This window comes from Oncorhynchus nerka, linkage group LG8 (genome assembly GCF_034236695.1).
Source record: "Oncorhynchus nerka isolate Pitt River linkage group LG8, Oner_Uvic_2.0, whole genome shotgun sequence".
NCBI classification, from domain to species: Eukaryota; Metazoa; Chordata; class Actinopteri; order Salmoniformes; family Salmonidae; genus Oncorhynchus; species Oncorhynchus nerka.
In genome coordinates, this window is record NC_088403.1 from 38,389,762 (window position 1) to 38,533,940 (window position 144,179).

Here is a 144,179-nt window from a genome sequence, read left to right on the forward strand (position 1 = left end):
GTCTTCGTATCCAAGATAATTGTGTAGCTTAGAGTGTGTAGTTTTAGAGTGATTATCTTAATTTACCGAGGTTAGCTAGCCAGCTATTTGTCGTCCTTAACGTAGGAGACACTGCAACCGAATTGAACTTCCTCACTCAACAACCCGGTCGCATTTCGCTTCACAGGTAGTATCACATTTTTCATTTCATTTCATTACAGTGCAACGGCTTGATTTGACATAGCTAGCTACATAGCCGTCTTTGTATCAAAGATAATTGTGTAGTCTTGAGCGATTTCCTAGGTTAGCTAGCCAGCTATTGTCGTTCTTTTAACGCAACGTAACGTAAATCAACACTGCTAGCTAGCCGGCTAGCCCCGAATAGCAGCACAGTAGCACAGTAGAAACTATTACACTCAACGGAACGACTTGATTAGTGTAGTGTCAACAACGCAGACACTGCCAGCTAGCCTACATAGTCAACAACGCAGCCTCTGCCAGCTAGCCTACTTCAGCAGTACTGTATCATTTTAATCATTTTAGTCAATAAGATTCTTGCTGCGTAAGCTTAACTTTCTGAACACTCGAGACGTGTAGTCCACTTGTCATTCCAATCTCCTTTGCATTAGCGTAGCCTCTTGTGTAGCCTGTCAACTATGTGTCTGTCTATCCCTGTTCTCTCCTCTCTGCACAGACCATACAAACGCTCCACACCGCGTGGCGCGGCCACCCTAATCTGGTGGTCCCAGCGCGCACGACCCACGTGGAGTTCCAGGTCTCCGGTAGCCTCTGGAACTGCCGATCTGCGGCCAACAAGGCAGAGTTCATCTCAGCCTATGCCTCCCTCCAGTCCCTCGACTTCTTGGCACTGACGGAAACATGGATCACCACAGACAACACTGCTACTCCTACTGCTCTCTCTTCGTCTGCCGACGTGTTCTCGCACACCCCGAGAGCTTCTGGTCAGCGGGGTGGTGGCACCGGGATCCTCATCTCTCCCAAGTGGTCATTCTCTCTTTCTCCCTTTACCCATCTGTCTATCGCCTCCTTTGAATTCCATGCTGTCACAGTTACCAGCCCTTTCAAGCTTTTAACATCCTTATCATTTATCGCCCTCCAGGTTCCCTCGGAGAGTTCATCAATGAGCTTGATGCCTTGATAAGCTCCTTTCCTGAGGACGGCTCACCTCTCACAGTTCTGGGCGACTTTAACCTCCCCACGTCTACCTTTGACTCATTCCTCTCTGCCTCCTTCTTTCCACTCCTCTCCTCTTTTGAACTCACCCTCGCACCTTCCCCCCCTACTCACAAGGCAGGAAATACGCTCGACCTCATCTTTACTAGATGCTGTTCTTCCACTAACCTCATTGCAACTCCCCTCCAAGTCTCCGACCACTACCTTGTATCCTTTTCCCTCTCGCTCTCATCCAACACTTCCCACACTGCCCCTACTCGGATGGTATCGCGCCGTCCCAACCTTTGCTCTCTCTCCCCCGCTACTCTCTCCTCTTCCATCCTATCATCTCTTCCCTCTGCTCAAACCTTCTCCAACCTATCTCCTGATTCTGCCTCCTCAACCCTCCTCTCCTCCCTTTCTGCATCCTTTGACTCTCTATGTCCCCTATCCTCCAGGCCGGCTCGGTCCTCCCCTCCCGCTCCGTGGCTCGACGACTCATTGCGAGCTCACAGAACAGGGCTCCGGGCAGCCGAGCGGAAATGGAGGAAAACTTCGCCTCCCTGCGGACCTGACATCCTTTCACTCCCTCCTCTCTACATTTTCCTCTTCTCTCTCTGCTGCTAAAGCCACTTTCTACCACTCTAAATTCCAAGCATCTGCCTCTAACCCTAGGAAGCTCTTTGCAACCTTCTCCTCCCTCCTGAATCCTCCTCCCCCTCCCCCTCCTCCCTCTCTGCAGATGACTTCGTCAACCATTTTGAAAAGAAGGTCGACGACATCCGATCCTCGTTTGCTAAGTCAAACGACACCGCTGGTTCTGCTCACACTGCCCTACCCTGTGCTCTGACCTCTTTCTCCCTCTCTCTCAGATGAAATCTCGCGTCTTGTGACGGCCGGCCGCCCAACAACCTGCCCGCTTGACCCTATCCCCTCCTCTCTTCTCCAGACCATTTCCGGAGACCTTCTCCCTTACCTCACCTCGCTCATCAACTCATCCCTGACCGCTGGCTACGTCCCTTCCGTCTTCAAGAGAGCGAGAGTTGCACCCCTTCTGAAAAAACCTACACTCGATCCCTCCGATGTCAACAACTACAGACCAGTATCCCTTCTTTCTTTTCTCTCCAAAACTCTTGAACGTGCCGTCCTTGGCCAGCTCTCCCGCTATCTCTCTCAGAATGACCTTCTTGATCCAAATCAGTCAGGTTTCAAGACTAGTCATTCAACTGAGACTGCTCTTCTCTGTATCACGGAGGCGCTCCGCACTGCTAAAGCTAACTCTCTCTCCTCTGCTCTCATCCTTCTAGACCTATCGGCTGCCTTCGATACTGTGAACCATCAGATCCTCCTCTCCACCCTCTCCGAGTTGGGCATCTCCGGCGCGGCCCACGCTTGGATTGCGTCCTACCTGACAGGTCGCTCCTACCAGGTGGCGTGGCGAGAATCCGTCTCCACACCACGTGCTCTCACCACTGGTGTCCCCCAGGGCTCTGTTCTAGGCCCTCTCCTATTCTCGCTATACACCAAGTCACTTGGCTCTGTCATAACCTCACATGGTCTCTCCTATCATTGCTATGCAGACGACACACAATTAATCTTCTCCTTTCCCCCTTCTGATGAACAGGTGGCGAATCGCATCTCTGCATGTCTGGCAGACATATCAGTGTGGATGACGGATCACCACCTCAAGCTGAACCTCGGCAAGACGGAGCTGCTCTTCCTCCCGGGGAAGGACTGCCCGTTCCATGATCTCGCCATCACGGTTGACAACTCCATTGTGTCCTCCTCCCAGAGCGCTTAGAACCTTGGCGTGATCCTGTTGACACTACACTAATCAAGTCGTTCCGTTGAGTGTCGTTCTCAACTAACATCAAGGCGGTGGCCCGTTCCTGTAGGTTCATGCTCTACAACATCCGCAGAGTACGACCCTGCCTCACACAGGAAGCGGCGCGGGTCCTAATCCAGGCACTTGTCATCTCCCGTCTGGATTACTGCAACTCGCTGTTGGCTGGGCTCCCTGCCTGTGCCATTAAACCCCTACAACTCATCCAGAACGCCGCAGCCCGTCTGGTGTTCAACCTTCCCAAGTTCTCTCACGTCACCCCGCTCCTCCGCTCTCTCCACTGGCTTCCAGTTGAAGCTCGCATCCGCTACAAGACCATGGTGCTTGCCTACGGAGCTGTGAGGGGAATGGCACCTCAGTACCTCCAGGCTCTGATCAGGCCCTACACCCAAACAAGGGCACTGCGTTCATCCACCTCTGGCCTGCTCGCCTCCCTACCACTGAGGAAGTACAGTTCCCGCTCAGCCCAGTCAAAACTGTTCGCTGCTCTGGCCCCCCAATGGTGGAACAAACTCCCTCACGACGCCAGGACAGCGGAGTCAATCACCACCTTCCGGAGACACCTGAGAAACCCCACCTCTTTAAGGAATACCTAGGATAGGATGAAGTAATCCCTCTCACCCCCCTTAAAAGATTTAGATGCACTACTGTTCCACTGGATGTCATAAGGTGAATGCACCAATTTGTAAGTCGCTCTGGATAAGAGCGTCTGCTAAATGACTTAAATGTAAATGTATATGCATACGTATATACTCTACTCTATATCATCGACTGCATCCTTATGTAATACATATATCACTAGCCACTTTAACTATGCCACTTTGTTTACATACTCATCTCATATGTATATACTGTACTCGATACCATCTACTGTATCTTGCCTATGCTGCTCTGTACCATCACTCATTCATATATCCTTATGTACATATTCTTTATCCCCTTACACTGTGTATAAGACAGTAGTTTAGGAATGGTTAGTTAGATTACTTGTTGGTTATTACTGCATTGTCGGAACTAGAAGCACAAGCATTTCGCTACACTCGCATTAACATCTGCTAACCATGTGTATGTGACAAATACAATTTGATTTGATTTGATTGGATTTGATTGGATCAACTTGTTGTTGATTCTTCACAAAAAAATACAGTTTTATATCTTTATGTTTGAAGCCTGAAATGTGGCAAAAGGTCGCAAAGTTCAAGGGGGCCGAATACTTTCGCAAGGCACTGTATATATACACTGCTCAAAAAAATAAAGGGAACACTAAAAGAACATCCTAGATCTGAATGAATGAAATATTCTTATTACATACTTTTTTCTTTACATAGTTGAATGTGTTGACAACAAAATCACACAAAAATTATCAATGGAAATCAAATTTATCAACCCATGGAGGTCTGGATTTGGAGTCCCACTCAAAATTAAAGTGGAAAACCACACTACAGGCTGATCCAACTTTGATGTAATGTCCTTAAAACAAGTCAAAATGAGGCTCAATAGTGTGTGTGGCCTCCACGTGCCTGTATGACCTCCCTACAACGCCTGGGCATGCTCCTGATGAAGTGGCGGAAGGTCTCCTGAGGGATCTCCTCCCAGACCTGGACTAAAGCATCCGCCAACTCTTGGACAGTCTGTGGTGCAACGTGGCGTTGGTGGATGGAGCGAGACATGATCCTCAACTTTGGTGATGTAATTTACAAAATAGCCTCCAATACCCTACTCAACAAATTGGATGCAGTCTATCACAGTGCAATCCGTTTTGTCACCAAAGCCCCATATACTACCCACCATTGCGACCTGTATGCTCTTGTTGGCTGGCCCTCGCTTCATACTCGTCGCCAAACCCACTGGCTCCATGTCATCTACAAGACCCTGCTAGGTAAAGTCCCCCCTTATCTCAGCTCGCTGGTCACCATAGCATCTCCCACCTGTAGCACACGCTCCAGCAGGTATATCTCTCTAGTCACCCCCAAAACCAATTCTTTCTTTGGCCGCCTCTCCTTCCAGTTCTCTGCTGCCAATGACTGGAACGAACTACAAAAATCTCTGAAACTGGAAACCCTTATCTCCCTCACTAGCTTTAAGCACCAACTGTCAGAGTAGCTCACAGATTACTGCACCTGTACATAGCCCACCTATAATTTAGCCCAAACAACTACCTCTTTCCCATTATTTTTATTTCTACTTTGCACATTCTTCCATTGCAAATCTACCATTCCAGTGTTTTACTTGCTATATTGTATTTACTTTGCCACCATGGCCTTTTTTTTTGCCTTTACCTCCCTTATCTCACCTCATTTGCTCACATCGTATATAGTCAATAATACAGTATAAACACGTCTATGTTTGTTTTACTCCATGTGCAACTCTGTGTCGTTGTATGTGTCGAACTGCTTTGCTTTATCTTGGCCAGGTCGCAATTGTAAATGAGAACTTGTTCTCAACTTGCCTACCTGGTTAAATAAAGGTGAAATAAATAAATAAATAAAAAATGACGTCCCAGATGTGCTCAATTGGATTCAGGTCTGGGGAACGGGCGGGCCAGTTCATAGCATCAATGACTTCCTCTTGCAGGAACTGCTGACACACTCCAGCCACACGAGGTCTAGCATTGTCTTGCATTAGGAGGAACCCAGGGCCAACCGCACCAGCATATGGTCTCACAAGGGGTCTGAGGATCTCATCTCGGTACCTAATGGCAGTCAGGCTACCTCTGGCGAGCACGGAGGGCTGTGCGGCCCCCCCCAAAGAAATGCCACCCCACACCATGACTGACCCACCGCCAAACCGGCCATGCTGGAGGATGTTGCAGGCAGCAGAACGTTCTCCATGGCGTCTCCAGACTCTGTCACATGTGCTCAGTGTGAACCTGCTTTCATCTGTGAAGAGCACAGGGCACCAGTGGCGAATTTGACAATCTTGGTGTTCTCTGGCAAATGCCAAACGTCCTGCACGGTGTTGGGCTGTAAGCACAACCCCCACCTGTGGATGTCGCACCCTCATACCACCCTCATGGAGTCTGTTTCTGACCGTTTGAGCAGACACATGCACATTTGTGGCCTGCTGGAGGTCATTTTGCAGGGCTCTGGCAGTGCTCCTCCTGCTCCTCCTTGCACAAAGGCGGAGGTAGCGGTCCTGCTGCTGGGTTGTTGCCCTCCTACAGCCTCCTCCACATCTCCTGATGTACTGGCCTGTCTCCTGGTAGCGCCTCCATGCTCTGGACACTACGCTGATAGACACAGCAAACCTTCTTGCCACAGCTCGCATTGATGTGCCATCCTGGATGAGCTGCACTACCTGAGCCACTTGTGTGGGTTGTAGAGTCCGTCTCATGCTACCACTAGAGTGAAAGCACCGCCAGCATTCAAAAGTGACCAAAACATCAGCCAGGAAGCATAGGATTTGAGAAGTGGTCTGTGGTCACCACCTACAGAACCACTCCTTTATTTGGGGTGTCTTGCTAATTGCCTATCATTTCCACCTGTTGTCTATTCCATTTGCACAACAGCATGTGACATTTATTGTCAATCAGTGTTGCTTCCTAAGTGGACAGTTTGATTTCACAGAAGTGTGATTGACTTGGAGTTTACATTGGGTTGTTTAAGGGTTCCCTTTATTTTTTTGAGCAGTGTATATATTCGATACTACATCAACCGAGTGTGTAGGTTTTTCAATAACAGCGGGAGGAACAATTGCGGCTTTACTCAGTTGCGCAAAAACTCACTCTGAGATCCCCCACCTATCCACTTACACAATGTGATCCTTCACGCTCATTTTTCAAAATAAAAGCCTGAAACTATGTCTAAAGACTGTTGACTCCTTAGGGAAGCCATAGAAAAAGGAAAATGGTGGATATCCCTTTAAATGGAGGATAGGCTTGCATAGGAACAGAGAGGTTTAAAATTAAGAGGCACTTCCTGATTGTATTTTCCTCAGGCTTTCGCCTGCAATATCAGTTCTGTTATACTCAGACAATATTTTTACAGTTTTGGAAACTTTAGAGTGTTTTCTATCCTAATCTGACAATTATATGCATATTCTAGTTTCTGGGGCTGAGAAACAGGCAGTTTCAAATGGGTACGTTTTTTTTGCCAAAAAAGAAAATACTGCCCCCTACACCATTTTATTACGTTTGCGATCGCAACAAATAATCTGCTCAGACCCCAACCAAGGAGCATCAACTGTCGTGCTATAAATTCTCAGACAACACAAAGATTCCTTGATGCCCTTCCAGACTCCCACTGTCTACCCAAGGACGTCAGAGGACTAAAATCAGTTAACCACCTAACTGAGGAACTCAATTTAACCTTGCGCAATACCCTAGATGCAGTTGCACCCCTAAAAACTAAAAACATGTGTCATAAGAAACTAGCTCCCTGGTATACAGAAAATACCCGAACTCTGAAGCAAGCTTCCAGAAAATTGGAACGGAAATGGCGCCACACCAAACTGGAAGTCTTCCGACAAGCTTGGAAAGACAGTACCGTGCAGTATCGAAGAGCCCTCATTGCAGCTCGATCATCCTATTTTTCCAACTTAATTTAGGAAAATAAGAACAATCCAAATTTTCTTTTTGATACTGTCGCAAAGCTAACTAAAAAGCAGCATTCCCCAAGTGAGGATGGCTTTCACTTCAGCAGTAATAAATTCATGAACTTCTTTGAGGAAAAGATCATGATCATTAGAAAGCAAATTATGGACTCCTCTTTAAATCTGCGCATTACTCTAAAACTCAGTTGTCCTGAGTCTGCACAACTCTGCCAGGACCTTGGATCAGGCTGCATACTGGACCCTATTCCAACTAAACTACTGAAAGAGCCGCTTCCTGTGCTTGGCCCTCCCATGTTGAACATAATAAATGGTTCTCTATCCACCGGATGTGTACCAAACTCACTAAAAGTGGGAGTAATAAAACCTCTCTTGAAAAAGCCAAACCTTGACCCAGAAAATATAAAAAGCTATCGGCCTATATCGAATATTTTATTCTTCTCAAATCTTTTTGAAAAAGCTGTTGCGCAGCAACTTACTGCCTTCCTGAAGACAAACAATGATATGAAATATGAAATGCTTCAGTCTGGTTTTAGACCCCATCATAGCACTAAGACTGCACTTGTGAAGGTGGTAAATGACCTTTAAATGGGGTCAGACTGAAGCTCTGCATCTGTCCTCATGCTCCTAGACCTTAGTGCTGCTTTTGATACCATTGATCACCACATTCTTTTGGAGAGATTGGAAACCCAAATTGGTCTACACGGACAGGTTCTGGCCTGGTTTAGATCTTATCTGTCGGAAAGATATCAGTTTGTCTCTTTGAATGGTTTGTCCTCTGATAAATCAACTATACACTTGTGTTCCTCAAGGTTCTGTTTTGGGACCACTATTGTTTTCACTATATATTTTACCTCTTTGGGGATGTCATTCGAAAACATGATGTTAACTTTCACTGCTATGCGGATGACACACAGCTGAACATTTCAATGAAACATGGTGAAGCCCCAAAATTGCCCTCGCTAGAAGCCTGTGTTTCAGACATAAGGAAGTGGATGGCTGCAAATGTTCTACTTTTAAACTCTGACAACAGAGATGCTGGTTTTAGGTCCCATGAAACAAAGAGATCTTCTGTTGAATCTGACAATTAATCTTCATGGTTGTACAGTCATCTCAAATAAAACTGTGAAGTAACTCTGCGTTACTCTGGACCCTAATCTCTCTTTTGACGAACATATCAAGACTGTTTCAAGGACAGCGTTTTTCCAACTACATAACATTGCACAAATCAGAAACTTTCTGTCCAAAAATGATGCAGAAGGTGATGCAGATGTTACTTCTAGGTTAGACTAATGCAATGCTTTACTTTCCGGCTACCCGGATGAAGCACGAAATAAACTTCAGTTAGTGCTAAATACGGCTGCTAGAATCCTGACAAGAACCAAAAAATATGATCATATTCCTCCAGTGCTAGCCTCCCTACACTGGCGTCCTGTTAAGGCAAGGGCTGATTTCAAGGTTTTACTGCTAATCTACAAAGCATTACATGGGCTTGCTCCTACCTATCTCTCAGATTTTTGTCCTGCCGTACATACCTACACGTACGCTACGGTCACAAGACGCAGGCCTCCTAATTGTCCTGAGAATTTCTAAGCAAACCACTGGAGCCAGGGCTTTCTCCTATAGAGCTCCATTTTTATGGAATGGTCTGCCTACCCATGTCAGAGACGCAAACTCGGTCTCAACCTTTAAGTCTTTAAGACTCATCTCTTCAGTGGGTCATATGATTGAGTGTAGTCTGGCCCAGGAGTGTGAAGGTGAACGGAAAGGCTCTGGAGCAACGAACCGCCCTTGCTGTCTCTGCCTGGCCGGTTCCCCTCTTTCCACTGGGATTCTCTGCCTCTAACCCTATTACAGGGGCTGAGTCACTGGCTTACTGGTGCTCTTTCATGCCGTCCCTAGGAGGGTTGCATCACTTGAGTCACTGACGTGATCTTCCTTTCTGGGTTGGCGCCCCCCCCCCTTTTGCTGCGATTACAGCTGTAAGTCACTTGGGGTATGTCTCTATCAGTTTTGCACATCGAGAGACTGACATTTTTTCCCATTCCTCCTTGCAAAACAGCTCGAGCTCCATTGCCCTGGGTGTTGGTCCAAACAGAGGATCAGCTTTGGGAAAGTCATATTCCTGATCGTAATGTTGGTATGTTGACATTGCTCTTATATCCAATAGTTCCTCCCGGCTGTATGTAATAAGACTTAAGATTTCCTGGGGTAACAATGTAAGAAATAATACATAAAAACCAAAATACTGCACAGTTTCCTAATGCGAAGCGAGGGGACCATCTCTGTTGGCACAATCAGTGGGGCACATCTGCAGCAGGCTACTGTGTCATGAGCATGATCTACACGTTATTAAACTCTCACAATCTGGATTCTTTGAACTCTTAACCAATGGGAAGAGGATTTAGGTGAACAACTTTCAGACTTAACTTGGCAGCGTATGCTTCAGAGAATACCTTTTTCATCTATGTGTCTAAGACACGCTGTAATTCAATTTAAAATAGTTCATCAGCTGCACTAGTCAAAGGCAAAATTATCCAAGATCAGCCCAGAAACATATCCCACTTGTGACCGATGTAAGCAGGCTTCTGCTACTTTATTACACGTTTTGGACATGCCCGAAATTGACACATTTCTGGATATCCATTTTTTTTATACGTTTTCTAAGATACTGGAGAGACCTATAGAACCTTCTGCGTTTATTGCATTATTCGGAGGGGCACCACAGAAGGCAGATGGTCTAAACCGTTCTATGGGCAACATGCTGGCATTTACTACTCTTCTAGCTAGTAGTGTTATACTATTTCAAATCAAAGTGTATTTGTCACGTGCGCCGAATAAAACAGGTGTAGACCTTACAGTGAAGTGCTTACTTACAGGCTCTAACCAATAGTGCAAAAAAGGTATTAGGTGAACAATAGGTAGGTAAAGAAATAAAACAACAGTAAAAAGACAGGCTATATAAGTAGCGAGGCTACATACAGACACCGGTTAGTCAGGCTGATTGTGGTAGTATGTACATGTAGATATGGTTAAAATGACTGTGCATATATGATGAACAGAGAGTAACAGTAGCGTAAAAGAGTGTGTTCCCGGGTGGTGGGTTGGACACAATGCAGATAGCCCTGGTTAGCCAATGGTTAGTATGTATAGTTAAAGTGACTATGCATATATGATAAACAGACTAGCAGCAGCGTAAAAAGAGGGGTTGGGGGGGGCACACAATGCAAATAGTCCAGGTAGCCATTTGATTACCTGTTCAGGAGTCTTATGGCTTGGGGGTTGAGAAGCCTTTTCGTCCTCGACTTGGCACTCCGGTACCGCTTGGCATGCGGTAGTAGAGAGAACAGTCTGACTGGGATGGCTGGAGTCTTTGACAATTTTTAGGGCCTTCCTCTGACACCGCCTGGTGTAGAGGTCCTGGATGGAAGGCAGCTTAGCCCCAGTGATGTACTGGGTCGTACGCACTACCCTCTGTAGTGCCTTGCGGTCAGCGGCCGAGCAATTGCCGAGCAATTGCCGCACCAGTCAGTGATGCAACCAGGATGCTCTCGATGTTGCAGCTGTAGGACCTTTTGAGGATCTCAGGACCCATGCAAAATCTTTATAGTTTCCTGAATAGGAATAGGCTTTGGGGCCCTCTTGCCCTCTTCACGACTGTCTTGGTGTGTTTGGACCATTCTAGTTTGTTATTGATGTGGACACTAAGGAATTTGAAGCTCTCAACCTGCTCCACTACAACCCTGTCGATGAGAATGGGGGCATGCTCGGTCCTCCTTTTCATGTAGTCCACAATATTCTCCTTAGTCTTGGTTACGTTGAGGGATAGGTTGTTATTCTGTGTGGAGTGCAATAGAGATTGCATCATCTGTGGATCTGTTTGGGCAGTATGCAAATTGGAGTGGGTCTAGGGTTTCTCGGATAATGGTGTTGATGTGGGCCATTACCAATCTTTCAAAGAACTTTAAGTGGAAGGATCGATTTCCTCCTACTTTTAACCATTGGGATAATAGGAAGTTATGCAACATCTCAAGCTAGAGAAAATACGCTACTCCGTTTGGGGATCTGGCAACCTTTACCTATCCTTTGTATAAGACAGGAACACAGGTAATTTCACAACTCCATTTACCAACCAACATTAGAATGTATCATTATTTTTCCTCAAAATGTTTGTTTTATAATATCTTTGATTATATATCAAGCCTGCTTTAAGTATGGTTTTGGGGTGGGGCTCTGTTAGAGCATTGGGGGGTTGGGGTGGGTTTGATTTGTCGAGATCGGTGTGGATGAACCTGACTGGCCTGCACAGAGCCCTGACCTCAACCCCAGCGAACACCTTTGGGATGAATTGGATCTCCAACTGCGAGCCAGGCCTAATCGCCCCAACATCAGTGCCCGACCTCACTGATGTGCTTGTGGCTGAATGGAAGCAAGTCCCTGGAGCAATGTTCTAACATCTAGTGGAAAGCTTTCCCAGAAGAGTGGAGGCTGTTATAGCAGCAAAGGGGGGACCAACTCCATATTAATGTCCATGATTCTGGAATGAGATGAACGACAAGCAGGTGTCCACATACTTTTTTACATGTGTGTCAAGAGGAAATGTTCAGGTAAGCAAAGGAACCTAAATTCACCTCTCTGAATGTTCCTTCTGTGGTTTGTAGATCATCCAGAATGGGATGCAGACCATGGAGGCAAGAGCCAGGAGCCAGCCTATCACATAGCCCCACCAGGGGTACACATACTCATTGTTGTACTTCAGAGGGGTGTACTTGATGAGGGAGAACGCAAAGGTGGCCTAGAGAAAACAACAAGTATTTGAGTTAGAAGTGGGCCTTGACTGGGGCCAACTGTAACTGGTGTTTGGGATCTGTCTAGGGCCCAGGAAAAAAAAATCCTTTACTGTATAAAATATTTTAAATGGGTTTGTAGGTCACTCACCATGCATGTGGCTGGGGTAACATACAGCCAGCAGTATTTAATGTAAGGTCCTGGATGGTAGCCAATCATAGAAGCGGTCGACACCTGGAACAACATACAACAGAGATACAGGCTAACCATGCTGGGTGTGATCAGAAAGAGCTATGGACATGAATGTCAACAATTGAGAGTATGAAGCAGTCTCTGAACAGTACTATCAAAAGGTGAGGAATATACAGTGCATTCAGAAACTATTCAGACTAGAGGTCGACTGATTAATTTGCAGACAGATTCATTAAGGCAGATTTCAAGTTTTCATAACAAATCGGTAACCTGCCTTTTTGGATGCCAATTATGGCCGTTTGCATTGCAATCCACAAGGAGACTGCATGGCAGGCTGACCACCTGTTAAGCGAGTGCAGCGTCAAAATGACCTTGTGGCTGCAGGGAGCCAAGCTAAGTTGCTAGCTAGCATTAAGCTTAACTTATAAAAAAACAATCAATCAATCTTCACATAATCACTAGTTGCTAGCTTGTTCTGGGTTGTATATAATCAATGCGGTGCCTGTCAATTTATCATCAAATCACAGCCTACTTCAACTTGATGATTTGAAAAAAGCACAATCGTTGCAATAATGTACCTAACCATAAACATCAATGCCTTTAAAATCAATACACAAGTATATTTTCTTAAACCTGCATATGTAGTTAAAATAAATTAATGTTAGCAGGCAATATTAACTAGGGAAAGTGTGTCACTTCTCCTGCATTTAGTGCAAACAGAGTCTGGGTATATGCAACAGTTTGGGCCGCCTGGCTTGTTGCGAACTGAGTGAAGACCGTAATAAATTTGCCAGAATTTTACATAATTATGACATAACATTGAATGTTGTGCAATGTAACAGCAATATTTAGACTTAGGGTTGCCACCCGTTCGATAAAATACAGAACGGTATTTCACTGAAAGAATAAACGTTTTGTTTTCTAAATGATAGTTTCCGGATTTGACCATATTAATGACCAAAGGCTCGTATTTCTGTGTGTTTATTATATTATCATTAAGTATATGATTTGATATTTGATAGAGCAGTCTGACTGAGTGGTGGTAGGCAGCAGCAGGCTCGTAAGCATTTATTCAAACAGCAGCTCTTAGGAATGCTGGGATGCACAGCGCTGTTTGACTTCAAGCCTATCAACTCCCAAGATGAGGCTGGCAATATTGAATCAAGATAATTCCTTCGACCTCATGGCTTGGTTTTTTCTCTGACTTGCACTGTCAACTGTGGGACCTCATATAGACAGGTGTGTATCATGTCCAATCAATTGAATTTACCACAGGTGGACTCCAATCAAGTTGTAGAAACATATCAAGGATGATCAATGGAAACAGGATCCACCTGAGCTCAATTGCGAGTCTCATAGCAAAGGGTCAGAATACTTTGAATTTATTTTTGTTTAACCTTTATTTAACTAGAAAAGTCAGTTAAGAACAAATACTTATTTACAAAGACGGGCTTGGTTAACTGCCTTGTTCAGGGGCAAAAAGACAGATTTTTACCTTGTCAGCTCGGGGATTCGATCTAGCAACCTTTCGGTTACTGGTCCAATGCCCTAACCACAAGAAATACCTACCGCCCCAATGTACTTATGTAAATAAGGTCTCTGTTTTAATTTTTATATAAATCAGCAAACATTTCTAAAAAACCTGTTTTGGCTCCCATTTGCCCCCTACCAAAGAGAGTTTTTAAAAATAAATATATTCATTTTAGAGCTTTAGTGTTGTTCCACAGTTGTTTTCTAGCCTCTCTGCCTCTTAGAAAGAGACCCCTCTGAGAAATGTGTGACTGAGACAGAACTCTGCGGGGGAGTGTAGGAGATAAGAGACTAGCCAGACATTCCACAATAAATCAACTTTGGGGAGTGGACATTTATTGCCTAGGCCTTAGAAAACACTGGAACTATTGTATCTCTCTTGCAAGCTTATATAGCTGTGTATGAATGGGCTTGGTCTGATAAGTAATGATATATTCAGTGACATCACAAGGGCTGGACTTCGGGTTCAATAAAAAAACTTGGGATTTTTTTATATTTTGCGGAATTTCCTCAGAAACATGCATGTTCCTGTTGTTTATGTTTTTATTTAATTTTACCTTTATTTAACTAGGCAAGTCAGTTAAGAACAAATTCTTATTTTCAATGAGGGCCTAGGAACAGTGGGTTAACTGCCTGTTCAGGGGCAGAACGACAGATTTGTACCTTGTCAGCTCGGGATATGAACTTGCAACCTTTCGGTTACTAGTCCAATGCTCTAACCACTAGGCTACCCTGCCGCACCGCTCTAAACACTAGGCTACCCTGCCGCAGACTTCTGTCTGCAATTGCATTTTTGAATGATTTAAATGAGCCAATGATTGACAAGGAACAAGGAAATGAACCCCAACACACTCTACACACAAACTGGAGAGAAATCTCAGTTCTAGGCATGTTTGGTAACAAATAGTGAGCATCACTGATATCATGTTAGGCTAGGTATGTTTGGTTACATAGAGCGTGGTGCTCTTGGATCACCTCTCAGTTCTCATTGTATAGAAGTGGTCCACTCTATCCTTCTATCCTGAACCGCGACAATTTCCTTGACAGTACGTTCAAAACATTGTAAATAACTTAAGATGCCTTACTTGACTGTCCAACCCTAGTAGGATGATCATGATAAAGAAGATGGCCCATAGTGAAATGTCAGAACAATAGTACAGAGGGTGATTTATTTCAGCTTTTATTTCTTTCATCATATTCCCAGTGGGTCAGGAGTTTACAGACACTCAATTAGTATTTGGTAGCATTGCCTATACATTGTTTAACTGGGGTCAAACGTTTCGGGTAGCCTTCCACAAGCTTCCCACAATATGTTGGGTGAATTTTGGCCCATTCCTCCTGACAAGAGCTGGTGCAACTGAGTCAGGTTTGTAGGCCTCCTTGCTCGCACATTCATTTTCAGTTCTGCCCACAATTTTTCTATAGGATTGAGGTCAGGGCTTTGAGATGGCCACTCCAATACCTTGATTTTGTTGTCCTTAAGCCATTTTGCCACAACTTTGGGAGTAAGCTTGGGGTTATTGTCCATTTGGAAGACCCATTTGCAACCAAGCTTTAACTTACTGACTGATGTCTTGAGATGTTGCTTCAATATATCCACATAATTTTCCTACCTCATGATGCCATCTGTTTTGTGAAGTACACCAGTCTCTCCTGCAGCAAAGCACCCCCACAACATGATGCTGCCACCCCCGTGCTTCACGGTTGGGATGGTGTTCTTCAGCTTGTGTCGTGGAGGATCATTTCAAAATATAACACTTACAAGAAATTGTGAATTCAATATAGGCTTTTAATACAAACATATCAGAAGCCTAGATGGTCCGCGGAACACACACCTTCCCAGAGCACTGGCTCTGTATTTATACACACACAGTATATGAGTCCATTCCATATGTTAATGGAGTTACTTCCCTCAGGTCATCGGCCACCATTATCTTTCAGTCCAGGCTTCCAGCTTGTTCATGCCTAATAACGCCTGTATCCGCTCTTGATTAGATTACAATGGTGGCAGGACCCTCTCGTGTCCTAAAATTAATATATGTCTATCTTACCCTAAGCACTTATTGCCTTTACCCTAAGCACTTATGTTTGTTCCTCTCTATCTAATCTGTATAATGGTGTCCTGCTCTTTCCATAATAGATAATGTATTTAAGTGTCACCTCCTCCTCTTTGCCCTAAGCCCTTATGCACAGTAAAGCACGTATGGCTTCGGCCATTATACTGTCTGTTTAATCTTTGGTTTCCTGTCCGCTTTCTGTTTGTGGTCTAATGTACACCTATCTTTGCTCAATAGTGTCATATCTGTCTCTATATGTAACAAGAACTAAAACACTTGCAAGCCTCCCCCTTTTTTCTCCAAACATATTGATGGTCATTATGGCCAAACAGTTCTATTTTTGTTTCAACAGACCAGAGGACAATTCTTCAGAAAGTACAATCTTTGTCCCCATGTGCAGTTGCAAACCGTAGTCTGGCTGTTTTGGAGCAGTGGCTTCTTCCTTGCTGAGCGGCCTTTCAGGTTATGTCGATATAGGTATTTGACAGCAGCCCTTTTCTACTATACACAAACTAATTCAGAGCAGAACATTGAAGTTCCGTTAAAGTAACCATTTTCTAAAATATTAAAAATGGAACAGTACGTATGTACACATTCAGTAATGGATTCAATGTATTTTAAAGATTTGCCTGTTTTTGCATGTAGATTGGCTGTCTACTTTAAGTTTGTCACTTAAATGTATTGTGATACTTCTGCCTCAAAGTAACCTTTACATTTTTTTTTTTAAATTCATGTGCTGTCACTGAACTTGCCGGAACTTCTCACTGCTAAATGAACTATTATTTTAGAAGCAGCGACAATTAAAATGTCTGTGACCTACTCTGGTCCCATCCTTTAGAATTCACCTCCTCCTTTCTTGTAGCAGAGGTAAGGAAAGTGCCACATGTTACCCAAGCCGATGATGGATCTCATCACAGATGGGATGAACTCTAGTTTGTTGCTGCATTGGCCCCTCTCTTGCATCTTCTCCTCTGACTGGAGCTGAGGGACAGGGACCAGGTCCTTCAACATGCTGCTGTTCTTCCCATTTGAGAGGGCTGCTTTAACTATTTCAAGCAATAAAAAACAGTTTGGCTATTTTCAAGACAAGTAGCTACATGTAGTGATCCAAATACGTTATGCATATACACGTATTTATTTAAAATATAAAGTAACATGTCAGTAGCCTGGGTACCCGTCCGTTTGAGTTATTATTCCACTCCATGTCATGCCACGTTTGCCAAGGAGTGGAAAGTTAGCAAAACAGGTTCTAGATTTATAAGTAAGTACATGCCAGGTACATTGATAGGGCACCATATTATCTTTTGCCTAATGACTCCTCAAAAAAAAAAGGTTGTGGCTCTCTCAAACTTCCATCTGAAGAACTTAATGTACTCAAAAACAGGCAGAGCTTTACACAATCAGGTTCAGGCCTACCTTAATGGTTTAATGACCACCAGAAGTTGACAGACAGGCCTGAATTCATAGATCCCACATTCAAAACCCACGGCTCCTAAAACAGTCAGGCCTCCTGATGACTCACCCCAAACTCAAATCTATCTATCTATCTGAGGTAGTTGGGAGTTTAGACATCTGATGCCAGACATTGCTATTGACATTAAATTACATAACAAATCTCAAACAGGAAATTGTATAAAATGGTATTGAAAATAAAACCAAAAATTCTGCTCCTTACTCATTTCACTAGGAATTGTTTATTAAAGGTGAGAAAACAAAAACAGCCACATTCAATCACTTTATTGCTTAAAACCTATTTACACATTATAAATACGTATCACTACATACAACCATTGTTCCTAATCCTACATGGAGCTGTTATTTATTGTTTGGAGAAAGGCAGAGAGGAGAGGATACTGAATGTGCATCCCAAATTTTCACATTTACATTTTTGTCATTTATCAGACGCTCTTGTCCAGATCGACATACAGGAGCAATTAGGGTTAAGTACCTTAATATCGATACATTTTTCACCTAGTCAGCCCGCGGGTTTCGAACCAGAGACTTTTTGGTTACTGGCCCAACACTTAAAAAGTTAGGCTACCTGCCGACTCAGTACAGTTATCAAGAATATGTGGTGTAACACCCAATCCCAAATGGCACCTTATTCCCTTTATAGTGCACTACATTTTACCAGATCCCATGTAGTGCACTACATATAGAATAGGGTGCCATTTGGGACACCTATTTACACCTCCACAGATTCATAATGACTGTACTGAAGTTTCTGACTGTAGTAGAACTGAGGCAGATTGGCACCAAATAATTTTCAGACAAAACGGCCCATGGTCATTCCAAGTCGTGCAGTAAAAACCGCTTTGTGCACACAGTGTTCTCTGGATTATAAGGCCTTCTTTAACAGTTCTGAATTCGAGAGAAACAAATCCTCATCAACAATTGGTTCCCATGAGAGGAGAGAGAAGAGGAGAGGGGGAACGGCAAAATAGTTAATCTGGAGTTTATCTGTGATGCAGAAAATACATATCTCTCCTCCTCAAAGGAGCGGATTGTCTCATTTCTTTGTAGTATTATTCTCATGGGAGTATCATCATCTAGTCTTGAGGATACCCCTTAATTTGAAGCTCCTCTACCATTAAGTCAAGAGGGAAATATGTCAGTCAGAACCAGACTCAAATGGTCTGATGCGAGCTTACCGGGTGAATGGGTTTGTGTGTCGTGGCTGTGCATGTGCGTCTCTGTCCTGGGTCTGCACTAGCTGCTCTCCCGAGTATCCGGCTGCTGCTGTTGCTGGGGGAGGGAGGTAGAGGGGGGCATAATGATCTGGCTCAGCCCGCTGTAGACTGGTGCTTCCAGCTCCTCACAAACACGCTCCAACTTCACCACTGCTGTCACCCCTCCTCCTCCTATGCTCATGCTTCTTCCCAAACTTCCAACTACGCCCCGACTCAAGATAGACGACTTGCGGGTGCAGTCGATGCAGATGTAGTCCTCGTTCTCGGCCATCTCGCAGGTCACACCCACACACACCTGGTGGAACCACTCGTCACAGCCGCCGTCACACTGAACCCAGTCCACCTGACAGAGGGAAGAGAGACGTAAACATACAGGCAATCACACCTTCTGCTTAAATAAGGATATAATATCAGCTAGTGCTCAGAAAAGGTCACTGCCCTTCAGATTCACAAGAGTCATATTTGTAGATGGTTTGTGTTTTTAAAAGGAATATACCATTACGTACTTGATGTATAATAAGCATGATATTTATGTTGCATTTTATTATGGTGCATTTAAGCCTAATCCAATCCAGCCCCCCTTCAAGTTCTGTTTAGATGGAGGATATCCCCATGCCTCTGTTGTGCTCGGGGGGGAAGCACATGGCTGGGAAGAACTGGGAGGGTGGTTAGGCTACTCATTGACTTAGTGTCTAATTTACAGTCACGTCCAACAGCACATACAGTGGGGAGAACAAGTATTTGATACACTGGCGATTTTGCAGGTTTTCCTACTTACAAAGCATGTAGAGGTCTGTAATTTGTATCATAGGTACACTTCAACTGTGAGAGACGGAATCTAAAACAAAAATCCAGAAAATCACATTGTATGATTTTTAAGTAAATAATTTGCACTTTATTGCATGACATAAGTATTTGATACATCAGAAAAGCAGAACTTAATATTTGGTACAGAAACATTTGTTTGCAATTACAGAGATCATACGTTTCCTGTAGTTCTTGACCAGGTTTGCACACACTGCAGCTGGGATTTTGGCCCACTCCTCCATACAGACCTTCTCCAGATCCTTCAGGTTTCGGGGCTGTCGCTGGGCAATACGGACTTTCAGCTCCCTCCAAAGATTTTCTATTGGGTTCAGGTCTGGAGACTGGCTAGGCCACTCCAGGACCTTGAGATGCTTCTTATGGAGCCACTCCTTAGTTGCCCTGGCTGTGTGTTTCGGGTCGTTGTCATGCTGGAAGACCCAGCCATGACCCATCTTCAATGCTCTTACTGAGGGAAGGAGGTTGTTGCACCCCTCAATACGGTACAGTAGTCCTGTTCCCTTTGCAGAAAAGCATCCTCAAAGAATGATGTTTCCAGCTCCATGCTTCACGGTTGGGATGGTGATCTTGGGATTGTACTCACCTTGAACTTCTTCCATTTTCTAATAATTGCGCCAACAGTTGTTGCCTTCTCACCAAGCTGCTTGCCTATTGTCCTGTAGCCCATCCCAGCCTTATGCAGGTCTACAATTTTATCCCTGATGTCCATACACAGCTCTCTGGTCTTGGCCATTGTGGAAAGGTTGGAGTCTGTTTGATTGAGTGTGTGGACAGGTGTCTTTTATACAGGTAACGAGTTCAAACAGGTGCAGTTAATACAGGTAGTGAGTGGAGAACAGGAGGGCTTCTTAAAGAAAAACTAACAGGTCTGTTAGAGCCGTAATTCTTACTGGTTGGTAGATGATCAAATACATGTCATGCAATAAAATGCAAATTAATTACTTAAAAATCATACAATGTGATTTTCTGGATATTTGTTTTATATTCCGTCTCTCACAGTTCAAATGTACCTATGATAAAAATTACAGACCTCTACATGCTTTGTAAGTAGGAAAACCTGCAAAATCAGCAGTGTATCAAATACTTGTTCTCCCCACTGTAGCTTGTCATGTTAATACGTTGTGTAACTCTGTGTTCCAGTGCTGTTATCAGCTGTTGATATTCAATTGTTCCATGATCCAAAGATGTTTGCTTCACAGTGTTCAATATTAACTCAACATACTTAGCTCTGCATAATGGTCAGCAAACAAAAATACAAAGTGAGACAATCAGTTTTTGCTCTGAAGAGCTAATATCCTTAAACCTCCTAAAATGAAAGTATCCAAACCTCCAGAAATTGACATTTTGCCTACGCATCTCTAGTTGTACTTAGGTCAAAACCTGACTTATGTTTTTGATAGGGCCCGCCCTCTCAGGCCACACACTGAACCGATCTCAGGCTTTCACTGAGCTCTGTTGCACCGTTAAGAAACCCTCACACCTATCAATCATCTATGGAAATCATCTGTCAGAATGATTCTGAGTAGCTACATCCTCTCTCAAATGAGCCCCTCTCCCCTAATCCAAAAATGTTTTTTTTTATTCAAGGTCTGATGACAACTACAGAAGATGCACTGCCCTCTGCTGGCAAATTAATGGTCTCAATCAGTCAGTCTGGAATACCAGGGCAGAAGTCAATCCCTTGGCTGAGGTTGTACCCATAGACACAATATTCCTTACACCCCTCCAATAATTTTGAAATGTGCATCAAGTAGTGTATACTGGAGAGAGGGTTGATTTTGGACTAAATACACACACACTAACTGTGTACATGCTTCTCGTGTCGCTCTCACCTTGTCCTTGCAGGGTCTCGCACAGTTCTTGGACGCACAGACAGCGTTCTCATCATTGGAGTCCTCAGCTCCAGACCAGTCATATTTCGACGGTATATCCAGGATCTTCTTCTCTTTCCTCTTCTCCAGCCCCTCCCTGACAGCCTCAGACTTGACCACAGCTTTATCCTTCCTCTTCCTCTCCTTATCCTCTTTAGCCAGGCGCTTGGACAGCTGTTTCAGTTCACGGTTCTTATCCGGGTTCAGCTTCAGCTTCTTCTTCTTGGGTTTCCCCAGCGGGTCTAAGAGGCTCAGTTTCGGATCCTTTGAGGACTTGGGGGACCGCATCATGTCTCCGACCCCGGAGACAGCTGCCATGAGAAGCTGGTGCTCCGCCTTCTCCAGCTTCCTCTTCCTCTTCTTCTCAGAGTCCTTCATCTTGATCTTCATCGGCTTCTCAAACTGAGAATCCTCATGCTGGGAAGGGAAGACAGTAAAGAGGGATGGACACAATTGCTCAATTAATAATCCCTACTGAAAGTGCTTTTATGTCCATTAAGTAGACTTAATAAGGATGCAGGAAACCAGCCTTCGCATTACCCATGTTCAGTTCAGATCATACATGTGTTTTCAGCCAGTGACTGTGTATTCTTTACTGGAGCTGCCCTCTTGGCCATGTCCAAATAAAATAACATGCAATGAACAAAAATATAAAATGCTACATGCAAACATTTCAGTTAATTCATAAGGAAATCAGTCAATTGAAATAAATAAATTAGGCCTTAAATCTACGGATTTCACATGAATGGGAATACACATATGCATAGAGTTGTGATTCAGAAAACCAGTCAGTATCTGGTGTGACCACCATTTGCCTCATGCTTGCAGTGTGACATCTCCTTCACATAGTGTTGATTAGGCTGTGGAATGTTGTCCCACTCATCTTCAATGGCTGTGCAAAGTCGCTGGATATTGGCGGGAACTGGAACACGCAATCTGTGTACATGCTTCTCGTGTCGCTCTCACCTTGTCCTTGCAGGGTTTGGAATCCAGAGCATTCCAAACATGCTCAATGGGAGACATGTTTTTTATTTATTTATTTATTTTATTTTACCTTTATTTAACCAGGTAGGCAAGTTGAGAACACGTTCTCATTTACAATTGCGACCTGGCCAAGATAAAGCAAAGCAGTTCGACAGATACAACGACACAGAGTTACACATGGAGTAAAACAAACATACAGTCAATAATACAGTATAAACAAGTCTATATACAATGTGAGCAAATGAGGTGAGAAGGGAGGTAAAGGCAAAAAAGGCCATGGTGGCAAAGTAAATACAATATAGCAAGTAAAACACTGGAATGGTAGTTTTGCAATGGAAGAATGTGCAAAGTAGAAATAAAAATAATGGGGTGCAAAGGAGCAAAATAAATAAATCAATTAAATACAGTTTGGAAAGAGGTAGTTGTTTGGGCTAAATTATAGGTGGGCTATGTACAGGTGCAGTAATCTGTGAGCTGCTCTGACAGTTGGTGCTTAAAGCTAGTGAGGGAGATAAGTGTTTCCGGTTTCAGAGATACATGACAGGTGAGTATGCAGGCCATGGAAGATCTGGGACGTTTTCAGCTCCTAGGATGTGGACAGATCCTTGCAACATGGGGCCGTGCATTATCATGCTGAAACATGAGGTGATGGTGGTGGATTAATTGTACAACAATGGGCCTAAGGATCTCGTCAGTCTCTCTGTGCATTCAAATTGCCATTGATAAAATGCAATTGCGTTCATTGTCCGTAGCTTATGCCTGCCCATACAATAACCCCATCGCCACTATGGGGCACTCTGTTCACAATATTGACATCAGCTAACCGCTCACCCACACGAAACCATATTGTCATCAAACAGTTGAAACCGGGATTCATCAGCGAAAAGCACACTTCTCCAGCATGCCAGTGGCATTCGAAGGTGAGCATTTGACCATTGAAGTTGGTTACGACGCCAAACTGCAGTCAAGTCAAGACCCTTGTGAGGATGACAAGCATGCAGATGAGCTTCCCTGAGACGGCTTCTGACATTTTGTGCAGAAATTCTTTGGTTGTGCGGTTGTGGTAAAGAAATGAACATTAAATTCTCTGGCACAACTCTGGTGGACAGTCCTGCAGACATCATGCCATTTGCGTGCTCCCTCAAAACTTGAGACATCTGTGGCATTGTGTTGTGTGACAAAACTGCACATTATACTGGCCTTTTATTGTCCCCAGCACTAGGTGCACCTGTGTAATGATCATGCTTTTTAAATCAGCTTCTTGGTATGCCACACCTGTCACTTTACATGTTGCATTTATATTTTTGTTCAGTATAAAAATAAGTGTATAAACCAATGCCTCTCTCCTACCTCCATGACCTGTAGGAACCTCTCCTCAGAGGGAGGGTGTGTGGCCTCCAGGATCCTCCAGATGTGCTGGGTCTCGTCCAGGGACACCTCTAGCAGGTCCCCCACCATCATCAGCTCCTCCAACTGGGCCTTGGCCGGGGGGGACAGCTCCAGCACAGGGGGCTCCAGGGAGCGAGGCACCAGGGGCGTCTTCCTGGGCTGCTTCCTGGGGGTACTCTGGTCTGGAGGTTAGAGGGGGAGAATGATTCAATCAACCAATGAAAACACACATTTACTCAATATCTACATGTATAGTTTAATGTAAGTAACTTGAAATTCTCATTTCTAAATAAGGTCCCAAAGACAATACACACAAGGAAACAATACTCCAGAACATAAAATTAATGACACATTTATAAATTACTATTTTTAAGTATAACAGGGAGAGAGAGTTTGCATAGCCATAGATTATAATGCCATGTCTTACTCTGAGGGCAGGACTTGGATGCAGAGGAGTAGGCGTGTTCAGCGCAGAAAGAGGGTGTGGTGGGCCACATGTGACTGACTACTTCCTCTGACTTGACAGGGATCTCCTCATCACAAAACAGGTACGGCTTCACTTCACCTGGGTCCTGACACACACACACACACACACACACACACACACGCGAGGCAGAGAGCTCGAGTGACAGCGAGAAAGTGGGGCAGGTGAGGACAATGCTAGAAAAGCAGGATTTGCTAAGTGCTGTGTCTTTGCATGAGATGTATTGAATAGCAATGTTTTACTGGCTTTGTTACTACTTCTGTTGAAACATTGCCTATAGAATAATAGCAGCTATACAGTAGTATTTGGTTTTATTTTAATTGATTCAACAGGTGTTTTCGATATTTAAAACTTGAATACTTGAGAAAACTCTCCATTGGCCATGTTAAGTTCATGTTTGAAGTATCCCTATATTTCTGTTATTACGGGCTATCACTCTGTTATTAGTGCACCTGCGCAGGAGTCACGGGGTTGATGAACCTGGCCTGAGTGAAATGGCGACCATGTAGTGTGCTAATATGGTTTAGTAAACGCTGTTAAACTGGAACCTTGTCGTGGTGTAATTTCGAGATAACAAGCCACACCACAGTACCTTCATGTCGTAGCCATATGTTTCCCTGATGTCCTCGTCAGAGTCCGTCTCCTCGTCATCGTAGTCGACAGACTGGCGTGGTGACGCTGCCCTGCTGAACCCTGCCTGCTGGAACGTCTGGATGTGACCCTATGGAGAACAGACGTCACAGTCATTCTGTTACTTCTCATCAGTAGTAATAACACTACCTTGGAACCAATCTCTGTTTTTCGCTCTCGAATGCACTGAACAAATAAGGAAGAGAAGGAGATGAGAGGAGGAGACGAGAGCCATATAGAGAGATAACGGCCAACTTTTACACTGGACGCCATGTTAGCGCCTACAAACTCTATACATGGATTGCTCTTAGTAGCATATGATAGCAGTAATCTCTTACCTGCAGGTCAGGGTTTGCGGCAGCCTTCTGCAGCTCGGCGTTGATGATCTTCTCGGTCTTCTCCCGGGCAGCCTGTTCTACCATCCTCTGACTGAGCACCGACAGCTTGGCCAGGGCCGAGGACAGCTCGTTTGTAGCCAGGGCCTGCCTGGCGCGGTCCTGCAAGTAGAGAGGAGTTTGATTAATCGATTCCATTAATGAGTTATAAGTTAAAATAAACAAGACTTTTGTTTGACTCAGAATATGTGGCTTTTCACCCTTGCACATACACTTCTTACTATGTTTTGCAAAATTTGATTTATCGAACCTAGCAACCATCAAATAATTGATTCTGAAAACTTGTGAACACATCCCTACCTGTAGTGGTGCAAAGTACTTAAGTAAAAATACTTTAAAGTACATTTGAGTTGTTTGGGTTATCTGTACTTTACTGTTTATATTTTGGACAACTTTTACTTCACTTACATTCCTAAAGAAAATAATGTACTTTTTACTCCATATATTTTCCTGACACCCTTGTTTCATGTTGAATGATTAGTAGGACAGGAAAATTGTACAATTCACACACTTTTCAAGAGAACATCCCTTGTCATCCCTACTGCCTCTGATCTGGCAGTCTCACAAATGCTTTTTTGTAAATGAGTTGGAGTGTGCTATCGGTAAATTTAATTTTGATTTTTTAATTTTACCTTTATTTAACCAGGCAAGTCAGTTGAGAACAAATTCTTATTTTCAATGACGGCCTAGGAACAGTGGGTTAACTACCTGTTCAGGGGCAGAACGACAGATTAGTACCATGTCAGCTCGGGGGTTTGAACTTGCAACCTTCCGGTTCCTAGTCCAACTCTCTAACCACTAGGCTACGCTGCCGCCCCTAAATAACAACAAAAAAACAAGAAAATGATGCCGCCTGGTTTGCTTAATATAAGGAAAGTGAAATAATGTATACTTTTGATACCTAAGTACACTACCCGTCAAAGGTTTTAGAACACCTACTCATTCAAGGGTTATTTTATTTTTGCTATTTTCTACATTGTACAATAATAGTGAAGAAATCCAAACTATGAAATAGCACATATGGAATCATGTAGTACCTAAAAAAGTATTAAATAAATCAAAACATATTTTACATTTGAGATTCTTCAAATAGCCACACTTTGCCTTGATGACAGCTTTGCACACTTGGCATTCTCTAGACCAGCTTCAACTGGAATTATTTTCCAACAGTCTTGAAGGAGTTCCCACATATGCTGAGCACTTGCTGGCTGCTTTTCCTTCACTCTGTGGTCCAACTCATCCCAAACCATCTCAATTGGGTTGAAGTCGGGTGATTGTGGAGGCCAGGTCATCTGATGAGGCACTCCATCACGCTCCTTCTTGGTCAAATAGCCTTTAAACAGCCTGGAAGTGTGTTGGGTCATTGAAAAATAAAAGGGCAGTCCCACTAAGTGCAAACCAGATGGGATGGCATATCGCTGCAAAATGCTGTGGTAGCCATGCTGGTTAAGTGTGCCTTGAATTCTAAATAAATCACTGACAGTGTCACCAGGAAAGCACCCCCACACCATAACACCTCCTAAATGCTTCACATGGGAAATACACATTCAGAGATCATCCTTTCACCCAGATCGCGTCTCACACGGCAGTGTGTGAGACACGGCAGTTGGATCCAAAAATCTCCAATTTGGACTCCAGACCAATTCGACCACGAAGGCCTGATTCACAGTCTCCTCGGAACAGTTGATGTGTCTGTTACTTGAACTCTGAAGAATTTATTTGGGCTGCAATTTCTGAGGCTGGTAACTTTAATGAACTTGTCCTCTGCAGCATAGGTCTTCCATTCCTGTGGCATTCCTCATGAGAGCCAGTTTCATCATAGTGCTTGGTGGTTTTTGAAACTGCACTTGAAGAAACTTTCAAAGTTCTTGAAATTTTCCACATGGACTGACCTTCTTTTCTTCAAGTAATGGACTGTCATTTCTCTTTGCTTATTTGAGCTGTTCTTGCCATAGGGACTTTTTATTTTACCAAATAGGGTCATCTTATACCTTGTCACAACACAACTGACTGGCTCAAACGCATTAAGGAAAGAAATTCCTTTTAAGAAGTCACACCTGTTAATTGAAATGCATTCCAGGTGACTACCTCATGAAGCTGGTTGAGAGAATGCCAAGAGTGTGCAAAGCTGTCATCAAGGCAAAGGGAGGCTACTTTGAAGAATCTCAAATATTAAATATATTTTGATTTGTTTAACCTCTCTTGGGAAGGGGGAGGTATTTTCACCTCCGGATGAAAAGCGTGCCCAAATTAAACTGCCTGCTACTCAGGCCCATAAGCTAGGATATGCATATAATTAGTAGCTTTGGATAGAAAACACTAAAGTTACCAAAACTGTTAAAATAATGTCTGTGAGTGTAACAGAACTGATATGGCAGGCGAAAACCTGAGGAAAATCCAACCAGGAAGTACTATTATTTTGAAAGGCTGTTTTTCCATTGAAAGCTTTTGAATGTTTCTGCTAACTTTTATTGTACTTCAAAATAAAAAAAAGTGTTTGGACTTGTGCCCGCGCCTTGTGCATTTGAATTACTGGACTAAACGCGTGAACAAAAAGGAGGTTTTTGGTCATAAAGAGGGACATTATCGAACAAAACAAACATTTATTGTCTAACATGGAGACCTGGGAGTGCCACCAGATGAAGATCATAGGTAAGTGATTAACTTTAACGCTATTTCTGACTTTTGTGACACCTCTCCTTGGTTGGAAAATGGCTGTATGGTTTTCTATGGCTAGGCGCTGACCTAACATAATCGCAAAGTGTGCTTTCGCCTTAAAGGCTTTTTGAAATCTGACACAGCGGTTGCATTAAGGAGAAGTATATCTTGAATTGTATGTTTAACACTTGTATCTTTTATCAATGTTTATGATGAGTATTTCTGTAATTTGTTGTGGTTCTCTGCACTTTCACCAGATGTTTGTTTGAGACAATGCATTTCTGAACATAACGCACCCATTTCAAATGAGGTCTTTGGACATAAAGATGAACAACATCGAACAAAACACACATTTATTGCGTAACATGAAGTCCTGTGAGTGCCATCTGATGAAGATCAAAGGTTTGTGATGAATTTAATCGCTATTTCTGACTTTTGTGAGCCCTCTCCTTGGCTGGAAAATGGCTGTATGGTTTTCTGTGACTAGGTGCTGACCTAACATAATCGTTTGGTGTGCTTTCGCCGTAAAGCCTATTTGAAATCGGACACTGTGGCTGGATTTACAAGAAGTTTATCTTTAAAACAGTGTATAATTCTTGTATGTTTGAGCAATTTGAATTATGGCATTTCTGTTGTTTTGAATTTGGCGCCCTGCAACTTCACTGGCTGTTGTCGAGGTGGGACGCTAGCTTGTACCAGACAGGTTGACACTTCTTTGGTTACTACATTTATTTATTAATTTTACCTTTATTTAACTTGGCAAGGGAGTTAACCTCTCTGCGCACGGAACCTGCTAGCTGGCTGAAATTCCACAACATACGGTGATCGCTACATAAATAGTCATATTAAACATTAATGAAAATACAAGTGCCTCACATGTATCGAAAGCCTAGAATCTTGCTAATCCAACTGCGTTGTCAGATTTAAAAAACTATTTACTGCGAAAGAATGCGATGCGATTATCTGAGCATAGAGCCCCGTAATTATTATTATTTTTTAACCAGCACAGGGGTAACAATCACAAACTGCATTAAAATAAATCATTTACCTTTGGCGATCTTCGTCTGTTTGCAATTCCAATGCTCATCGTTACACAATGAATGATCTTTTGTTTGATAAAATAGGCTATAAAAACTTAACACAAAACATTTTGTGAACCGCTTGTGTAGTGATATCCGTCTCATTCCATTTTCGACGACACATTCCAGGTAAATCACCCACACAGAACGTGACTTTTCCAGTCATGTTTGGTTTCACTGCAATCAACTGGTTTGTTTGTAACACAATCAAACCTGATGGGCCATTTCGCCGGACGTATTGACTGAAAGAAACCGATTTGAAGACAACAAGTAATAACATCATTGTGCACCAATGATTTGCCCGCTGTTTCATTGATTGACTGTCTTTTAATCCAATGACCACTGATCGTCTTGAAATCTAGCTGAGTAGATAGCCAATGAGCTGGGCTAAACGGCAATACGCCATGTTTATGTGTTGCAAGACCAACCCATGTAGTAAGCTCCAGCTTAAAGAGAGTCATGCGCTATTGAATTTTCATACCGGAAGAAGCTACGCATATTACGCACTGCATTGTTTGGTGAATGCACAGATTCAGCTGTTTATCTATCAATCATTATGGTGACTGAGTCAGGGAAAGCTAAATCTAAGTCGAGATATACAGATGTACACACAACTTTAGAATAAATTGATTGTGAAGGTGAGACAAGAGATTGTTGTAGGACGCTTCATTTAGCGATTGTGGAGGAATATTTTTTGAACGGGAGAGGACATCGTTTTGGACTGGTAAGTTCTTATCATGCTAATGCCCTTGTTTGAAATTAATAATATAAAATATTATTTGTGATTTTTTATTTATTTTAGAAGCAGAATATAAACATTTAATGTCATGAAATGTGAGATGCGCGTGTCTGCCGCCCCACCCCAACCCACATGATATAGCCTATTTGAGGCTGTTGAGGAGAGGGCAGGACCACAACAATGGCCAAAGTGAAATGGAGACAGTAGATCTAGCTGGTCTGTCATAATATAATAGAGACAGTAGATCTAGCTGAAATGTCATAATATAAAAGAGACAGTAGATCTAGCAGGTCATAATAATATAATAATATATTCAACCTTCAACTCTCTATATATATCAGCTTATTATACCGGTTGATACAGGGCTCATATGTGAAACTATTCTAACTGAACATTTTCTTTCACAGTGACACTAACTCAGAATGGGAGTCTTATCCGGTGTCCTGTGTGAATTTAATTATGCTCTCTCTAATTCTCTCTTTCTCTTTCTCAGAGGACCTGAGCCGTAGGACCATGTGTCAGTACTACCTGGCATGATGACTCCTTGCTGTCCCCAGTCCACCTGGCCTTGCCGCTGTTCCAGTTTCAACTGTTCTGCCTGCGGCTATGGAACCCTAAACTGTTCCATTTTTACTCTTGAGGTGCTGTCCTGTTGCACCCTCTACAACCACTGTGATCTCCACCCGGCACAGCCAGAAGAGGACTGGCCACCCCTCATAGCCTGGTTCCTCTCTAGGTTTCTTCCTAGGTTTTTGCCTTTCTAGGGAGTTTTTCCTAGCCACCGTGCTTCTACACCTGCATTGCTTGCTGTTTGGGGTTTTAGGCTGGGGCTATATAAATAGATTTGATAGAGGACTGAGGGTCATCCAAATATTGAAAGTGTGTAAATAGTTACCTATGTTATTTTGTAAATGTGTTAATTTTTCCATATTTTTTAATAAATATTTCCCCCCCATTTTCTTTTTTTTGGGGGGAGGGGGGTGTTAGAATACCATTTTGGCATTTTGTATATAGTTATTTGTTTCAAAATGTATACCTTCACTAATTTGGCCACTTGGGTACATTTGGGCTATTTGTGTGGGACACCTGGGTGACTTCATGATAAATGTCATGTAAGCACACTCATTTTGGAAGTTATCATTCTGAAACTTTGCACAAGTACGGTTGCCCTCTTATATTTTTCACTGAAATTGTCCCCATCATCCTATCTGAATGTTTGTTTTATCTTGTTCATTTTAAAGATGATCGAAAAAGAAAAAACATGTTTTTTCCCATTGTTTTATCTAAACCAGATCTATTGTGTGTTATTCTCCTACATTCAATTCACAATTACACAAACTTCAGAGTGTTTTCTTTCAAATGGTACCAAGATTATGCATATCCTTGGTTCTGTGCCTGAGCTACAGGCTGTTAGATTTGGGTATGTCTTCAGGCGGAAATTGCACAAAGTAGGGGGGGAGTTGCAAGAGGTTTTAAGAACAATTTCTTATTTTCAATGACGGCCTCGGAACAGTGGGTTAACAGCCTATTCAGGGGCAGAACGACACCTTGTACCTTGTCAGCTAACCTTCCAGTTACTAGTCCAACACTAACCACTAGGCTACCCTGCCACTACATGATTACATATGTGTTATTTCATAGTTTTGATGTATTCACTATTATTCTACAATGCAGAAACTAGTAAATATAAAGAAAATGCTTGAATGAGCAGGTGTTCTAAAACTTTTGACAAGTAGTGTATATTTGAGCAATTAAAATATACTTTTGATACTTAAGTATATGTCAAATTAAATACTTTCAGACTTTTAATCAAGTAGTATTTTACTGGTTGACTCACTTGTACTTGAGTCATTTTCTATTAAGGCATCTTTACTTTTACTCAAGTATAACAACTGAGTACTTTTTCCACAACTGCCTACCTGCCAGCCCATGGCCCTCTCCGTCAGGCACTGTAGGGCCTCCCCTTCAGGCAGACGCACCGGCAGCTTCTGGAGGGACACCAGGAGAGACAGGATGGTCTCCAGACGCGGGCGACGTGACCGCTGGCATAACGGGCACAGGAATTTGGCCTCCTTGCTGTTGCCTTGGCACCCGGCCGAGCCCATGAGCTTCTTCTGCGAGCCCGCTTTCGGTAATGGCACGCAGGCTCCGTGGAACCAGTCTTTGCACAGTTCACACTGCAACATAAACCCGCTGGCAGTTTTACGACACAGACAGAACTTGACCTCCTCGATGCGGTCAGACATGGCCATCTTAGCCAGGTTGGCAGCTCGGAGGGAGTGGATGGCCTCAACTTCTTTCTGCTCCTTGGATTTGAATGCCGCTACAACGATGGCCGGGTCACAGGCATCTTCATAACTCTCGTCAAGGTCGCTGAGACCCTCCAGGTCCAGACCCCTCTCCTTCTCAAGGAGCTCCTTGACTCGTCTGCGTTTTCTCTTGCTGTTGCCGTAGATACCAATATCCACACGCGGACTAAGGACCTAAGGAGAGACAACACACAGAGAATAGAGATTAGCACACATGCTATCTAACTACTAGTCCTATGATAATATTGGTCCTATTCTACCTACAGTATAGACAGATGGAATTCACAACAATCTGCATATGGTGGTCCGCCAACTTCTACACCATTCTACATAGCTTAACCTGTTGCTTCTACCCTCTACTTTTTTGAACATTCTGTTAAAAATCGCGCAACATTTCAGCGCCCTGCTACTCATGCCAGGAATATAGTATATGCATTTGCTTAGTCTGTGTGGATAGAAAACACTCAGACGTTTATAAAACTGGTTAAATCACTGCTGTGGCTTTACCAGAACGGCATTTACATCGAAAAGCACAGGAAAAACTGATCACTGAAAATGGGAAAATATATCCATGCGCTACTTGAACCCATTGATAAAGGTGAACCACAATTAATTGACTGAGGTTGCAGTACCTACAGCTTCCACACGGTGTCTAGAGTCTTGTCATTTCCCTTCGAGTTTTTTCTTGGTCAAACACATGCAAGGCACCGTATTTCTTCAGGTCTAGGACCGGATATTTTCGTTGAGTTTCTAGCCGGACATTTTTCGAGACGGACAGCTAATGATCTTTACATCGCCTCCTGATGAATTTTATCGCTTATTAACGTTTACTAATACCTAAAGTTGCATTACAAACGTATTTGAAGTGTTTTGTGAAAGTTTATCGTCGACTTTTTGAATTTTAAAAAATGACGTTACGTTTTGAAAACGCTGTTTTTTTCGTTTATCACACAGTCTACATATAACGATATCTTGGCTTTATATGGACCGATTTAATCGAAATAAAGACCCAATAGTGTTTATGGGACATCTAGGAGTGCCAACAAAGAAGATGGTGAAAGTTAATGACTGTTTTCTATTTTATTGTGCGGTTTGTGTAACGCCGAAATGCTAATTATTTTGTTTACGTCCCCTGCGTGGCTTTTGTGTTGTAGTGTATTGGTGCATGCTATCAGATAATAGCTTCTCATGCTTTCGCCGAAAAGCATTTTAAAAATCTGACTTGTTGCCTGGATTCACAACGAGTGTAGCTTTAATTCGATACCCTGCATGTGTATTTTAATGAACGTTTGAGTTTTAACTAATACTATTAGCATTTAGCGTAGCGCATTTGCATTTCCAGAGCTCTAGTTGGGACGCAAGCGTCTCAGGTAGAAGCAAGAGGTTAAGCAAATATATCATATTGCACTCTGGGGTCAGCATAGTCTGAAAGGGTTGCTTGGTTAGAAAAATCTTTCAAACCACCATCACAGCGACATATACTCATCCATGATTTCCCAATGCCTAGGTACAACCCAACCCAGGGTATTATTTCTTACCTGTAGCAGGGTGTAGGTTGAGTTCTTCTTGAGGAAGGTGCGTGCAGTCCTCTCCCTCCAGGCGCGGGCTGAGGCCACCTGGGATTCGACCTGAGGCAGGGGGTCCAGCCGGACGGGGATGGAGCGACCCCTCGCCAGCAGGCTCTCCAGCTGCTCCAGGTAGGCATAGTTACTGCCACACTGAAGGCAGTGAGACATATGGGGGAAACATACAAGGAAATTAATCATTATCATCAAAAAAAAAAAAAAGTAATGCATCGCACAGTATGACCCTTCCCATTCACATGTATCATTCATGTTCTAACAACAAGATAAATGACAAACCTATCTAGTAACAATAACCATGTTCCCAACCAACTATTTAAATGCAAGTCAATTTCCGGTTGGATAAAAAATTCAAAACTCACGACAGGCCTGATGGAAACAGTATCATTGCCTGTAAACTTTCCAAATGTCGACAGAACATAAATACACTAGACGGGATAATTGTTTTGTCGGTAAAATAGATAAATGGGACAAATTCAGTGGAAATGCTGTCACAGTAAATAATATGGTTCTGTGGTCCTCCCACTATGACTTGGAAAAGTATGCACACTGCAAAGTTAATTTATTTAATCTGTAGAATAATAATGAACTTCAGAGGGTGGTGAAAGTCCACAGTGATGAGCTTGATGCTTCTTTCCAATAAATATTGAGGGTCTTCATTTTATGCTGGTGGCATGATCTGAGCTTGGCTGTCAAATAAAAATGATCTCGCTCTTATCCATAACCTCATCATAAAGCCTACCCTCTGCTCTGTATCTGCGAGCTGTTGACAAGAGAGCACGTGCCAAAAAACAGATGGGGCACATTTGCTGTTTCTCTCAGACTTTGTGGCAAAACCATTGACAGCATTAAAAATTGGGATGGAAACACATCGCAGATCAGATTTTTTATTAGGTACAGTTGAAGTCGGAAGTTTACATACAGTTAGGTTGGATTCATTAAAACTCGTTTTTCAACCACTCCACAAATTTCTTGTTAAAACCTCGTGACTAGGGGGCAGTATTTTCATTTTTGGAAAAATAACGTTCCCAAAGTAAACGGGATATTTTGTCAGGACAAGATGCTAGAATATGCATATAATTGACAGTTTAGGATAGAAAACACTAACGTTTCCAAAACTGTCAAAATATTGTCTGTGAGTATAACAGAACTGATATTGCAGGCGAAAGCCTGAGAAAAATCCAATCCGGAAGTGCCTCATGTTTTGAAAGCTCTGCGTTCCAATGCGTCCCTATTGAGCAGTGAATGGGCTATCAACCAGATAACTTTTTCAATGTATTCCCCAAGGTGTCTACAGCATTGTGACATAGTTTTACGCCTATATGTTGAAGAATACCTGTAATCAGCTACATTGTGTAAGTGGTCACCTGATGGCTCTCAGAGTGATTCTCGCGTAAAATACAGGAGGTAGCCATTTTTCCACCCGGTCTTACTGAAAAAAGCTGTCCCGGTTGATATATTATGAATATATATTTAAAAAACACCCCAAAAAATTCTAGTAATATTTATGTACGTTGCGTTATGCTAATTAGTGTCAGTCGATGATTACGCTCCCGGATCCGGGATGGGGTGTCACTAGAGGTTAACAAACTATAGTTTTGGCAAGTCGGTTAGGACATCTACTTTGTGCATGACAAGTAATTCTTCCAACAATTGTTTACAGACAGATTATTTCACTGTATCACAATTCCAGTGGGTCAGAAGTTAACATTCACTAAGTTGACTGTGCCTTTAAACAGCTTGGAAAATTTCAGAAAATTATGTCATGGCTTTTGAAGCTTCTGATAGGCTAATTGACATCATTTGAGTCAATTGGAGGTGTACCTGTGGATGTATTTCAAGGCCTACCTTCAAACTCAGTGCCTCTTTGCTTGACACCATGGGAAAATCTAAATAAATCAGCCAAGACCTCAGAAATATAATTGAATCCTACAGACGAAGAGCCATATATGTGACATAAAAAAAAAGAATGAAAAATCATTATTGGACACCCTTTTTCTATAGTGAACCGGTTTCACAAGCTTTCCACGCGCTAATTAACAATAATTTTAAATTTAAAAATAGGCTCTCGTGGAATAACCGTTTATGTGCACCACTCAGAATGGACGGACAAGCGCACAACCTTTCTGTTGCTGATGAAAATCGCAGAAATGTGGGAAAGAAACTAAAATAATGGAAAGACAGGCAAAGGAAGATCTTACGGGATGCGGGAAAACCCTATACAAATCGTAAGGGTCAAGAAAAAAACGGGGAAAAGCTGTCCAAAAGAGGTATGTGGAAGAACCGTATATCAAACAATCAAGCTAGCTAGCTATAGAGTACAGTAACTAACATGTATGTTCTGGGTTGTCTAATTTGTAACTATAGAGAAAACATATTAGCTAAAGTCTTTGGCTACTAACTCATACATTATCGTTACAAATGTTATTGCTAGATTATAGAAGAAACATAGCTAGCTACTTTTTCTCCATCCACCGGATGATTCGACATGGCTACAGTAGCTAGCTAGTTACACTGTATCCTGCAGGGAAGAGCGTGTTCCACGACGTGCAGAAAGGATTGTGGAAAGTTGACTGATGAGCGCAAGCTGCATCTGTTCAACAGTTTCTACACGGTCGCATACGAGAAACAACAAGCGTTGATTCTCTCTGGCTTAGAACAGGTTAGAAATAAGACAAAACGCCTATTATTATAATAGCTATATTGAACACTTGCATAGTTAAACTTTGACAGTAATGATACGTACATTAACATTAACTCTAAAAGTGCAGTGTTACACAATGGTGCAATACAAACTCATTCTGTGTATAGATTGGGAGTGTGTGAAAGATGGAGATCCTGATCAAGCAATATCCTGAATGTGCTACAGTATATTAAATTCTGAATTCATCATTGTCAATTTTTATTGCAGCATGAGGTGAAGCGGAGACGTAAACCTGAGGAGAACAAATGACGGAAACAAACCTTCAAATACCATGTACAGCAAGCAGGCCAGAGATTGAATGTGTGCAAGGTCACTTTCATGTCTATGTTCCAGCTAACCAACAGCAGTCTTCAGGCAAGTGAAAATATGAATTAATGTCTATATGAATATCAATTACAAACCTATTGTATTCTCTGTACTAGTTTTTAATAACCTGCTAATTGAAATGTAATTGTTTTGGTCAGGTTATTCAGGAAAAGTTAGCTGAGGCAGGTGAGGTTGCAGGGTCTCCAGATCAGGCTACTGAGGCTAGGTCTCCTTTAGAAGATGGAAGAGGGAAGCAATAGCAATAGGTAATGCGCAATGGATTCCAGCCTGGATTATTTCACTATATCAGTACTCTAAACAAACTTCTAAACATTAACATAGTATCGAATGGATGAATAGCGAATTCTGAAACAAAAATATACAAATGTTTATTACTTTTAAACAAAATGATGGTAACTAAGCTGTCCAACTACCACCTGAGCATTGAGGAGTGAGTGCCAATTACCTTCCCGGACAGCACTGGCCTAATTCTCGCCTCACTACAGGACCCCCCGGCCACAAACGGCAATGGCGTGACCGGGATTTGTACCCCGGTTATAGCGACACAGTTGCACTCTAAGACAGGTCCCTAGACCATTGAGAGAATACAAGTTTAACAACATCTTGTTGTCTCCTTACAGGCCACATCGGATACATGCTACAGTGAAAGAGGGCATCAAGGAGCACATTCCATCTTTCCCAAGAACCCAGAACCACTACTCTCGGATGAAGGGGGATGTACACAGAGAATACCTCAGCCCTGATCTGAATTTGTTGCTGATGATATTTGAAGCAAAACCATTCAAGGTGATGGGGATGCAATGTGAAGACTTCAGGCACCTCCCTGATTCTGTCCTCAAGCGACCAGCTGGACTACAGATCACCTCAGTGAGGTGGTTAAAAGTCACAGGTATTGCACAGAGAATAGTTTACTAACATCCCATCAACATGCAACATGTTGTTCTAACAATAAAATATCCTAATGCTTGACTGTTTATTGATGTCAGGAACTTAAAATGTTTCTGTTCTAATTTCAGTTGAGGATCCTTGGAATCTGTACGCCAGACAGAGCCACAGTCTATTTGAGGGATTGAAATCGTGGCTGATCTCCAAACCAAAACAAGGAGCTACACCTCAACCTCCCTATTTTGCAAGCCACTACGCTAGAGCATTGGAGTCCTCTGCCCATCAAAAAAAACAAGTACCAAGTTCTGATGACCATGCTGAACTACTTGCCAGCTGCATCACGCTCTTTTTATAAATCACTGCAGAGTGAATAATTTGTTGTTAAACCAAGCTACATAATTAACCATAATTAATCCCCTGAACCTGTATAGTGTGTTGAATCTGAATACATTTCAGAAGACATGTCACCCCTATTGTAGGAAATTAAATGTATAGGTGTTTTCTATGTGAATCAATTTGTGTATGATTTGAACCAGCACAATATATTGAATTAATTTAATTTTAAGATGTTCTTCCTAGTGTAGAAAATGTTATGTACAATGTGTTCTGTTGATAATTATTTTGTGTGTGATCATTTGAACCTTTTTTAATCTGAATTAATTAAAAACAAATAAGTCATCACATACAGTATGTGAGTATTCATTTGATCTTGATTGCCTTTTTTTATTCATTACAATATACAGTACTGTCACCACATTTAGCATAAACTCTAAGCAGTTAATACTTATTTACTGCTGTCACCTCAGTACAGAAGGACATTTCTTGCCTTTAGCATGGGTTTAACGCAATTCAAAACTTAATTGCTGATCATAGTGTTAAACGCAAAGAGAATGGTTTTCTGAACGTTTTGTAATATTGACCTTAGGGACCTGCATATTGGTACATCACATTGATCCATATTTGATATTTACAAGTTGTGCTTGTTTTGATTGAATTAATTTAATTGTATTCTATTTTTGTAGTTATTCTATGGTATGTTCACATTGAGGGCTTCATTTTAAATGAGACTAAGATTTCATGACACAACTTTTAAGAAAAGTCATTAGTGCTAAAGTTGATAGAGCACCTTTAAATGAACCTCTATACAAATGAATTAACTACATATTGCATTTAAGTTATTTACATGAAGGGCATTTGTACTTGAAAGTACTTAAAACATCATATCAGGTGTTAAAAAAGGACATCTTACAAGAGTCATGCAAAATGTCACATATACTGTTCTTCCACAAACTGAAATCATCACTGGAGATATACTGTTCTTCCACATTCTACAAATTAAAACAGCAATAAAAAAAATATTTTTTGAAATAACAAAAACATCAATTGTTATTGGAAGATATGGGTATGGTGAATTATTTGTCAACCATAAAACACCTAATGTGGTTCACACAATTAATAATATAAAAATAACTGATTATCTTAAAATGGAAAAAATGTCACATATATGGTTCTTCATCTGTAGGATTCAATTGTAGACCTCCACAAGTCTGGTTCATCCTTGGTAGCAAATTCCAAACACCTGAAGGTACCACGTTCATCTGTACAAACACTAGTACACAGTACACAGTATAAACCCCATGGTACCATGCAGAGTTCATACCTCTCAGGAAGGAGACGCATTCTGTCTCCTAGAGATGAACGTACTATGGTGCGAAAAGCGCAAATCAATCCCAGAACAGCAGCAAAGGATCTTGTGAAGATGCTGGAGGAAACAGGCACAAAGGTATCTATATCCACAGTAAAATGAGTCCTACATCGACATAACCTGAAAGGTCACTCAGCAAGGAAAAAGCCACTGCTCCAAAAACGCCATAAAAAAAGCCAGACTACGGTTTGCCACTGCACATGGGGACGAAGACCGTACTTTTTGGAGAATTGTCCTCTGGTCTGATGAAACAAAAATAGAACTGTTTGGCCATAATGACCATCGCTATGTTTGGAGGAAAAAGGGGGAGGCTTGCAAGCCGAAGAACACCATCCCAACCGTGAATCACGGGGTGTCAGCATCATGTTGTGGGGGTGCTTTGCTGCAGGAGGGACTGGTGCACTTCACAAAATAGATGGCATCATGAGGTAGGAAAATGATGTGGATTTCGTGAAGCTACATCTCAAGACATCAGTTAAAGCTTGATCGCAAATGGGTCTTCCAAATGGACAATGACCCCAAGCTTACTTCCAAAGTTGTGGCAAAATGGCTCTTAAGTCGACCCTCTACTTTTTCGAACATTCTGTTAAAAATCGCGCAACATTTCAGCGCCCTGCTACTCAGGCCAGGAATATAGTATATGCATATGATTAGTATGTGTGGATAGAAAACACCCAGACGTTTATAAAACTGGTTAAATCACGGCTGTGACTATAACAGAACGTGCGTTTCATCGAAAAGTGCAGGAAAATCTGATCACTGAAAATTGAAAAATATATCCATCCGCCACTTCAACCCATTGTTATAGGCGATCGACATTAAATGGGGCTGAGGTTGCAGTACCTACAGCTTCCACACGATGTCTAGAGTCTTGTCATTTGCTTCGGCTTTGATTCTTGGTCAAACCGACACAAGGGAACCGATTCCCTCCGGTCTCCGACCGGATGTTTTGGTCGAGATTTCTCCGGACATGTTTTTCCAGACGGACACCTATAGAATTTACATCGCCTCCTGATGAATTTTATCGCTTATTAACGTGTTCTAATACCTAAAGTTGCATTACAAAAGTATTTCGAAGTGTTTTGTGAAAGTTTATCGTCAACTTTTTTAATTGTAAAAAACGACGTTACGTTATGAAACGCTATTTTTTTTCATTTATCACAGTCTTCATAGATCGATATATAGGCTATATATGGACCGATTTAATCGGAAAAAAAGACCCAATAGTGATTATGGGACATTGTAAGTCGCTCTGGATAAGAGCGTCTGCTAAATGACTTAAATGTAAATGTAAATCTAGGAGTGCCAACAAAGAAGATGGTCAAAGGTAATGAATGTTTTATATTTTATTGTGCGGTTTGTGTAGCGCCGAATATGCTAATTATTTTGTTTACGTCCCCTGCGGGTCTTTTGGGGTGTTACATGCTATCAGATAATAGCTTCTCATGCTTTCGCCGAAAAGCATTTTAAAAATCTGACTTGTTGCCTGGATTCACAACGAGTGTAGCTTTAATTCAATACCCTGCATGTGTATTTTAATGAACGTTTGAGTTTTAACTAATACTATTAGCATTTAGCGTAGCGCATTTGCATTTCCAGAGCTCTAGATGGGACGCCTGCGTGCCAGGTAGGAGGAAGAGGTTAAGGACAACAAAGTCAAGGTATTGGAGTGGCCATCACAAAGCCCTGACCTCAATACTATTGAAAATGTGTGGGCAGAACTGAAAAAGCGTGTATGAGCAAGGAGGCCTACAAACCTGACTCAGTTACACCGGCTCGGTCAGGAGAAATGGGCCAAAATTCACCCAACTTATTGTGGGAAACTTCTGACCCACTGGGAATGTGATGAAAGAAATGAAAGCTGAAATAAATCACTCTCTCTACTCTTATTCTGACATTTCACATTCTTAAAATAAAGTGGTGATCCTAACTGACCTAAGACAGGGAATTTTTACTAGGATTAAATGTTAGGAATTGTGAAAAACTGAGTTTAAATGTATTTGGCTAAGGTGTGTGTAAACTTCCGACTTCAACTGTGAAAAAGTTGTGCTTTTTATTTGCACTACGTCATTAAGCACAGCTTTTGACTCCCAAGAAGCCAGTTTGCTGGAAAGAGACCTTTGCTGGTAAAATGTGCATATATTTTGGTGTTCCAATATTAGAATATTAGTCGTCGTCCCCCAAATCCGTGATATCCAATTGATAGTTACAGTCTTGTCTCATCGCTGCAACTCCTGTACGGACTTCGTACAGCTGGCGACCGAAGTCAGTCGCTAGAGTGCGATGGGACAAGGAAATCCCGGCTGGGCAAACCCTCCCCTAAACCCGACGATACTGGGCCAATTGTGTGCCGCCTCACGGTTCTCCCTGTCACGGGCAGCCGGCTTCGGTTGCTCGCACACCCCCATCGCTTCAGAGTATATTACTCGCTAATGTCCAGTCCCTAGTTAACAAGGATCAAACCCAGGGCTGTAGTAAGGCCTCAAGAACTGCAACTGCAGTGCCACTGGGGATGCCCCCGCTTTAAAATCTTTCGATAAATTGATGGAAACATAGCTAATGTAAGCTTCTAACAAATGATCATTCCATTGCGTATAAACAGAGCCGAGCGCATCAAAGACAAATATTGAGAGATGCCCGTCTATCCTGTAGCTACATCTATATACATCACAAATTGAATCTATAATTAGTAATTACCGTGCGACGCGACACTACCTGAATGGCATCCACCTTGGCACTCCACTCCTTGGCCTTGTGCAGAGCATCTCGGAGGGCCAGGACGTTGGGCAGGTAGGCTGGTATGTTCCTGGCCTCTATCATGATGGTCTCCAGGGTTAGCATGCTGTGCCGAGGCCTGGGGGAGGAAAGCGACAAGAAATAATGGATTTAGAGAAATTCATCATCTCACAGTTACAGGCATCCTTTGATGCAATATGCTAAACAGGAATTGGATTTGCTCAACATTTTTGCGAAGGTGTACCCTATTGAACACGACCCAAGCATATGACAGCAAAGCTAAAGGCATATGCTGTAAACGAGAGAGGGCATGTATTATATGTATTGATATGTATTATTTCTTACATTGTTAGCCCAGAAAGTGTTGTGTGTTATTATATACAGCCGGGAAGAACTATTGGATACCAGAGAGACGTCAACTTACCGGCACTACGACTAGGAATACGACTTTCCCAAATCAGTGCCTTTGTCTGCATCTCCCAGGGCATTTGAACTGATTCAAGAGGCCGACCCAAAACAACACAGACAGAGGAGAGGGTGCCGGAGCGGTCTTCTTGTGAGGCTTCGGTTGCTCGCACACCCCCATCGCTTCAGAGTATATTACTCGCACACCACCCACCGCTTCAGAGTATATTACTCGCTCATGTCCAGTCCCTAGTTAACAAGGTCAACGAAATTAGGGCAAGAGTTCCTTTCCAAAGAGATATCCGGGATTTTAACACTGTTTCACAGAGACATGGCCAGCTGGAGACATGCCGTCGGAGTCCGTACAGCCAACGGGATTTTCAGTGCATCGCGCATATCGATTGCAGTACACAAGTGAGTAACATACTCGATCACCGCTACACTAACTTCCGTAATACATAAAGGCCCTCCCCCGCCATCCTTTTGGCAAATCTGACCATGAGTCCATTGGGAAGCACCCGTGCTTAGGTCTATTCAACGCTGGTCTGACCAATCAGATTCCACGCTTCAAGATTGCTTTAATCACATGGACTGGGATATGTTCTGGGTAGCCTCAGATAACAACATTGACGTATACGCTGTCTCGGTGAGCGAGTTTATAAGGAAGTGTATAAGAGATGTTATACCCACTGTGACTATTAAAACCTTCCCGAACCAGAAACCGTGGATTGATGGAACTGGAAAATGGCTGAATACAAACAGTATAGTTAGTCCCTGCGTAAGGCAATAATAAAACAAGCAAAGAGTCCGTATAGAGACGAAGTGGAGTTGCAATTCAATGCCTAAAACACGAGATGTATGTGGCAGGGTTCACAATCACGGATACAAAAAAAACAAGCCCCGTCGTGGGCATCGACATCTTGCTCCCAGACAAATTAAAACGACTTCGTTGCACGCTTTGAAGACAATACAGTGCCACCGACACAGCCCGCTACCAAAGACTGTGGGCACTCCTACATTAATAAAAAAATGTGTTAACTCTCGCAAGGCAGCCGGCCCAGACCGCATCCCTAGCCGCATCCTCAGAGCATGCGCAGACCAGTCTGTTGTCCCCACATGCTTCAAGATGGGAACAGGAACAATGGCCAAGAAAGCTAAGTGAACTAAATGACTATCGCCCCGTAGCACTCACTTCTTTCATCATGATCACTTCCACCCTACCTTTCACACCACTACAATTTGCTTAAAGCCCCAATAAGTCCACAGACGATGCAATCGCCATCACACTGAACACTGCCCTATCCCATCTGGACAAGAGGAATACCTATGTAAGAATGCTGTTCATTGACTATAGCTCAGCACTCAACACCACAGTACCCTCCAAACTCATCATTAAGCTCGAGAGCCTGGGTCTCGACCCCGCCCTGTGCAACTGGATCCTGGACTTCCTGATAGTCCGCCCCCAGGTGGTGAAGGTAGGAAACAACATATCCACTCCGCTGATCCTCAATACTGGGGCACCACAAGGGTGTGTTCCCAGCCCTCTCCTGTACTCCCTGTTCACCCACGACTGCGTAGCGAAGCACGCCTCCAACTGAATCATCAGGTTTGCAGACGACACTACAGTGGTAGACCTGATTACCAACAACGACGAGACAGCCTACAGGGAGGTGGTGAGGGCACTTGGAGGGCGGTGTGAGGAAAATAACCTCGCACTCAATGTCAGCAAAACAAAAAGAGATGATCGTGGACTTCAGGAAATCGCGGAGGGAGCATCCCCCATATCCACATCGACAGTAGTGGAGAAGGAGGAAAGTTAAGTTCCTCGGCGTACACATCACGGAGAAACTGAAATGGTCCACGCACACAGTCAGTGTGGTGAAGAAGGTGCAACAGCGCCTCTTCAACCTCAAGAGGCTGACATTTTTTGGGCTTGTCACCCAAAACCGTGACAAACTTTTACAGATGCACAATCGAGAGCTTCCTATCGGGCTGTATCACAGCCTGGTACGGCAACTGCACCATCAACAATAGCAGGGCTCTCCAGAGGGTAGTGCGAGTCTGCACAACACATCTCCTGGGACAAACTACCTGCCCATCCCGGACACCTACAACACATGTCAATGGAAGGTAAAAAAGATTATCAAGGACAATAACCACTCGAGCCACTACCTGTTCACCCCACTTCCATCCAGACGGCAAGGTCAGTACAGGTGCTTCAAAGCTGGGACAGAGCAATAGAAGCTGTTTTTCAATCTCAAGGCCATCAAATTGTTAAACAGCCAGACCTAGCACAGAGGCGGCTGCCAACCTACAGACTTAATATCATTGGCCACTTTAATAATGCCATTTTAAGAATGTAGATATTACATCTCACATTACTCATCTCATATGTACACTACTGTCCAAAAGTTTGGGGTGACTTAGAAATGTCCTTGTTTTTGAAAGAAAAGCACATTTTTTGCCCATTAAAATATCAAATTGATCAGAAATACAGTGTAGACATTGTTAATGTTGTAAATGACTATTGCAGCTGGAAACAGATTTGATGGAATATCTACATTGGAGTACAGAGGCCCATTATCAGAAACCATCACTCCTGTGTTCCAATGGCACGTTGTGTTAGCTAATTCAAGTTTATCATTTTAAAAGACTAATTGATCATTAGAAAACCTTTTTGCAATTATGTTAGCACAGCTGAAAACTGTTGTCCTGATTAAAGAAGAAATAAAACTGGCCTTCTTTAGACTAGTTGAGTATCTGGAGCATCAGCGTTTGGGGCTTTGATTACAGGCTCAAAATGCCCAGAAACATAGAACTTTCTTCTGAAACTCAGTCTATTCTTGTTCTGAGAAACGAAGGCTAGTCCATGCGAGAAATTGCCAAGAAACTGAAGATCTAGTACAACGCAGTGTACTTCTCCCTTCACAGAACAGCACAAACTGGCTCTAACCAGAATAGAAAGAGTGGGAGGCCCGGTGCACAACTGAGCAAGAGGACAAGTACATTAGTGTCTCTCGTTTGAGAAACAGACGGCTCACAAGTCCTCAACTGGCAGCTTGATAAAATAGTTCCCGCAAAACACCAGTCTCAATGTCAACAGTAAAGACGTGACTCCGGGATGCTGGCCTTCTAGGCAGAGTTGCAAAGAAAAAGCCATATCTCAGACTGGCCAAAAAAAAGAAAAGATGGGCAAAATAACACAAGACACTGGACAGAAGAAGATAGGAAAAAAGTGTCATGCTCTGACAAATCTAAGTTGAGGTGTTGGGATCACAAAGTAGAACATTTGTGAGACGCAGAAAACAATGAAGATGCTAGAGGAGTGCAAGACGCCATCTGTCAAGCATGGTGGAGGCAATGTGACGTCTGGGGGTGGTAAAGTGGGAGATTTGTACAGGGTAAAAGGGATCTTGAAGAAGGCCATCACTACATTTTGCAACGCCATGCCATACCCTGTGGATGGCGCTTAATTGGAGCCAATTTCCTCCTACAACAGGACAACCGTTCCAAACTACACAATAACTATTTAGGGAAGAAGCAGTCAGCTGCTATTCTGTCTATTATGGAGTGGCCAGAACAGTCACTGGATCTCAACCCTGTTGAGGGAGCAGCTTGATCGTAAGAAGTTCCCATCAAGCTAATCGAATTTGTGGGTGGTGCTTCAGGAAGCATGGGGTGAAATCTCTTCAGATTACTTCAACAAATTTGACAACTAGAATGCCAAAGGTCTGCAAGGCTGAAATTGCTGCAAACGGAGGATTCTTTGATGAAAGCAAAGTTTGAAGGACACTATTATATCAATTAAAAATCATTATTTATAACCTTGCCAACGTCTTGACTATATTTCCTATTCATTTTGCAACTCATTTCATATATGTTTTCATGGAAAACAAGGGCATTTCTAAGTGAACCCAAACTTTTGAATGGTAGTGTAAATCAGAGATCGAATGGCCGATAAATTAAGGCCGATTAATTAGGGCCGATTTCAAGTTTTAATAACAATCGGAAATCGGTATTTTTGAGCGCCGATTAAAAAAATATATATATAATATATATATATATATATATATACACACGCCTTTATTTAAACTAGGCAAGTCAGTTAAGAACACATTCTTATTTCAAATGACGGCCTAGGAACGGTGGGTTAATTGCCTCTTTCAGGGGCAGAATAACAGATTTTCACCTTGTCAGCTCGGGGGATTTATTTAATCTTTATTTAACCAGGAAGGACTCATTGAGATTAAAATCTCTTTTTCAAGAGCGCCCTGGCCAAGATAGGCAGCACCAAGTCATTACAAAAAAATTACAGACAGGCAACATGAAAAACAACAAGTAATCGTGTAAAACCCATTGAATTCACAAGAGTATATCACAGCAAATTAAAAACATTGACAGGTCAGAGAATCAGCCTCAAAATCCTTCATCAGTGATTTAAAAACACCAATCGAGACAAGTTCTTCCAGTTTAAAAGTATTTTGTAAGGTGTTCCAAGACGATGGCGCAGAGTACATAAAAGCCCTTTTACCAAATTCAGTTCGGACATTTGGAATAGTTAGCAGGATAAAGTCCAGCGTACGAAGAGAGTACCCACCACATTTCTGAACAATAAAAATGCACAAATAAAAAAGGTAGTAAACCCCAATGGCTTTGTAAATAAAAGTATACCAGTGACTTAGCCTACGAGTGACTAGAGAAAGCCAGCCAACCCTGGTATTCAAAGTGCAGTGGTGCGTAAGAGTTTTGCAGTTTAAAATAAATCGCAAAGTGCCATGGTAAAGAGTGTCAATTGATCTCAAACACTGAGCGGAAGCATTAATATATAAAATATCCCCATAGTCTAGTAAAGCCATAAATGTAGCTGATACTAGCCTCCTTATGGCTTCAAAAGAAAAACAGGCCTTATTCCAAAAATAAAATCCCAATTTCAGCTTCATTTTTTTTGTAAGTTGTTGAATATGCAATTTAAAAGAGGCCGTCATCAATTAAAATTCCAAGATATTTATATGAGGTTACAACCTCAATCTCCTTGCCCTGACAGGTAGTAATAGGTGAAAGGTTCATAGGTCTATTTCTTGCATTAGAAAACACCATTCGTTTAGTTCCCAGTATTGAGGATAAGCTTCAATTGACACAAGGTATGTTAAACAGTATAAAAAGCAGTTTGCATGTTCTGGAAAGCTTTTGTAAGAGACGAGGCACAACAGTAAATAACAGTATCATCAGCATAAAAATGAAGTTGTGCATTTGACATTTTTGTCTAAATCATTTATATAAATAGTGAATAAGAGAGGACCAAGTACAGAGCCTTGGGGCACACCATTCAAGACAGACAATTTCACAGACATAAGCCCACCAAATTGAGTGCACTGAGTTCTATCAGACAGATAGTTAGCAAACCATGCAACTGCATGCTCCGAAAGACCTACACTCGACAATCTCTGCCTTAGTATAGCATGATCAACTGTATCAAAAGCCTTAGAGAGATCAATAAAAAGTGACACAGTGCTGTTTTTTGTCAATGGCTTCAGCGATATCATTTAAAAACTTCATGGCTGCTGTAATTGTGCTATGCTTCTTCCTGAAGCCCCATTGGTACATTAATAAAATAGAGTTAGTAAATAACAACTCTTTTAGCTGTTCACTTACAAGGGGTTCAAGTATTTTCACCAGGGGTGACAACTTTGAGATTGGCCTATAATTATTTAAAATAGTTGGATCTCCCCTTTTTACTTTTTTTTCACTTTTGGATGAATTGGTGCCCAAATTGAAAGGCCTCCTACTCTGTCCCAGATGATAATATATGCATATTATTATTATTAGTATTGGATAGAAAACACTCTGAAGTTTCTAAAACTGTTTGAATTATGTCTGCGAGTATAACAGAACTCATATGGCAGGCAAACTTCCAAACAGGAAGTGAGAATTCTGAAAAGGGTCGATGTGAAAGTCATCGCCTATTCAATTCCCTGTAATTTATGGATCTGTTTGCACTTCATACGCCTTCCACTAGATGTCAACAGTCAGTAAAACATGGAATGAAGCCTCTAGTGTGATGTGGGGCCGGTTCCTGGTCACGCGCACTAGTCATGGAATGGCAATGTGTGCCATTACTTATACAGACATGAAGAAATGCTCCGGTTGGAGCGTTATTGGATACATATGATAACAACATCCTGAAGATTGATTCTCTACTAAGTTTGACCAGTTTATTCGACTTGTAATATAACTTTTTGAAGTTTTCGTCCGACGTTTGCCTTCACTTGCACCAGTGTTTGGACACATGTACTACACATGCTAGCTAAAGTTGCTAATTTGACACAAGTAATGGCCATTATCGAACTTTTTATTTTTTTATTGTGGAAATAGGATTCCTGGCATTGCATTCCTCCACTCGTTACCTATATTAATGGCACCTGTTTGAACTTGTTATCAGTATAAAAGACAACCTGTCCACAACCTTAAACAGTCACACTCCAAACTCCACTATGGCCAAGACCAAAGAGCTGTCAAGACCAAAGGACACCAGAAACAAAATTGTTGACCTGCACCAGGCTGGGAAGACTGAATCTGCAGTAGGTAAGCAGCTTGGTTTGAAGAAGTCAACTGTGGGAGCAATTATTAGAAAATGGAAGACATACAAGACCACTGATAATCTCCCTCGATCTGGGGCTCCACGCAAGATCTCACCCCGTGTACCTCTATGTACAACCTGCACTGAGAATGGCAAAAAGTTTGACCAGCTCTCACTGGTTCATCCACACAGGGTTATACAGAGACAGAGGACACTGAATCAAACAGTCTACCAGATGATACAAAGTGCTCATTGAAACAATTCAGCATTTCAGTTGTCATGTATAACAACAAAACACATGACGGTAATTCATTAACATTACTGTTACCAGAAATAGACTTAGACCTTCCAAAACTTTTTAGGGTCATTCAGGTTATCAGTGGTAACAGACATAACATATTCAGACTTGGCCTTCCTGAGAAGAAAAGAACACTTGTTTCGTAACTGCCTAAAAATAAGCCAATCAGCATCAGAACATGATTTCCTTGCTTTAGCCCAGGCTAGATTACGGTCGTGAATAATACAAGACCCCTCAGAAGAAAACCATGGATTATCCCGCCCTTTAACCTTGAACCTGCAGAATGGGGCATGTTTGTTTACTATTTGGGGAAAACCATCATGAAAGAATTTCCAGGCAGTTTCCACATCAGGGATAAACTCAATCTTGCTCCAGTCAAAAAACAAATCATGAAAGAAAGCCAGTTCCTTAAAACACTTCAAATTTCTCTTCCAAATAAAATGTGGGTTTGTCTTTAGAACCTTAGTATTTCTAACAGCAACAGCACAATGGTCACTTAAATCATTACAAAAAACACCAACCGCAGAATATTTATGTGGAACATTTGTCAATATCAAATCAATCAGGGTAGATTTATATGGCATTTAAGATTTGGGCGAGTGGGTGAGTTAATCAACTGGGTAAGATTCATAGATTCACCGGCTTTAACCAACACCAGTTGAGATCACCAATCAAGATCATTTCACTGTAAAGAACATAAGGTGCGTCAAAGAAGAAAATGCATCACCGAGAGCAGAGTGGGGTCTATAACAGCCAATCACAGTTATTGAGGCCCTTTGAAACCTCAATATTCAAAGCAAGAAATTACAACCGTTTACAAATAGTTTCAGACTTTGGTACACTTACATGGAATCTAGATTTTACATATATAGCCACACCCCCCCACCTTTCTTAACCCAATCAGTGTGATAAACATTGTAACCACTTATCCAAATATCTTTATCAAAAACAGACTTGCTGAGCCAGGTTTCAGAAAACACAATTACACCAGTATCAGTTGATTTAGCCCAAATCCTAACCCCATCAAGTTTTGACAACACTTAAATTAAAAATACCAAAACCAGATCTTGATTTAAAATCAGAGGGGGTTTTGAGACATTGCATATCGGGGCCAGGGTTAGGTTCCAATTGCAGTTAACTAGTCCAACACAATAACGACCTGCCTCTCTTTCATTGCACTCCACAAGGAGACTGCCTGTTATGCGAATGCAGTAAGCCAAGGTAAGTTGCTAGCTAGCATTAAACTTATTTAATAAAAAACAATCAATCATAATCACTAGTTAACTACACATGGTTGATGATATTACTAGATATTATCTAGCGTGTCCTGCGTTGCATATAATCTGACTGAGCATACAAGCATACAAGTATCTAAGTATCTGACTGAGCGGTGGTAGGCAGAAGCAGGCACGTAAACATTCATTCAAACAGCACTTTAGTGCGTTTTTCCAGCAGCTCTTTGTTGTGCGTCAAGCCTTCAAGCCTATCAACTCCCGAGATGAGGCTGGTGTAACCGAAGTGAAATAGCTAGCTAATTAGCGCACGCTAATAGCGTTTCAAACGTCACTCGCTCTGAGACTTCTAGTAGTTGTTCCCCTTGCTCTGCATGGGTAACGCTGCTTCGATGGTAGCTGTTGTCGTTGTGTTGCTGGTTCGAGCCCAGAGAGGAGCGAGGAGAGGGACGGAAGCTATACTGTTACACTGGCAATATTAAAGTGCCTTTTAGAACATCTAATAGTCAAAGGTTAATGAAATACAAATGGTATAGAGTCCTATAATTCCTATAATAACTACAACCTAAAACTTCTTAACTGGGAATATTGAAGACTCATGTTAAAAGGAACCACCAGCTTTCATATGTTCTCATGTTCTGAGCAAGGAACTTAAACGTTAGCTTTCTTACATAGCACATATTGCACTTTTACATTCTTCTCCAACACTTTGTTTTTGCATTATTTAAACCAAATTGAACATGTTTCATTATCTACTTGAGGCTAAATTGATTTTATTGATGTATTATATTAAGTTAAAATAAGTGTTAATTCAGTATTGTTGTAATTGTCATTATTACAAAAAATAAAAAAAATAATTACATATACATAAAAAAAACAAAAAAAATAAAAAAGAAAATTGGCCGATTAATCAGTATTGGCTTTTTTGGTCCTCCAATAAATTGGTATCGGTCGAACCTCTAGTGTATATACTGTATCCTTCACTATCATATCTTAGCCACTCTGTCACTGCTTATCCATATATTTTATACTTGTACACATATATATATATACATATATATATATATACATATATATATACACACATATATACATATATATATATACATATATATATACACATATACATATATATACACATATATATACATACATACATACATACATATACATACATACATATACACATATATATATATACACATACATATACACATATATATATATACACATACATATATACATATACATACACATATACATATATATATACATATACTCTCATCCCATTCCTTTACTAGATTGATTTGATTTGATTGTGTGTATTAGGTTTTGTTGTGGAATTGTTAGATACTGCTGCACTGTCGGCTTTAGAAGCATAAGCATTTCCCTACAATCGCAATAACATCTGCTAACCATGTGTATGTGCCCAATAAAATTTGATTTGAGGTGACTTTAGAAAAGCATTGTCATATTCTCATTTACCTGGCCTTTAGGCAGATGAGAGAACTGTTCCATAGGTGTGTAATGTGTATCTTCATCATTACCTGGCCTGTAGGCATGCGCAGGCCTTGTCCTCCCATCTCTCTGACACAGTGAGTATCTCCTGCAACTCAGCCATGGCCTTCTCCACAGCATGGTGTGGTGCCAGCCCCACCCCAGAGTCTATCAGCCGCTTCATCAGCTCCAGGGTCACACGGTGGGGCTCTGCCAGCGTCACAAGCACCTAATGATAACAAAATGTTTCAATTAAATATTTTTCCTCTCCCATAAAACATACATTTTAGACTGCTGAAGAAAGCACAAAGTGAGGTAAAACACTACGCTAATGTACAATAATATCATCAGTCATCACCTCATCCAGCCAGCGGGCCTGCTGCAGCTCCTGTTTGAGCCTGGGCAGCTCAGGTAATTCCACATCCAGACCTCCACCCAGGTCTAGCAGGGCCTGCAGCTTGGAGGAGTCAGGCAGCTCGTCAGCCAGGGCTACCTGGGCTCTCTCATGGAAGTCCTCCACGTTCTCTAGTAACTCCTGTGGAGGGAGGGAGACAGGGATGAAGGGCTGAGGGATATGGTGTTAAATACTAACAATCAAGGACTACTAATCAACTAATAGTGGTTTGGGGACAGGTCAACTTCAGTGATATAAGAAAAAAAAAATCTTAAAAAGAAAATTTCTTAAGAAGGGCCAGTGACTGTATTAGGTGTGGGACTTACTTTGACCTGTCGAGCCTGTCCAATGACACAGGGCAGTTTGAACAGCTGCTCTACAAAGACTTTCAGCTCCTCCACTGTCAGCTTGTTACGAGTCCTGCTGCACTCTGGATGCTGCCTGGTACTGGAATACAGAGACATATACTTTGAGTTGATTTATTACTCACAGGTAGAGGTATGCATGCTAAATGATGCTTTAGGTTATGTCCCGATTTGCTACCCTTTTCCCAAAGTGTGCACTAGCACACTCTCCCTCACAGATCCTATGGTGTAAAAACAATAAAGGAGAATGCTGGCACCAAACCAATGCTTTTAATTCTATGGTGTGGAGTGTGCAAGTGCACAATTCAGGAGATGGGTAGAGAATAGGGATATACACTTTAGTGTGACATAACAGCAGTGTGTGTATCTGTACTCTACTGACCTGTGTCTCTGCTTGCGGCTGAGCAGTACCTGGGCCACGGAAGAGCAGGTTTCGGCCTCCTTCACCATCTCTCTGAGCCGACGGAACAGACTGTTCTCTGGATACTTCCTGTCCTCTGCATCCTCCAGAAGAACCTTCAACTCTATCAGGTCTGACAAAGGGAGATTGACAGAGACACAGACAGGGAAGAAAGACATGAGGCATGGGGTATCATAGTACAATTGTTATAATATTTTGCAGAGTATTTCCACCTTTACAGTACAGATTGTCCTCCTACCTTTCTTGTTCTTGTGGTCAGCAGCCAAGGCATCAGTGACACGCTTGGCCCAGGTGTCATAGGACTGGGCTCTGGACTTCACCCCATATAACATGGAGGGAAACTCCTCCAGATGATACCGGTAGCTGGAATACAAAGAGACAGAAGAGCGTTAGAATCTATTTAATATTGATTGCTATACGTGGTCAAATTGACCCATATTAAAACCTCTTAGGGATAGGCGGGACGCAAATGTCTCAACTGGCCAATTGCCAGAGGAAATGCAGAGCGAGAGATTCAAATAAAATGCAATAAAATTCAAACCTTCGTTAAATCACACATGTAAGATACTCAATTAAAGCTACACTCGTTGTGAATCCAGCCAACATGTCAGATTATAAAAATGCTTTTCGGCAAAAGCATAAGAAGCTATTATCTGATAGCCTGCACCATCTGCACCAGCAGTGAACAAAGGAGCTAGCATATTTCAACCCTGCAGGCCCTACACAAAACGCTGAAATAAAATATAAAACATGCATTACTTTTGACGAGTTTCTTTTGTTGGCACTCCAATATGTCCCATAAACATCACAATTGCTCCTTTTGTTCGATTAATTCCGTCCATATATTTCCAAAATGTCCATTTATAAAGCACGTTTGATACAGAAAAAAACAGCTTACAAAAACGCAACGTCACTACAAAATATTTCAAAAGATGCCTATAAACTTTGCCAAAATATTTCAAACTACTTTTGTAATACAACGTTAGGTATTTTTAAACGTTAATAATCAATCAAATTGTAGACAGGGCAATCTGTACTCAATACAGGAAAGAAAACAAACCAGCGCTGCTTTTCACGTCTTGCGCAACTCACAAAAGTATCCCCAGGTCCAAGTTGGCCTACTTCTTCATTGCACAAAGGAATAACCTCAACCAATTTCCAAAGACTGGTGACTTCCAGTGGAAGCGGTAGGAACTGAAAATAGGTTCCTATGAAATATCCCATGGCAAAGACATTTCAGGGAACAGAGAGGGGGAAAAAAACACACAAAAAATCTGAACAGTTAGTCCTCTGGGTTTTGCCTCCTACATAAATTCGGTTATACTCACAGACATGATTCAAACAGTTAGAAACTTCAGAGTGTTTTCTATCCAAATCTACGAATGATATGCATATCTTATATTCTTGTCATGAGTAGCAGGAAGTTGAAATTGGGCACGCTATTTATCCAAAAGTGAAAATTCTGCCCCCTAGCTTCAAGAGGGTACTATTGAATCATTAAAAAGCAACTTTCAATGAAGATTTGATTTATTTTGAGTCAGTGAAACTACATCCAAGTCATCACTGATGCATTGACAGGTAAAACAACTATCATTAATCAGTGGGCTCTTATGGGGGCTTCTGAGCAGTACTGAGTTCCTAACACCTCTACTTCATTCATCCATCCATTTATCCATTCCTTCTCAGCAGAGACACTTGTAACTCCCTAATTTATTCACTCACCCACCCCTCTCTCCTCAGTAGAGCTGCCCTCCCACCCCAACAACCACCCCCCTCCTTAGTAGAGCTGGGACGATAAGAACATTTTTATCGACACTGACCATAACAATGATGATGACGCCGGAGGGGAGGGCTGCCGTCATATCGGCTCTAAACCAACCATGATATTTTGTTTGTTTTTTCGCGTTGTTCGTAACTTGTTTTGTACATAATGTTGCTGTTACTGTCTCTAATGACCAAAACGCTTCTGGACATCAGAACTGGAATTACTCAACTCAAATTGAACGAGGAGTTCTTCTTCAATGAGTCGGATGCGAGGGATATACTACAGACACCCGACCAGGCCCAGATCCCCGTGATTCGCTGGAAAAGGAAACTGAGTTTTTGCGGAAAGAGATCAGGGTGCCTTGTGTGGATCAGGTGATGAGTGGCTAATCTGCCTTTTCCTTCCATTCCGCTAGCTAACGTTCAATCGCTGGAAAATAAATGGGACGGACTGAAAGCATGTATATCATACCACCGGGACACTAAAAACTGTAATATGTTAGGTTTCACAGAATTGTGGCTGAACGACGACAATAAGAAAATACAGATGGTGGGTTATACACTATTAGCAGAAAAGAACAGCTGCCTCTGGTAAGACACTGGGTGGGGGCCTAAGAATATTTGTAAACAATAGCTGGTGCACGATATTTAAGAAAGTCTCAAGGATTTACTCACCTGAGAGAGTATCTCATGATAAGCTGTAGACCACACTATCTACCTAGAGAGTTTATCTGTATTGTTCATAGCAGTCTACATACCACAGACCGATGCTGGCACTAAAACCTCACTCAATGAGCTGTATACCGTCATAAGCAAACAGGAAAACGCGAGGCGGCGCACCTAGTGGGTGGTGATTAAAATGCAGGGAAATCAGTTTCACTTCATTTCTATCAGCATGTTAAATGTGCAACCAGAGGGAAAAAAATTCTAGACCCCCTTTACTCCACACACAGAGACGCGTCCAAAGCTCTCTCCTCCTGATTCCTGCTTACAAGCAAAAATTTAAGCAGGAAGCACCAGTGACTCTGTCTATAAAAAAGTGGTCAGATGAAACAGATGCTAAACTACAGGACTGTTTTGCTAGCACAGACTGCAATATGTTCCAGGATTCTTCCAATGGCATTGATGAGTACAGCACATCAGTCACTGGCTTTATCAATAAGTGCACAGTGACTGTATGTACACACAGTGGGGCAAAAAAAGTATTTAGTCAGCCACCAATTGTGCAAGTTCTCCCACTTAAAAAGATGAGGCCTGTAATTTTTTATCATAGGTACACTTCAAGGTAACTATGACAGACAAAATGAGGAAAAAAAATCCAGAAAATCACAATGTAGGATTTTTAATGAATTTATTTGCAAATTATGGTGGAAAATAAGTATTTGGTCAATAAAAAAGGTCTCTCAATACTTTGTTATATACCCTTTGTCTTCACAAGGTTTTCACACACTGTTGCTGGTATTTTGGCCCATTCCTCCATGCAGATCTCCTCTAGAGCAGTGATGTTTTGGGGCTGTTGCTGGGCAGCTCTTTGGTCTTGGCCCTAGTGGAGTTTGGAGTGTGACTGTTTGAGGTTGTGGACAGGTGTCTTTTATACTGATAACAAGTTCAAACAGGTGCCATTAATACAGGTAACGAGTGGAGGACAGAGGAGCCTCTTAAAGAAGTTACAGGTCTGTGAGAGCCACAAATCTTGCTTGTTTGTAGGTGACCAAATTCTTATTTTCCACCATAATTTGCAAATAAATTCATAAAAAATCCTACATTGTGATTTTCTGGATTTTTTGTCTCATATTGTCTGTCCTAGTTGAAGTGTACATATGATGAAAATTACAGGCCTCTCATCTTTTTAAGTGGGAGAACTTGCACAATTGGTGGCTGACTAAATACTTTTTTGCCCCACTGTACCCCAAACAGAAGCCATGGATTACAGGCAACATTCGCACTGAGCTAAAGGGTAGAGCTGCCGCTTCAAGGAGCGGGACTCTAACCCAGACGTTTATAAGAAGTTCCACTATGCCCTCCGACGAACCATCAAACAGGCAAAGCAACAATACAGGACTAAGATCGAATTGTACTACACCGGCGCCGACGCTCGACGGATGTGGCAGGGCTTGAAAAGTATTAGACTACAAAGGGAAGCACAGCCGAGAGCTGCCCAGTGACATGAGCCTAACAGATTAGCTAAATAACTTCTATGCTCGCTTCGAGGCAAGTAACACTGAAACATGCATGAGAGCATCAGCTGTCCCGGACGACTGTGTGATCACGCTCTCCTGCAGCAGATGTGAGTAAGAACTTTAAAACAGGTCAACATTCACAAGTCCGCTGGGCCAGACGGACTACCAGGACGTGTACTCCGAGCATGCACTGACCATCTGGCAAGTGTCTTCACTGACATTTTCAACCTGTCACTGACTGAGTCTGTAATACCAACATGTTTCAAGCAGACCACCATAGTCCCTGTGCCCAAGAACACTAAGGTAACCTGCCTAAATGACTACCGATCCATAGCACTCACATCTGTAGCCATGAAATGCTTTGAAATGCTGGTCATGGCTCACATCAACACCATTATCCCAGAAACCCTAGACCAACTCCAATTTGCATTACTGCACCAACCGATCCACAGATGACGCAATTTCTAATGCAATCCACACTGCCCTTCCCCACTTGGACAAAAGGAACACCTATGCGAGAATGCTATTCGTTGACAACAGCTCAGCGTTCAACACCATAGTACCCTCAAAGCTTATCACTAAGCTAAGGACCCTGGGACTAAACACATCCCTCTGCAACTGGATCCTGGACTTCCTGACGGGCCGCCCCCATGTGGTAAGGGTAGTTAACAACACATCCGCCACGCTGACCCTCAACACGGGTGCCCCTCAGCGGTGCGTGCTCAGCCACCTCCTGTACTCACGGTTCTCTCTCATTAAGTTTGCTGATGACAAAAGTGGTAGGCCTGATCACCGACAACGACGAGACAGCCTGTAGGGAGAAGGTCAGAGACCTGAACGGGTGGTGCAAGGATAACAACCTCTCCCTCAATGTGATCAAGACAAAGGAGATGATTGTGGACTATAGGAAATAGAGGACCGAGCATGCCCCCATTCTCAACTGGGCTGAAGTGGAGCAGGTTGAAAGCTTCAAGTTCCTTGGCTTCCACATCACCAACAAACTAACATGGTCCATGCACACCATGACAGTCGTGAAGATGGCACGACAAAACCTATTCCCCCTCAGGAGACTGAAAAGAGTTAGCATGGGTCTTCAGATTCTCAGAAGGTTTTACAGCTGCACCATTGAGAGCATCACTACCTGGTATGGCAACTGCTCGGCCTCCGTATGCACTACAGAGGGTAGTGCATACGGCCCAGTACATCACCTGGGCCAAGCTTCCTGCCATCCAGGACCTCTGTACACGGCAGTGTCAGAGGAAGGCCCCAAAAATTGTTACCCCAGCCACCCGTGTCATAGACTATTCTGTCTGCTACCGCACGGCAAGCTGTACCAGAGCGCCAAATCTAGGTCCAAGAGGCTTCTAAACAGCTTCTACCCCATAAGACTCCTGAACAGCTAATCAAATGGCTACCCAGACTAATTATTTGTTATTCTTAACTCTTACTTTCTTTGTTGTTGGTATTTTCTTAAAACTGCATTGTTGGTTAAGGGCTTGTATTCACTCATGTGACATATACAATTTTGATCAAATTTGATTAGACAACTCACTTAGCGATCATTACGATAAGTAGCCTATTTTAGATAAATGTGAAGTTTGAAATGAAATGTTTGTTAACATGGGTGATTGATAGCTACAACCATTAAGCTAGTAGTAGTTTAAAGGAAAATAAATTAAAAACTGGTGCACATTGTTATGAAGTTATTGCTCCAGATGGACTTTTGTCCATATCACACAGCTGTAGTAACTAACCGTAGACACTTGATTCCCAGGGGACAGTCACATAGCTCCTTGGCGTGGTGCAGACAGACGAGATGCTCTGGGCTGCAGGGACACGTCAGAGCTGACAGGAAACAGGTGGTCTTACACTTCTGACACTGCCGTTCGTCATCAGGGACCAGCTCAAACACCTCCTGCTCCGAGGACAGCACACCCTGCAGACAGAGGGAAAATCACAACCAGAAAACAATCCACTTCAACTAGACTGAAAGGACGAATGTGAAATTACAGAATTGATTCACTTTTGGGGTGATAGGAAATCATTTGAAACATATCTTTGGGATTGTGCGATGTCAACATATTGTTAGATAGTGTATCATCATAATGTATTCCCAAGTAAACCCCGCTTGCATTACTTCACCCTCTCTGTCCTGGCCCTCCTGTCAAGTTCTCCTAAAGTGACAAAAAGTTGTTTATATAGAAATCACCCTGGGCCCTGTCCCTCACCATCTCCTGCAAGGCCTGTCTGAGCCGTGTCTCTTCCTCCATCATCTCTCCCATCTCTCTGAAGACTGCAGCAGCCAGCTCCACATCCAGGCTCTCGGGGTCGGCAGCCATCTTGCACAGCAGCTCCTCGTGGGAGAAGACACAGTAGCGGTGGAGCCGCCGGTAGTGGGCCACACACTGACGACCCATCGGGAGCTTGAAGGGGATGGACACACAGAGACAGTCAAAAGTCTAATCGATTCCTTGGATCTTTTCTCCTCAAAACATTGAGAAGCAAAGAAAGCAATGGAACGGGAATATCTAAGATGATTGATTCACCAAGACAACAATGCAGACAGTAAGAAGGGTATAAAATATTTTACGAAATGATTTTAAGCTCCCAACTAGGATTGGGCGGTATACCGGGGCATTTGGAAATAGCCACGGGATGGTTTTCCAATACCGCCAATAGCGTTGAAACTACTTATTTTATGTTTTTTTAATTAATTTGTATATCTGTTGCTACTCAAGTAAATACCTGCAGTCAACTTGTGCAATATGTTTGGAGATAAAGATTGCGATCTTCCATTTCACCAGTAACATAAGCTTCATAATGAAAAATTAACGGTAGTCCCCAGTCCCGTTGTTTTTGTTTACAAGCACAGAACTACCGAGACCACAGCCTTGTGAGTCACTCACAGTTGTGCAGCATGCGCCAGGTGATCTAGTTGTGAATTCCATACTGTAACTAAATGTTTGCCAGCAAGATATCTTATAAGTAAGTAACTATCTAAAATGTGGTAAATGCTCTGAAGTTCTGCATTTGGTTTGCTAATTTAGTAGTTAGTTAGCTAAGTGGTTAGCTTCTTCCAAAATCAAGCATTCAGATAATCCCCTTCTGGATCCAAAGCCTTGCTGTCTAATATTTGTTTTGTGCGTGCAGCATTTGAGTTACTTGTATAGTTTAGGTCAGTGACTATAAAATATTCGCAATGCGCTTGTTAGCATTTAGTTAGCATTCACTATGGGATTTGACATGTTCTTGTTAACATTGTTAACCTTTAGATTACTGATTATCAATTGGGTTTGAAAACAGTGCCGGTATTACCGAATATTCCAGTTATGGCACAAAATCGGTATGAAGGTATGATAATCTTGATATACTGCCCAAACCTACTCCAAATTTCAAAATTACAATGAAACATTCTGGTTATATGTGTTTACACACAAACACTTGCTAAAACTTTAAACTCACCCAGTCTGCAGTACAGAAGTTGACAGCTTCAGCAAAATTGTATCCCTGGTTGAAGCCACTGTGGTAGGCTCTGGGAAAGGTCACCACAAACTCCCCCGCACACTGGTTGGTGCGGAAAACCTAAGTGGCACAAACACACACCAGTAAAAGACACGATGCAGAATTGGTCTTGTAAAAACAGCTGTGGAAAAAGTACCCAATTGTCATACTTGAGTAAAAGTAAAGATGCCTTACTAGAAAATGACTCAAGTAAAAGTCACCCAGTAAAATACTACTTGAGTAAAAGTCTAAAAGTAAAAATGATTTAAAATTGCTTATATTACGCAAACCATATGGCAGTTTTCTTTTTTTCAATTTATGGATAGCCAGGGACACACTCAAACACTCTGACATCATTTACAAATGAAGCATGTGTTTAGTGAGACCGTCAGATCAGAGGCAATAGGGTAGACCAGGGATGTTTTCTTGATAAATTTGTGAATTGGACAATTTTCCTGTCCTGCTAAGCATTCAAAATGTAACGAGAACTTTTGGGTGTCAGGTAAAATGTCTGGCGAATGTAGTGAAGTAAAAGTTGTCCAAAACATAAAACAGTAATGTTCAGTATAGATACCCCAAAAAACTACTCAAGCAGTACTTTAAAGTATTTTTACTTAAGTACTTCACACCACTGCGTAAAAGAGGCCAGGGGCCGTATGTATCAAGCGTCTCAGAGGCGGGGGTTCTGATCGAGGGACAGATCTCGACCCTTGAGATCTATAAACGTATTTATTGTGATCCAACAGGCAAAACTGTTCCTAGATCAGCACTCCTCCTATGAAACAGTTGATACATACAGCTACTGATGGAAACACACACTACATACGGGCACTCCGTGCTCCATGAGGACGTTGGGATTCATGATGGTGACAAGCTGGTGCAACAGGTCAGGCTGAGAGTCAAACAGCTCTGGGGCCAGCTTCTTCATCACTGACTCCAGCTGCTCTGCCGCGTGGGCCGGGACACCATACCAAGTCTTAGGCTCCCCCCTGGAGAGACAGGCAGAGAGAGAGAGAAGATGGTTAACCAATCAGACAAATGAAGATAGGGAGAACAATTGTATCTACGACCCATTGCAATGTAATGGGAATTTTAATGTTGGTGCTTTGCTTATAACTAATTTCCGTGTTCTATTACAATCTTCGGCAAAATCATTCGCAAGGACATTCCTGCAAAAATATTATTTGAAGATTAAATAGAGGGCTGTTATAAGCCAATGTTTGTGTTCATTCAAGTGACTGTACAAATCCTCACTTATCAGTAGCTGCAATTTGGCAGTACGCCCAGATGTTGTTTTGAGAACGAACAAAAGTTCTGTTTCAAGGTTTCAGAGAGGAGAGGAGAAGCCTCGTGAGGTGTTGGTCTGTCATGTTATGAAACAGTATTGGTCAGTCACATGAATGAAACAAAACGGTAATGATTAATTAATTACGCTAAATCATGCAAATATAACTTGTCTGTGTATAGCCATATATAAGACAACTGCTGGGAATGGCCCAGGGAGAGCTCCTGATTGACATGTGTACTATGGTGTATTGAGTTGGAACCTCTCCAGCGCGCTGACAATAAACAAAGATTCATTTAAGATTTTTCCACAACAGCAACATTGTATACGGTTTACATTGTTTTGTGAATTTGTCTGTCTCTTCCCACTGAGGACTTAAAAAAAATGTTATTTGTGTCCTTTGAACAAAAAAATATAGTATTACTAAATACTTGGGTAAGCGGCTGATTTAAGACAAGAAATTTATGTTTGTTACTTTACCAGTGCAGGAAGTTGATGGAGTAGCTCCAGTGGTCCTCGATGTGCCAGCAGAAGGAGGAGAAGCACATGCCCACATAGAGCCAGGGCACCTTCATGCCAGAGATATCCACGTTTATGTGGGTAAGGACCGACTGCTCCAGGACTGGCATGTTATTCAGGTTCCAGCCTGAATTGGCATACTCCTACAGAAGAACAAGGTGATCAAAGTTACTTATTGATCGTAAAACACAAAAGAAAGCCATTAAGGGCGTGGATTTCATACTGGGGCTCTTTCTCAATTAATCTTTCCACGATTCCTTGTGTCCTGTCCTCTCTCTATTCCATAAAGGGCATTAGAGGAGAAGGTCCGAATGTAGGAACAGATCTTCACCTCCAATGCGTTTTGAAAAGGTGGCGAAAGACTAACGAGAAAGAGTCGAGGTCATTTGTCCCAGTTGGTGCAGTTACCTCTTCGTCTCTCAGAAGCCGTCTCTTGCCATCCCTAACGGGGAAGCCGCTGCCCACCTCCTTAGAGCTGATGTCAGCTCCGTACTCCACAATGACATCCTCCTCGATGGAGCTCACCAGACGCCAGAACTCCTTCTCCACTAGCTCTGTAGGCACCATCTGGGGGTGCAGAGAAAGGAGAACACACACATGCATTGTTTAGATGCGATTGTGCATTAGTGGGAGAGAAAGGTTAGGTGATCAACTTCAAACAGCATGAAGGACGAAAAAAAATAAAATATAAATCACCCCAAAAAAGTGTGTTGAATACGTCGGACTTGATTTTGAGATGGACCTAGCCAGAACATACAGTGGGGCAAAAAAAGTATTTAGTCAGCCACCAATTGTGCAAGTTCTCCCACTTAAAAAGATGAGGCCTGTAATTTTCATCATAGGTACACTTCAACTATGACAGACAAAATGAGAAGAAAAATCCAGAAAATCACATTGTAGGATTTTTTATGAATTTATTTGCAAATTATGGTGGAAAATAAGTATTGGGTCAATAACAAAAGTTTCTCAATACTTTGTTATATACCCTTTGTTGGCAATGACAGAGGTCAAACGTTTTCCACAATTGGTGGCTGACTAAATCATTTTTTTGCCCCACTGTATGTATTCCAAAATAAAAAGTTCTCTTTTAGATTTTTGCCTATTACTCAAGGTGACCGTTTGATTTTGAAACGTACGTGCACAGGCATGTTGAAGTAGTCTGACTTGAAGTGGTCAGCCATCTCTCCAAAGCTCTGGAGGGTGTACTCCCTCACGGCTTGCTCAAAGCCAAACGCCTCCCGCGGCTTACTGCACTCCTGTAGGGTGAAAATCAAAAGATATTTTATATTTGAGATTCTTCAAAGCAGACACCACTTGCCTTGACAATTTTACACTGTTGGAATTCTCTCAACCAGCTTCACCTGGAATGCTTTTCCAGTCTTGAAGGAGTTCCCACATATGCTCTTATTGGCTGAATTCCCTTCACTCTGCAGTCCAACTCAATTGGGTTGAGGTTGGATGATTGCGGAGGCCAGGTCATCTGATGCAGCACTCCATCACAGCACTCCGCCCTTACACAGCCTGGAGGTGTTTGGTCATCGGCCTGTTGAAAACAAATTATAGTCCCACTAAGCGCAAAGCAGATGGGATGGAATATTGCTGCAGAATGATGTGGTAGCCATGCTGGTTAAATGGGGAACCACACATGCGGAGATCATCTGCTCGCCTACTCTACGTCTGAAAGACACGGCGGTTGGAACCACAATTCTCAAATTTCCACCGGTCGATTGTCCATTGCTCGTATTTCTTGTCCCAAGCAAGTCTCTTCTTCTTATTGGTGTCCTTTAGTAGTAGTTTCTTTGTAGCAAATCGACCCTGAAGGCCTGATTCACACATCTCCCACAGAAATGTTGAGATGTCTGTTACTTGAACTCTGAAGCATTTATTCGGGCTGAATTTTCTGAGGCTGGTACCTCTAATGAACTTGTCCTCTGCAGCAGAGGTAAGTCTGGGTCTTCCTTTCCTGTGGCGGTCCTCGTGAGAGCCAATTTCATCATAGTGCTTGGTTTTTGCGACTGCACTTGAAGTTCTTGACATTTTCCGTATTGACTGACCTCCATGTCTTAAAGTAATGATGGACTGTCGTTTCTCTTTGCTTATTAGAGATGTTCTTGCCATAATATGGACTTGGTCTTTTACCAAATAGGGCTATCTTCTGTATACCCCCCTACCTTGTCACAATTTCTGATTGGCTCAAATGCATTGAGGAAAGAAATCCCACAAATGAACCAGGCACACCTGTTAATTGAAATGCATTCCAGGTGACTACCTCAAGAAGCTGGGTGAGAGAATGCCAAGAGTGTACAAAGCTGTCATCAAGGCAAAGGGTGGCTATTTGAAGAAGCTCAAATATATGCTGATTTGTTTAACACTTTTTTTTGGTTACTACATGATCCCATATGTGTTTTTTCATAGTTCTGATGTCTTCAGTATTATTCTACAATGTAGAAATTGTAAAAATAAAGAAAAACCCTTGAATGAGTAGGTGTGTCAAAACTTGACCGGTTCTGTATATCATCACAGCTTAACAAACACTACAACCTATTCATACGGAGCCAAAATTATAACACGTGGTAGGCAGGTGTGAACTGTATGTATTTATGCACTATATGTGGTGATGTTGTGCTATTTGAGATACATTTTCCGAAAGCGATACAATAAATAAATTATTATAATTCACAACTTCTGCAAAAATCTTCCATTGATATAGAATACATGCATGACGAGCATGAAAATTCAAGTTAACTGTCGTGGGTTTCTTAAGTGAGAAATCAGCTTCGGCTTGGGTAGTGGCACCAGAGTTCTATACCTCAGCAACACATTTGGGGCATCGCCAGTCCCCCTTAGGGACATCCTGTAGGGGCGGAATCAGACAGAAGGTGTGGTAGCTGTCATCACAGCCGTCACACAGCAGGAGGCGGTCCTCCTCGTCACCCCGCCCACACATCAGGCACATGTACAGGTCAATCTGGGGTATCTATAACAGGAAATACAGAATAATAATAAATCAAATGATTACGTTCAAAAAGTGGTCCATGAAACAAAAGATATATTTTGAGCTGTTGTCCACTAGTGATTCATTTGTTTCTAAGCACTCTAGTGAGTTAGAACAGGACAACACAGACAGTGAAGAAAAGTTTAAATCAACTCATACTTACAAAAAAAAATCTAGATTTAATTATAGAATATTAGACCGACACAAATGAGGAAGTTAACTGGTGATACTCACAAAGTTGACCTCCAGGGTTTCTTTGTGTGGTCGCATCTTAATGGCGAAGGCCTGGGCCTTCAGGTGACGCTGCTTCTTATTGAACCCATCGTCTTCTCATGTAACATAAGAGAACAGAATTGCTCCAATACTGAGCTGAGGGAATTGACATTCCACAACTTGCATTTTCCCCAAAAATTCACAAAGAACATTGCACACTAATTATGCTCCAAAACATTTAAATGTGTATAGCAGCCAACATTTCGGCACAAAGTGCCTTCTTCAGGGTTAAATGGCAAATGCTTGAACCAGGTTATGTAGACAAACAGTGCAATTAGTTCAGCTAATGAACACAGTGAGGAGAGTACCATTGTAATTAAGATCATGAGGGACAAAAAATTGGAACTGTTAAAAAAAACTAAGATTATACAGCGTGTCAAGATGTAAATAATTGCCCCATGTATTCAACATCTTATGCCAACACGATCAGATATCATTTAAAATCTTGGTCGACCGAGAGTGGTCTTTTCTTTCAAACTTTTAAAACTGTGTACTTTTACGTGTATAGACACACCCTGTGTTTGTTGAAATAATTAAGATACAAACAACTCTAAAGGGAACCCGATGTCCACGCTGTGTTAAAATCACTCTCTCCCTCTCCCAGCAGGCACTACAGCACAGCAAGTGTTCATAGTGCTGTCCACGCTGAAGCTGCAACATAAGTACAGTCAATTTTATTTTTTCTTACTTGTCTCTGAGAAGTTCTGTTACCGAAATTGTTTAGGAAAACCATTCCTTCCCTATTCCATCAACCCTTTCTCTCTTTACATGAAATATGTGTGCAATGCATCCACATGACCAATAGGGCCTGACCTACAGACTACCATAATCACATCAATAAACTGGTTATAACAAATGCCCAGCATTATAACAGCAAAATGGATGCGGAGGACATGAAAAATAAACTTGGGAACAGGGGAATGCCAAACAGGTGCCGTTAGATTACAATATAATTGTTCTGCCCGTTTGGAACAATGTAAACATTAAATAAATGAAGTAATACCAGAGTCTGCTTTAAAACCTTTATTACAGCATAGCAAATATTAAAAACAGACGAATTTGTGAAATTGCTTTACCCAACATTTTGCGTTGTGTGAGGCTTGGTGCTCACATAAATCAGAGAAGGATATTAAACAAACATTCAAACAGGCAACAAAAGCAGGATCTGTCTTACTTCTGTTGGTAGATATATATATTTGGATTATTTATAAATGAAGGCACGTTTAACAGTTAGGCTATTGAGTATAGGCCCAATTAAGTTGGGGTTTCCTCTCGCCTCAATTTTCTAAGTCAATTAAGGCACGGGTTGTTTCCTCATCGCCTCACTCCGCCGCTGTCTCTGCCGCATAGTTCTCAACACCAATATGCTGGTTAACTTGCTATTATGCACATAGCAACATACAGGGAATGGCTCCATTTCAACGCTGCACTGAAGATTGTTTCAGAACTGTTCGGTGATCACTATCCATTATGGGAAAAAATATTACTTTATGATAAATGTCTCTGTTAGTGTTGCACCATTATTCTTACATAATATAACCATTTACAATTTCAGTACCACGTCTTAGAGTGATGGACCGTGAGATCCCCAAGGTCTCCGCAATGGATTAGTCCACTGAGACATATGAATCAGACAGGTGTTTGGTGCACCATAAAAAATATATATAAATTTGCGACTCCTCGACAAAATAAATCTCAGTTAAACATGTCTATTGGCCAAACAATTGACTAAAAATACACTAGAGACAGTGCCTTCGGAAAGTATTCAGACGCCTTGACTTTATCACATTACAGCCTTTTCTAAAATGTATTAAATAAAAATAAAATAAAAACACACAATACCCCATAATAAAAAAGAGAAACAGGTTTTGGAATGACTATTTTTTTTTTTTTAAATATATAAAAAAAACATTTATATAAGTATTCAGACCCTTTGCTATGAGACTTGAAATTGAGCTCAGGTGCATCCTGTTTCCACTGATCATGCTTGAGATGTTTCTACAACTTGACTGGAGTTCAGTAAATTAAATTGGACATGATTTGGAAAGGCACACACCTGTCTATATAAAAAGGTCCCACAGTTGACAGTGCATGTCAGAGAAAAAAACAAGCCATGAGGTCGAAAGAATTGCCCGTAGAGCTCTGAGACATGATTGTGTCAAGGCACAGATCTGGGGAAGGGTACCAAAACATTTCTGCAGCATTGAAGGTCCCCAAGAACACAGTGGCCTCCATCATTCTTAAATGGAAGAAGTTTGGAACCACCAAGACTCCTCCTAGAGCTGGCCACACTGATCAATCAGGGGAGAAGAGCCTTGGTCAAGAACCCAATGGTCAATGACAGAGCTCCAGAGTTCTTCTGTGGAGATGGGAGAACCTTCCAGAAGGACAACCATCTCTGCAGCACTCCACCAATCAGGCCTTTATGGTAGAGTGGCCAGACAGAAGCCACCTGACAGCCCGCTTGGAGTTTGCCAAAAGGCACCTAAAGACTCAGATCACGAGAAACGAGATTCTCTTGTCTAATGAAAACTAGATTGAAGTCCTTGGCCTGAATGCCAAGCATCATGTCTGGAGGAAACATGGATCCATCCCTACAGTGAAGCATGGTGGCAGCATCATGCTGTGGGGATGTTTTCAGTGGCAGGGGCTGGGTGACTAGTCAGGATCAAGGCAAAGTACAGAGTTTCTTTAAAACCTGCTCCAAAGAGCTCAAGACCTCAGACTGGGGTGAAGGATCACCTTCCAACAGGACAACGACCCTAAGCACACAGCCAAGACAATGCAGGAGTGGCTTTAGGACAACTAGGTCTGGGGTTCAGCTAGCGGAGTGCAGGGCGCCAAATTCAAAACAACAAAAATCTCATAATGAAAATTCCTCACGCATACAAGTATTTTACACCATTTTAAAGATAGAATTCTCGTTAATCCAGCCACAGTGTCTGATTTAAAAATAATTTACAGTGAAAGCACCACAAACTATTATGTTTGGCCACCACCAAGCCACAGAAAAACACAGTCATTATTCCAGCCAAAGAGAGGAGTCACAAAAAGCAGAAATAGATAAAAAATGAATCACTAACCTTTGATGATCTTCATCAGATGACACTCATAGGACTTCATGTTACACAATACATGTATGTCTTGTTTGATAAAGTTCATATTCATAAAAATCTCAGTTTACATTGGCGCGTTAAGTTCAGTAGTTCTAAAACATGCAGTGATTGTGCAGAGAGCCACATCAATTTACAGAAATACTCATAATAAACATTGATAAAAATATGACTATTATACATGGAACTTTAGATAAACTTCTCCTTAATGCAACCACTGTGTCAGATTTCAAAAAAACTTTACGGAGAAACCAAACCATGCAATTATCTGAGTACAGCCTTTAGACAACAAAGCAGCCAAAAATATACCCGCCATATTGGGTAGTCAAGATTAGTCAGAAATAGCATTTTAAATAGTCACTTGCCTTTGATGATCTTCAGAATGCACTCCCAGGAATCCCAGTTCCACCATAAATGTTTGATATGTTCGATAATGTCCATCAGTTACATCCAAATATCTTCTTTTGTTAGGGCGTTTGGTAAACAAATTCAAAAGCATGTTCAGGTCGCGCCGAACGTCGGACGAAAAGAAAAAAAAGTTTTGTTACAGCCCATAGAAACATGCCAACCTAAGTATGGAATCAATCTTTAGGATGTTTTTAACATAAAACATCATTAATGTTCCAACCGGACAATTCCGTTGTCTGTACAAATGAAGTGGAACGTAGCTACCTTTCACGTGATCGCGCTAGACCGAGGCCACTCACTCAAAGAGCCCTCATGAGCCCCTCCTTTAGAGTAGAATCCTCAAAACAGGTTCTAAATACTGTTGACATCTAGTGGAAGCCTTGGGAAGTGAAACATAACTAATATCACCCTGTATCTTCAATGGGGGCTGAGTTGAAAAACTACAAACCTCAGATTTCCCACTTCCTGGTTGGATTTTTCTCATGTTTTCGCCTGCCATATGAGTTCTGTTATACTCACAGACATCATTCAAACAGTTTTAGAAACTTCAGAGTGTTTTCTATCCAAATGTACTAATTATATGCATATTCCAGGTTTTTCAGCTGAGTAGCAGGCAGCTTAATTTGGGCACGTTTTTCATCCAAGCTACCCATTACTGCCCCCTACCCAAAAGAAGTTAAATGGCCAAGGGAGAGCCCAGACTTGAACCCGATCAAACATCTCTGGAGAGACGTGAAAATAGCTGTGCAGCAACTCTCCCCATCCAACCTGACAGAGCTTAAGAGGATCTGCAGAGAAGAATGGGAGAAACTCCCCAAATCCAGATGTGCAATGCTTGTAACATCATCACATCAGCAAGCAACAATTTCTAAACCTGGTTTGGCTTTGTCATTATGGGATATTGTGTGTAGATTGATTAAATTGTTTTTCCCCCCTCATCAATGTTAGAATAAGGCTGTAACGTAACAAAAATGTGGAAAAAGTCGAGGGGTCCGTACACTTTCCGAAGGCATGCAAGGATGTACGCACGAACGCATGCATGCACGCACGAACGCATGCATGCATGCATGCATGTATGTATGTATGTATGTATGTATGAACGTACATAAACTCAGCAAAAAAATAAACGTCACTTTTTCAGGGCCCTGTCTATCAAACATAATTCATAAAAATCCAAATAACTTCATAGATCTTCAATGTGAAGGGTTTAACAATCACTAGTTAACTACACATGGTTGATGATATGACTAGTTTATCTAGCTTGTCCTGCGTTGCATATAATCGATGCGGTGCCTGTTAATTTATCATTGAATCATAGCCTACTTCGTGAAACGGGTGATTTAACAAGCACATTCGCGTAAAAAGCACTGTCGTTGCACCAATGTGTACCAAACCACAAACGCCTTTCTTAAGATCAATACAAAAGTAAATATTTTTAAACCTGCATATTTAGTTAATATTGCCTGTTAACATGCATTTCTTTTAACTAGGGAAATTGTGTCACTTCTCTTGTGTTCATTGCACGCAGAGTCTGGCTATATGCAACAGTTTGGGCCGCCTGGCTTGTTGTGAACTAATTTGCCAGAATTGTACTTAATTATGACATAACATTGAAGGTTGTGCAATGTAACAGGAATATTTAGACTTATGGATGCCACCCGTTAGATAAAATACGGAACGTTTCCGTATTACACTGAAAGAATAAACGTTATCTTTTCGAAATGATAGTTTCCGGATTTGACCATATTAATGACCTAAGGCTCGTATTTCTGTGTGTTATTATGTTATAATTAACTTCTCTAGGGTAGGGGGCAGCATTAGGAATTTTGGATGAAAAGCATACCCAAATTAAACGGCCTGCTACTCGGGCTCAGAAGATATATATACATATATCACTGATCGATTTGGATAGAACACACTCTAAAGTTTCCAAATCTGTTAAAATAATGTCTGGAAGTATAACATAACTGATTTGGCAGGCGAAAACCTGAGAAAATCCATTCAGGAATTATTTTGTTTTTTGTTCTCTACTCAATGCCATTACAGTATCCATTGACTTAGGACTCAAAGTGCAGTCCCTATGCCTTCCACTAGATGTTAACAATCTTTAGAAATTGTTTCAGGCTTGTATTCTTATGAGGGAGTAAGACCAGTCTGAATGAGTGGACCCTGACATGTCACAGAGCTTTTTCATGCGCAATCCCGAGAGTGCGCATTTCTTGTTTACTTTTTATATTGACGACGTTATTGTCCGGTTGAAATATTATAGATCTGAGCTAAAAAACAAACCGGAGGGTTGAATATAAACATCGTTTGACATGTTTATGAATTTTACGAATACAATTTAGATTTTTTGGGATGGCTGTTTTGACTGCGTTTGAGCCTGTGGATTACTGAAGAAAACACGCAAGCAAAACTGAGGTTTTTGGATATAAAGAGACTATCGCACAAAAGGAACATTTATTGAGTAAATTAATGTCTTCTGAGCGCAACTATATGGAGATCAACAAAAGGTAAGGATTAATTTTATCTCCATTTCTGAGTTTTGTAACGCTTCTGCTTGGCTGGTTACTGTTTGTCAGCTGGGCTATGTTCTCAAATAATCTTAAAGTATGCTGTCGCCGTAAAGCATGTTTTAAATCTGACACCGTGGTTGGATTTACAGGAAGTTCATCTTTAACCCTATGTAAAATCTGTTTTGTTTTCTGAATTTTTATGAGTATTTCTGTATTTGAATTTGGCGCTCTGCAATCTCACTGGATGTTGGCCAGATTACCCTAGAGAGGATAAGTATGATTTGATATTTGATAGAACAGTCTGATTGAGCGGTGGTAGGCAGCAGCAGGCTCGTAAGCATTCATTCAAACAGCATTGAGCTGTATATGACTTCAAGCCTATCAACTCCTGAGCTAGTTAGCGGGGTGTGCGCTAATAGCGTTTCAAACGGTGATGTCACTTGATCTGAGACCTTGAAGTAGTTGTTCGCCTTGCTCTGCAAGGGCCGTGGCTTTTGTGGAGCAATGTGTAACGATGCTTCGAGGGTAGCTGTTGTCCGTGAGTTCCCGTTTCGAGCCCAGGTAGAGGCAAGGAGAGGGACGGAAGCTATACTGTTACACTGGCAATACTAAAGTGCCTATAAGAACATCTAATAGTCAAAGGTATATGAAATACAAATGGTATAGAGGGAAATATTCCTATAATAACTACAACCTAAAACTTCTTACCTGGGAATATTGAAGACTCATGTTAAAGGGAACCACCAGCTTTTGTATGTTCTCATGTTCTGAGCGAGGAACTTAAACATTAGCTTTCTTACATGGCACATATTGCACTTTTACGTTCTACTCCAACACTTTGTTTTTTCATTATTTAAACCAAATTGAACATGTTTGATTATTTATTTGAGGCTAAATTGATTTTATTGATGTATTATATTAACTAAAAGTGTTTTCAGTATTATTGTAATTGTCATTAATACAAATAATAATAATAATTATATATATATTTTTTTTTAAATGAATCGGCCGATTTAATCAGTATCGGCTTTTTTGGTCCTCCAATAATCGGTATTGGCGTTGAAAAGTCATAAATCGGTCGACCTCTAGCATGTACAGTTGAATTCAGAAGTTTACATACACCTGCCATCCTGTATGTGTGTTGTTCAGATTTACCGATCGTGTGCAGGTGTTGCACATGGTCTGCCACTGCGAGGACGATCAGCTGTCCGTCCTGTCTCCCTGTAGCGCTGTCTTAAGAAGGGCTATATAAATACATTTGATCTTAGGTGTCTCACAGTACGTGCATTGCAATCTATAGCCCTGGCCACATCTACAGTCCTCATGCCCCCTTGCAGCATGCCTAAGGCACGTTCATGCAGATGAGCAAGGACCCTGGGCATCTTTATTTTATTTCTTCCCCAGAGTCAGTAGAAAGGTCTCTCTAGTGTCCTAAGTCTCCATAACTGTGACCTTAATTGCATACCGTCTGTCAGCTGTTAAGTGTCTTAACGACCGTTCCAAAGGTGCATGTTCGTTAATTGTTTATGGTTCATTGAACAAGCATGAGAAACAGTGTTTAACCTTTTTGGGATAAGGGGCAGCATTTTCACTTTTGGATGAATAGCGTACCCAGAGTGAACTGCCTCCTACTCTGTCCCAGATGCTAATATATGCATATTATTAGTAGTATTGGATAGAAAACACTAAATTTCTAAAACTAATTGAATGTCTGAGTATAACAGAACTGAAAATATCCAACCAGGAAGTGGGACATCTGAGGTTTGTAGTTTTTCAAAGCTTGTCCTACCGCATACACAGTGTCTATGGAGTCAAGTTGCACTTCCTACGGCTTCCACCAGATGTCAACCGTCTTTAGAAACTGGTTTGAGGATTCTACTATAAAGGAGGGGCACATGAGACCTGTTTGAGTCAGTGGTCTGGCAGAGTGTCTCAGGCTCGTGACGCGTGCTCCCGACAGCTCTCGTTCCAGTGCATTTCTTCAGACATAGGAATTCTCTGGTTGGAACATTAGATGTTTTATGTTAAAAACATCGTAAAGATTGATTCCATACATCGTTTGACTTGTTTATACGACCTGTAACGGAACTTTTCGAGTTTTTGTCTGAACGAAGTGCTCGCGCCTCATGAAGATGGATTACTGGGCTGAACACGCTAACAACAAGTGGCTATTTGGACAAATGATGGACTTTATGGAACAAATCAGTCATTTATTGTCGAACTGGGATTCCTGGGAGTGCCTTCTGATGAAGATCATCAAAGGTAAGTGAACATTTATAGTGTTATTTCTAACTTCTGTTGACTCCAAAATGGCGGATAATTCTCTGGCTGGATTGGGCTCTGAGCGCCGTTCTCAGATTATGCTTTTTCCGTAAAGTTTTTTTCAAATCTGACACAGCGGTTGCATTAAGGAGAAGTCTCTAATTCTAACATTTATCAATGTTTATTATGAGTATTTCTGCCAAATCACCGGATTCTTTGGAATCAAAACATTACTGCACGTAAGGCACCAATGTAAACTGAGATTTTGGGATATAAATATGCACATTATCGAACAAAACATACATGTATTGTGTAACATGATGTCCTATGAGTGTCATCTGATGCAGATCATCAAAGGTTAGTGATGAATTTAATCTATATTTCTGCTTTTGGCTGTGTGTTATTTTGACTTGGCTATGACCTTATGTTGTGCTTTCGCTGTAAAGCGAAACGATCGGACACGATGGGTAGATTAACAAGAAGTTTCTTTCATTTGCTGTATTGGACTGTGTGAAAGTTACATATTTCTAAAAAATATATTTTGAATTTCGTCTTTTCAGCGGAATGTTGTCGAGGGGTTCCGCTAGCGGAACGCCAGCACTAGAAAGGTTAACACCCCCGGCCGTCCTACAATCTAAGATAGATGCCCTCAATCTCACACAAATTATCACTGGACCTACCAGGTACAACCCTAAATCCGTAACCACGGGCACCCTCTTAGATACCATCCTGACCAACCTGCCCTCTAAATACACCTCTGCTGTCTTCAACCAGGACCAAAGCCATCACTGCCTCCTTGCCTGCGTCTGTAATGGGTCTGCGGTTAAATGACCACCCCTCATCACTGTCAAACGCTCCCTAAAACACTTCAGCGAGCAGGCCTTTCTAATCGACCTGCCCCGGGTAACCTGGAAGGATATCGACCTTATTCCGTCAGTAGAGGATGCCTCTCTCACTCTTTAAAAGTGCTTTCCTCACCATCTTAAATAAGCATGCCCCGTTAAATTTAGAACGAGGAACAGATAAAGCCCCTGGTTCCCTCAAGACCTGACTGCCCTTGACCTGCACAAAAACATCCTGTGGCGTACTGCATTAGCATCAAATAGCCCCCACGATATGAAACTTTTCAGGATCATTAGGAACCAATATACACAGGCAGGAAAGCAAAGGCTAGCTTTTTTAAACAGAAATTTACATTCTGTAGCACAAACTCCAAAAAGTCCTGGGACACTGTAGTCCAAGGAGAATAAGAGCACCTCCTCCCAGCTGCCCACTGCACTGAGGCTAGGAAACACTGTCACCACTGATAAATCCACAATAATTGAGAATTTCTAGAAGCATTTTTCTACAGCTGGCCATGCTTTCCACCTGGCTACCCCCTAACCCGGTCAACAGCTCTGCACCCCACACAGCAACTTTCCCAAGCCTCCCCCATTTCTCCCACACCTAAATCCAGATAGCTGATGTTCTGAACAAGCTGCAAAATCTGGATACCTACAAATCAGCTGGGCTAGACAGTCTGGACTCACTCCATCTAAAATTATCCGCAGCAATAGTTGCAACCCCTATTACTAGCCTGTTCAACCTCTCGTATCGTCTGAGTTGCCCAAAGATTGTAAAGCTGCCGTGGTCATCCCCCTCTTCAAAAGGGGGAGACACTCTAGACCCAAACTGTTACAGACCTATATCTATCCTACCCTGCCTTTCTAAGGTCTTTGAAAGCCAAGTTAACAAACAGCTCACCGACCATTTCGAATCCCACCGTACCTTCTCCGCTATGCAATCTGGTTTCTGAGCTGGTCATGGGTGCACCTCACCTTTTTCAAAAAGTAAGTGAATATTTCATCGTTATTTGTGAATTTATGAAAAAAATATTGGGGCGCAGTCCTCAAACAATCGCATGGCATGTTTTCGCTGTAAAGGCTACTGTAAATCGGACAGTGCAGTTAGATTAACAAGAATTTATATGTACATTTATATGTACATAAATGTTTCAAATCCATGTTATTTAATTGAATTGCGCGCCCTGCAGTTTCACCGGAAGTTGTCCCGCTAACGGGGCTCGTTGTTCTCATAACTATGGGTAAATAAGCAAACATTTCTAAAAACCTATCTTCGCTTTGTCATTATTGGGAATTGTTTGTAGATTGATGAGGCTGGAACATAACAAAAAATGTGGAAAAAGTGAAGGGTCTGAATACATTCTAAATGCATTGTATAGGGCATTTATCTTTCCGACATAATTTATATCTGGTCTAAGTTGTTTAAAAACACAAAGCGTTTTAACATGCGAAAATGTATATAAAAATATTTATATAAAAAATATAGCTTGGACTTATGCGTCCCGATAAACTGCTTAGGCGGCCTGCCCTAAGGCTTCTATCGTCGAAAAATCCCTGAACACACTTGTCGTTGCAGCATCTGCTCTGGATAAGTGAAGTCAAATACTAGCTAAATTCCTTACCAGCCGGTACAATCTCTAAACCAACCATCTTGGGACCACTGCCAAAGATCTGCATGGTCTTGGGCTCTTTGTTTTCCCGCTAGGAGAGGAGACAAAAACATAATACAACATCAGGGAACGTTCCTGGGAGGAGTCCAAAATGTTACCCTTTCCCTATATAGTGCACTACTTTTGACCAGAGCATTATGCAGGCCCCAAAGTAGTGTACTACATAGGGAATAGGGTCTATTTCAGATGCAGAGTAATGGAAAGATGTCCAGGAAACAGTTAGATCCTGTTGGAATGACAAACATCAACCACTGACCCCATGGATAGTTAGTTCTACTGACTGCAGCTGGGGAATCTTGGAAATGATGAAGGTGCAGAAGCTGGGTCACTGTTCAAATAAAAATGTAGCCAACAACAGTAATGTGATATTGGGCCTGGATAATCATTGAATCCATGGTGATACCTCTGTAGGCTTTATGTTTGTTGCTGTGTATTGCATGTCATTTGGATGTCTTTATGCCAAAATACACAAAACAATTGCTATACAGTAAGTTCTCTGGACTAGCAGGCTTCTGGTAGATAAAAAAAAATGTAAAAGCGGGTAAATTTGCCAGCGCCAATTGTCCGGGAGAATAAAAAAAATGCTTGTCTGTCTATAGGTTAATTGGCATACTGTTGTGGAATTAAAATTGGCACGTGTACAGTATATTCGTTATGCATCTTATCCATCACATGCGTACAGATTACGGAATGGCCGATTAATTAGGGCCGATTTCAAGTTTTCATAACAATCGGTAATCGGCATTTTTGGACACTGATCATGGCCGATTACATAGCACTCCAAGAGGAGACTGCGTGGCAGGCTGATTACCTGTTATGCGATTGCAGCAAGGAGCCAAGGTAAGGTGCTAGCAACCATTAAAAGTATCTTATAAAAAACAATCATAGTTAACTACACATGGTTGATGATATGACTAGTTTATCTAGCTTGTCCTGCGTTGCATATAATCGATGCGGTGCATGTTAATTTATCATCGAATCATGGCCTACTTCGCCAAACGAGTGATTTAACAAGCGCATTCGCGAAAAAAGCACTGTCGTTGCACCAATGTGTACCTAATCATCAACAACTTTCTTAAAATCAATACACAAGTATATATTTTTAAACCTGCATATTTAGTTAATATTGCCTGATAAAATGCATTTATTTTAACTAGGGGAGTTGTGTCATTTCTCTTGCGTTCTGTGCAACAGAGTCAGGGGATATGCAGCAGTTTGGGCCGCCTGGCTCGTTGTGAACTGTGTGAAGACTATTTCTTCCTAACAAAGACGGCCAACTTCGCCAAACGAGGGATGATTTAACAAAAGCGCATTTGCGGAAAAAAAAGCACGAGTGTACCTAACCATAAACATCAATACCTTTCTTAAAATCAATACAGATTTTTTTTTTTACCTGCATATTTAGCTAAAAGAAATCCAGGTTAGCAGGCAATATTAACCAGGTGAAATTGTGTCACTTCTCTTGTGTTCATTGCACGCAGAGTCTGGCTATATGCAACAGTTTGGGCCGCTTGGCTCATTGCAAACTAATTTGCCAGAATTTTACATAATGATGACATAACATTGAAGGTTGTGCAACGTAACAGGAATATTTAGACTTATGGATGCCACCCATTAGGTAAAATACAGAACGTTTCTGTATTTCACTGAAAGAATAAACATTTTGTTTTCAAAATGATAGTTTCCATATTTGACCATATTAATGGCTCGTATTTCTGCGTGTTATTATCTTATAATTAAGTCTATTATTTGATAGAGCAGTCTGACTGAGCGGTGGTAGGCAGCAGCAGGCACATAAGCATTCATTCAAACAGCACTTTACTGCGTTTAACAGCAACATTGCACAGTTTATGACTTCAAGCCTATCAACTCACGAGATTAGACTGGCAATACTAAAGTACCTATAAGAACATCCAATAGTCAAATGTACATGAAATACAAAATGGTAGAGAGAGAAATAGCCCTATAATAACTACAACCTAAAACTTCTTACCTGGGAATATTGAAGACTCATGTTTAAAAGGAACCACGAGCTACCATATGTTCTGAGCAACATACTTAAACGTTAGCTTTTTAACGTGGCACATATTGCACTTTTACTTTATTGCATTATTTAAACCAAATTGAACATGTTTCATTATTTATTTGAGACTAAATTGATTTTATTGATGTATTATAATCCAAGATGGCGTTTCGTTTTTTACATATTTTTCTTCGCATATCTCTTTAAAAACTTTTTGCTAAACCTAAGCTTCCAAATACTCTCCTGCAACCCGCCTCACCCAATGTAGCTATTTTTCCTAAAGTATTTATATTTATATTTACTTCGGAACCGGAACCCCTCAACTGAAGCTCAACTGAAGCTAGCCAGCAAACCACTAGCCATGCTAGCGGTCTTCAGCTAACCGGTCATCAGCTAACCTTCAGCCCGGAAAGCTCTCGCCAGTTCGAACAACGCGACTCTAACCAGAGCATAACGGACCTATTTATTTATTCATCCACCAATTTCTTCCCTGGATTCCCACCGCAAATGGAAAATTTTTTCAGCTGGATCTTCACAACTAGCTATCTAACTATCTACGAACTGTTAGCTTGCTAGCACAGGCCTGCTAACCGTGTGCATCGCCGCGTCCCAAACACCCATATTTACTTTCTATCTCTTTTTGATTTTTAATTTGTTTATACCTTCCGGAAACCTGCCTCACCCAATGTGATACGGAATCGCTATTATTTTTAATTTTTTTTAGAACACACTCAAGAACCTCCAGAAGCTAACCAGCTAACTAGCTACAAGCTATTTAGTCATTGTTCGGTTTTTTTAAAACCTGGATAACACTCGCCAGTCCAGCTTCCCTGCCCCATCCACCGTTGCCCCCTGGACACTGATCTCTTGGCCACATAGCTGATGCACGCTGGACTGTCCATTAATCACGGTACTCCATTCTGCTTGTTTGTTTTATCTGTTGGCCCCGTTGCCTAGTCAACGCCATTTTACCTGCTGTTGTCGTGCCAGCTGATTAGCTGTTGTTGTCTAACCTACTGTTTTAGCTAGCTTTCCCAATTCAACACCTGTGATTACTGTATGCCTCGCTGTATGTCTCTCTCAAATGTCAATATGCCTTGTATACTGTTGTTCAGGTTAGTTATCATTGTTTTAGTTCACAATGGACCCCCTAGTTCCACTCCTTATACCCCTGATAACTCCTTTGTCCCACCTCCCACACATGCGGTGACCTCACCCATTACAACCAGCATGTCCAGAGATACAACCTCTCTCATCATCACCCGGGGCCTGGGCTTACCTCCGCTGCACCCGCACCCCACCATACCCCTGTCTGCGCATTATGCCCTGAATATATTCTACCATGCCCAGAAACCTGCTCCTCTTATTCTCTGTCCCCAACACTCTAGGCGACCAGTTTTGATAGCCTTTAGCCGCACCCTCATACTACTCCTTCTCTGTTCCGCGGGTGATGTGGAGGTAAACCCAGGCCCAGCATGTCCCCTGGCACCCTCATTTGTTGACTTCTGTGATCGAAAAAGCCTGGGTTTCATGCATGTCAACATCAGAAGCCTCCTCCCTAAGTTTGTTTTACTCACTGCTTTAGCACACTCTGCTAACCCTGATGTCCTTGCTGTGTCTGAATCCTGGCTCAGGAAGGCCACCAAAAATTCAGAGATTTCCATACCCAACTATAACATCTTCCGTCAAGATAGAACTGCCAAAGGGGGAGGAGTTGCAGTCTACTGCAGAGATAGCCTGCAAAGTAATGTCATACTTTCCAGGTCCATACCCAAACAGTTCGAACTACTAATTTTGAAAATTACTCTCTCCAGAAATAAGTCTCTCACTGTTGCCGCCTGCTACCGACCCCCCTCAGCTCCCAGCTGTGCCCTGGACACCATTTGTGAATTGATCGCCCCCCATCTAGCTTCAGAGTTTGTTCTGTTAGGTGACCTAAACTGGGATATGCTTAACACCCCGGCAGTCCTACAATCTAAGCTAGATGCCCTCAATCTCACAAATCATCAAGGAACCCACCAGATACAACCCTAACTCTGTAAACAAGGGCACCCTCATTGACGTCATCCTGACCAACTGGCCCTCCAAATACACCTCCGCTGTCTTCAACCAGGATCTCAGCGATCACTGCCTCATTGCCTGTATCCGCTACGGAGCGGCAGTCAAACGACCACCCCTCATCACTGTCAAACGCTCCCTAAAACACTTCTGTGAGCAGGCCTTCCTAATCGACCTGGCCCGGGTATCCTGGAAGTACATTGACCTCATCCCGTCAGTTGAGGATGCCTGGTCATTCTTTAAAAGCAACTTTCTCTCCATTTTAGATAAGCATGCTCCGTTCAAAAAATGCAGAACCAAGAACAGATACAGCCCTTGGTTCACTCCAGACCTGACTGCCCTCGACCAGCACAAAAACATCCTGTGGCGGACTGCAATAGCATCGAAGAGTCCCCGTGATATGCAACTGTTCAGGGAAGTCAGGAACCAATACACGCAGTCAGTCAGGAAAGCTAAGGCCAGCTTCTTCAGGCAGAAGTTTGCATCCTGTAGCTCCAACTCCAAAAAGTTCTGGGACACTGAAGTCCATGGAGAACAAGAGCACCTCCTCCCAGCTGCCCACTGCACTGAGGCTAGGTCACCACCAATAAATCCATGATTATCGAAAACTTCAATAAGCATTTCTCAACGGCTGGCCATGGCTTCTCCAACCTCGGCCAACAGCTCCGCCCCCCCCGCAGCTCCTCGCCCAAGCCTCTCCAGGTTCTCCTTTACCCAAATCCAGATAGCAGATGTTCTGAAAGAGCTCCAAAACCTGGACCCGTACAAATCAGCTGGGCTTGACAATCTGGACCCTCTATTTTTGAAACTATCCGCCGCCATTGTCGCAATACCTATTACCAGCCTGTTCAACCTCTCTTTCATATCGTCCGAGATCCCCAAGGATTGGAAAGCTGCCGCAGTCATCCCCCTCTTCAAAGGGGGAGACACCCTGGACCCAAACTGTTACAGACCTATATCCATCCTGCCCTGCCTATCTAAGGTCTTCGAAAGCCAAGTCAACAAACAGGTCACTGACCATCTCGAATCCCACCGTACCTTCTCCGCTGTGCAATCTGGTTTCCGAGCCGGTCACGGGTGCACCTCAGCCACACTCAAGGTACTAAACGATATCATAACCGCCATCGATAAAAGACAGTACTGTGCAGCAGTCTTCATCGACATTGCCAAGGCCTTCGACTCTGTCAATCACCATATTCTTATCGGCAGACTCAGTAGCCTCGGTTTTTCGGATGACTGCCTTGCCTGGTTCACCAATTACTTTGCAGACAGAGTTCAGTGTGTCAAATCGGAGGGCATGCTGTCCGGTCCTCTGGCAGTCTCTATGGGGGTGCCACAGGGTTCAATTCTCGGACCGACTCTTTTCTCTGTATATATCAATGATGTTGCTCTTGCTGCGGGCGATTCCCTGATCCACCTCTACGCAGACGACACCATTCTATATACTTTCGGCCCGTCATTGGACACTGTGCTATCTAACCTCCAAACGAGCTTCAATGCCATTACAACACTCCTTCCGTGGCCTCCAACTGCTCTAAAACGCTAGTAAAACCAAATGCATGCTTTTCAACCGATCGCTGCCTGCACCCGCATGCCCGACTAGCATCACCACCCTGGATGGTTCCGACCTTGAATATGTGGACATCTATAAGTACCTAGGTGTCTGGCTAGACTGCAAACTCTCCTTCCAGACTCATATCAAACATCTCCAATCGAAAATCAAATCAAGAGTCGGCTTTCTATTCCGCAACAAAGCCTCCTTCACTCACGCCGACAAGCTTACCCTAGTAAAACTGACTATCCTACCGATCCTCGACTTCGGCGATGTCATCTACAAAATGGCTTCCAACACTCTACTCAGCAAACTGGATGCAGTCTATCATAGTGCCATCCGTTTTGTCACTAAAGCACCTTATACCACCCACCACTGCGACTTGTATGCTCTAGTCGGCTGGCCCTCGCTACATATTCGTCGCCAGACCCACTGGCTCCAGGTCATCTACAAGTCCATGCTAGGTAAAGCTCCGCCTTATCTCAGTTCACTGGTCACGATGGCAACACCCATCCGTAGCACGCGCTCCAGCAGGTGTATCTCATTGATCATCCCTAAAGCCAACACCTCATTCGGCCGCCTTTCGTTCCAGTACTCTGCTGCCTGTGACTGGAACGAATTGCAAAAATCGCTGAAGTTGGAGACCTTTATATCCCTCACCAACTTCAAACATCAGCTATCTGAGCAGCTAACCGATCGCTGCAGCTGTACATAGTCTATTGGTAAATAGCCCACCCATTTTCACCTACCTCATCCCCATACTGTTTTATTTATTTACTTTTCTGCTCTTTTGCACACCAATATCTCTACATGACCATCTGATCATTTATCACTCCAGTGTTAATCTGCAAAATTGTAGTTATTCGCCTACCTCATGCCTTTTGCACACATTGTATATAGACTCCCCCCTTTTTTTCTACTGTGTTATTGACTTGTTAATTGTTTACTCCATGTGTAACTCTGTGTTGTCTGTTCACACTGCTATGCTTTATCTTGGCCAGGTCGCAGTTGCAAATGAGAACTTGTTCTCAACTAGCCTACCTGGTTAAATAAAGGTGAAATTAAAAAAATAAAAAATAAAAATATTAAGTTAAAATAAAAAAAGTGTTTATTGTTCATTCAGTATTGTTATAATTGTCATTATTACAAATATATATATAAAAATAGTCTGATCAATCGGTTTTGGCTTTTTTTGGTCCTCCAATAATCGGCATCCGCGTTGAAAAATCATGATCGGTCGACCTCTAGTAGATAGAGCATTTGAGTGGAAAAATCTGTCAAGAGAGTACGAGAGCAGCTGCTACAGCATCTCAAACAGCAAATGCATATGCAATGGAAGGCAGGTTTCATCAGCGTGTCACACACAACTTTGCAATAAGCTGGGGGCAGTATACATTTTGAAAAAATATACTTAATTGTTTGAAACCTGTATGTTTTAATACGAGGCATGTCTTACCTTGCTTCAAAGTAGCCTAGCCAAAAATCAGACCATATCCATGAAGGCAATTATTTTATATCAACTTTCTTTCATTGTCCAGTAACCAAAGGCACAATAGTAGTCACATTAGCATCCCAAGCTCGTTGTTGCATATTAGATCTCCCCTCTTTCTAATGGATATTTTCATCTCTGTCACATCAAACCACTCACGTGCCTTTTTGACAGCAGTGTTTTCTTGCCAATTGCATTAACTATTGAACGAAGTCTCGCGGAGTCATCTGCGAGAAATAGATTATCAACATTTTCTGACCTGTTGCATCAGACTAATTGCTTTTTAAAGTTCCCTATGTAGCCTAGACCAACTGGTTCTATCATCCCACAACTGTCCGAAAGTCAGATTGGAATCGGCTATTTCTTTCTCGACAAGCTGACCTATAGCATAGGTAAACTTTTCTATGCGGAATATCATATTGCTGCTATCCCCCATAGGATAAAATTTTACCTATTCTATTGGTCATCTTGTCGAGAAAGAAATAGGCTAGGAATTTTGCTATTAGTTACCCATCTTGTTGGCAGAGGAAAGGTGGATAGTTATTCTAACATCTTCAAAGAGCACATCAGAATTCGGCAAGAAGGATTGCACATCGTTGCATCCTAGACTTTCATGTTCAATTAATATGAAGTACAACAATCCAAACGAGATTTCTGTCATTCTGAACACCATGGGTGAACGTCCTAATCAGGTTACGCACCCATCACATATGGTTCCGGTAAATTTCTAAAATGGCCGTCGAAATACAAGGGATAGGTGTCCCGTCAACGAGACAGTTGTAAATCATGCAGCGCCTTGTGTCACGATTGCAGATTTTAGAGAATGTCAGTGCATATAGTGGGGCAAAAAAGTATTTAGTCAGCCACCAATTGTGCAAGTTCTCCCACTTAAAAAGATGAGGCCTGTAATTTTCATCATAGGTACACTTCAACTATGACAGACAAAATGAGAAAAAAAATCCAGAAAATCACATTGTAGGATTTTTAATTAATTTATTTGAAAATTATGGTGGAAAATAAGTATTTGGTCACCTACAAACAAGCAAGATTTCTGGCTCTCACAGATCTGTAACTTATTCTTTAAAACCTCTTGATACTACCCATCCCGGATCCGGGAGCATAATCATCACCTGAAACTAATTAGCATAACGCAGCAAACATAAATATCCCTAGCAAATATTCCTATTCATGAAAATCACAAATGAAATATATTGAGACACAGCTTCGCCTTTTGTTAATCAGCCTGTCAAGATTTTCAAAATATGCTTTACAGCCAACGCTAGACAAGCATTTGTGTAGGTTTATAATAGCCTAGCATTATACCTTGCTAGCAGCAAGCAACCTTGTCACGGAAATCAGAAAAGCAATCAAATTAAATGGTTTACCTTTGATGAACTTCGGATGTTTTCACTCACGAGACTCCCAGGTAGATAGCAAAAGTTCATTTTTTCCCAAAACATTATTTTTGTAGGCGAAACAGCTCCGTTTGTTCTTCACGTTTGGCTGAGAAATCGCCCGGAAATTGCGGTCACCCCAACGCCAATTTTTTTTTACAAATTAGCTCCATAATATCGACAGAAACATGGCAAACGTTGTTTAGAATTCATACTCAAGGTGTTTTTCTAATATCTATTCGATAATATATCCGTCGGGACAATTACTTTTTCTCTAGGATCGATTGGAGTAATGGCTACCTCTGTACTTTACGCGAGAATCTCTCTAGGAAACACCATGTGACCACTTACGCAATGTGCCACCATACGGCTATTCTTCAACAGAAATGCGTAAAACTACGTCACAATGCTGTGGACACCTTGGGGAATACGTAGAAAGCGTAAGCTCGTTGATGGTACATTCACAGCCATATAGGGAGTCATTGGAACACAGCGCTTTCAAAACCTGGGGCACTTCCGGGTTGGATTTTTCTCAAGCTTTCGCTTGCAACATCAGTTCTGTTATACTCACAGACAATATCTTTGCAGTTTTGGAAACGTCCGAGTGTTTTCTATCCGAAGCTGTCAATTATATGCATATTCTAGCATCTTTTCCTGACAAAATATCCCGTTTAAAACGGGAATGTTTTTTTTCTCCAAAAATGACAATACTGCCCCTAGAGTTCCAAGAGGTTTGAGGCTCCTCTGTCCTCCACTCGTTACCTGTATTAATGGCACCTGTTTGAACTTGTTATCAGTATAAAAGACACGTGTCCACAACATCAAACAGTCACACTCCAAAACGCCACTATGGCCAACAGAGAGCTGTCAAAGGACACCAGAAACAAAATTGTAGACCTGCACCAGGCTGGGAAGACTGAATCTGCAATAGGTAAGCATTTTGGTTTGAAGAAATCAACTGTGGGAACAATTATTAGGAAATGGAAGACATACAAGACAACTGATAATCTACCTCGATCTGGGGCTCCACGCAAGATCTCACCCTGTGGGGTCAAAATGATCACAAGAACGGTGAGCAAAAATCCCAGAACCACACGGGGGGACCTAGTGAATGACCTGCAGAGAGCTGGGACCAAAGTAACAAAGCCTACCATCAGTAACACACTACACCGCCAGGGACTCAAATCCTGCAGTGAGACGTGTCCCCCTGCTTAAGCCAGTACATGTCCAGGCCAGTCTCCAGATCTCAACCCCATAGAAAATCTTTGGAGGGAGTTGAAAGTCCGTGTTGCCCAGCATCAGCCCCAAAACATCAGTGCTCTAGAGGAGATCTGCATGGAGGAATGGGCCAAAATACCAGCAACAGTGTGTGAAAACCTTGTGAAGACTTACAGAAAAGGTTTGACCTCTGTCATTGCCAACAAAGGGTATATAACAAAGTATTGAGATACACTTTTGTTATTGACCAAATACTTATTTTCCACCATAATTTGTAAATAAATTCATTAAAAAATCCTACAATGTGATTATCTGGATTTTTTTTTCAAATTTTGCCTGTCATAGTTGAAATGTACCTATGATGAAAATTACAGGCCTCTCTCGTCTTTTTAAGTGGGAGAACTTGCACAATTGGTGGCTGACTAAATACTTTTTTGCCCCACTGTATATGTCTTATATGGGCTGAAAGCTTAAATGTGTGTTAATATAACTGCACTGTCCAATTTACATTAGCTATTACTGAAAAAATGCTAAGCTATTGTTTGAGAGCTAACAAAACACATTTTTTACCGCGATAGGTTTGATAAATTCACCTCTGAAGGTGAAACGTGTACTTAAATTCTGAAATCTCTTGATTTATCATCCAAAGGGTCACACAAATAACATGAAGTGTTTTGTTAGATAAAATATTTTTTCATATCCTAAAAAGGTCCATATCGATTTTGTGTTTCCACTCGTTCAATTTGCAAATCTGTGAAAATCTAACCCTAAAACGTTGTTTCAACCAGTCAAATCATGTTTGTATGTATTCCTCAGAGATCCTAGAACGTAACCAGACTTCACTACATCATTAGGGTTGTAGTATATCCTATAGGACACCAAGTTTGGTCAGAGTGATGCCTTTCATGGTATGCTGATGACGTGGGCGGGCTTCACTTGATGGACTGTAACTTTGTCAAATAAGCACCAATCGGGGTCAAACAAAGCTAGCTAGATAGCCAATGAGCAGAACCCCGTATCTGTCGCAAAATGTAGCTGCTAACCTTGTGCGACAGCCAGTCTTTTCTTTTTGGACAAAAATTATAAGAATATGGAGTTATGAAATGTGGAGCCTATAACATGGCTACTATTACTGGAAAAGCTCAATCAAAGTATACAGATTTGACATAATTCTTGCAGAAAAATGTCATATGAATGTAAATGTCTCCTTCACGATTTGCCCAAATGTACCTGGGTGAACTCACACTAAATGTCATGTAGTTTGCTCATATTTCAAGTTATCCGTCTGAAACTTTGCACATACACTGCTGCCATCCTGTGGACACCATCGGATTTACAACCAAAGTGATGGCTAGACGTGGGACCTTTGTTGCATTTCAAAGATGGTAGGGGAGAAAAAAAAGTTGTTTTTTTCTTTGTATTTTCTTCTACCAGATCTATTCTCTTACATTGAATTCACATTTCCACAAACTTCAGTGTTTCCTTTCAAATGAACAAAGAATATGCATATCCTTGCTTCAGGGCCCAAGCTACAGGCAGGTAGATTTGGGTGTGTCATTTTAGGCGAAAATTGAAAAAAAAAAAAAAAAAAAGTGCACCATCCTCCCTAAGACGTTTTAAAATGCTGCTGGTCAAATGTCCGGCGTCACATTTTCCAAACCGAAACCCTGGCATATCCATACATTAGATCAATATTGGGTACAGTATCTCAGTTAGCGGCATATAAAACTACAACCCCCAACCTAACTTTCTAAAGCACTTGTGATAAGAAATAGGCTGTTCTGAATTACATAAGAGGAAAAGATAATGCCATTACAGTAACCATGTCACCCCATGACACAGGGTGACAAGCAGATTTGCCAAGAAGAGAGGTATCTGTTGATGTTATGGACAGACAGTACACACAAGGTTAAGGCTCTCTGTCTATTGAGAATGTAGCTAATGCATCCAGAGCCAGCAAACAGGCTGCAAAAGCCCTCTTGCTAATGAGAACCTATCTCCATCAATTGCATTTCCAGTGCATTAAGTCCACAAACAAGTTAGGCAAAAAACAGAAGAGTAAAAATGCAGATAATGTTTTGTAAATCACCATGTGAAATCAAAATAAAACTGATCAAATAAAATATAAAAACAGTCTCCAGTGATCACCTCATCACCGACCTCGGACTTCAGGCGGCGGGAGCGTCGCTCAGGGAGCAGGCAGTCCTTGTTCTGAGTCCCGTCACTCAGGCTGTCCCTCTCTCGGTCCTCTTCATCCTCCTCTTCCTCTTCCCCCATGCCCTCGTCCTGCACCTCTTCGTCATCTCCCTCCTCGTACAGATGGTGGATACCCTGAGGGGGAGAGAGAGGGTAGTTAAAAATCAGCAAGAGGAAGGAGAAGGCCTACTTACTCAAGGTCGACCGATTAATCGGAATGGCCGATTAATTAGGGCCGATTTCAAATTTTCATAACAATCGGAAACCTCTCAAATTTTAGAAAAGGCTGTTGCCTTCCTGAAGAGAAACAATGTACACGAAATGCTTCAGTCTGGTTTTAGACCCCATCATAGCACTGAGACTGCACTTGTGAAGGTGGTAAAAGACCTTTGAATGGCGTCAGACCGAGGCTCTGCATCTGTCCTCGTGCTCCTAGACCTTAGTGCTGCTTTTGATACCATCGATCACCACATTCTTTTGGAGATTGGAAACCCAAATTGTTCTACATGGACAAGTTATGGCCTGGATTAGATCTTATCTGTCAGAAAGATATCAGTTTGACTCTGAATGGTTTGTCCTCTGACAAATCAACTGTAAATGTCAGTGTTCCTCAAGGTTCCGTTTTAGGACCACTATTGTTTTCACTATATATTTTACCTCTTGGGGATGTCATTCGAAAACATAATGTTAACTTTCACTGCTATGCGGATGACACAGAGCTGTACATTTCAATGAAGCATGGTGAAGCCCCAAAATTACCCTCGCTAGAAGCCTGTGTTTCAGACATAAGGAAGTGGATGGCTGCAAACTTCCTACTTTTAAACTCGGATCCAAAGAAACAAAGAGATCTTCTGTTGAATCTGACAATTAATCTTGATGGTTGTACAGTCGTCTCAAATAAAACTGAAGGACCTCGGTGTTACTCTGGACCCTGATCTCTCTTTTGACAAACATATACAGACCGTTTCAAGGACAGCTTTTTTCCATCTATGTAACATTGCAAAAATCAGAGAAGTTTTGTCCAAAAATTATGCAGGAAAATGTATCCATGCTTGTGTCACTTCTAGGTTAGACTACTGCAATGCTCTACTTTCCGGCTACCCGGATAAAGCACTAAATAACCTTCAGTGCTAAATATGGCTGCTAGAAACCTGACTAGAACCCCAAAATTTGATCATATTACTCCAGTGCTAGCCTCCCTACACTAGATTCCTGTTAAGGCAAGGGTTGATTTCAAGGTTTTACTGCTAATCTACAAAGCATTACATGGGCTTGCTCCTACCTATCTCTCTGATTTTTGTCCTGCCGTACATACTTACACGTACGCTACGGTCACAAGACGCAGGCCTCCTAATTGTCCTGAGAATTTCTAAGCAAACCACTGGAGCCAGGGCTTTCTCCTATAGATCTCCATTTTTATGGAATGGTCTGCCTACCCATGTGAGAGACGCAGACTCGGTCTCAACCTTGTGGGTCATATGAATGAGTGTAGTCTGGCCCAGGAGTGTGAAGGTGAACGGAAAGGCTCTGGAGCAACGAACCGCCCTTGCTGTCGCTGCCTGGCCGGTTCCCCTCTTTCCACTGGGTTTCTCTGCCTCTAACCCTATTACAGGGGCTGAGTCAATGGGGTGTGTCACTTGAGTGGGTTGAGTCACTGATGTGATCTTCCTGTCTGGGTTGGCGCCCTCCTTGGGTTGTGCTGTGGCGGAGATCTTTGTGGGCTATACTCGGCCTTGTCTCAGGATGGTAAGTTGGTGGTTGAAGATATCCCTCTAGTGGTGTGGGGGCTATGCTTTGGCAAAGTGGGTGGGGTTGTATCCTTCCTGTTTGGCCCTGTCCGGGGGTATCATCAGATGGGGCCACAGTGTCTCCTGACACCCTCCTGTCTCAGCCTCCAGTATTTATGCTGCAGTAGTTTATCTGTCGGGGGGCAAGGGTCAGTTTGTTATATCTGGAGTACTTCTGTCTTATCCGGTGTCCTGTGTGAATTTAAGTATACTCTAATTCTCTCTTTTTTTCTCTCTCTCGGAGGACCTGAGCCCTAGGACCATGCCTCAGGACTACCTGGCATGATGACTCCTTGCTGTCCCCAGTCCACCTGGCCGTGCTGCTGCTCCAGTTTCCACTGTTCTGCCTGCGGCTATGGAATCCTGACCTGTTCACCGGACGTGCTACCTGTCCCAGACCTGCTGTTTTCAACTCTCCAGAGACAGCAGGAGTGGTAGAGATACTCTTAATGATCGGCTATGAAAAGCCAAATGACATTTACTCCTAAGGTGCTGACTTGCTGCACCCTCAACAACTACTGTGATTATTATTATTTGACCATGCTGGTCATTTTTGAACATCTTGGCCATGTTCTGTTATAATCTCCACCCGGCACAGCCAGAAGAGGACTGGCCACCCCTCATAGCCTGGTTCCTCTCTTGGTTTCTTCCTAGGTTTTTGCCTCTCTAGGGAGTTTTTCCTAGCCACCGTGCTTCTACACCTGCATTGCTTGTGGTTTGGGGTTTTAGGCTGTGTTTCTGTACAGCACTTTGAAATATCAGCTGATGTACAAAGGGCTATAAAAAAAATTGATTGGAGAACCCATTCTTACTTTCAATGACGGCCTAGGAATGATGGGTTAACTGCCTTGTTCATCACTGGTTAACTACACATGGTTGATGATATTACTAGTTCATCTAGCGTGTCCTGCGTTGCATATAATCGATGCAACGCTGGAAAAAAGCACAATCGTTGGACGACTGTTCCTAACCATAAACATCAATGCCTTTCTTAAAATCAATACACAGGTGTACATATTTTTAAACCTGCATACTTAGCTAAAAGAAATCCAGGTTAGCAGGCAATATTAACCAAGTGAAATTGTGTCACTTCTCTTGCATTCATTGCACGCAGAGTCAGGGTATATACAACAGTTTGGGAAATCTGGCTCATTGCGAACTAATTTGCCAGAATTTTATGTAATTATGACATAACATTGAAGGTTGTGCAATGTAACAAGAATATTTAGACTTAGGGATGCCACCCGTTAGATAAAATACCAGAACGGTTCCGTATTTCACTGAAATAATAGTTTCCTGATTCGACCATATTAATGCCCTAAGGCTCGTATTTGTGTGTTATGTTATAATTAAGTCTATGATTTGATATAGCAGTCTGACTGAGCGATGGTAGGCAGCAGCAGGCTCGTAAGCATTCATTCAAACAGCACTTTCGTGCGTTTTGCCAGCAGCTCTTCGCAAGCTGTTTATGACTTCAAGCCTATAGGCGTAATGGCTAGCTAGTTAGCAGGGTGCGGGCTAATAGCGTTTCAAACGTCACTCGCTTTTAGATTTGGAGAAGTTATTCCCCTTGCTCTGCAAGGGCCGCGGCTTTTGTGAAGCGATGGGTAACGCTGCTTCGAGTGTGACTGTTGTCGATGTGTTCCTGGTTCGAGCCCAGGTAAGGGCAAGGAGAGGGACGAAAGCTATAATGTTACACTGGCAATACTAGTGCCTATAAGAACATCCAATAGTCAAAGGTATATGAAATACAAATGGTAGAGAGAGAAATAGTCCTATAAATACTATATTAACTACAACCTAAAACCTCTTACCTTGGAATATTGAAGTCTCATGTTAAAAGGAACCACCAACTTTCATATGTTCTCATGTTCTGAGCAAGGAACTCACACATTTGCTTTTTTACATGGCACATATTGCACTTCTACTTCTCCAACACTTTGTTTTTGCATTATTTAAACCAAATTGAACATGTTTCATTACTTATTGGAGGCTAAATTGATTTTTGATGTATTATATAAAGTTAAAATAAGTTCTCATTCAGTATTGTTGTAATTGTCATCATTACAAATAAATCGATAAAAATCTGCCGATTAAATCGGTATCGGCTTTTTTTGGTCCTCCAATAAAATCGGTATCGGCGTTGAAAAATCATAAATCGGTCCATAACCTCTACTACTTACCCAGTTCAAAACAATGTGGGTGTAAGGTAGGTGTTACTGCGGCAGATGTAAGGTGTTGGTTGATAGATTTTGAGAATGGTTGAATAGAGCAGGGAGTAGTAACATTTCAAATCAAATTGTATTTGTCACATGCGCCGAATGGGGTATATCGGTCCTGGCTTGCAGGATGCTTGGCCCCAGTGATGTACTGGGCCGTTCGCACCACCCTCTGTAGTGCCTTGCGGTCAGAGGCCAAGCAGTTGCCATACCAGGCAGTGATGCAACCCGTCAGGATGCTCTCGATGATGCAGCTGTAGTACCTTTTGAGGATGTGAAGACCCATGCCAAATCTTTTCAGTCTCCCGAGGGGGAATAGGTTTTCCAATTTGTAAGTCGCTCTGGATAAGAGCGTCTGCTAAATGACTTAAATGTAAATGTAAATGTTTTGTCGTGCCCTCTTCACGACTGTCATGGTGTGCTTGGACCATGTTAGTTTGTTGGCGATGTGGAAGCTAAGGAATTTAAAGCTGCTCGGTCCTCCTTTTCCTGTAGTCCACAATCATGTCCTTTATCATGTTGAGGGAGAGGTTGCTGTCCTGGCACCATAAGGTGTCGTCGTTTGTTGGTGATCAGGCCTACCACTGTTGTGTCATCGGCAAACTTAATGGTGTTGGAGTCTTGCCTGGCCATGCAGTCATGAGTGAACAGGGAGTACAGGAGGGGACTGAGCACAAACCCTGAGGCCCCCCCCCCCCCCCCACGTTGAGGATCAGCGTGACAGATGCGTTGTTTCCAACTCTTACCACCTGGGGGCAGCCCTCCAGGAAGTCCAGTTATAGAGGGAGGTGTTTAGTCCAAGGGTCCTAAGCTTAGTGATGAGCTTTGAGGGCACTGTGGTGTTGCACGCTGAGATGACAATGAATAGCATTCTCACATAGGTGTTCCTTTTGTCCAGGTGTGAAAGGGCAGTGTGGAGTGCAATAGAGTTGCATCATCTGTGCATCTATTTGGGCGTTATGCAAATTGGGGTGGGTCTAGGGTTTCAGGAATAATGGTGTTGTGCGCCATGACCAGCCTTTCAAAGCACTTCATGGCTACAGATGTGAGTGCTGCAGGTTGGTAGTCATTTAGGCAGGATACCTTAGTGTTCTTGGGCACAGGGACTATGGTGGTCTGCTTGAAACATGTTGGTAATACAGACTCAGTCAGTGACAGGTTGAAAATGTCAGTGAAGACAATTGCCAGATGGTCAGTGCATGCTCAAGGTACACGTCCTGGTAATCCATCTGGCCCAGTGCCTTGTGAATGTTTACCTGTTTAAAGGTCTTACTCACATCAGCTCCTGAGAGCGTGATCACAGTCGTCCGGAACAGCTGATGCATACATGTTTCAGTGTAACTGGCCTCAAAGCGAGCAGATAAGTCATTTAACTCATCTGGTAGGCTCATGTCACTGGGCAGCTCTTGGCTGTGCTGCCCTTTGTAGTCTAATAGTTTGCAACCCATGCCACATCCGACGAGTGTTGGAGCCGGTGTAGTACGATTCGATCTTAGTCCTGTATTGACGCTTTGCCCGTTTGACTGTTCGGAGGGCATAGCAGGATTTCTTCTAAGCTTCCGGGTTAGAGTCCCACTCCTTGAAAGCGGCAGCTCAGTGCAGATGTTGCCTGTAATCCATGGGTTCTGGTTGGGGTACGTACAGTCACTGTTGGGACGACGTCCTCAATGCACTTATTGACAAAGCCAGTGACTGATGTGGTGTACACCTCAATTCCATCGGAAGAATCCTGGAACATATTCCAGTCTGCTAGCAAAACAGTCCTGTAGCTTAGCATTTGCTTCCTCTGACCTCTTTTTTTATTGACCAAGTCACTCATACTTCCTGCTTTAGTTTTTGCTTGTAAGCAGGAGGATAGAATTATGGTCAGATTTGCCAAATTGAGAGCTTTGTACGCATCTCTGTGTGTGGAGTAACGGTGGTCCAGAGTTATTCCCCCCCTGGTTGGACAATTAACCTCTCTGGGTAGGGGGCAGTATTTTGACATCCGGATGAAAAGCGTGCCCAAAGTAAACTGCCTGTTACTCAGGCCCAGAAGCTAGGATATGCATATAATTTGTAGATTTGGATAGAAAACACTAACGTCTAACTTATGTCGTGAGTATAACAGAACTGATATGGCAGGCGAAACCCCGAGGACAAACCATCCCCCCCAAAAATGTTAGGCTTAGTACTTTTTTCAATGGCTATTACTTTAATTTTAAGGCCAAGTCCTCCCAGATTGCAGTTCCTAGGGCTTCCACTAGAGGTCAGTGTTTAGAAAGAGTTTCAGGCTGGTTTTTGGAAAAATGACCCAGAAATTGTAGTTTTTCTAGGTGACTCCATTTTGGCTGTAGTGTTTCCAAGCTTGTGGAAGAAAGCGCTTTCTTGGTATTTTTCTCTGGTAAAGACAACAACGATTCTCCGTCTTAAATGTTATAGTTTATTTGCGTATTAGGATACCTAAGGTTTGCTTATAAATGTTGTTTGACTTGTTTGGAAAAGTTTATTAGAAACGTTTGGGATTCATTTTGATGGAGGGAAACTGGGTGGATTATTGACTTAAGTGCACCAGCTAAAATGAGTTATGGATATAAAGGACATTATCGAACAAAATGACCATTTGTGATGTAACTGGGACCTTTTGGAGTGACAACAGAAGAAGATCATCAAAAGGCATTTTTTATATCGCTATTTCTGACTTTTGTGTCGCACCTGCCTGGTTGAAATATGATTTTCATGTGTTTGTATGCGGGGCGTTGTCCTCAGACAATCGCATGGTTACGTTGCTATCGCCGTAAAGCCTTTTTGAAATCTGACACGGCGGCTGGATTAACAAGTTAAGCTTTATTATTTATTATTTCCAAGAATGTTAAATATTTGAATTTAGTATTTTTGAATTTCGCGCTCTGCATTTTCACTGGATGTTGGCCAGGTAGCATCCCACCTACCCTACAAAGGTTAAAAGAACAACCACGTTAGATCATTTGTTTTGTGACATCATCAAAGAGGTTATAACGGAAACATTGTAACTTTAAGGAGGTTCCACAATGTTTTTCACAGTTAAATCTAAATGTTGTATAACTTGTATAATTAAATATGAAACAATTTGTGAGAAGAAGAAATGTGATTTCAGCTTTCTAAATGAGAATGGTTTTTGATATAAATTTCTCCCAGTCAGTAAACATGCCCACGTTAGTACAGACATTACGGCAAAAGGATGGAACACCCCTTTTGCCAGAGTGCTTATAAAGGACTCCTAAAGAATTAACATAATAGACCAAAACATGCCGGGTTGCTGCCGGTGTGGAAAGTGGTCCCTGAATAATCAACCATTGAGACCAGAAAAATGTGGAGTGGTAGCTACACATTGAAATGGTTGCAATATAAATATAAACCAAGCAGGCAGACGGTGTTGAGCCGGACGTCACTAATGGTTATAATCTACCAGACCAGAAAATGGTCAGACCCTCTGAAACTCGACACGTGAAGAAAGATGAAGACTATACCAAACATTCTCAGTCTGCAGCTGGATAATGTAAAGTAGTCTAGAACTTTGACCAAAGATACAAGGAAGATCTCAGCAGACAAACTTTGTGTACATTTGATGTTTCCATTCTAACAAACACTTCCAGACCAAAGAAAGCCTACTACTACAAAGGACATTGTGACCTCTGGTGGACAAACCAGAGACTTCGAACAACTCCCAATAGATGAACAGGGCAATTTCAACAGAGAGACGACAAAGACATACATTGCAATTATTTTAGAATGAGTGGTTGTTAGGGTGCTAAATATCCATATTTACAAAGAGCGTATTTTCAACATGTATGTATAATGGGTTCCCTCTGTCTCTCCCGCTCTTTCTTTCCCCACCCCTTTCATTGTGTAACAAGCTGTCATCCAGTTAGTCCACTAGGGACTTTTCATTGCATTATGTGAGTAATCAACATATCATCCATCATGTGTGTGTGTTAATAAATAACTAAATGACACAGAATTACATTAAGACAATTTATGTATCGCTGAATCACATTTAGACTAGGGTTCGTGCAGATTTGAAGTCAACAACATTCAGAATGAGACTGATGAGGTAATAATAATTAATGGATGACTGGTAGGATAACGATATATTCTGATATATTCTTGATTCATTCGAGAAACGTTAACTCATTAACCTCTCTGGGATATGTGGGACGGTAGCGTCCCCCCTGGCCAAGCCAGTGAAAATGCAGAGCGCCAAATTCAAATAAATTACTATAAAAATCCAACTTTCATGAAATCACACTTCCAAGATACCAAATTAAAGCTACTCTTGTTGTGAATGCAGCCAACATGTCAGATTTCAAAAAGGATTTTCAGCGAACGCAAATTATGCCATTATCTGAGGATAGCACCATAGTAAACAAAGAGAAACCATATTTCAACCCTGCAGCCGCGACACAAAATACAGAAATAAAAATATAATTCATGCCTTACCTTTGACGAGCTTTGTTGGCACTCCAATATGTCCCATAAACATCACAAATGGTCCTTTTGTTCAATAAATTCCATTGATATATAGTCCAAAACGTCAATTTATTTGGCGCGTTTGATCCAGAAAAACACTGGTTCCAACTTCCGCAACATGACTACAAAATATCTCAAAAGTTACCTGTAAACTTTGGCAAAACATTTCAAACTACTTTTGTAATACAACTTTAGGTGTTTTTTACGTAAATAATCGATACAATTGAAGACTGAATGATCTGTGTTCAATACAGGAGGAAAACAAACTGTAGCTAGCTTTCTGGTCACGCGTCTCTATCTAACAGTACACTACAAGTTACCCCCGTTCTGGATGGCCGTACTTCATTACACAAAGGAAAAACCTCAACCAATTTCTAAAGACTGTTGACATCCAGTGGAAGCGGTAGGAACTGCAAGAAGGTCCCTTAGAAATCTGGATTCCCAATGAAAGTCCATTGAAAAGGAGTTTCGCTTGCTAAATAAGTTATGTTATACTCACAGACATGATTCAAACAGTTTTAGAAACATCAGTGTTCTCTGTCCAAATCAAAATGCATATCTTATCTTCTGGGGATGAGTAGCAGGTAGTTGAATTTGGGCATGCTTTTCATCAAATTCAGAATGCTGCCCCCTATCCTAGAGAAGTTAAACAAACTTTCTATGGGGCCCGAAGATTGCTAATGAGTTAATTATTACATGATTAATTTAAACACGTAACTATTCAACATAGTTACTTGGTTTTATAAAATAACAGTCATCACATTAAAGATAGTCACATCATAACACCATACTGGGTGGCAACGTTCTTATCCCTTGTTTAGTGGCTAACCAACTCGGCTAACTTACAGTCACGTCAAAAACAACAGTAGCTGCATTTGCATAAGTTGTTTTCTGTAGATGGTAGATGTTCATTCTCCACTGAACAAAGAGACAGGAGTAGTTTATAACCCAAACCTAGCCTGTGGTTGACCAATTATAAATCCTTGCAGTAAAATTGGGCCAATAGTCAAATATCTAGTTTCAGGCTCAATGTATAGACAATTCGGACCAATGAGAACTTGCCACATGTAGCTTTGAGTCCTGTTCTGAAATTTCTCCCACAACTACAATAGGCCTAAGGGTAATGTGTTAAACATAGTCGTCATTTCGTCCTCTGCGTTGTGTATTTATCTTTGAATATTCTTACACTGTAAAGACTGCAAACTAGCGGCACTTTGTTTTACCTATTGACATTTCTTTGTATATATCCACAAAACTTATGCCAGCCGATTCAAGATGTAGACTGACAGAGAAATGCTGCCTGCCTGCCTGTCCGTCTCGTCCTGACTCCTAACCGTTCATTACTATGGACAGCTGGAGATCGAATTTGAATATTGAAACAATGTTGCAAATGTCAGAGAGACAGACAGCAAGGTTTATGCTAATCTCAGAGGTTGAAAACTAAATGTTAGTCTAAAAGAAATGAGGATGTCTAGATGCTTTTTATAGTGGAGATCAAGTTTATAATTTGCCTGGCTGGGCTGATGACAGTGGATTGCGCAGTCAGACGGAACAGAGTAAAAAGGGATTTTAATATCATAGATTTAGCCGGTGGTAACTTGTGGAATAGACACCGGCTGGAGTGAGAATTTAACCAATCAGCATTAGACCCACCCGTTGTATAATTCCCTATAACGCACGGTATATGTGCACAGTAGCATTCAATGGCTGTAGTTACAACTTGCTAGCTATTAAAGCAGTAAAGGCGTTAAATTATAACCATGGAATGAAAGGGATAATCAACTCGAGGCTCTATGCTTTCTCTGGAAAATAATGCAACTCGGTGGAAGGTTAGTTCCATTCCACTAGCACGTTGTGGAACACACCTTCCACATAGTTCATTATTTTCCATAGAACGCATAGCCCCTCGTTAATTATCCCTTACATGTTGTGATACAGAACCATAAGAGGCTGGTGAGAGGAGGTATAGGAGGATGGGCTTATTGTAATGGCTGGATTGATTATGTCCTAGCCGTTACAATGAGCCCGTCCTCCTATAGCTCTTCCCACCAGCCTCCTCTGTACAGAACACTGTTACAAATGTGAATGTAGCATGGCAAAGGTCAAAAGGAAATAACTACATGACAGGGTATTGACATGAGTTGTAAGAATGTAGAAGTGTGAATACATAGCACAAACCTATGCTGATCCACACCTAACATTTGCCAATAGAGGGCTGATGCAATTTACTACCACTATTGACATCACAAAAACATTTCTCACACTCCAGAGCCTAAATGTTATTGTGTGCATGTGTCGACCAATAGCACTTACAGTGAGCGTGGCTCCAGACTGGAAGAGCTCATAGGGGTAGAGGATCCTCTCGAAGTGGGACCGCAGCAGAGAGCCCATACCCTTCCCTGGGGGGAAACCCATCCTGCTGCCCACCTTGGACCATCTCTTCTCCTTACACACGGTATCAAAGCCTCCCTCGGAGGAGACAATCTGAAATACAATGTGTTTTAGTAAGATGGTTATAGTTGACTCGCACACAAAAAGCATATTTTCAGAATAGTAACGAGACATTCAAATGTACACCAGCACTTAGCACCTCTGCTGTCCTAAAACAAAATCCAAAACAAACTCTACTTACTCCTAAGATATAAATAAATCACAGCATACTTACAAACACACCACATGTTTCTAAAAACAGTATACTGTTCAGGTGAATGGTCCGACTCCGGTCTTACTTTGCTGAGCTGGTACAAATCGAGGATCTTCCTCTCCACATGAGGGAAGCGCAGCCTGGACCCCTGCAGTTCCCAGAATTTGGCAATCTGATCCAGGAAGTTGAGCTTGACCCGAGTGAGGGCCTGAAAGCAATGGGAGAGGTGAGGGAACGGTACAAAGTAGAGGTCGGCCGATTAATTGGAATGGCCGATTAATTAGGGCCGATTTCATAACAATCGGAAATCGGTATTTTTGGGCGCCGATTTTATTTAATTTTTTTACACCTTTATTTAATCTTTATTTAACTAGGCAAGTCAGCTAAGAACACATTCTTATTTTCAATGACGGCCTAGGAACGGTGGGTTAACTGCCTTGTTCGGGGCAGAATGACAGATTTTCACCTTGTCAGCTCGGGGGGGATCCAATCTTGCAGCCTTACAGTTAACTAGTCCAACGCAATAACGACCTGCCTCTCTCTCGTTGCACTCCACAAGGAGATTGCCTGTTACGCAAATGCAATAAGCCAAGGTAAGTTGCTAGCTAGCATTAAACTTATCTTATAAAAACAATCAATCATAAATCACTAGTTAACTACACATGGTTGATGATATTACTAGATATTATCTAGCATGTCCTGTGTTGCATATAATCTGACTGAGCATATAAGCATACAAGTATCTAAGTATCTGACTGAGCGGTGGTAGGCAGAAGCAGGCGCGTAAACATTCATTCAAACAGCACTTTCGTGCGATTTGCCAGCAGCTCTTCGTTGTGCGTCAAGCATTGCGCTGTTTATGAATTCAAACCTATCAACTCCCGAGTTGAGGCTGGAGTGACCGAAGTGAAATGGCTGGCTAGTTAGCTTGCACTAATAGCATTTCAAACTTCACTCGCTCTGAGCCTTGGGGTGGTTGTTTCCCTTGCTCTGCATGGGACGCTTCGATGTGGTGGCTGTTGTCGTTGTGTTGCTGGTTCAAACCCAGGGAGGAGCGAGGAGAGGGACGGAAGCTATACTGTTACACTGGCAATACTAAAGTGCCTATAAGAACATCCAATAGTCAAAGGTTAATGAAATACAAATGGTATAGAGGGAAATAGTCCTATAATAATTACAACCTAAAACTTCTTACCTGGGAATATTGAAGACTCATGTTAAAAGGAACCACCAACTTTCATATGATCTCATGTTCTGAGCAAGGAACTGAAACGTTAGCTTTCTTACATAGCACATATTGCACTTTTACATTCTTCTCCAACACTTTGTTTTTGCATTATTTAAACCAAATTGAACATGTTTCATTATCTACTTGAGGCTAAATTGATTTTATTGATGTATTATATTAAGTTAAAATAAGTGTTAATTCAGTATTGTTGTAATTGTCATTATTACAAACACATATATATTATTTTTATTATATTTTTAAATCGTCCGATTAATCGGTATCGGTTTTTTTGATCCTCCAATAATCGGTATCGGCATTGAAAAATCATAATCGGTCGACCTCTAGTACAAACAAACACATGAAAGTCAATTCCAAGTGAAATCTGGCATGCTTAACTCTAAACAGGAATATAAAGAGGTGCCTTTGGGTGCTGTAGCCTTGGAGAAATCAAAGTAAAGACAGCCTACAAAAACCAGTGACTGATATCCTTTAACTTCTTTGGGAAGTTAAAGTAGCTTGGTATTGAGTAGTATTGAGTAGCTTGGATAAAAAGGTGCCCAGAGTAAACTGCCTGCTACACAGGCCCAAAAGCTAGAATATGCATATATAGAATATGCATAGTAGATTTGGATATAAAACACTCTGAAGTTTCTAAAACTGTTTGAATGATGTCTGAGTATAACAGAACTCATATGGCAGGCAAAAACCTGACAAAAAATCCAACCAGGAAGTGGGAAATCTGAGTTGTCGTTTTTGAAGTGATTGTCTATCGAATATACAGTGTCTATGGGGTCATATTGCACTTCCTAAGGCTTCCACTAGGTGTCAACAGTCTTTAGAACCTTGTTTCAGGCTTCTACTATGAAGGGGGAGCGAATGAGAGCTGTTTCAGTCAGATGTCTGGCAGATTGCCATGAGCCAAATCATGCGCGAGGCCGTGAGAAGTTCCTTTTCATTTCTAAAGGAATTGTCCAGTTGATACATTATTGAAGATTATAAAAACATGCTAAAGATTGATTCTATACATCGTTTGACATCTTTCTTCAAACTATAATGTAACTTTTTATAACTTTTCGGCAGAACTAAGAGATCACGCATTAGCATTTGGATTACTGGGCTAAACGCGCTAACAAAAAGGAGGTATTTGGACATAAATTATGGACTTTATCCAACAAAACAAAGATTTATTGTGGAACTGGGATTCCTGGGAGTGCCACCAGATGAAGATCAAAAAAAAGTTAAGTGAATATTTCTAACACTATTTCTGACTTTGACACCTCTCCTTCTTTGGAAAATGTCTATGTTTTTCTGTGGTTAAGTGCTAACCTAACATAATCGCAAGGTGTGCTTTCGCCGTAAAGCCTTTTTGAAATCTGACACAGTGGTTGCATTAAGGAGAGGTTAATCTATAATTCCATGCATAACACTTGTATCTTTTATCAATGTTTATTATGAGTATTTCAGTCATTTGATGTGGCTCTCTGCACCGTCACTGGATGTTTGTTTGAGACAATACATTTTTGAACTTAACACACCAATTTCAAATTAAGTTTTTGGACATAAAGATTCCCTTTATCGAACAAAACACACATGTATTGTGTAACATGAAGTCCTGTGAGTGCCATCTGATGAAGATCGCTATTTCTGACTTTTGTGAGCCCTCTCCTTGGCTGGAAAATGGCTGTATGGTTTTCTGTGACTAGGTGCTAACCTAACATAATCGTTTGATGTGCTTTCGCCGTAAAGCCCATTTGAAATCGGACATTGTGGCTGGATTTACAAGAAGTTTGTTTAAATGGTGTTTAATACTTGTATGTTTGAGGAACTTTAATTACGGGATTTCTGTTGTTTTGAATTTGGTGACCTGCAATTTCACTGGCTGTTGGCGACGTCCCACATATCCCAGAGAAGTTAACCTCTTAATGTAGGCTAAGCTACAACTTTTCTGACCCTAAAACCCTTCCTAAAGTAGACCTAGGCCTACCACCCATTCAAGCCAGTGCTGTTAACTCAGTCATTGTATTCAAGAGTGCTGCCCCAAAAATGTGACGGCAGCTGCAGTCAATGCACATAAGGTCTGCACTGTCAAGCCACACCAACGTATAGGTTACCTAACAAAAAAAACATGTTTATTCAGACTACCAAAACATAACATATAATAACATACATACAAAAAAACATACATCAGTGAATGACTGACAAACTCATTTGAATAACTAGCTTATTTTGACTACTTACTTAGGCAATAACTATTTTTATTTAACTAGGCAAGTCAGTTAAGAACAAATTCTTATGTACAATGACTGCCTATTTAGGCCTATACCTTATAACGACTACATACATGGTACCTAACTGCATTTCCAATATAGCCTTCACAGTGTTGTAACTATGTGCAGTATACTTACCTCCAATTCATTGAGTCTCTGGACTCTGGGAGTAAAGCGGAAGTTGCGCACGTCGCAGGCAAAAGGAGGTGTCCAGTCCTAAAAGACAAAAGAACAATGGAAACCAAATGAACAACTTTGGTTCAGATTTTCATATGACTGAGTAATGTGGAAGTAAAAGCAACAACAAAAATAGAAAATACTTTTCAAAATAAACATTACATAATACTATTCAAATCCCCTTTTCACATAAATAATATAGGGATGTGTGGATACAGATTTGGAAAGCGTCAGCCCAGGAAATTGGATGTAAAAAATAAAATGAAAATCTAAAATCCACCCAACAATACCAGAATGTCGTCTAATTGCTCTAAAATGGGCACAGACTTATCCCCAAATGACAAATAATACTGGAGCACAGTGCAATAAAAAAAAAACTCCCAGAAGCAACTGTCAAGTTTAAGTGTGGGTGCAAAATTGACCAAATTAAGAGGGTTAGCCTATTCACCCAAATGTTCCGTGTGGGAAATGGGAATAAAAGAGAATAAGGCCAATATTAGACATTTGATTTGCACAAGGCCAAACAATAAAACATGAAAGGTTGAGCATGTGGGTACTAATTTAACTTCCTGTCACTGTAGGCCTATCCCAAACCATGAAAATAAATAAATATATATATAAAACGCTTCACAGCTGCATACATGGATATTGCTCATATTGTAGTCATATGATGTAGCAAATACTTGAAAATCTAGGCCATCAAATGAAAAGCAACTAGGAATTGTTATATCAAATTGTTAATAGTTTTACAAATTATCTAGACATCTAATTCGTGGGACGTTACTTGATATCCCGAATGTAACAGTTGCGATCTGTCCAGAAGACACACACACAAAACAAACACACAAAAAAAAGAGTCAGACGGGAGTCTGGAATTGAGGCCGCTGTTTTAAATGACGACTTCACTTTAACTGTTTAGCTGAATAAAACATCCAAAATCATTGTTCAAATAAACTGATAAACAGACAAGAAATTTTACCTCCACACATAAAAAATGTAACGAGAAATGTCGTTACTCGACAAAAAATGTGCGTGGGCTAGGCCAAAAATACCATAGATGACAAGGGCACAAACCAATGCAGGCGTAAATATTAAAATGTAAGCAATGTGTTATATTCCAAAAGCATAAACAGTGAGGTTACCTCTGGCGGTCGAATTTTGCAGATGCCAGTTCTCTCTGCAATAGGTCGAATCTTGTTTATAAATCCTAGTGGATCCGAAAAATCTTCCCAACTCGGCTCAAAAACTGGGCACTCGGGAGGGGGTACGAATTCAGCAAAATCAGACATGATGAAATCACAAATTATATTTTCTTTAAAAAGCCAATAGTACTTGTGTTTCAAATCTATTGTGTTGACATCTGTGAGTGACATCAGTCCATGATTAGGTTATCTTTCAATTAGCACACATATTGTTGCTTCGGGAACTTCTCCTTCATGTTTGTTTAAGTCTCAAGAAAAATAATTTCAATGAAGACAATGTCTTGATATGCCAACAGCTGGGCGACATGACAATATTGTTGAGTTGACGTCTCAAAGACAAATCTGTAAAAGATCAAAAATACATTTCCAGTCCTATTCCAATTTTAGGAAATTGCTGGGCCAAGCCAGGCGGCGTCCACCCCACCACAGCAACGTTAACTGAAAGCCTGAGAACTACCTGGGGCGCAGGACATCAGTCAAAAGCGCCATCACTCCCCTTTTAAAATGTGGACATATGATCCCGCAACAAAATAAAAACGGCCCCCAAAAAATGTCATGTATAACTATTCTAAGCTCCATATTAACCCAATAAACATTTCCCATCATGTGCGATTTCACTTTTGAATATCCATTGGTTGTGACATCTTCATGTGCCAGGAAAATGCATTATTTCATCCAGATTTCGCAATTTTATCAATTTAAAGTTGCGCCTTAGTGGTCATCCAATCTAAATATGACGTTCTTCAGTAGTTTCAGGCTAAATGAGTGCCACCCTCTTCATCCGAAGAGTAGCTCGTGACCATCAACATCGAAACCTGAACAGTTAGCTTAGCAATTAGCGCACATTGTTGATCAAACCACGTCCACTGCGACGTCCATTCAATTGAAGGAGAACGTTAGCTAGCTCGTCGCTATTACAACAGGCGGTGGGGTTCCGTGGCGGTGAAGGGTCGACATTCCCGATGCAGCAACATACGTTATTTGCTCCACAATAAACCAGACACCGAGCTAATTTAAACCATTCTCATGCACACGGTTCTTTTGCTTCGTGTCACCCGAGTACTTTTCTAGTTGCTGTTGTCATTAAAAACGACGATACTTCCTAGCTAGCTAAGTTAGCCTAGCCACACTGTGCTGTGACTGCTTGCTGGCGAATAACTTCGTATGGTGCCTTTCTTTAGTGTGCTCGCACAGTTCTGGAATATACATTTTTCAGGATAAACATTTCGTATAAAATTGTTCAGTAGATGCATATGTTGCTCGACGCTATTAACTTTCAAATAATGTGTTTGTATATATATAAATATTGATATATCTCCCAGCTTTATTTTACTAGCAACGACCATATCACTACCATGTAACAATAATATACCAATACTCCACTTCCGCCTCCACATCCGCTTCAAGAAAACTAGAACCATGGTTTTTACTTACTATTTCCCTCTATACAAAATCATATGGCTCCAGATATGTACATCAGCATTTATGGTAAATTAGTTGTAGTTTTGTAAGGAACTACTACGTTCATAACCAAGTGGGGGAAAACCCCATCGTCTCCAGTGGTGCTTTCATAACAACTGGGATTCGGGAAAAAACGAGGTCAAAAACGATATTCAAATCGGAGAAGTGTAGGATTCCAGAGTTTTCCGACTTGTAATTCCGAGTAGGATGACTGTTCAAAACAATTTATCCTGCTCGAAACATTTTTCCGGAATTGCCAGTTGTTTTGAACACACTGATGTCGGAGAGTTCCCAGTTGTATGCAACGCGGCATGAACTCCGAATTCTCCCCATGATGAACTCTGATATCACCTCAGGAAATTATCTCCATAATATAATTTTTGTCAGTTAAGTGTAACAATTAAACATTATTTATAAAAATGAATCTATTATGTTTAACACTATATTTGGTTTACAAGCATGATTGATAGCTGTACTTTTAGTTTACGGTTGATCAGCTTGTTGGCCATTTGTCAATCACGTTTCAACGAGTTCAAAGCATGTGTATGCATCTAAATTGTATTTACGACTTCACAACTCGTAATTACCACCTTTCCATATGGTTATGCTGTGTTCCTGTGCTCGTCGGAGACTCCTATTTGATTTTGAAAATACGACTCTGTTTTATTCATGTGCTTTTTGGTCTGAACGATTCTTCAAACAACGTTGCTGATAAATATTAGCTAGTTTGCTTAACATTGAAAATATGTTCAAACTATCTACATTACCCATAGACCTATTGTAGCTGTCAAAAACGAATTTGTTAATTTGGTTGAAAAGTTATGGTAAAACGTCACAACTCGCACATTGTCCTGGTTGTTTCACACTTGTAGGCAAATTCCGACTTGTATGCAGATATAAAACAATTGAGGGTTAGCTAAACAAATATATATATATATATATATATATGATGTAGGGTCGTTCAAGTGAAACTTCCCAGTCGGAACTAACTTCCGATAACTCCGAAAGCACATATACAGCATTAGTGTGTAATGATAATAAAAACGGTAACCCCATACAAATACAGTGCATACACGTAAAACACACCCTTATTCCCTCAGCCCTCAAATGATGTGGACACTTCTGATGACGTCTGACGAGTATTCACTTGCAGGGCGTGGGAGGAATGAATTATTTTTATATGGACCGCACTTGCCCGGAAATTCGTTACTCGTTAATTAATCCCGGGATGATTGTATTTTCAGCCAGCGGCAATTTGTGGGTGCTTTATATGCGCTACAGTCATTTATGATTGCATGTCTACTTATATTAACTATATTATTATTATCATTATTAATATACGACTACTGTATGTTAGCTATCAAATTAATTAGCTAACTAATGTTAGCCTGCCTAGCTGGAACTCCTGAAGAAGGAAAATATTTTATTTCTACAATTTCCAAAAGCTAACCAAACAAAAACATTACTTTTACTAGACGTGTTTGTGCCGTCATGTGCATTGGCTAACTGATGTTAGCCTGCCTAGCTGGAACTCCTGAAGAAGGAAAATATTTTATTGTTACAATTTCCAAAAGCTAACAAAACAAAACATTACATTTACTAGACGTGTTTGTGCCGTCATGTGCATTAGTTGCACAAGTTCTAACCTTTTTATATTAGTTTTTACTTACACTTGTATGTTGACTGTTCCATTTTTGTTTTTACATTTTGGCTGACTTTTCTTAGTGGATGTAAAATTGTCGTGAATTGAATTATGGGGAGTTTCAGGCCCTGAGTGAACATAATTGTACACTCGCAAACTCGACTAAAAACGAGGGCTGATGGGCTTACGTTGCAAACTTACTTTCTTGGCTAATCATTTGGACTGCCATAAATTAGGGATTCCCCCAAGGGCATAAAACGAGGGTGTGTCTTTTAGGTGTTTGGACCGCAACTAACAATACTGCAGGTGTTTCACCAGATTAGAATCGCCCCAGTAGTGTCCATATGCAAATGCATATTAATATTATCCATCCACCCCCCTGATAGTTTTCAATTCAGTTGCATTATACAATATCAAAATAGAAACAGTTTACAACAAAACAAGAAAAAAACACAAAATATATGATTATAATTCAAATCAAATACAATTTTATTGGTCACATACACTTGATGTATGCAAATGTTATTGCGGATTTAGCGAAATGCTTGGGTTTCTAACTCCGACAGTGCAGTAATATCTAACAAGTAATGTCTAACAATTTCACAACATTACAGAACCAGTCAAAAGTTTGGGCACACCTACTCATTCAAAGGTTTTTCTTTATTTTGACTATGTTCTACATTGTAGAATAATATTGAAGACATCACAACTATGAAATAACACATGGAATCATGTAGCAACCAAAAAAAGTGTTAATCAAATCAAAATGTATTTGAGATTCTTCAAATAGCCACCCTTTGCCTTGATGACAGCTTTGAACACTTGATTTTCTCTCAACCAGCTATATGGGGTAGTCACCTGGAATGCATTTCAATTAACAGGTGTGCCTTGTTAAAAGTTTGTTTGTGGAATTGTTTTCTTTCTTAATGCGTTTGAGCCAATCCGTTGTGCTGTGACAAGGTAGAGGGTGGTATACAGAAGATATAACAAGTCCATATTATGACAAGAACAGCTCAAATAAGCAAAGAGAAATGACAGTCCGTCATTACTTTAATACATGAAGGTCAATCGATCCAGAACATTTCAAGAACTTTGTGCAGTCGCAAAAACCATCAAGCGCTATGATGAAACTGTCTCTCATGAGGACCGCCACAGGAATGGAAGAACCAGAGTTACCTCTGCTGCAGAAGATAAGTTAATTGGAGTTACCAGCCTCAGAAATTGCAGCCCAAATAAATTCTTCACAGGGTTCAAGTAACAGACACATCTTAACATCAACTGTTCAGAGGAGACAAGCCTTCATGGTCAAATTTCTGCAAAGAAACCACTACTAAGGACACCAATAAGAAGAAGAGACTTGCTTGGGCAAAGAAACAAGAGCAATAGACATGAGACCAGTGAAAATCTGTCCTTTGGTCTGATGAGTCCAAAATTGAGATTTTTGGTTCAAATTGCTGTCTTTGTGAGACGCAGAGTGGGTGAGTGGATGATCTCCACATCTCCACACTGTGAAGCATGGAGAACCAGGTGTGCTGGTGTCACTGTCATGATTTATTTGTAATTCCAGGCACACTTAACCAGCATGGCTACCACAGCATTCTGCAGCGAGAAGCCTTCCCATCTGGTTTGCATCTGGTTTGCATTTGTTTTTCAACAGGACAATGACCCAACACACCCCCAGGCTGTGTAAGGGTTATTTTACCAAGAAGGAGAGTGATGGAGTGATGCATCAGATGACCTGGCCTCCAGAAGGCCAGCATCCCGGAGTCACCTCTTCACTGTTGACATTGAGACTGGTGTGGGTACTATTTAATGAAGCTGCCAGTTGAGGACTTGTGAGGCATCTGTTTCTCAAACTAGACACTCTAATGTGCCTGTCCTCTTGCTCAGTTGTGCACCAGGGCCTCCCACTGCTCTTTCTATTCTGGTTAGGGCCAGTTTGCGCTGTTCTGTGAAGGGAGTAGTACACAGCGTTGTACGAGATCTTACATTTTTGGGGCAATTTCTCGCATGGAATAGCTATAATTTCTCAGAACAAAAATAAACTGAGTTTCAGAAGAAATATATTTGGAACACAGGAGTGATGGTTGCTGATAATGGGCCTCTGTACGCCTATGGAGATATTCCATAAAAAATTCTGCCGTTTCCAGCTACAATAGTCATTTACAACATTAACAATGTCTACAGTACACTGTATTTCTGATCAATTGTATGTTATTTTAAACCTTTTATGGCTGCGATCCCCGTACAGGGATCAACATCCGGGGAAATTTCAGAGTGACTAACTAAAAAAATACAAATACAACATTAAACATTCTTGAAAATGCAAGTGTCTTACATCCTTCAAAATATTAGAATCTTGGTAATCAAACTACGTTTTCCGATTTAAAATAGCTATTACAGAGAACAAATGCAATGCTTTTGTTTGAGAAGAGCGATCAACAACAACAAACATTTTCCGCCATGACAGTTTTGACACATTCACACCTGAAGGTAAAATTATGACTTGCATTCTGATATCTTGCTCTTATTTCTCTTCCTGAGGGTCCCAGTGATCAAATGAAGCGCCGTTTTCTTTGATAAAATCCATTTTTATAGCCTAAAACGAAACATTTTGTAAACCGGTTGTGTCGTGAATGCCATCTCTATCAACTTTTGACGGAGCATTCAACGTAATTACACACACTAAACAATCGTTTATATAGTCATAGTTGGTTTCATTTCAATCCTCTGGATGCGGTGAGTACTGGCCGAAGTGCACTGATTTGAAGACAATGAGCAAAGACCTCATTGCGCACCAATAATATTAGCGAAGATTCATTGATTGACTGTATTTCTGCCCAAAGACCACTGATCTTCTTGAAATCTAGCTGGGTAGATAGCCAATGAGCTGAGGTAAACGCCAGTATGTGATGGTTATGGGTTGGACCACCATCCCTTGTTTGTAAACGCACGCGTAACGAACTTCATTCTCGCCATTGACCATCAGACTAGTTGCAGTCACGCTTGTTACGCACAGCAGTGTTTTGGAAAGTGTTTTTGGAAAGTGTTTTTTCAACAATTTCATTGAAGACCATCATGGCTAATAAATCAGGAAAAGCGAAGTCCAAGTCTAAGTATACAGATTTGCACCAGATTCGAGAAGAGATTGATCGGGAAAGTGAAACAGATTTTTTGATTGAGGAATCTTTGAGTGAACACAGTAATGATTCAAACATTAAGGAGCTGTTTCTGCAAAGACAGGACGTACTTCTGGACTGGTAAGTGCTAATGCTGTTTTATGAAATATAAATACAATTTTAAAAAATATATGTATATTTATTTTGCAATGAAATGTGTGATGAAATGTGTAAAGTACACATTGGCTATAGTGTGCGTGTGTGTATGTATTTGTACGACCCATAACATGTGTGTGTGTGTGTGTGTGTTGTTTGTCTCCTTCCAGTTCTCTGCTGCAAATGGCTGGAACGAACTACAAAAATCTCTGAAACTGGAAACACTTATCTCCCTCACTAGCTTTAAGCACCAACTGTCAGAGCAGCTCACAGCTTACTGCACCTGTACATAGCCCACCTATAATTTAGCCCCAACAACTACCTCTTTCCCTACTGTATTTAATTAATTTATTTATTTTGCTCCTTTGCACCCCATTATCTTTATTTCTACTTTGCACATTCTTCCACTGCAAATCTACCATTCCAGTGTTTTACTTGCTATATTGTATTTACTTTGCCACCATGGCCTTTTTTTGCCTTTACCTCCCTTAACTCACCTCATTTTCTCACATCGTATATAGACTTGATTGTACTGTATTATTGACTGTATGTTTGTTTTACTCCATGTGTAACTCTGTGTCGTTGTATGTGTCGAACTGCTTTGCTTTATCTTGTCCAGGTCGCAATTGTAAATGAGAACTTGTTCTCAACTTGCCTACCTGGTTAAATAAAGGTGAAATAAAATAAATACAAATAAATAAAAAATATATAGGAGACCCAGTCACGACCCATCTTCAATGCTCTTACTGAGGGAAGGAGGTTGTTGGCCAAGATCTCGCGATACATGGCCCCATCCATCCTCCCCTCAATATGGTGCAGTCGTCCTGTCCCCTTTGCAGAAAAGCATCCCAAAAGAATGATGTTTCCACCTCCATGCTTCACGGTTGGGATGGTGTTCTTGGGGTTGTACTCATCCTTCTTCTGCCTCCAAACACGGCGAGTGGAGTTTAGACCAAAAATCTCAATTTTTGTCTCATTGGACCACATGACCTTCTCCCATTCCTCCTCTGGATCATCCAGATGGTCATTGGCAAACTTCAGACGGGCCTGGACATGCGCTGGCTTGAGCAGGGAGACCTTGCGTGCGCTGTAGGATTGTAATCCATGACGGCGTAGTGTGTTACTAATGGTTTTCTTTGAGGCTGTGGTCCCAGCTCTCTTCAGATCATTTACCGGGTCCTGCCGTGTAGTTCTGGCCTGATCCCTCACCTTCCTCATGATCATTGATGCCCCACGAGGTGAGATTTTGCATGGAGCCCCAGACCGAGGGTGATTGACCGTCATCTTGAACTTCTTCCATTTTCTAATAATTGCGCCAACAGTTGTTGCCTTCTTACCAAGCTGCTTGCCTATTGTCCTGTAGCCCATCCCAGCCTTGTGCAGGTCTACAATATTAACCCTGATGTCCTTACACAGCTCTCTGGTCTTGGCCATTGTGGAGAGGTTGGAGTCTGTTTGATGGACAGGTGTCTTTTATACAGGTAACGAGTTCAAACAGATGCAGTTAATACAGGTAATGAGTGGAGAACAGGAGGGTTTCTTAAAGAAAAACAAACTCTGTGAGAGCCGGAAAACCTGCAAAATCGGCAGTATATCAAATACTTGTTCTCCCCACTGTATACATATATATATATTCCATGTCAGATATATATATTTTCAACTTTTTATTCAAATGGAATGGAGTAGAACAGCAAACACACACATGCCCACTGCGCCTGCTACTCCTCCACATTTCCATATGAAATTGCCATTGGATGCTGTTGGGGGGAGGGCAGGCCCACAACAATGGCCGGAGTTGAATGGAACAGCACTTCACCTTAGTGACTGGTCCCTCTGCTCTATAAAATACATATCTGTTTATTTTATGTGATGATAAAAGGCTCATACAATACAAATATATTTTTTTATGTTTTCTTTCACAGTGATAGCGACTCCGACTGGGAGCCCCTGGTGCCAAGGTGCCCATACCCCCACTGAAGCGGGTGTACCACCAAAAATGTCCCCATTCCTGCAGCTATCAAGGACTACAACAAGAGCATGGGAGGTGTAGACCTATCAGACGCACTGATAGGGTACTACAATGTTCTACATAAGACAAAGAAATGGTACAAGACATTGTTTTACCATTTCATTGACATTGCTGTGGTGAATTCCTTCATCCTGCAGAAGGAAATGGCGAAGAGCTGTGGACAGCCCCCCATCTCACAGCTAGCCTTCAGGGAGCTGCTCATCCGGGAGCTTGCTTGCTATAGCAAAAAGTCCACTGCATCACATTCTGCCCCCTCTACCTCTGCCAGCTCTACTCCTGCCTCCAGTGGTGTTCATATGCCACAGTTCATTGCTGCAGGCATGACTGTGCCTCAGGGCCAAAAGGGCACAGCATGTAGGCGTCGTTGTGTTCTGTGTCGCATGAAGTCCCCCATCACCTGCACCACTTGTTCAGTTTGCCTCTGCTTTACATCAGAAAGAAACTGCTATGGGACATGGCACAGGCAGCAAAATATTGTGTAGAGGACTTCCAAAGGGTCTACCTGTCACGACTCCTACCGAAGGTGGCTCCCCTTCCCGTTCGGGTGGCGCTCGGCGGTTGTCGTTGCCGGCCTACTAGCTGCCACTGATTCTTTCCTCCCCCTCCTTGTCTGTTTATTGGTTACACCTGTTATGGATTCTGGTGATTAGTTGGGCTTTATTAGTCAGCCGGGCCCGCCTGTTTCTTTGTGCGGGATTGTTTGTGTAACATTTGTGTATGTTGGAGTTGAACGTGTTTGTTACTGTTCGTGGGTTTTTGCTGGACTGTTTTAGTCCCCGTGCTTGGGGCATTTGTTTTTTAGCGCCCAGTGTTTCGTGGGGTGGCCTATGTTTGCCGTGTGTGCATTAAAGAGCACTACCTTGAACTCTCTGTTTCCTGCGCCTGACTTCACACCCACGACACCCAGATCGTTACACTACCCCTGTTTTTTATTTACATTTTTGTGTGTTAGAATTGCTTTTTGATATGTTGTATATAGTTATTTGCACTGTTTCATCATATGTTTGTAAGTTACTTCTCATCAGAATGTTATTTTTGTATAATACTGTGGCGGGGTTGCAGTATCTGTTCTATGTCAAGACTAAGTTGTTTGGGCCGGAGAGAGGGGAGAGGTCAAGCGTGTATCTCTTGGCTCCACAATGTCTGTGTGCCAGTCAGTGTGTCTCTGTGATCTTGTCAAGATAGGATGGATTTGATATATGCCTGTTGATATGGAGTATTGGTTTATGGTTCAGAGTTTGAGAAAGGAGACAAAGCTGAACGATGAATTATGCCGATGCTGTCTTATCCTGTGTGTGTCTTTGCTATAAAGGACCTCAGTTGAAATGTTGAAGGGACTCTCAGAGAATTCATTGATAGACACTGAATTGATCTGAGAGTCATAGGGTTGTGATAGAGCTCATATAATTAAAGATGGACTTTGACAACTAACTCTGACTTGTGTGTGGTTTGATCTCATGATTTGTTAAATAGAGGACATTTCCACGACAAGATCTACTGTGTTAAATTCTCCTACATTAAATTAACATTTCCACAAACTTCAGAAGGTTTCCATTCAAATCATACCAAGAATATGCATATCCTTGCCTCTGGGGCTGAGATACAGGCAGTTAGATTAAACCTTTTGTGACTAGGGGGCAGTATTTTCATTTTTGGAAAAATAACGTGCCCGTAGTAAACGGGATATTTTGTCAGGACAAGATGCTAGAATATGCATATAATTGACAGCTTAGGATAGAAAACACTCTAAAGTATCCAAAACTGTAAAAATATTGTCTGTTAGTATAACAGAACTGATGTTGCAGGCGAAAGCCTAAGAAAAATCCAATCCGGAAGTGCCTCATGTTTTGAAAGCCCTGCGTTCCAATGCGTCCCTATTGAGCAGTGAATGGGCTATCAACCAGATGACTTTTTCTCCGTATTCCCCAAGGGGTCTACAGCATTGTGACGTAGTTTTACGCATTTATGTTGAAGAATACCCATAAGCGGCTATATTGCGCAAGTGGTCACCTGATGCTCCCAGAGAGATTTTCGCGTAAAATACAGAGGTAGCCATTATTCCAATCGGTCCTACTGAAAAACAAATTGTCCCGGTTGATATATTATCGAATAGATATTTGAAAAACACATTGAGGATTGATTATAAAAAACGTTTGCCATGTTTCTGTTGATATTATGGATCTAATTTGGAATATTTTTCGGCATTGTCATGACCGCAATTTCCGGTGGATTTCTCAACAAACCGTGAAGAACAAACAGAGGTATTTTGGCTATAAAAAAATAATCTTTATGGAACCAAATGAACATTTGCTCTCTAACTGGGTAGTCTCATGAGTGAAAAGATCCGAAGCTCATCAAAGGTAAACGATTTAATTTGATTGCTTTTCTGATTTTCGTGACCAAGCTGCCTGCTGCTAGCTGGACATAATGCTATGCTAGGCTATTGATAAACATACACAAATGCTTGTCTTGCTTTGGCTGTAAAGCATCATTTCAAAATCTGAGATGACAGGGTGATTAACAAAAGGGTAAGCTGTGTTTCACTATATTTCACTTGTGATTTCATGAATATAAATATTTTCTAGTAATATTATTTGACAGTGGCGCTATGCTATTCAGCGTTGCTGATGACAATTTTACCGGATCCGGGATGGGTGGTTGAGAGAGGTTAATGGACAAAAAATGTGCTTTTCTTTCAAAAACAAAGACATTTCTAAGTGACCCAAAACTTTTGTACGGTAGTGTACATATGAGATGAGTATTGCAAAATATGTAAACATTATTAAAGTGACTAGCATTCCATTTATTAAAGTGGCCAGCGATTTCAAGTCTATGTATATAGGCAGCAGCCTCTAATATGCTAGTGATGGCTATTTAACAGTCTGATGACCTTGAGATAGAAGCTGTTTTTCAGTCTCTCGCCTTCTGGATGGTAAGCGGGCTGAACAGGCAGTGGCTCGGGTGGTTGTTGTCCTTGATGAACGTTTTGGCCTTCCTGTGACATCAGGTGCTGAAGATGTCCTGGAGTGCAGGTAGTTTGTCCCCGGTGATGCATTGGGTAGACGGTTGTGGGCAGTACAGTTGCCGTACCAGGCGGTGATACAGCCCGACTGTCACACCCTGATCGTTTTCACCTGTCTTTGTGCTTGTCTCCACCCCCCACCAGGCAGGTGTCGCCCATCTTCCCCATTATCCCTTGTGTATTTATACCTGTGTTCTCTGTCAATAGTTCTTCCCATTTGTATGTAATAAGACTTAAGATTTCCTGGGATAACAATGTAAGAAATAATACATTAAAAAACAAAATACTGCATAGTTTCCTAAGGATGTGAATCCAGGTGACCATCTCTGTCGGCGCCATCTTGTGATCGAGAACATATCTCAGTCTGCGTGATCAAAATAATCTTGAAGTGTGGAATCTGATTGGTCAGACCAGCGTTGAATAGTCCTTAGCACGGGTACTTCCTGTTTGAGTTTCTGCCTATAGGAAGGGAGGAGCAAAATGAGTCGCAGTCAGATTTGACGAAAGGAGGGCGGGGGAGGGCCTTGTATGCATTGCGGAAGTTAAAGTAGCAGTGGTCGAGTGTTTAAGCAGCGCGAGTACTACAGTCAATGTGTTGATAGAACTTCCGCAGCCTTTTTCTCAAATTTGCTTTGTTAAAATTCCTAGCTACAATAAATGCGGCCTCAGGATATGTGGTTTCCAGTTTGCATAAAGTCCTTTGAGGGCCGTCGGGGTATTGGCTTGAGGGCGATATACACAGCTGTGACTATAAACAAAGATAATTCTCTTGAGACATAATATGGTCGGCATTTGATTGAACTATTCTAGGTTGGGTGAACAAAAGGACTTTAGTTCCTGTATGTTATCACAATCACACCATGAGTCGTTAATCATGAAACACCCTTTTTCTTCCCGGAGAGATATTTATTCCTTACTGTGTGATATACTGAGAAACCGACTGGCTGGACGGACTCAGACAGTAAATCCCGAGAGAGCCATGTTTCCGTGAAACATAGTATGTTACAATCCCTGATGTCTCTCTGGAAAGAAATCCTTGCCCTAAGCTCGTCATCTTTATTTGCTCCACGTTGGCAGGCCAGGGTCAGTGCAGTGTTGTGGTTGGTCTCGATCTGAGTGTTGATGTCATTTTTCATGGAGAGTCATTTTGCATTCAGAACAACCCCTGGCAATATCAGTAGCTTAATCAAACTGTGCTGTGTGCAGCATGCTGACCAAGGAGAGGTAGAACTATTCCTACCTCTCTATGACACAACCATTCAAAAGTTTGGGGCCACTTAGAAATGTTCTTGTTTTGAAAGAAAAGCATTTTGTCCATTAAAATAACATCAAATTCATTGTAAATTACTATTGTAGCTGGAAATGGCAGATTTTTTAAATGGAATATCTACATAGGCGTACAGAAGCCCATTTTCAGCAACCATCACACCTGTGTTCCAATGGCATGTTGTGTTAGCTAATCCAAGTTTATCATTTTAAAAGACTAATTGATCATTAGAAAACCCTTTTGCAATTATGTTAGCACAGCTGAAAACTGCTGTTCTGATTAAAAAAGCAATACAACTGACCTTCTTTAGACTAGTTGAGTATTTGGAGCATCAACATTTGTGGGTTCAATTACAGGCTCAAAATGTCCAGAAGCAAAGACCTTCCTTCTGAAATTCATCAGTCTATTCTTGAAGGCTATTCCATGTGAGAAATTGCCAAGAAACTGAAGATCTCATACAACGCGGTTTACTACTTCCTTCACAGAACAGCGCAAACTGGCTCTAACCAGAATAGAAAGAGTGGGAGGCCCAGTGCAAAACTGAGCAAGAGGACAAGTACATTAGAGTTTCTAGTTTGAGAAACAGATGCCTCACAAGTCCTCAACTGGCAGCTTCATTAAATAGTACCCACAAAACACCAGTCTCAACATCAACTGTGAAGAGGCGACTCCGGCATGCTGTACTTTTAGAGTTGCAAAGAAAAAGCCATATCTCAGACTGGCCAATTAAAAGAAAAGATTAAGATGGGCAAAATAACAGACACTGGACAGAGAAACTCTGCCTCGAAGGCCAGCATCCCGGAGATGCCTCTTCACTGTTGACATTGAGACTGATGTTTTGCGTGTTATCCAGATACTGACTGTTAGCACTTGGTGGTCTATAGCAGCTTCCTACAAGAATGGTCTTTAGGTGAGGCAGATTAACATGTAGCCCTATTACTTCAACAGTATTTAACATGAGCTCCTCTCTAAGCTTTACAGTAATGTGGCTAGGAATATAGACCGCAACACTGCCCCCATTGGCATTTCTATATTTTCTGTAGATGTTATAACCAAGTATCGCTACCACTGTAGGTATTATCAGTAGTTTCTAAGTGAGTTTCAGAGATAGTCACAATATGGATGTCATCTCTTACTGGCAAGATATCGATTTAATGAACCTTGTTCCTTAGGCTACATATGTTAATGTGGGCTATTTTTATAGGGGACAGAATGAGGTTGGACCATCAAATATGATGAAATGAAACAAGAGACCATAATACAAGAAACAGCACTATAGAGAGATAGAACAACAACAACGCAGCCACTGCCAGCTAGCCTACTTCAGCAGTACTGTATCATTTGAATTATTTTAGTCAATAAGATTCCTGCTACGTAAGCTTAACTTTCTGAACATTCGAGACGTGTAGTCCACTTGTCATTCCAATCTCCTTTGCATTAGCGTAGCCTCTTCTGTAGCCTGTCAACTATGTGTCTGTCTATCCCTGTTCTCTCCTCTCTGCACAGACCATACAAACGCTCCACACCGCGTGGCCGCGGCCACTCTAATCTGGTGGTCCCAGCGCGCACGACCCACGTGGAGTTCCAGGTCTCCGGTAGCCTCTGGAACTGCCGATCTGCGGCCAACAAGGCAGAGTTCATCTCAGCCTATGCCTCCCTCCAGTCCCTCGACTTCTTGGCACTGACGGAAACATGGATCACCACAGATAACACTGCTACTCCTACTGCTCTCTCTTCGTCCACCCACGTGTTCTCGCACACCCCGAGAGCTTCTGGTCAGCGGGGTGGTGGCACCGGATCCTCATCTCTCCCAAGTGGTCATTCTCTCTTTCTCCCCTTACCCATCTGTCTATCGCCTCCTTTGAATTCCATGCTGTCACAGTTACCAGCCTTTTCAAGCTTAACATCCTTATCATTTATCGCCCTCCAGGTTCCCTCGGAGAGTTCATCAATGAGCTTGATGCCTTGATAAGCTCCTTTCCTGAGGACGGCTCACCTCTCACAGTTCTGGGCGACTTTAACCTCCCCACGTCTACCTTTGACTCATTCCTCTCTGCCTCCTTCTTTCCACTCCTCTCCTCTTTTGACCTCACCCTCTCACCTTCCCCCTCTACTCACAAGGCAGGCAATACGCTCGACCTCATCTTTACTAGATGCTGTTCTTCCACTAACCTCACTGCAACTCCCCTCCAAGTCTCCGACCACTACCTTGTATCCTTTTCCTCTTGCTCTCATCCAACACTTCCCACACTGCCCCTACTCGGATGGTATCGCGCCGTCCCAATCTTCGCTCTCTCTCCCCGCTACTCTCTCCTCTTCCATCCTATCATCTCTTCCCTCTGCTCAAACCTTCTCCAACCTATCTCCTGATTCTGCCTCCTCAACCGTCCTCTCCTCCCTTTCTGCATCCCTTGATTCTCTATGTCCCCTATCCTCCAGGCCGGCTCGGTCCTCCCCTCCTGCTCCGTGGCTCGACGACTCATTGCGAGCTCACAGAACAGGGCTCCGGGCAGCCGAGCGGAAATGGAGGAAAACTCGCCTCCCTGCGGACCTGGCATCCTTTCACTCCCTCCTCTCTACATTTTCCTCTTCTGTCTCTGCTGCTAAAGCCACTTTCTACCACTCTAAATTCCAAGCATCTGCCTCTAACCCTAGGAAGCTCTTTGCCACCTTCTCCTCCCTCCTGAATCCTCCTCCCTCTCTGCAGATGACTTCGTCAACCATTTTGAAAAGAAGGTCGACGACATCCGATCCTCGTTTGCTAAGTCAAACGACACCGCTGGTTCTGCTCACACTGCCCTACCCTGTGCTCTGACCTCTTTCTCCCCTCTCTCTCCAGATGAAATCTCGCGTCTTGTGACGGCCGGCCGCCCAACAACCTGCCCGCTTGACCCTATTCCCTCCTCTCTTCTCCAGACCATTTCCGGAGACCTTCTCCCTTACCTCACCTCGCTCATCAACTCATCCCTGACCGCTGGCTACGTCCCTTCTGTCTTCAAGAGAGCGAGAGTTGCACCCCTTCTGAAAAAACCTACACTCGATCCCTCCGATGTCAACAACTACAGACCAGTATCCCTTCTTTCTTTTCTCTCCAAAACTCTTGAACGTGCTGTCCTTGGCCAGCTCTCCCGCTATCTCTCTCAGAATGACCTTCTTGATCCAAATCAGTCAGGTTTCAAGACTAGTCATTCAACTGAGACTGCTCTTCTCTGTATCACGGAGGCCCTCCGCACTGCTAAAGCTAACTCTCTCTCCTCTGCTCTCATCCTTCTAGACCTATCGGCTGCCTTCGATACTGTGAACCATCAGATCCTCCTCTCCACCCTCTCCGAGTTGGGCATCTCCGGCGCGGCCCACGCTTGGATTGCGTCCTACCTGACAGGTCGCTCCTACCAGGTGGCATGGCGAGAATCTGTCTCCTCACCACGCGCTCTCACCACTGGCGTCCCCCAGGGCTCTGTTCTAGGCCCTCTCCTATTCTCGCTATACACCAAGTCACTTGGCTCTGTCATAACCTCACATGGTCTCTCCTATCATTGCTATGCAGACGACACACAATTAATCTTCTCCTTTCCCCCTTCTGATGACCAGGTGGCGAAACGCATCTCTGCATGTCTGGCAGACATATCAGTGTGGATGACGGATCACCACCTCAAGCTGAACCTCGGCAAGACGGAGCTGCTCTTCTTCCCGGGGAAGGACTGCCCATTCCATGATCTCGCCATCACGGTTGACAACTCCATTGTGTCCTCCTCCCAGAGCGCTAAGAACCTTGGCGTGATCCTGGACAACACCCTGTCGTTCTCAACTAACATCAAGGCGGTGGCCCGTTCTTGTAGGTTCATGCTCTACAACATCCGCAGAGTACGACCCTGCCTCACACAGGAAGCAGCGCAGGTCCTAATCCAGGCACTTGTCATCTCCCGTCTGGATGACTGCAACTCGCTGTTGGCTGGGCTCCCTGCCTGTGCCATTAAACCCCTACAACTCATCCAGAACGCCGCAGCCCGTCTGGTGTTCAACCTTCCCAAGTTCTCTCACGTCACCCCGCTCCTCCGCTCTCTCCACTGGCTTCCAGTTGAAGCTCGCATCCGCTACAAGACCATGGTGCTTGCCTACGGAGCTGTGAGGGGAACGGCACCTCAGTACCTCCAGGCTCTGATCAGGCCCTACACCCAAACAAGGGCACTGCGTTCATCCACCTCTGGCCTGCTCGCCTCCCTACCACTGAGGAAGTACAGTTCCCGCGCAGCCCAGTCAAAACTGTTCGCTGCTCTGGCCCCCCAATGGTGGAACAAACTCCCTCACGATGCCAGGACAGCGGAGTCAATCACCACCTTCCGGAGACACCTGAAACCCCACCTCTTTCAGGAATACCTAGGATAGGATAAAGTAATCCTTCTCACCCCCTTAAAAGATTTAGATGCACTATTGTAAAGTGGCTGTTCCACTGGATGTCTTAAGGTGAACGCACCAATTTGTAAGTCGCTCTGGATAAGAGCGTCTGCTAAATGACTTAAATGTAAATGTAAAAATAATTGGCATATATATTATTCTTATAGAATTTTCACATAGGCGAGGATATTGGAAATTGAATCAAAGCCTATTGGATGATAACTTGTTTTGAATTAGTACCGAAAATGTATAAATGACTTATTCCAACATACAGCAGATTCCTTTAATCAATGGAATACTTTTAAATGTGCCGTTAGAGGCCATGCAATTCTCTAAAACAAAAGCAATTCAGGTCCAAAGAGTCCATAGGAAATGGAAGGACTAATAGTACAGATAGCCATAAAAACAGTACCATTGTCACGGGTAACTTAGTGCGTGAGGGAAGAATCAGGCGCAGAGAGCATATAGTTCCACAGGAAGACGTGCACTTTTAATATCGCACAGAAAAATAATGCCCAACAAACCAGGGCGCGGAAAATGTGGACCAACCCAACACAACAGGGTACCAGGTCCAGAGCACGAACAACAAAAAAACATACACACGTAACATATGAGTAATCCCGCACGAAACAAGGGCGAGTAAACATACTATAAATAAGGAAGTCAATCAAGCACAAAAATAGACAGGTGCAACTAATAAGACAAAACAAACAGACAACGAAAAAGGGATCGGTGGCGGCTAGTAGGCCGGTGACGACGACCGCCGAGCCCCGCCCGAACCATTGTCACGCCCTGACCTTAGAAGATTTTTATGTCTCTATTTTGGTTTGGTCAGGGTGTGATTTGGGTGGGCATTCTATGTTCAGTTTCTATGTTTTGTATTTCTTTGTTTTGGCCGGGTAAGGTTCTCATTGAGGGACAGCTGTCTATCGTTGTCTCTGATTGGAAACCATACTTAGGTAGCCTTTTCCCACCTGTGTTTTGTGGGTAGTTGTTTTTTGTTTAGTTTTCTGCACCTATTTCGGTTTCAGTTCTCACTTTGTTATTTTGTTCTAGTGTTCAGTGTTAATAAAAACCATGAACACTTACCACGCTCCTTCTTCATCAGAGGACCGTTACAACCATAGAGGAACAGAATAAGGAAAAAGAAAATGAGGAACTTATTCAATAAAGATCAAGTGTAATATATTGTAAAAAAAAAAAAAGAAAAGAGAAAATTACAGGATGGAAAATGGGAACAAATTCACCAAATTATTTTTTAAACTTCAACATAGAAATGCTACCAAAAATAATTTACTGAAACTTGTTACAAATTATGGAATCACCCATGATTCACCAAACAATATTTTGGTGCCAATAATACAGGTAACGAGTGGAGGACAGAGGAGCCTCTTAAAGAAGAAGTTACAGGTCTGTGAGAGCCAGAAATCTTGCTTGTTTGTAGGTGACCAAATACTTATTTTCCACCATAATTTGCAAATAAATTCATTAAAAAACCTACAATGTGATTTTCTGGATTTTTTTTCTCATTTTGTTTGTCATAGTTGAAGTATGTGTATATGATGAAAATTACAGGCCTCTCTCATCTTTTTAAGTGGGAGAACTTGCACAATTGGTGGCTGACTAAATACTTTTTTGCCCCACTGTACTTTGTTGAAGTCATGCCTTAAAAATATTTAGATATGTTTTCTTCCATTCCAAATATGTTCATTTTGTTTTAATATTATTACTAAGTTCATGGTGTGTTGCTTACCCACAGACTTGGCTATATTTATCTACTACTATGTTGGCTGGCTAGCTAGTTTACATAATGGCAACTGTAGCTTGATATAATTTAGCTAGCTAATTCCTCTCGCCTTGAAAAACAGTAGTACAAATGCTCTAAGCTCTCGCAGCCAGTCACTAACAGTAATAATACTCTGTTATATATTAGCTAGATATTGTCATTTTGATTTAAATGCCTACATTTGCGGCTAGATATTCTTTACCATTCAGCAATCAGATTTTCCACCAATGCTCCTTATAGGACACATCACTGTACTCTATACTCCTCTGCAAACTGGTCATCTGTCACGTTCTGACCTTAGTTCCTTTGTTATGTCTTTGTTTTAGTATGGTCAGGGCGTGAGTTGGGTGGGTTGTCTATGTTCGTTTTTCTATCATTTGGGATTTCTGTGTTCGGCCAGGTATGGTTCTCAATCAGAGGCAGCTGTCAATCGTTGTCCCTGATTGAGAATCATACTTAGGTAGCCTGGTTTCACTTTTGAATTGTGGGTGTTTGTCTTCTGTGTCAGTGCTTGTTGCCACACGGGACTGTTTTGTTTATTCACGTTTATTGTTTAGTTCCAGTGTTCTGTTGTGTTTTGATTAAACATTATGGTCACTTACCACGCTGCACATTGGTCCTCCGATCCTTCTCGCTACTCCTCCTCAGAAGAGGAGGACGAGATCCGTTACATCATCTCTGTATACCCGTCGCAAGATCCACTGGTTGATGCTTATTTATAAAACCCTCTTGGGCCTCACTCCCCCCTATCTGAGATATCTACTGCAGCCCTCATCCTCCACATACAACACCCGTTCTGCCAGTCACATTCTGTTATAGGTCCCCAAAGTGCACACATCCCTGGGTCACTCGTCTTTTCAGTTCGCTGCAGCTAGCGACTGGAACGAGCTGCAACAAAAACTCAAACTGGACAGTGTTATCTCAATCTCTTCATTCAAAGACTCAATAATGGACACTCTTACTGACAGCTGTGGCTGCTTTGTGTGATGTATTGTTGTCTCTACCTTCTTGCCCTTTGTGCTGTTGTCTGTGCCCAATAATGTTTGTATCCTGGGCTGCTGCCATGTTGTTTTCATGTTGTGTTGCTACCAAATAAGGAGGCTTGATTTTAGGACAGCAGCATGTTTGAAAATTAACTTGGCCAACCCATCTATTCTTGATTTTAAAAAACTACTGGTGTCATTGTGAGGCCTGGGATCGAACCCGGGTCTGTAGTGATGCCTCAAGCACTGCAATGCACTCAGGAGGCTCAGGAACCAGACTTTACCCTTCACTGCAAAGTGAGCAGGATGGATTTTACTACCCTTTATGGCCTTGGCCTTGACCTTTGGGTGAACGCTAAAGCTTTTACAAAACTGTATTTCTACAAGCTGAAGATGTCTTGTACACTTTGTGAATTTAAAATACAATGGTGAATGCATTTTTAATATATTTTTTTTACCTAGTGTGGCGCAATGTATGTCAGTAACTGACACGGATCATCCTTGAACTCATTTGAATCAGGGATTGTTTTGCAGGTCTAGTTGGCTTACCTTCCATGTGGCATAGAGGTCTGTCTCATGGTATAAGTACTTCCCATTCCAGCCTTGGGGTAGAATGTGTCTCCTGGCTTCACGAAACTACACGTTTTAAGTAGAAATGTAGAATGATAGAATTATTCAGTTAGGACATGGGTCATTGCTGTACCTTGAAGGCAGTGTCCAATTCAACAATGTATAGGCCCACATAGTCAAGCTGTAAGGTCTTCAGTGTTCTCTCTAAAGCAGGTCTGACCAGCTCCAGAGGATGGAAGGTATTCCACAGCTACATATTTTGAGTAACATTTGAATAAATACATTGGACTGGGATATGTTTCGTATTGCGTCAGATAACAATATTGATGAATACGCTGATTCGGTGTGCGAGTTCACTAGAACGTGCGTTGAAGATGTCGTTCCCATAGCAACGATTAAAACATTCCCTAACCAGAAACCGTGGATTGATGGCAGCATTCGCGTGAAACTGAAAGCGCGAACCACTGCTTTTAATCAGGGCAAGGTGTCTGGTAAAATGACCGAATACAAACAGTGCAGCTATTCCCTCCGCAAGGCTATCAAACAAGCTAAGCGTCAGTACAGAGACAAAGAAGAATCTCAATTCAACGGCTCAGACACAAGAGGCATGTGGCAGGGTCTACAGTCAATCACGGACTACAAGAAGAAATCCAGCCCAGTCACGGACCAGGATGTCTTGCTCCCAGGCAGACTAAATAACTTTTTTGCCCGCTTTGAGGACAATACAGTAACACTGACACGGCCTGTAACGAAAACATGCGGTCTCTCCTTCACTGCAGCCGAGGTGAGTAAGACATTTAAACGTGTTAACCCTCGCAAGGCTGCAGGCCCAGACGGCATCCCCAGCCGCGCCCTCAGAGCATGCGTAGACCAGCTGGCCGGTGTGTTTACGGACATATTCAATCAATCCCTATACCAGTCTGCTGTTCCCACATGCTTCAAGAGGGCCACCATTGTTCCTGTTCCCAAGAAAGCTAAGGTAACTGAGCTAAACGACTACCGCCCCGTAGCACTCACTTCCGTCATCATGAAGTGCTTTGAGAGACTAGTCAAGGACCATATCACCTCCACCCTACCTGACACCCTAGACCCACTCCAATTTGCTTACCGCCCAAATAGGTCCACAGACGATGCAATCTCAACCACACTGCACACTGCCCTAACCCATCTGGACAAGAGGAATACCTATGTGAGAATGCTGTTCATCGACTACAGCTCGGCATTCAACACCATAGTACCCTCCAAGCTCGTCATCAAGCTCGAGACCCTGGGTCTCGACCCCGCCCTGTGCAACTGGGTACTGGACTTCCTGACGGGCCGCCCCCAGGTGGTGAGGGTAGGCAACAACATCTCCTCCCCGCTGATCCTCAACACTGGGGCCCCACAAGGGTGCGTTCTGAGCCCTCTCCTGTACTCCCTGTTCACCCACGACTGCGTGGCCACTTACGCCTCCAACTCAATCATCAAGTTTGCGGACGACACAACAGTGGTAGGCTTGATTACCAACAACGACGAGACGGCCTACAGGGAGGAGGTGAGGGCCCTCGGAGTGTGGTGTCAGGAAAATAACATTTACATTTACATTTAAGTCATTTAGCAGACGCTCTTATCCAGAGCGACTTACAAATTGGTGCGTTCACCTTAAGACATCCAGTGGAACAGCCACTTTACAATAGTGCATCTAAATCTTTTAAGGGGGGTGAGAAGGATTACTTTATCCTATCCTAGGTATTCCTGAAAGAGGTGGGGTTTCAGGTGTCTCCGGAAGGTGGTGATTGACTCCGCTGTCCTGGCGTCGTGAGGGAGTTTGTTCCACCATTGGGGGGCCAGAGCAGCGAACAGTTTTGACTGGGCTGCGCGGGAACTGTACTTCCTCAGTGGTAGGGAGGCGAGCAGGCCAGAGGTGGATGAACGCAGTGCCCTTGTTTGGGTGTAGGGCCTGATCAGAGCCTGGAGGTACTGAGGTGCCGTTCCCCTCACAGCTCCGTAGGCAAGCACCATGGTCTTGTAGCGGATGCGAGCTTCAACTGGAAGCCAACCTCACACTCAACGTCAACAAAACTAAGGAGATGATTGTGGACTTCAGGAAACAGCAGAGGGAACACCCCCCTATCCACATCGATGGAACAGTAGTGGAGAGGGTAGCAAGTTTTAAGTTCCTCGGCATACACATCACAGACAAACTGAATTGGTCCACTCACACAGACAGCATCGTGAAGAAGGCGCAGCAGCGCCTCTTCAACCTCAGGAGGCTGAAGAAATTCGGCTTGTCACCAAAAGCACTCACAAACTTCTACAGATGCACAATCGAGAGCATCCTGGCGGGCTGTATCACCGCCTGGTACGGCAACTGCTCCGCCCTCAACCGTAAGGCTCTCCAGAGGGTGGTGAGGTCTGCACAACGCATCACCGGGGGCAAACTACCTGCCCTCCAGGATACCTACACCACCCGATGTTACAGGATGGCCATAAAGATCATCAAGGACATCAACCACCCGAGCCACTGCCTTTTCACCCCGCTATCATCCAGAAGGCGAGGTCAGTACAGGTGCATCAAAGCTGGGACCGAGAGACTGAAAAACAGCTTCTATCTCAAGGCCATCAGACTGTTAAACAGCCACCACTAACATTGAGTGGCTGCTGCCAACACACTGACACTGACTCAACTCCAGCCACTTTAATAATGGGAATTGATGGGAAATGATGTAAATATATCACTAGCCACTTTAAACAATGCTACCTTATATAATGTTACTTACCCTACATTATTCATCTCATATGCATACGTATATACTGTACTCTATATCATTGACTGCATCCTTATGTAATACATGTATCACTAGCCACTTTAACTATGCCACTTTGTTTACATACTCATCTCATATGTATATACTGTATCTTGCCTATGCTGCCCTGTACCATCACTCATTCATATATCCTTATGTATATATTCTTTATCCCCTTACACTGTGTATAAGACAGTAGTTTTGGAATTGTTAGTTAGATTGGTTGGTTATTACTGCATTGTCGGAACTAGAAGCACAAGCATTTCGCTACACTCGCATTAACATCTGCTAACCATGTGTATGTGACAAATAAAATTTGATTTGATTTGACATCGGCTCAATGATTACAAAATAAGACAGACAATGACCTTGCCCACTACTAAAATACATTTGATCAAATACTTAATGGTTTCATTAGACCAAAACAGACATTTGAGTATATGCCTTTCAAACTTTCTTAAAATATTCACCTTTCTACAGTAGAAGATAGAAGATCTGTTTTATATTACAACATATGGAAGTCCAGGTACAGAAGTCCAGAGAGGACATTTGAGAGGAGATCAACTCCTCCCCAGGCTACTGGGTTTTGCTGGCAGGGACTTTGGGAGCCATTCAAAGAATTCAAATAAATTAACTATGTTTTTTTTTTTACTTGGTACATTTATTTGCTTGTGTTGATTGCCTTGAACAATTAAAAACGCCTTTCGAGTTCACAAGCTATTTTGGCCTGAAATGGTCGCTGTACCATAAAATATCGGAGTGCATGCTGGGCACTCCGTGTGTGTGTTTTTTTGGGGGAAAGAATGTTTTGCTTGTACAGATGGTAGCTAGCAATTTCCATTGATAGAAGTTTGTATTGCACGTTTATTGTACAAAATTACTATTCGGTGAACTCTACTATTGTTCAGTTTCATTGACACTAGGCAGCTATTTAATAACTAAATTACGTCATCCTTCGTGGTACCAACTGTGTCATCTAGCTAACGTTAGCCATCTAGCTTCCCAACCGCAGAGTTTAACACTTTCAATTTGTGATTTTATACTAATGTTGGCCAAACCTGCCATTAGTGTTTAATTTCGGGAGGTAGTATTATGTAGGAACCATGAACTTTGCTCAAGCAAGGCATATGCCCAACTGATTTCGACTGTAACAGACTGCAGAGAGACTAGCTAACATTAGCTAGTATCCGCTAACTAGCTAACAGTGACTGGTTTCCAAGCACTCAAGTCCATCTTGAATAGGCACAAAGCAAAAACGGAGACAATGGATGAGAGCCCAGAAGCTGCTGTGGACAACGATGACCTTGTTATTATAGTGGAAAACGAGGCAGAGAGCTTGCCAGCTGAAGAGGAGAGGGCGAAACAGCTAGGAGGTAGCATCGGTCTCATGGACACTTGCCCTGTCTGTAAGTTGAATTTCCACAATCGAGAGCCGAAACTTCTGCCATGCCTCCACTCTTTCTGCAAGAAGTGTCTTCCACCCCCTTCAAGGAACTTAGTCAACAGTGAACAACGTCGCGACCCGCAACTTCAAGCGGACAACTCGAAACCACGTGAGATCCGTCAGTTTGTTTATCGGGAAGTTGATAACTGTACTGAAGTGCAGGATGATCATTGCAACTTTTCATTAAAATGCAGATGTCTTTTGTAACTTGATATTAGAAGATATCTTACTCATTCCTGTGTATGTTATTCCCCTGGCTCCAGTCAATGTGATCCGCTGCCCAGTTTGTCGACAAGAGTGCTGGGAGGTGGAGGTGCTGGATAACTTCTTTGTGAAGGACTCTGTGGAGGTTCCCAGCAGCACAGTGGAGAAGACCAGTCAGGTGCGTTAATATTTGTTACCAGTTAAAGGGTGACAAATGGTACACTCGAGTGGGGAAAACATTTTTCAGATGGTGAATCCTGGTCTGTTAAGGTCAGGTAGTAAGTGCTTACTGACCGAGACCCAGGACACTTACCGTGCCTTCAGAAAGTATTCATACCCCTTTACTTATTCCACATTTTGTTGTGTTACAGCCTATTTTTTCTCACCCATCTACACACAATACCCAATAATGACAAAGTGAAAACATGTTTTTAGAAGTTGTTACAAATGTATTCAAAATTAAATACAAAACTCAAATTTTTCATTTATTTCACCTTCATTTAACCAGGTAGGCCAGTTGAGAACAAGTTCTCATTTACAACTACGACCTGGCCAAGATAAAGCAAAGCAGTGGGACAAAAACAAGAGTTTCACATAAACAAACGTACAGTCAATCACACAATAGAAAAAGCTATGTACAGTGTGTGCAAATGTAGAAGAGTAGGGAGGTAAGGCCATAAATAGGCCATGAAGGCGAAATAATTACAATTTAGCATTAACACTGGAATGGCAGATGTGCAGATGATGATGTGCAAGTAGAGAACAAATATTAATTCCAGTCATTGGCAGCAGAGAACTGTAAGGAAAGGTGGCCAAAATAAGTGATGGCTTTGGGGATGACAAGTGAAATATACCTGCTGGAGCGCGTGCTATGGGTGGGTGCTGCTATGGTGACCAGTGAGCTGAGATAAGGTGGGGCTTTACCAAGCAAAGACTTATAGATGACCTGGAGCCGTGGTTTTGGTGCCGAATATGTAGTGAGGGCCAGCCAACGAGAGCATACAGGTCGCAGTGGTGGGTAGTATATGGATGGAGCTTTGGTGACAACATAAGTATTCACACCCCTGAGTCAATACTTTGTAGAAACAGCAAGTACACCTGTGAGTCTTTCTGGGTAACTCTCTAAGAGCTTTCCACACCTGGATTGTGCAACATTTGTCAATGATCCTTTTCAAAATTCTTCAAGCTCTGTCAAATTGGTTGTTGATCATTGCTAGACAACCATTTTCACGTCTTGCCATAGATTTTCAAGCATATTTAAGTAATAACTTGAACTCGGCACTCAATGTCTTATTGATAAGAAACTCCAGTGTCGATTTGTCCTAGTGTTTTAGGTTATTGCCCTGCTGAAATGTGAATTCATCTCCCAGTGTCTGGTGGAAAGCAGACTGAACCAGGTTTCCCTCTAGGATTTTGCCTGTGCTTAGCTCGGTTTATTTTTTTATCCTGGAAAAACTTCCCAGTCCTTAACTATAACAAGCATACCCATAACATGGTGAAACCACCACTATGCATGACCATATGGAGAGTAGTACTTAGTAATGTGTTGTATTGGATTTGCCCCAAATAAAACACTTTGTATTCAAGACGAAATGTTAATTGCTTTGCCACATATTTTGCAGTATTACTTTAGTGCCTTGTTGCAAACAGAATGCAGGTTTTGCAATATTTTTGTTCTCTACAGGCTTCCTTTTCACTCTTGTCTATTAGGTTAGTATTGTGGCGGAACTACAATGTTGCTCCATCGTCAGTTCTCCTATCACAGCAATTAAACTCAAACTGTTTTTTAAAGTCACCTTCGGCCTCATGGTGAAATCCCTGAGTGGTTTCCTTCCTCTCCGGCAACTGAGTTAGGAAAGACACCTGTGCCTTTCTAGTGATGGGGTGTATTGACAGGCAAAAGTGTAAATAATAACTTTGCCATGCTCAAAGGGATATTCAATGTCAGCTTCTTTTTTTGTACCCATCTACTAATAGAGGTGCCCTTTGCAAGGCATTGGAAATCCTTCCTGTTTTTTTGTAGTTTAATCTGTATTTGAAATTCACTGCTCAACTGAGGGACCTTACAGATATTTGTGGGGTACACAGGAATTCATTCAAAAATCATGTTAAACACAGAGTCCATGCAACGTATGTTAAGTACATTTTTACTTCTGAACTTATTTAGGCTTGCCATAACAAGAGATTGAATACTTATTGACTCAAGACATTTAACCTAATATAATACCACATAATACCACTTTGACATTATGGTGTATTGTGTGTAAGCCAGTGACAACAAATCTCTATTTAATCCATTTTAAATTCAGACTGTAACACAACAACATGTGGAAAAAGTTGAGTGTGAATACTTTCTGAAGGCAATGTATACCATGTCACCACTGAAACGTTGCCTTGCATAGGACTAAAATCATGGATTCAAGCAAAAGCCAGTTCTTGCTCATATGTTCTCCCTTCCCTATTTCCAGGTGTGTATGAGTTGTGATGACAACACCGAGGCCACGGGGTTCTGTGTGGAGTGTGTGGAGTTCCTGTGTGTGACGTGTATTGAGGCCCACCAGAGGGTCAAGTTCACCAGGGATCATACCATACGGCAGAAGGAGGAGATGTCCCCAGGTAGCCTACTCTATGAAAATATGTGGCTTTCTGAATTGTATACTGTAAGAAAATATAATGTCCAGGGCCAAGGAAGGTGGTAGGTACAACAAAATCTATGAAACCAAATCACAAATGTGTAGACAGGTAAATGCATAGTGATTTATTTTGTTATATGCTAAATTCTTGTCTTATTCCAGAGGCTGTGGGTGCGTCCTCACAGAAGCCAGTGTTCTGTGACATCCACAAGCAGGAGCCCCTCAAACTGTTCTGTGAGACCTGTGACCGTCTCACATGCAGGGACTGTCAGCTGCTCAAGCACAAAGACCACAAGTATGACCACATTATTTATTCACCCTTTGTTTCCAGGTTAGTGTCAGAGAATCTCTTTTGTCGTGCTTAGCTACCTTAAAGGGATACTTTGGGATTTTGATGATGAGGCCCCTTATCTACTTACCCAGAGTCAGATGAACTAGTGGATACAATTCTTATGTCTCTGTGTCCAGTATGAAGGAAGGAAGTTAGTTTCGCAAGCCAATGCTAACTAGTGTAAGCGCAATGACTGGAAGTCTATGGGCTTCTGCTAGCATGCTGTATCTGCTAGCATTAACTGGAAGTCGCTCTGGATAAGAGCATCTGCTAAACGACTTCAATGTAACGAGACCTAGCTATCGGAGGCCTGGGTTGAAACCTTCAATAGTCAATATTATGCTCAAACTGGTTCTATATTTTGAAGTATTGTTTTTGTACCTGTGCTTCATGTGTTGGTATTAATCCTCTGTGGGAATTTTCAGGTGAACAAAAAGGAGAGCAGTCGTTGATAATATCAATAAAAATCCATCTGGTTTATTACAAGAATTCAGGGAGAACACCTCTAATTATTCATTAATCACATAGCACCGAAGGTTCTGTAAACACAGCCCAAGAGGCTTGTATAGGAAGTCACATCAACTGCTACAGAATCTGTCTCTCAGATAGATACATTACATTATCAGTGTGCCCTAGGCTCAGTCAAACTTTAAGCATAACATTCAACACGGGCAGACATTTGATACTAGCATTTAAACAGGTCAAAGGTCGGAACATCAAATCAAATCTTATTTGTCACATACACATGGTTAGCAGATCTTAATGCGAGTGTAGCGAAATGCTTGTGCTTCTAGTTCCGACAATGCAGTAATAACCAACAAGTAATCTAACAATTCCAAAACTACTGTCTTATACACAGTGTAAGGGGATAAAGAATATGTACATAAAGATGTATGAATGAGTGATGGTACAGAGCAGCATAGGCAAGATACAGTAGATGGTATCGAGTACAGTATATACATATGAGATGAGTATGTAAACAAAGTGGCATAGTTAAAGTGGCTAGTGATACATGTATTACATAAGGATGCAGTCGATGATATAGAGTACAGAATATACGTATGCATATGAGATGAATAATGTAGGGTATGTAACATTATATTAGGTAGCATTGTTTAAAGTGGCTAGTGATATATTTTACATTTCCCATCAATTCCCATTATTAAAGTGGCTGGAGTTGAGTCAGTGTCAGTGTGTTGGCAGCAGCCACTCAATGTTAGAGATAGAAGCTGTTTTTCAGGCTCTCGGTCCCAGCTTTGATGCACCTGTACTGACCTCGCCTTCTGGATGATAGCGGGGTGAACAGGCAGTGGCTTGGGTGGTTGTTGTCCTTGATGATCTTTATGGCCTTCTTGTAACATCGGGTGGTGTAGGTGTCCTGGAGGGCAGGTAGTTTGCCCCCGGTGATGCGTTGTGCAGACCTCACTACCCTCTGGAGAGCCTTACGGTTGTGGGCGGAGCAGTTGCCGTACCAGGCGGTGATACAGCCCGCCAGGATGCTCTCGATTGTGCATCTATAGAAGTTTGTGAGTGCTTTTGGTGACAAGCCGAATTTCTTCAGCCTCCTGAGGTTGAAGAGGCGCTGCTGCGCCTTCTTCACGATGCTGTCTGTGTGAGTGGACCAATTCAGTTTGTCTGTGATGTGTATGCCGAGGAACTGAAAACTTACTACCCTCTCCACTACTGCTCCATCGATGTGGATATGGGGGTGTTTCCTGAAGTCCACAATCATCTCCTTAGTTTTGTTGACGTTGAGTGTGAGGTTATTTTCCTGACACCACACTCCGAGGGCCCTCACCTCCTCCCACGCAGTCGTGGGTGAACAGGGAGTACAGGAGAGGGCTCAGAACGCACCCTTGTGGGGCCCCAGTGTTGAGGATCAGCGGGGTGGAGATGTTGTTGCCTACCCTCACCACCTGGGGGCGGCCCGTCAGGAAGTCCAGTACCCAGTTGCACAGGGCGGGGTCAGGACCCAGGGTCTCGAGCTTGATGACGAGCTTGGAGGGTACTATGGTGTTGAATGCCGAGCTGTAGTCGATGAACAGCATTCTCACATAGGTATTCCTCTTGTCCAGATGGGTTAGGGCAGTGTGGTTGAGATTGCATCGTCTGTGGACCTATTTGGGCGGTAAGCAAATTGGAGTGGGTCTAGGGTGTCAGGTAGGGTGGAGGTGATATGGTCCTTGACTAGTCTCTCAAAGCACTTCATGATGACGGAAGTGAGTGCTACGGGGCGGTAGTCGTTTAGCTCAGTTACCTTAGCTTTCTTGGGAACAGGAACAATGGTGGCCCTCTTGAAGCATGTGGAAACAGCAGACTGGTATAGGAACTGATTGAATATGTCCGTAAACACACCGGCCAGCTGGTCTGCGCATGCTCTGAGGGCGCGGCTGGGGATGCCGTCTAGGCCTGCAGCCTTGCGAGGGTTAACACGTTTAAATGTTTTACTCACCTCGGCTGCAGTGAAGGAGAGTCCGCATGTTTTCGTTGCAGGCCGTGTCAGTGGCACTGTATTGTCCTCAAAGCGGGCAAAAAAGTTATTTAGTCTGCCTGGGAGCAAGACATCCTGGTCCGTGACTGGGCTGGTTTTCTTCTTGTAGTCCGTGATTGACTGTAGACCCTGCCACATACCTCGTGTGTCTGAGCCGTTGAATTGAGATTCTACTTTGTCTCTATACTGACGCTTAGCTTGTTTGATAGCCTTGCGGAGGGAATAGCTGCACTGTTTGTATTCGGTCATGTTACCAGTCACCTTGCCCTGATTAAAGCAGTGGTTCGCGCTTTCAGTTTCACGCGAATGCTGCCATCAATCCACGGTTTCTGGTTAGGGAATGTTTTAATCGTTGCTATGGGAACGACATCTTCAACGCACGTTCTAATGAACTCGCACATCGAATCAGCGTATTCGTCAACATAAACGTTTTCAATATATTCATTCAAGAAAAGTCACGCCTTGGGAGTTTTATTGAAGACTTAGTTGTTAGCTATCTGTCTAGTTTTGCATGGGAACACAACTCAAGGGCAGAATACAGGGCCTTATATGCGCCGCGGAAGTTAGAGTAACAATGATCCAAGGTTTTTCCAGCCCTGGTTGCGCAATCGATATGCTGATACAATTTAGGGAGTCTTGTTTTCAGATTAGCCTTGTTAAAATGAACATTGATGAACATCAATTTATACTTAACAAAAATATAATGTAACATGTAAAGTGTTGGTCCCAAGTTTCATGATCTGAAATAAAAGATACCATACATTTTCCATATGCACAAAAAGCTTATTTCTCTCAAATTTTGTGCACAAATTTGTTTATATCCCTGTTAGTGAACATTTCTCCTTTGTCAAGACAATCCATCCACCTGACAGGTGTGGCATATCAAGAAGCTGAATAAACAGCATGATCATTACACCGGTGCATCCTGTCCTAGGGACAATAAAAGACAACTCTAAAATGTGCAGTTTTGTCACACAACACAATGCCACAGATGTCGCATGCAATTGGCATGCTGACTGCAGGAATGTCTACCAGAGTTGTTGCCAGAGAATTGAATGTTCATTTCTCTACCATAAGACGCCTCCAATGTTGTTTTAGAGAATTTGGCAGTATGTCAAACCGGCCTCACAACCACAGACCACATGTAACCACGCCAGCCCAGGACCTCCGCATCCGGCTTCTTCACCTGAAACTGAGGAGTATTTCTGCCTGTAATAAAGCCCTTTGTACAGATGGTAGCTAGCAATTTCCCTTTGGCTCTGCCCCCTGCCCAGTCATATGAAATCCATAGATTAGGGCCTCATTTATTTTAATTGGCTGATTTCCTTATATGAGCTTTAACTCGGTAAATTTGTTACAACAGATAATTATAGACTAACAGGTGTGACATGACTTAATTAGATATGGTACTTAAACATATGTGGTTAACTCCTGTTTCCCTTCCCCAAGGGAACGCATCTGTCTGTCTCCCAGCACATACTGTCATGTTTTTTACACATCAATCCATATCACCAGTAAATCAAATACAGAAAAATAATTACTCAAGTAATTTCCCATTACACTCTGCATATCTTGTCTCTCCAGTTACCAGTTCCTTGAAGACGCCTACAGAAACCACAGGCAACACCTGGAAAACATGACGCATCAGCTACAGGAGAAGAGGAAAGCCATAGAAGAAGTGTCCAATTGCATCAACAATGGGTAATTTATTACATGCACTAAACATGTGAACTAAACTCATATGTTACGTACATAGACATGTTCAATAGCATGACTGACTACAGGCAAACTCATAATTTCCTGCTTTTCTACTATCTTTATTCTTTCAGACTCCAGCAAGTCGATGAAAACCGCAAGTCTGTCACCAATGAGATAAAGAAGTCAATTTGCAACTTGATCATGGAGATCAACAGAAAGGGAAAAATCTTGGTCAATCAACTTGAGGTATGCTTGTTAAACAGGACATGAGCAATCACGTCATTCCAACACATAATAAAATAATGTACACTTCTGCTGACATGGCGCTAATCACACTTTGTAAGCATATTTGTAAGTAGCTTTGTGCTAATCATGGTGGTTGTGTCAGACACTGACGAAGGACCATGAGGTCGGACTAAAGAAACAACAAGAAGATGTCAGCCACCTGACCAGACATCTAGATCACGTCATCAACTTCACCAAGTGGGCCACAGCCAGTCACAGTGGCACAGCTCTCCTGTACTGCAAGAGACTGGTAGGAACCATGACTCTCACTAGGGAGATCGATTTATTTTCACCTACCTTTTAATCCCAATGTTGACCTAAATTGTTCAGACAGTTGTGTAGAAATTCACATTGAAAACTGAATTTGTGATTTTCATAAGCATTAGACTACTTCAATTTGAGTGATTCAGAAACCTTTTCTTTCAGATTCTTTGCCAAATCCATTACCTAATGAGGGCCAACTGTAACGCATCCATCGTCCCTCAGAGCTCAGTCCGCTTCCAGTGTCGCTCCGGTTTCTGGGCCTCAAATGTCGATCTTGGTAAGAACGCTAAAACTTCAGTTCTGACGGATACTGTAGGCATAATTCAAAATGATCCCCATGATGTTAAATGCAGACTTTGTTGAATTTTTGTTGAATTTTTTTTTTTTCATGTTTCTGTGTATTTCCTAAGGGTCTTTGGCAGTAGAGAGAATCCCTGGTCGGCAGCCCAGTTCCATGCAGCAGGGCTTCCCTCCTGGCCACCCCAGCCAGCCTGGCCCTGGCCCCAGAGGAGAGGGCCCTCCTGGGGCTTTCCCTCCAGGCTCCTCCGCCCACCAGCGTGGGAGCACCCTGGCTCAGCTCCAGCTGCAGGTAGAGAAGCTTGCCCAGCACCCAAACAGGGCTGGACAGCCCCCTCCCAACCACTGGTCCTGGTACCAGCAGGGTCTGAAGCTCCCAGGGCCAGGGGGCCCCCCTCCACAGAGGCCCCACCAGGGGGGTTCTCCGTCGCAAGGTCCCCCCAACATGGTCCAGATCCAGCAGCCGGGCCGGAGTTACGGGCCCCAAACCCATCCCAACCCCAGGAGCCCCACCTCTATGCTGCAAAACGCAGGATTCCCTCCTCAGGTATTTGTGTTATTCTTTAAAAAATATGTATATATTCCTTATCCCTTTTTAAGTTGTAGATTTGCTCTTTGTTGTTATCAGACAGTGTACAATGAGACTGAGCCACTGAGAACATGCTATTTCAGTTGTGATAAAATGGAGACAAGCTGATGCAAAGGCACCAGTTATGATTCTTTTTTTTATTTCACCTTTATTTAACCAGGTAGGCTAGTTGAGAACAAGTTCTCATTTACAACAGGTCGCAGTGGTGGGGTTGGTATAAGGTGCTTTAGTAACAAAACGGATGGCACTGTGATAAATTGCATCCAGTTTGCTGAGTAGAGTATTGGAAGCTATTTTGTAGATGACATCGTCGAGGATCGGTAGGATAGTCAGTTTTACTAGGGTAAGTTTGGCGGTGAAGAAGGCTTTGTTGCGGAATAGAAAGCCGACTCTAGATTTGATTTTAGATTGGAGATGTTTGATATGAGTCTGGAAGGAGAGTTTGCAGTCTAGCCAGACACCTAGGTACTTATAGATGTCCACATATTCTGGGTCGGAACCATCCAGGGTGGTGATGCTAGTCGGGCGTGCGGGTGCAGGCAGCGAACGGTTGAAAAGCATGCATTTGGTTTTACTAGCGTTTAAGAGCAGTTGGAGGCCACGGAAGTGTTGTATGGCGTTGAAGCTCGTTTGGAGGTTAGATAGCACAGTGTCCAAGGAAGGGCCGGAAGTATACAGAATGGTGCCGTCTGCGTAGAGGTGGATCAGGGAATCGCCCGCAGCAAGAGCAACATCATTGATATATACAGAGAAAAGAGTCGGCCCGAGATTTGAACCCTGTGGCACCCCCATAGACTGCCAGAGGACCGGACAACATGCCCTCCGATTTGACACACTGAACTCTGTCTGCAAAGTAGTTGGAGAACCAGGCAAGTCGGTCATTAGAAAAACCGAGGCTACTGAGTCTGCCGATAAGAATATGGTGATTGACAGAGTCGAAAGCCTTGGCCAGGTCGATGAAGACTGCTGCACAGTACTGTCTTTTATCGATTGCGGTTATGATATCGTTTAGTACCTTGAGCGTGGCTGAGGTGCACCCGTGACCGGCTCAGAAACCAGATTGCACAGCGGAGAAGGTACGGTGGAATTCGAGATGGTCAGTGACCTGTTTGTTGACTTGGCTTTCGAAGACCTTAGATAGGCAGGGCAGGATGGATATAGGTCTGTAAAGGTTTGGGTCCAGGGTGTCTCCCCCTTTGAAGAGGGGGATGACTGCGGCAGCTTTCCAATCCTTGGGAGTCTCAGACTATATGAAAGAGAGGTTGAACAGGCTGGTAATAGGTATTGCGACAATGGCGGCGGATAGTTTCAGAAATAGAGGGTCCAGATTGTCAAGCCCAGCTGATTTGTACGGGTCCAGGTTTTGCAGCTCTTTCAGAACATCTGCTATCTGGATTTGGGTAAAGGAGAACCTGGAGAGGCTTGGGTGAGTAGCTGTGGGGGGAGTAGCCAGGAGGAAGGCATGGCCAGCCGTTGAGAAATGCTTGTTGAAGTTTTCGATAATCATAGATTTATCGGTGGTGACCGTGTTACCTAGCCTCAGTGCAGTGGGCAGCTGGGAGGAGGTGCTCTTGTTCTCCATGGACTTTAGTGTGCCAGAACTTTTTGGAGTTGGAGCTACAGGATGCAAATTTCTGCCTGAAGAAGCTGGCCTTGGCTTTCCTGACCGACTGCGTGTATTGGTTCCTGACTTCCCTGAACAGTTGCATATCGCGGGGACTATTCGATGCTATTGCAGACCGCCACAGGATGTTTTTGTGCTGGTCGAGGGTAGTCAGGTCTGGAGTGAACCAAGGGCTATATCTGTTCTTAGTTCTGCATTTATATCATATATATATCTGTTCTTAGTTCTGCACTCCATTTTGAATGGAGCATGCTTATCTAAAATGGTGAGTAAGTTATTTTTAAAGAATGACCAGGCATCCTCAACTGACGGGATGTGGTCAATATCCTTCCAGGATACCCGGGCCAGGTCGATTAGAAAGGCCTGCTCGCAGAAGTGTTTTAGGGAGCGTTTGACAGTGATAAGGGGTGGTCGTTTGACTGCGGATACAGGCAGTGATCGCTGAGATCCTGGTTGAACACAGCGGAGGTATATTTGGAGGGCCAGTTGGTCATGTTGCCGTCTATGAGGGTGCCCTTGTTGATGATTTGTGTGAGATTGAGGGCATCTAGCTTAGATTGTAGGACTGTCGGGGTGTTAAGCATATCCCAGTTTAGGTCACCTAACAGAACAAACTCTGAAGCTAGATGGGGGGCGATCAATTCACAAATGGTGTCCAGGGCACAGCTGGGAGCTGAGGGGGGTCGGTAAGCAGGCAGCAACAGTGAGAGACTTATTTCTGGAGAGAGTAATTTTTTTAATTAGTAGTTCGAACTGTTTGGGTATGGACCTGGAAAGTATGACATTACTGCAGTAGACCACAACTCCTCCCCTTTGGCAGTTCTATCTTGACGGAAAATGTTATAGTTGGGTATGGAAATCTCAGAATTTTTGGTGGCCTTCCTGAGCCAGGATTCAGACACGGCAAGGACATCAGGGTTAGCAGAGTGTGCTAAAGCAGTGAGTAAAACAAACTTAGGGAGGAGGCTTCTGATGTTGACATGCATGAAACCAAGGCTTTTTCGATCACAGAAGTCAACGAATGAGGGTGCCTGGGTACATGCAGGGCCTGGGTTTACCTCCACCTCACCTGCGGAACAGAGGAGGAGTAGTATGAGGGTGCGGCTAAAGGCTAAAACTGGTCGCCTAGAGCGTTGGGGACAAAGAATAAAAGGAGCAGATTTCTGGGCATGGTAGAATATATTCAGGGCATTCATTTTTACTGAGTTGTGTTATTGTCTGTAGTAATCCTTGGTTAGCATTTTCTTGTCATAATTCGCCTACAAATCGCAAGACTTGTGAAAAATGATTGCCTCTGACTTTTGTGCCATTCTAGTCTCTGAGGGATCTCATCCACAACTCCAGCTTTCCTCCCAAACCAATGGATGTGCTACAGGGTACCTCTCGCTACTCTCATGCACCCCCTCCCAACACAGGACCCATCAGCACTCAAGCCTCTATACACCAGGTACATGCGGTTTCCTGTAAACTGAAGCTGAAACTCATTATTTAATATATTTACATGTATTTTATGTCTCTATGGTTGTGTATTTGCCACACACACACACAAACGAGAAATGGAATACTCTGGTTATTTTCAGCGTAACATGATGGAAGCCGCACAACTGAGGAGGAGTGACCCCAGTGGAGCTTCATCATCATTATCCATGCCCAACCCCAGAGCTAGTTATGCTCCGAGCCTAGCTACTGTCTTCCCAGACAGACATGGTAGGCGTCTCACCCTCACACTTCCCTCATTTGTTACATTTAAAACAAACATAAAATATATTTAAATGAGCTATTCATGCCCAATCATAATTTATTCTCAATAAAACCCCTTTCTCTTTCTCTCCTCAGCACAAGGAAGACAGAATTCCCCCATGTCCAAATCTTCCTCTGAAGCCAACGTAGGGTAGGTGAACCACACTCCCACACTGTCCTCTTTACACCCCACACCAAGGTCACAGTATGTACCTTTTGGTGGATGTGTTCCTGGCTGTAATATCTGTACCATTAGGTTGATGTGTTCCTGGTTGTAATATCTGTGGTTCGGTGTTGAAGGTCTGCTTCCTGGAAGCGCACAGAGCCTAATGCGGCGGCTCCCCCCTCCTCAGCTAAGCGGAGGCGAAGGTCATCCCCCGGACCAATCATCGTCATCAAGGACGAACCAGAGGACGATGACGAAGTCAGCTTTGTATGTATGACTACGTTTACACACACTCTGTGTGTCTATCTCTGTTTGCCTTTGAAAGAGGTATATTGTATACAATCATGTATGAAAGATGATATAATCTCCCTAGTCTCTCTTCCATCCTCCAGGTGCAGTCTAGTGTTGGAGCCTCAGCCAGCCTGCCAGACAGCAGTACAGGCATCCAGCCCAAGCCCCAGCAGCAATCTCTCCCAGCACCCATGGTGGAGCCCCAGCCGGAGCCGGAGCCCCAGCCGGAGCCCCAGCCGGCCCCAGCCCCCAGCCGGAGCCCCAGCCAGAGACCCAGCCAGAGACCCAGGTAGAGCTAGAGGCAGACCCCCAACCAGACCCAGAAAAGGCCCCAGGTGTCCCTGAAGACGACCCCAATGAAGACTGGTGCGCTGTGTGTCAGAATGGGGGAGAACTGCTCTGCTGTGACCGATGTCCCAAAGTCTTCCATCTGAACTGTCATATACCTACACTTAGAGAATCTCCCAGGTAATTAACACCTACTTTTAAATGTGTATGTGCTACTCACAGCTGCACCGTCCTGCCTGCTCTGCCTGTTAAATGTAATACACCTGGGCCTCCCAAGTGGCGCAGTGGTCTAAGGTACTGCATTGCAGTGCTGGCTGTGCCACGAGAGATCCTGTTTTTTTTTGTCCAGGTTCTGTCACAGCCGGCCGCGACCAGGAGGCCCAAGGGGCGGCTCACAATTGGCCCGGGGTCGTCCGGTTTAGGGGAGGGTTTAGACGGCAGGGATGTTCTTGTCCCATCGCGCACTAGCGGCTCCTGTGGCGGGCCGGGCGCAATGCCCGCTGGGTTGTGTTTCGGAGTAAGCACGGCTCTCAACCTTCGCCTCTCTGAGTCCGAACGGGAGTTGCAGCGATGGAACAAGACTTACTACCAATTGGATAGATACCATGAAATTTGGGAGAAAAAGGGCAAAATAAATAAATAATTAAAAATGTAATACAGCTGTCTCTGAAGGGTGATTTATTTAGCAGTACTTTGTAATATAAACTGGGGTTATTGCAATATTGAGAGACTGCAATATTGTGAATTCACTAACCCCCCTATGTTTCCAGTGGTGAGTGGTTCTGTTCGTTCTGTCGTGACCTGACCAGTCCTGAGATGGAGTATAACCCAGATAGCCAGGGAGAATTGCCAGCCATGAAGGAGGAGCCAGGATCAGAGGGATTCCCTCCAGTTGATAAAAGGAAATGTGATAGACTGTTGCTCTGCATCTACTGCAACGAGTTCAGTACAGATTTCCAGGAGCCTGCCTCACCGTCGGTAAGACTGCAATTACCAACTGCCCCATAGAAAGTTTTTGCTCTGTAGTTTTAATTAAATCGATACGATACGACTTTGTCTATTGAATCAGAAAATTGTCTTAACTCTCAATCCCCAAACACCATGCCATTCATTTTGGTTAATTTATCACAGTTAAGTAATGATGGTTCCTCCATCTGATATGTCCAGTCAATCCCAGAGTATAAGGAGCTGATTGAGACTCCAATGGACCTGTCCATAGTGAAGAGCAGGCTGGAATCTAAGGAGAGCCCGCGTTACTGCAGTGCTGAGGAGTTTGTCAAGGATGTCAGGCTCATATTCAGGAACTGTGCAAAGTATTACCAGGTACGGCAAGACTACACGACACACAATATGACGAACTTGGAATGGATTATTGTGTTTGCGTACAACACTAGAATTATTTTTATTTTTTTGCATTGGACCACAACTGAATATGCCCTGGTTTCCCAGACCCAAGTTAAGCCTATTTAGAATGGACTAAAAGTATGCTCAATGTCTAGTTGAATAGTTAATTTAGGTCTGGGGAAACCAGCCCAAAATGTGTTAACAGAATTCAGACAAAGACACTACACTTCTGTTTTGTTTAATTAGATAGATATACATAGCATACAGTAATGTGCATGTTTTCCTATTTTATTCCGTACGACAGTGCTTTCGCTTCTGCTTTCGCTTCTGCTTTGCTTGGTCTTTGAGCTCGGGTAACTGTAAAGCACTTTGTGACTAATACTGATGTAAAAAGACTTCATAAAAGTTTTGTTTCATTGACAGGCAGACACTGAGGTGGGAGGTGCAGGACTGAGTCTGGAGGAGTACTTTGAGGAGCAGCTGAAGTTCCTCTACCAAGACAGGAGCTTCCCTGGGGGCAGAGAGGAGGGCATGATACCCCCTGTGGAGGATGAGATGGAAGAAGGGATGGAAGACGATGGGATGGCTCCTAACGAAGGGGATATGCCCCCTGTCGAGGACGACCTAACACCTGTTGAAGAAGGGATGCCTTCTATGGAGAAAGAAGGAACTGGAGAGGGGATGGATCCTGTGGAAGGAGAGATGGAGGAAG

The 144,179-nt window shown here is 42.4% G+C and overlaps 2 protein-coding genes across 12 annotated transcripts in view; one reads left to right on the forward strand and one right to left on the reverse strand.

Annotated features, from left to right (window-relative positions):
* Positions 1-17,785: 17,785 nt before the first annotated feature.
* On the reverse strand, positions 17,786-105,920 carry LOC115133259 (lysine-specific demethylase 5A-like). Of its 11 annotated transcripts, none has more exons than XM_065021775.1 (29): positions 104,503-105,920; positions 103,322-103,399; positions 99,774-99,896; positions 99,358-99,528; positions 88,515-88,685; positions 76,573-76,651; positions 65,771-65,862; positions 65,351-65,518; positions 63,678-63,797; positions 62,950-63,108; positions 62,503-62,684; positions 61,564-61,726; positions 60,699-60,818; positions 59,465-59,659; positions 58,991-59,172; positions 53,531-53,655; positions 53,254-53,404; positions 52,833-52,953; positions 52,471-52,647; positions 52,163-52,341; positions 42,083-42,221; positions 33,702-33,881; positions 31,774-32,337; positions 25,322-25,480; positions 24,946-25,074; positions 24,297-24,441; positions 23,831-24,051; positions 21,458-21,913; positions 17,786-19,143 (listed from the first exon to the last, which is right to left on the reverse strand). In XM_065021775.1, exons 1-29 carry the CDS (start codon positions 104,731-104,733, stop codon positions 18,820-18,822), a joined length of 5,304 nt encoding a protein of 1,767 aa, XP_064877847.1. In that variant the 5' UTR covers positions 104,734-105,920; the 3' UTR covers positions 17,786-18,819. The 11 variants fall into 11 exon arrangements, with proteins under 11 accessions (XP_064877847.1, XP_029522168.2, XP_029522169.2 ...); XM_029666308.2 differs by having other exon boundaries at positions 42,065-42,221; positions 65,771-65,865; XM_029666309.2 differs by having other exon boundaries at positions 65,771-65,865; positions 88,503-88,685.
* Positions 105,921-128,532: 22,612 nt separating this feature from the next.
* LOC115133260 (transcription intermediary factor 1-alpha-like) overlaps positions 128,533-144,179 on the forward strand; it is a 16,951-nt gene continuing 1,304 nt past the window's right edge. The window contains 18 exon segments of the mRNA XM_029666312.2: positions 128,533-129,331; positions 129,486-129,604; positions 131,895-132,042; positions 132,222-132,354; positions 136,466-136,582; positions 136,711-136,825; positions 136,968-137,114; positions 137,291-137,405; positions 137,539-137,972; positions 140,954-141,085; positions 141,219-141,345; positions 141,475-141,529; positions 141,679-141,811; positions 141,937-142,072; positions 142,075-142,303; positions 142,894-143,101; positions 143,291-143,446; positions 143,891-144,179. The exon segment at positions 143,891-144,179 is cut by the window's right edge and continues 1,304 nt beyond it. Of these exon segments, the coding sequence (XP_029522172.2) occupies positions 129,043-129,331; positions 129,486-129,604; positions 131,895-132,042; positions 132,222-132,354; positions 136,466-136,582; positions 136,711-136,825; positions 136,968-137,114; positions 137,291-137,405; positions 137,539-137,972; positions 140,954-141,085; positions 141,219-141,345; positions 141,475-141,529; positions 141,679-141,811; positions 141,937-142,072; positions 142,075-142,303; positions 142,894-143,101; positions 143,291-143,446; positions 143,891-144,179 (3,082 nt within the window). The 5' untranslated portion in view covers positions 128,533-129,042.

Bases quoted from the DNA above. Each gene is read 5' to 3' on its own strand.
- LOC115133259 (XM_029666304.2), bottom strand. From the start codon at position 104,733: ATGTCACTCACAGATGTCAACACAATAGATTTGAAACACAAGTACTAT. The intron at 88,686-99,357 runs GTAAGTGCTATT...TCTCCCCCTCAG, and splicing joins AGTCTGGAGCCACGCTCACT to GGTATCCACCATCTGTACGA. The intron at 62,685-62,949 runs GTAACTGCACCA...GTTCTTCTGTAG, and splicing joins GGCTTCTGAGAGACGAAGAG to GAGTATGCCAATTCAGGCTG.